Source organism: Paroedura picta, chromosome 6 (genome assembly GCF_049243985.1).
Source record: "Paroedura picta isolate Pp20150507F chromosome 6, Ppicta_v3.0, whole genome shotgun sequence".
NCBI classification, from domain to species: domain Eukaryota; kingdom Metazoa; phylum Chordata; class Lepidosauria; order Squamata; family Gekkonidae; genus Paroedura; species Paroedura picta.
The window spans coordinates 38,741,610-38,885,788 of NC_135374.1; the positions used below are offsets into that span (position 1 = coordinate 38,741,610).

At 42.3% G+C, this 144,179-nt stretch overlaps 4 protein-coding genes across 7 annotated transcripts in view; 2 read left to right on the plus strand and 2 right to left on the minus strand.

Annotated features, from left to right (window-relative positions):
• Positions 1-2,190, minus strand: part of BTLA (B and T lymphocyte associated) — a 13,631-nt gene extending 11,441 nt beyond the window's left edge. Inside the window, exon 1 of the mRNA XM_077342194.1 lies at positions 1,814-2,190. Coding sequence (XP_077198309.1) covers positions 1,814-1,883 — 70 coding nt within the window. The 5' untranslated portion in view covers positions 1,884-2,190. The remainder of the gene's footprint in view (positions 1-1,813) is intronic.
• A 4,789-nt stretch (positions 2,191-6,979) lies between these two features.
• Positions 6,980-14,905, minus strand: CGGBP1 (CGG triplet repeat binding protein 1). Of its 3 annotated transcripts, none has more exons than XM_077342198.1 (2): positions 14,632-14,905; positions 6,980-9,112 (listed from the first exon to the last, which is right to left on the minus strand). In XM_077342198.1, exon 2 carries the CDS (start codon positions 9,094-9,096, stop codon positions 8,599-8,601), a length of 498 nt encoding a protein of 165 aa, XP_077198313.1. In that variant the 5' UTR covers positions 9,097-9,112; positions 14,632-14,905; the 3' UTR covers positions 6,980-8,598. The 3 variants fall into 3 exon arrangements, with proteins under 3 accessions (XP_077198313.1, XP_077198312.1, XP_077198314.1); XM_077342197.1 differs by having other exon boundaries at positions 14,718-14,900; XM_077342199.1 differs by lacking the exon at positions 14,632-14,905 and adding an exon at positions 14,462-14,479.
• A 458-nt stretch (positions 14,906-15,363) lies between these two features.
• On the plus strand, positions 15,364-54,123 carry ZNF654 (zinc finger protein 654). Of its 2 annotated transcripts, none has more exons than XM_077342195.1 (9): positions 15,364-15,580; positions 23,857-24,002; positions 27,088-27,169; positions 28,997-29,132; positions 30,173-30,375; positions 31,288-31,427; positions 34,805-34,946; positions 36,925-39,211; positions 42,987-54,121. In XM_077342195.1, the coding sequence occupies exons 1-9, from the start codon at positions 15,449-15,451 to the stop codon at positions 42,992-42,994; spliced, it is 3,276 nt and encodes a 1,091-aa protein (XP_077198310.1). In that variant the 5' UTR covers positions 15,364-15,448; the 3' UTR covers positions 42,995-54,121. The 2 variants fall into 2 exon arrangements, with proteins under 2 accessions (XP_077198310.1, XP_077198311.1); XM_077342196.1 differs by lacking the exon at positions 15,364-15,580 and adding an exon at positions 15,681-15,700 and having other exon boundaries at positions 42,987-54,123.
• A 4,563-nt stretch (positions 54,124-58,686) lies between these two features.
• C6H3orf38 (chromosome 6 C3orf38 homolog) lies at positions 58,687-72,106 on the plus strand. Its single transcript, XM_077342200.1, has 3 exons — positions 58,687-58,974; positions 61,690-61,910; positions 70,863-72,106. Exons 1-3 carry the CDS (start codon positions 58,836-58,838, stop codon positions 71,448-71,450), a joined length of 948 nt encoding a protein of 315 aa, XP_077198315.1. The 5' UTR covers positions 58,687-58,835; the 3' UTR covers positions 71,451-72,106.
• Positions 72,107-144,179: the final 72,073 nt, after the last annotated feature.

Here is a 144,179-nt window from a genome sequence, read left to right on the forward strand (position 1 = left end):
TTGATTGGTTATATGTCAGCTGCTGTTTTGTGCTTTTGCTCCTTGTACTGTTATATGGGTTGATTGTGCGTTTTATCCTGTTTTTATTGTAATTTCTACAGTTTTAATCTGTAACCCATCATGAGCCGGATTCAGTGAGAGTGACTGAAAATAAATCCAGATATTATAACAACAACAACATGAAGGATGATAAAATACTGATGTCAGTGACTTGTTAACTGGGTTAATCAAAGCTAGGCAATAACTGAGGTCTGTCATTAAAAGATTAGATAGCCAATATATTCTGTTTTTGTTTTTAATGGATGCTACAAGAGTAGTAGTAAAATAGGGGTAGGGTTCATTTCACAGGGAGACTTTGGAACAGTCACCTAAGTCAGTGGTCCCCAACCTTTTTATCACCGGGGACCACTCAATGCCGGGGACCAGTCACCGGGGACCACTCAACGCCTTTTACAGAGTCCCGGTGGGGGGGGAGTAGTTTACTCCTCTACTCTCAACCACTGCCCTAGCACTCTCTGATCGCTATGGTAATGTTTAAACATCCCTTCAAAATAAGATACAGACACGCCACAACAATGAAGTGTGTTGTAAAGGCCTGGGGGGGGATGAAGTAAAGGGCCGGGGGAGGGGGGAGGGGAGAGAAGGCGTCCTTCGGGGCCCACCTCCAATTAGTCGACGGGTCGCGATGGTCGGGCATGATTTCGCAAATAACAACAATTACTACAAACATTCGGTAATGTTGATTAAAAATTACTTAGTAAAGGAATAAAGGAATTTATTATTATTATTATTATTATTATTATTATTATTATTATTATTATTATTATTAAATTTATATCCCACCTCCTCTCGGAGGCTCAAGGCGGGTCACATACAAACCAATCCCCTTAAACAATAAAAGCACAATAAAACATAATACAATTAATACAAAAGTTACGACAAGAATGGCAGCAAAATTCAATATAACTAACCCAATTCCACACCCCAACTTAAATGGACTCCGGGGAATGGTAGAGGACAGGAAGGCCTGGAGGATCATTGTCCATGGGGTCGCAATGAGTCAAACACAACTTAGCACCTAACAACAACAACAAGGAAAATGTTGTAGCTGGTAGATGATGATTTCTGATTCTATGGGCCTGCTTAGAATAAATTTGATTATCTGTTATATAAGTGAAACTTTATCTGATTTACAGAGTTTCAGTTTTAAAAGTTTGTTTTTTCAGAACCGGGTTACGCTGGATGGTTCTTTTTGGATGATGTCACACTGAGCAAGCTTATTGGACTTTCTCTTTTCCTATGTCAACAGAAGCGTCAAACACCTGTAATCAGATTTATGAGGACTAAATATATAACTACATTTACTTTGTCTATAGTCTGTCTTTGCCAATCTGTATTTGATTAATGGAATGAGCTTGGTGTAGTGGTTAAAAGCAGCAGAATCTAATCTGGAAAATTCCCCTTCTCCACATGCAGCCATCTCTGTGACCTTGGGCCAGTCACGGTCCTGTTAGAACTGTTCTTAAAGAGAAGTCCTGTCAGTGCACTCTGTTCCATCTACCTCACAAAGTACCTATTGTGAGGAGAGGAAGGTAAGGTGATTGCAAGCCTTTGGGCTAAACCCAGAGTACATTGTCTGTGGACGGGCAAATCAGGTGGAAGGATAACAGGGACCACAGAATCTTTAAGATTCACCAGAGCAGAAGCAATAGTTCAGTATCTTGCCACAACGTATTGGGGGGGGGGGAAGGGATCAACATGCAAATGTTATTTTTCTGATTGCAAGGTTCATATATGAAAGAAGTAAACTTACCGTATGTTCCTGGCTTGCCCAACATCAGCATCACCAAAAGAAAGAGCAGTTCAAAACTCCTGCAGCACATGGCCTGGATAGGTCTTCACTTCATGTTTAAGAAAGAAAAGATTTGGTTGGAATGGAATGGGGACCATTTAGACTGCCTCTTAAATGAGGTAGTGGGAGCTCATGATATCTGTTGGAAAGGTTTCTGTTCTCTCACGGGGTTGAGGAGGAAGGGAGACAGAGGAAGGGGTGGAAAGGAGCTCTGACACAAATCAGAGTTGCAGATCAGAGATCTTGCCAGTGGTGGGAGGGCTGCTGTCATCTGCTTGCTGCTCACTTTTGAAACCTCTTGCAAGCAAAACGGAACGGTTTGGCTTCTCATGTTTCTTTCACTCCACAAGGGGAACTGCTGAATGAAAAGAAGAAATGAAAGCAGGAAAATGTCAGCTCTTTTACAGGGTAAATTAATGTAAAAAGTAGAGAGAACTTCCGCCCCACAAAAATACTGAAGCAATACCTTGTATTGATATTTGGAGGGAATGGATTTTCACATGTTGGTGTAACCATAGAAAGTTAGCCAATAATAGGTAAAGAATGAAGATGAGAGTTAATAGGACTGGCATCTCAGATGCTAAATTACTGTTGCATTTTTACTTTGTTGTTGTTGTTATGTGCGAAGTTGTGTCCGACCCAGGCCTTCCTGTCCTCTACCATTCCCTGGAGTCCATTTAATTTTGCACCGACTGCTTCAGTGACTCCATCCAGCCACCTCATTCTCTGTCGTCCCCTTCTTCTTTTGCCCTCGAACGCTCCTAGCATTAGGCTCTTCTCCAGGGAGTCCTTCCTTCTCATGAGGTGGCCAAAGTATTTGAGTTTCATCTTCAGGATCTGGCCTTCTAAGGAGCAGTCCAGGCTGATTTCCTCTAGGACTGACTGGTTTGTTCGCTTTGCAGTCCAAGGGACTCGCAAGAGTCTTCTCCAGCACCAGAGTTCAAAAGCCTCAATTCTTTGGTGCTCGGATGTTCTCGGTCCACATATTGCTGGAGCCTAGCTTGTAGGATTTTGAGCATAACTTTGCTGGCCTGAGAAATGAGTGCAATGGTGCGGTAGTTTGAACATTCTTTGGCATTGCCTTCTTTGGGATTGGAATGTAAACTGACCTTTTCCAATCCTGTGGCCATTGTTGAGTTTTTACTTACATATATATAAAAAATCTAGCACAGAAAGAAAATCCTGATCGCCATGATTGAGACATGGGCCCATTATGCACGGGCCATAATGTCTGGATTGGCGGCAGCAGCGCTTCGGGGAAAATCCCTGATAATGGTCGCTGCCGCTGCCAGCACGGGCGCCTCCTGGCCCAGGGCTATGGAAGACCCACGTTAAACAAACACGGGATCTTCCGTAGCTTCCTGGGTAAGCCGGGGCTGCGGCGGGCCAGCGCTGTGCATAATCGCCAGTACCAGGCCTGTTGGCCCGCCCAGCCCTGACCCTACGGTGTCCCTTAAGGGACAGACCATCGGTGGGGCCAATCGGCAGGCGCGAAGCCAATCGGCAGGCCTCGCCGATTTCCGCCCTGGCGAAAAGGGAGCAACTGCGAGCCGCATGTAGCGCAGCTCGCAGTTCCTCCCTTGCCGGCGGCCTGATGCACCGAGAGGCACGAAGCGCCTCTCACCGTGTCAGGCCGCCGGCCAGGGAGTCCTCGGCAGCCCCGCTGCGCGCGACTGCCGTGGGCTCCCTTGCCTAGCGCCCACTGTATTTTGATAACAGCAGGCTTGATTACTAGTTAAGATATAATTCTGTAACCTGAGGTTTCAGGTTTTATTGACACTTGTCATTATATCAAGAAACAGTATGGAAAAGCTTGCAAATAACATTGGTGGGACAGATCTCCCCCACTCCAGCAGCTCCACAGAATACAGTCACTTGGGATATCCTAGTAAATAAAATGTGCTGCAATGTGGTAGGTTTCTGTGAGGGTGGGATTTGGGCAAAATTGCTGCTTCTCATGGTCCTAGTCTTATGTGACCTGTCCTGTATTGACTTATACCGTGCAATGTGCCTTAAGTCTAAGTGATGGCAATGAACTATAAATAGCATAAAGAAATTTAAAAATGGTGTTCCCTCCCAAACCCTCTCAAGTTTTGCAATTCCACTGCAGTACTTAATGCCACAGATATCTCTTAACACTCCCTAAAGCCTTTTGGGGCGTCCAAAGGGGACAGCTGGGGGAAAGCAAAGTGGAATCAATCCATTCTGCCAACTCTTTTTACCAGTTTTTATAGGATCCAAGCTTTGACTTTTTGTTTTATATGAAAAAAGGGTCTGAAGCCATATCAGCATACAGGCACAAATAAGGCTGGACAAATACATGGTTTTTTGAAAAGGGGAAGGGGAACATACTTTTGTGTCTCTAGAAAAAAATTCCCAGATATTTTGGGATCTTCCTAACCATGATCCAGAGATAGTTGTTCTAAAATAACTTTATACCTTTTTTCAATACAATCAAAAATAAATTGACAAGTATATCAGCAGTAAGGCTTTTGTGGGTATGCCAAGTCCTGGAAACGGAAATATGGAAGTGCACATTTATCTTCAAACTGGGGTTCTATTCTAATACTCCAGAAAGGCAAGAGTGACATATTCCACTGATTTCCTCCCCTCTCATTTTAACTATAACTGTGTCAGCATCTGCCTATCTGGTATAGACTGGCAAAGGTCTATTGAGACTTTCAAAGACTACTGACCCCTGATATTTTGCTTCTACTTTGGTTCAGTTCCCACGGGGATAGGCATTTAATTGTATATTAAATGCTGTTTGAAGTCACTACTTTAAATCTGATTCTGGGTAACTATTTTGTTCACTGTCCTAGTGTGGATTATATGGACCATCATTTAATGCAACAGGATTCTTCCTATTTCTCGAGAAAATGTTGTAGGTATACTCTGGTAGTAAGATATATGTGGAGACCAGTATTTGCCTTCTACATTTTCTCCTACATTTTCTCAAGAGCTAAAAACCCTGTAATCTGTCTTGAGCATCAGTGAGAAATGGCAGAGTTTAAATAAAATCACTCAAGTGATATGCTCTTCAAATAAGTATGTTTTACATATCTTAAATATAAAGCAGAGCTTAATTTAAAATGACCATTACACTAATAAGGGATGCAATATACTGACACTGATTTTTATTTCTGCACAAAGTAGCAGAAACTGGGGAAGGCAAACAGTAATTACTGCTGCCTTTCAACTTAATATACTATTACAATGTCTGACATTTTCCTTTAGAATCCAGTACAATTTCTTTTAAAATTTTATTTTTGTAAAGTAAGCACAAAACTTTAAAAACACAGACAATGAATATTCATCATGCAAAAGCAAATAAAATATATCCTAGAAGGAAATTCAAAATGTAACAATAAAAAGATAGCAAGATTATTCATATAACATATGTATAAATGGCTACTGGTAATATATTGGAACTGTGTTCTTTGTTTCGATCATAGGATAAATTTATCAAGACTCAAAATCATGTTAAATATTTTACTCTCTTTTTCCATATGGCTGTTACTGGATTATAAATTCTGGAACAGTAGCTGGCATGATCCATTTTGTCCATCTACTGTAAATGAGTGCACATGGTTGGATCTACAGTTGTTTCAATCAATTCTAAAATTTAAACCATAGCCATTAAGAGAAATTCTCTTTGGAAAATTCTTCCAGTTACACCCAATAATCTTTGGATAGCGAGAATGACATAAGAAATGAATTAATATAAGTAAATAATGCTCTAAAATTACTAACATGATACGTCCTCTCCAATAAAACCTTTGCCTATATTGATTTGGAAGCAATTTCTACTTTATTCAACAGAATTTACTCCCAAATGAATCCAAGCTTAGTTGTCACAAAGTCGCATCATGTTTTAATGGCTAATCAAGATCAATCTGTAAGAGATTAATTTATATTCCCTTGGTTAGGTTATTACCATTTATTTGTTTCAGTGCAAAACTTACCTATATAACTGACATGAGAGTAATACATGTGAAATTAGGTTCCCTGTATGTTTGAAAAGGTCTGGCTTCCAACTGCAACTGTTTGACATTCCAGGGCCAACATAGCAATTTCTTTTCCCATGGGCATCAAGTAGGCTTCTTTAACTTCACCATGTTTTCTTCCCATGATTTCTACTAATCTCATAGGTCAAAGGTATATACATTGAAGCTCCCTTCTCTGGTTAGCCTCTTTTTACACTTATGGCTTAACATGCCAAATGGCAGATTTTTAGGAAGCGTACAGTGGAACATCACTTCCCGCCAGCCCTTTTTCTTATGCACATCCATCTATTGGCATTTCAACCGTCATAAATGAGGCTGCCCTAAGGAATAAAAACAGAACACAAATGCAATGTTCCCATGAAATATATGCATACCCATAGCACTGGCTTTACCATTGCCTTATATACAGAAGTTAGCTCCTGTTTCCTGATATCAGACATCATATAGAAAACGGAAAACAAAGTACAGGTGTGATGGCACTGTATTATATTCAAGGTAATACACAGGAGATGGAAAATTAGCCAAAACAAAAAAATGACTACGAAACATTTCACTATCTTATCCATTTCTAAATCTACCAAGGTAGAGGAAAAACTAGCTTGAACCATATTTTTTTCCAAAATAAAACAGCTGAAAAACTAAAACAAGTATATACTATTCATGAAAGCAGGGCATTTCTAATTATAATGCACTTTCTCGATAGGATCCCATCTAATCTTAAAACTTTATGTTGACATGTTCACATACAAGGCCAGCATATCACTCAAAGAGGACCACATTGTTATTCCACTAGCATTGTATAACACATTTTCAGTGTACCCACACACAGCAAGTCTTCTGCCTGAACCAAAGATTACTCTGTGGGGGTAGATTACTTTCTTATAGGAATTATTACACAGTCTATGATCCTGTGCCTGAAGCGGTGGGGGGGGGGGAGAACCCCATATTTTTATTCAAGATGTTTATGAGAAACTATTAACAAAGTCTGGGGGTTTTCTGCAAAAGTGGTATAGTTTGGGCAAGAACTGCAATGGAAAAACAGAGAAGAAGAAACAAAAGGAAAGGGTTGACTCTAGGAAGTCACAAACTCTTTCAATAATCTCCAGAAGTCTGAAACAAATACTGTTCATTCATTTTTTTTATAAATGTATCACCAAAAACATGAAAAAGTGTTTTACAAACAAAGGAAATCTATAACAAATAGGCTCCAGATGTTACACTACAAAGTACCAGTCTTAGTCCCTAAAAAGAGAGAAAAAATAGGAAAAGGAGAAAACACCATTATCTACTGAACGTTTTTTTACTCAAGAGCAACAAAGACCAACTCCCTATTCTTTCCTTGTAATTCCAATGAATCTTCTGCATTAAAAAAATAAAAAACTTGAACACAATTCAGTCAAAGCTAAGCACTTTTAAAAGCCCCATGATTGCACCCGTGCATTAAGTTTCCTAATTAAAATAATGGAAACCCTACAGACGTCCAACTACAGCTGGATCATACCCATTATGTTTATACTGATAAATGTCCACAACATTTATTCTGGGATTTATATTCTGCCTTGTCTTCGGAATTTATAGCTTTCAGAGCCATAAGCAAAACTGCTTTTCTCTCTAGAAAATAGTTTAAGCTAGAGGAAAAAAATATGCTGAAAAAGAATATTACAAACTAAAACATATTTCCGGTAATTAGGTATGCAGATACCTAAAACACATACAATGTTATCTGAGACAATTATGAGTCAGACTTGGTGAGCCAGAAAAATAGGTGTTAGAGGTGGCTGCAATCCTAAATGTATTTACTGGGGAGTAAATTCCATTGACCTCAATAGTATTTCTGGGGATGCATATTCAGGCTTACACTAAAAAGCTCTGTAGAATTATTTGCAAAACACTGCCATCTACAGACAATTGACTGCATAACTATGTTGGCAAGTTCTATGAACTTGTTCCTCAGTTACTGTGGTTTCCCACTTTTCAGCTCCATTATCTCATATTCACAGACACTCCACAAACAATTGCTTTTAGGAACTGTGGATATAAATTGAATGCTCACTGAAACTTGTTTCCAGATACATGCCCTTCCCAATGGTGCAAATTTTAGTTTGCATTCCCTTTCCTGTACCTTTCGTTAGCCATGCAAGTGTTTGCATATTGATTAATTCTTTTTCCTGCACATAAAGTGAATCGAACATAGTCAGCTAAAGATTAATTTTGGCTAACTGTTTGCCCTAATGGAACTGGAGTCTTCACTGGATAACAAAGTGGCTGGATTAATGTAGGATACCTAACTATAATCAAAATGGAGTTATGTTTATACTGAGAATTATGGGCCTAATAAATAGACATATATACACATACATATTTGGGATTAGAGTAAAAAAATTAGACAGCTTTATAACCATGCCTAGTGTGTTCCTTTTCAGTTGCCACACAGCATGAGACGGGACCAGCAATTCAGAATTACATCTTTCTAAACCCACTGCATTGACACTCTGCGTTGTGACGGAGCAATATGGCACCTTACTAACATTCCAAAGTTCATGAATTTCAACAGCGTTATAAATCCAAACAAACTGGGATTTTTGTTTTTGTTTTACATCATTTCATTCTGTAACAGATTGTCATTTCTACTATACAAAACCCATGACATAACATTGCATGTGCATGAATATAAAAATAAGCCACACCACTGCTATGAAACTTTAATACTTCACATCCACAACCAAGTAGCCTTTCCCTTCAGTGGTCATCAGATTTGAGAAGTTGATTTGTATAGCCATCAGGCAAGAAGGCTTTCCTTAGCTGGTCTGACTTCGGTATGGAGTTCCCATTCTTCACATGGCGAGACAAGAATGCCCGTACAGCAGGATGGTCAGCCTTCTCAAGAGGAATGCTAGCTTCCAGAAACATTTTTACAAAGTCCTGGATGACACCGGGTTTTTCTATCTGGGCTGTGCTGTTGCACTGCAGAGAGGCAGTCAGAGTCCGTGGCTTCTTTCTTACACTTTGCTCTTCAAATTCCCCTTTGCGCTTGGTATGAGTCTTGGATTTGAGATGGTCATTGATTGCAGACTTGCGAACATGATTCAGCACCACGTTGCAGAATGTGCAATACAGTTTCCCTCCATCTTCGTACAGTTCACTGCCAAACTCGGTTACACGATCCTGAGGAGTCACGTACAAAGCGGTCTTGGAACGGCTGCGGGAAGGAGGTGGTTTGACATCGAATCGTTCCATTGCTGTCTCCTCTAAACTAATTTTGGAAAACAAGTAGAAGAGATGCATTAAAAGGGCATTCCTCACACATGTACTTCAACAATCTGTTTAGGCCCCAATTCTGTGGTACTGGGTATACCTTGTACATCACTAAGTATAGATAAATAATAAAATGCTAAGTGCTGACAATATTGACTCTAACTACAATACATAACAAAATATGATTGTGCAAGCAAAACGTTATATTCCATACAAGATTACATAACATCGTTACTAAGTGAAGATAAGGTAATTTTAAATATCCTGTCTAGATTAGGGTGTGCAAAACAAACAAACAAACAAATATATATTTTCCATGTTCAGGTCTATTGAATCCCGCCAAACTGATATTTCCTGGTATCCCAAAATTCCAGTATGAGTATGGTATTCAGATTCGGCAATATCTGGGAATCCCAATTTTTTAGCTCCACTATAAGCTATTGGGACCTTTATATTCAAAGGTCCCTATAGACTACAATGGAGAATTGACCCAGGGGTATCTGGGGTTCTGGGGTGGGGCTGTTTTTTTAAAGTAATGCTGGGACCTCTCCTTTAAAAACACACACACCCAAGTTCAAAAGGATTGGACCAGGGAATCCCATTCTATGAATCCTCAAAGAAGATGCACCCACCTCAATGGAGGGAATTCATTTAAGCATTAAAGGAATGAAGTCTCTTTAAAATTGCAATACTTTTTGCAAGCCATGGTGATTGCACAAGAATGAATTCAGAAGACATTTGAAGGGCTCGCAGTCCCAATTGCCTTTTCCATGAAGTGAAGTGATGGGGGGGGGGCGGGATTGGTAATTTTAATTTTAGGATATTTTTACAATCCATAAACACTTTAATTTAGGTTATAAATCGTCCTGATCCCACTTGTGGAGCGGGGTGGTCTATAATCTAATGATTATAATAATGGTGGAGAATTCACTCTGAAGGCATTTAAAAGTGATGTAAATGCACTCTATATACAACTATCCAGCAGTCCTGAAAAATCTCAAATATTTTTGGGAGTTTTGGGGCTGGTTATTTTGGATAGCCAGAAAAACAGGGGGGAAAATCCATCTGAATTAATACCCCGAGATACCAGTAATGTGTTTTCTGGGTATTTTTCCAGTATAGATTGGCCAAATGCGCACTCCTAGTGATTGTGTTTGCTATATAATGGGTCAGACAGCAGCTCATACATAGCCTGTGTGGCAAAAATAGTTGCTGAAATCTAACATTTAAATAACAAACGAAAATTGCAAGATGTCAACATAGTAGCTACATTAGAGTGCAATGTCTCTAGCTTATGTAATATTAATTGTATGAATTCCTGTTGTTATCCACCCAGAGCCAACAGAGGCTATAAAAATAAAGTGATTGTGGAATATAGAAACGCAACCAATGCTGGTTTGGTTCCCGATAGTTAACTTAATTTTCAGAGAATTATTGTTAAGAACTTGAAGTACACCAGCAGTGTGGAAGACTCAAATATTGCATTTTTGAACACTCAAACTAGTGTAATATTTCTTCAACAAACCAAGATCTTTTGACTTTGAGTCACACTTGAAATGGAACCAGTCGATCTTAGACTTTAAATCCAGATTTGTTCAGTCATATAGAACACTTGTACTCTTTCCTGTATAATCCCATTCCTAGAACTTTTCTCACAGCCAGTAAGTTACTTTTCAAGGCAAATAAATACTTCCTAATTGAGTTCTATAGGATACTAATTATGACCTCTTGGTGCTGAAATTACAGCAGGATATACAAATACTATTTGTATGGATTTTAATAAAGTTAACTTGAACTCAACATCTTAATGTTTTCTCCAATCCACAGGTATTTTAGGCTGATCCTGCAATAAACAGGGGGTTGGACTGTATGGGTCCTTCCAACTCTTATGTTGTTTTTTTTACTTATTGCATTTTTAGCCCAACTTCCCTTGGAGGCTCAGCGGGGCTTGCAGCAAATAAAAACATACAGTCCAAATTTTATAAAATGGAAACATAAAATCCTAATAATTTCCATTAAAATCCATCTTCCTAAAAAGTACAATAAATGCAATATAGAATTTCAATAGGTAGTATAAGCACCCCCAGTAGAGTAATCCCCCAATTTTGGCACCCACACATCTAACAAGAAAATATTTAATTTTATACATTTCTGAATCATCGGGGGGGGGGGGGGGAGAATGCTGCTTCATTGCCAGTCTGTTTACAGAAACCCAACCCTTCCAAGACAGAAGTCCTATGGTTGGGTAAGGAAAGGTTCAGATCAGGTAGTGCACCTGCTCAGACTGGATGGCATGCAGCTTCAGGATGCACTGTCTGCCAGGAACCTGGGTATGATCACTTTCCATGGAGGCTCAAATCACCAGAGTAGCTTAGTTGGCATTTTTCCACCTTTGCCTGGCAAGGCTACTAGCACTCTATCTGACTCTGAAGCCCTTAGGCACAGTGACCAATGTGACGGTCATCTCCAGATTAGACTTCTGTAACTCACTCTACACAGAACTACCTTTGTCCCTGACCCATAAACTGCAACTGGTACAAAATGCAGCTGTATGGGTTCTCACTAGAACAACTTTGAAAACCCACATCCAGAAGGTGCTCCCTAAACCCCTGAAATTTGGAAGATTGGCTGGAAGATTGCAGCTTAGTTTAACTTGCTTATACTGTTGTTTATATTCTGTATTATGTTATATCCTGTATTATTTTATGGATGGTTTTAATTAACATAGTTTAACTCTATTGTACGTTTGAATGTTGAAAGCCGCACAAGCCGGTGACCCCGGGAGTGGCAGCATTAAAGTCTAAAGAATAAACAAACAAATTAACTAATAACTGTGAGAGACATCTCACATATGAAACAAGGGAGTTATAAAAAAAAAAATTAGTCTTGCTGTTTTCAATTCACATGATTTCCCTTCATGTTCCCCTGTGCCATTACAGATATGTAAGGTAGGGAGATGTAGGAGTTTTACTGCTCCACCACACAAGTACCACTGCAAATAATATATAAACTGGGCTCAGTTTGAGACAAATTCGCTGGCCAATTTCCTTTTCAATCCCATGAAGCAAGAAACTGACCCAGGATCTGGCCTACGTGCTGCAAACAGAGGAAACCTCCCAGCTTTACAGGAGTTCTCTCTTAGTAAGAAATGGTGTGGGAACAAGCTGCAGACCATACCACATCATCTATTGCCTCTGCCTGCTCCTCAAGATGGTTATACAAATTAGTTACCTTTCAATACAGTCCACTGGAATGGTTATAGAAGCAGCTTATTTAACTGCTTCCAACTGTGTGTTTATGGGGGATAATTAGCTTAAAGTTCACTAAAAAAGGCACAAGGAAAGAAGTGAAATAAGCAACATTATTGTGCATTGTACTGTAAACTGTGTCAGGATTAACATGTAGAGAGTGATTTTGTAGGTATGACATTTTAAAGTAATGGCTCAAGCAGACATGGATAGATGAAAAGAGAGAATGGCAAGTCAGAAATCACAAGGACTGAGGTAAAAATAGTAAGGCAATACTGGCCATTATCATCCTGGATACCTGTCCTCACTGAGCTGCCCCCCCCCCCCACATACACACACACCTTTTAATGATTCAGTCTCAAAGAATTAATGGAGCAGTTCTGCTTGCCTGAAAATCATGCTTCCTTGCATGTTCTGTGGCAGCACTGTGTCTGTAGTCTAAACCTTTATGCCAGTGGCACCACAAACATAGGCTCAACATTTATGGTGCTGTTTGTGGAGCTGAGCTGTCCCCATGCAATGGATATGGCCAGCCCTGCCGGATCACACCAGTGACCCATCTTGTTCTGCCTTTTTCAACCTTTTGATCATGGAGAAACCCCTAAAATAATTTTGAGCTTTGAGCACCCTGGAAGTGATGTCAGCTGGCTATACCCCCCTGCCATGCAGTCCACTACAAAAATGACATATAACTGGAGGTGACATCACAACCTTCATTAACAGGCAGGCTCAAGGAGCACTGGTGGTAGGGAATAGACAGGAGACGGTTTAAGGAGGAGTAGGTATGCAGGCTCCACCCCCTCCGAGGCACAGAAGCCACAACAGAACTCACTCATGCTTGGGAGGGGAAGCAACAGAAGTGATGGAAGTGACTAGTAGCTTGTGGCTGAGTTAATTAAGGCTAGAGTAGAAAGTGGATCGCCTCCAGAGCTACCTTGGACCCCCAGGGCCCACAGACCCCTGGTTGCGAGTCTCTGATATAGTTTAACATACTGTTTCACATAGCAACTAAGCAGATGCTTTGGAGGGCCAACAAACAAGACATGGAAGTCACATACAAGCTTTCCCCTGATGCTGCTTTCTATCACTAGTAGCAGGGGTAGCCAAACTGTGGCTCTTCATATGTCCATCAACTACAATTATCATAAGCCCCTGCCAGCACCATGCTGCCAGGGGCTGATGGCAACTGTAGTCCATGGACATATGGAGAGCCACAGTTTGGCCACCCTTGAAGAGGTCTGCTGCCTCTGTATACAGTTGTTTCTTTTACTCACTGACATAGCTAGCCATTAATGGACCTATATAAATCTGTCTTAAAATCTGTAAGGACTCAGTTTACACTATGGGGATTCCATTAATGCTGGAGCTGGTGTATTTGAGGGGTCTTTCTGCAAAAATCCACAGACTGTTATGCTTTACACCTACATTTTTAAAGCAGAGAGATGATTATAATAGATAATATGCAGTCTGTACACAGGAACACCAGATACAACTAAACATCTATAGGGTTCACAGCTTGGATGTACATTTTTGTGTCATAGGGGAAAGGAGCTAGGATTTATTCTTTCAAAGCCAAGATGTGAGTTGTGACTTGTTGATAGATTAGGGATGTTTGGCTATGAATAATCCACTCTCTTCCTTTGCTTTTATTGGTGAAAAACAGTGAAAGGATAGAAGGAGGGAAGAAATGTCCTAAAAAACCAATTATCATACAAGTCACACATTGTCCAATTTGTATTTACCATTACAGGCAGCTTACACTTTTAAACCACACAGTGGGCAGATGATGCCCTATATACTATGTTTTTAGCAAACATGATAATGTTAATTATGGTAGCCTTGGTCAAGACACTGTACTCTTCAAGGGCATCACCATAAGCCTACAAAAGGTATTTCAGAACTAAGAAATGTTTCACATCTTACTTGTACTAATAATGTTTCATTTCACCTCCCTTCTCCCTAATAATAATTTTAAAGTATAAAGATTATCATTCCTGTTGCTAGGATATATACCACTCCTTTTAATACAATTTGCATTCACAACATCATAAATCTGTATTTTGTGCCTTCGTATTAGTAATTATCCTATTACAACCTACCCCCACCTCCCATGGAAGGCCTTCCGTCAATCTCATGTTCCTCCCGAGCGCCCTTCCTCCCTCACCAGAGTTTCCCACATCTCTCCCCCCCCCAACCATCCCTCACCCCCCACCGACCAATCTCCCGCCCCGTCCCGCCCCCTTCTACCGAGACGATCCCATTCTTCTACCTCCTCCCCACCCAAAGATGGGCAAAGAGGGCGGCTCTGTGTCTAGGGGCTCCGGGCGCGCTCTGTCCCCGCTCCCCTCATCTTACAGCTCCTGACAGCGCAGCGCTCCGTCCCCACAAAGGCCAGGGCCGCACTCCCGTCTGCTCGGCGCTCCCCCTCCAGCCTCCGCGGCGGCGCGGGGCAGACTCGGCGGAGCCGCCTGTCAGCCAGACACACAGAAGGGAGGGGCTTGTTTCCCTCCGCCCGCCCGCCACTCAGGCTGGGCGAGCCCAGCGGGACTCAGCCCTCTTAGCAACACCACCGCCAATCAAGAGGCGGATAAGAGCTAGGAGCCCAGTAACAGGAGCGGGGAGCGGACGCCGTTCTCGATAGCTTCCCACGTGTAGAGTGACAGCGCTCCCCACCACTCAGGGAGGAGCAGGCGAGGAAGCGCTCCGCATGTCGGAAGCCTCCCACAAGAAGGAGGCGGAGATGTTTACTTTGAGGGATGAAATACGGGCCCAATCGTGAAGGGCGGAGGAGGGGCTTGGACACGTTGACTGATGGGACCTCCAGCCAAGCAGAAAGTGGGGCCGAAAGTTTAGCGGCGAATAGAAATACGCTGATTCCAATCAGGGGCCGGAGCTGGTGAGAGGCAGGGGACGCGAGGCGAGGGGTGCGCGTCCGCCAGCTGATTGACAAGCCGGCCTGCCAGTGACGACGTTCCGTGGGGGGTGGTGCCGGAACTGAGAGACTGGGCTGTGGAGGCGGGCTATCCGGTGAGTCGGGCGGGGGGGAGTGAGCTGGAGCTCGGTACGCGCAGGGCGGCCGGAGCAGCATGGCGGAAGACGAGAGCGATCAGGAGTCGGAGAGGCTCGGCGAGGAGCTCGAGGCCATTGGCGGGCCGCGCCTCCCCCCCGGCCTGTCCCCCGCGCTGAGCAGCCAGTATTACTGCTACCGCTTCTGCCAGGTGAGCGCCTGGCCCCGCCCCCTCCCGCTTGACACCTGGCGGCTCGGCTGGGCTGGGGGGCGAAGAAGCCGCCGGCGAGCCAGGGGAGGGGGCGTCGCGAAGGAAGGAAGGAAGGGGCGGGTGAGGCAGGCAGAGCGAGGAGCCGGGGGAGGGGGGGAGGCAGGGGTCCCCTCAAGTGTCACTGCAGCTCTCGCTTGGCTGCGTGGCTCCTTTATTCCGCCTGCCTGGGGTGGGGCAGAGGATTCAGGTAAAACTCGCCTAGGAAGGGCCCTGCCTCCTGTGGCTGCGCCGCTCCTGCTCCAGCGCCCCTCCTCGGGCTCGTCCCCGGGGCCGTCCTCAGCCCTCGACGGGGGCTCTTCCTCCTGCTGGGGAGCGAAGGCGTCCCCACCTGCCCCTCGGTGGGGAAGGGAGTTGGGCTTGGAGGCAGGCCAGGCCTCCCGGGGGAACCTCCTCTGGGTTGTCCGAGGAAGGCGGCGGGGGCCTCTGGACGTGCCCCGGAGGAGGAAGAAAGGGGGGGGGGAGAGAGAAGTCCGGGGCAAGAAAGTGGCGCTGGCCAAGCCCAAGGCGGGGGCTCGGCCTCTTGGGAGGAGCTGACAGGGGGAGTTTGATGGTGCTGCTGCCTCGGAGGGGAGGAAGCCGGACTGGCGGGCCTGGTTCTGATGACAAGCGGTGCCTTCTTGGTGCTGCCCTTTGCTGAAGGAGGCTGGCAGCGGCGGGTATGCGATGCTTCCAGACCAAGCATAGCCATGACTATTCAGAAGGAAGTCCCACTTTGTTTAGTGACACTGACTTCTAAGTAAGGGTGTTCAGGCCTGCAGCCACGGTGTGTTTTGGGGGAATGAGGCACATCTGATAAATCTGTTTAGCATAAGTTAGGGGAGCGAAGTAATATTTGGTATTTCGGTGTGCTGTGTCCACGCTTTGAAGTCTAAGCAGTTGTGCTTACTTAAGTTTGATATCTGTGACTTACTAAGCTTTGCTAAACTGAAATTCGGAGTAAAGTCCTGGGTGTTTTTTTGTTTGTGCACGCGCCTTAGTGCCTAAGCAAGAATGGTTGAAATAGCCGTGCTGATCTGCCTTAGATCACTGAAATATAGTATGCAATGTATTTTAGACATACTAAAGGTTCTAAATAGTTATTGTTACAAAGCTTGCTTTGTTGTAATTCATTTTAATTTGACTATTAGCATAAGCTTAATGTTAATCTTAAAGCTTAGCGTTTTTCAATTTGGGGGGCGGTATAATTACCTTGTTTTATCCTTTTTCATATTCCAATGCTTTTTTGTGCAAAGAACACCAGAGTAAGACCTTGCTTTTGTACTGACAATTCATTTTGTTATTTTGTTTCATTTCTGATTTAGAACACCTGTAATCTTGTAGTTTGTAGGAGGCTTTGGTGTTACGTTAATAATAGGATCATATATAGGTTTATTATGGTGTTCACATTGTTGGTGTAAATCTTTTCAGTATATAGTAATAGAAATATCCAAGTGTGAAAAAATTGTGATAACATTTTGAAACATTTGCAAACATTTAACTTGTACCTGGAGGTTTTCCCCCAGAGATTCAAAGAACTTAATGCCTTGCCATAATATTTCAACTTGCAAATGTTACAATGCAAAAAACGTAGAGTTTTTTTGTGGTCTGATAAAATTTGTTCATGACAGTATACTTTTCCTTTGGAAAAATGTTCAGCTAATTGAAGGAGATGAATTTCACAACTGGGTGTGACTGAATTTTAGTTTATTGGGTTTCCAAAGTGCCCCCACCATTTTTTTTAAACTGGCAATGCCCGTAAGAGACTGTGTGTTTCACCAAAGTGAAATGATTTAACAAGATAATAACCACCATGTTAGCTTCTTAATGAATTGTTTCCTTGCCATTGATGATGTCCTGGATTAAAGCACACTGTCAAATGTCATCCTTTCTTCACTTAAATAGTTATATTGGACAGTGTTGTGCATTGGTTAGGAAAAAATCATACCTGCTGAAGATTATAATCAAAGTGCACACATGCTTGGAAGTATTGAAAACAATCACAAGTAAACATAAGTAGGATCAGGGTGAAAAACTGTTTAATTTACCTTTCTAATTTATTTATGGTTTTTGACTCTCCCTTTGCTCAGTTGTTATTCTTCTGCACTTGGCTTTGTAGAGTAAGATAATATATAGACCGGGTTCTGAATATAACAAATTCTAGAATGCCTAGTTTGTTCTTTGCAGTTACATGTATACATTTATAACATTTTTATAGCTAGTATTATGGATTTGAAAATGAACTTACAGAGATACAGAACAAAAAAAAAGCCTTGCTTTCATCAATTTGAGCTAGGAAGAAGAGTCAGATAATTTTATGTATTCATTGTTAAGCAGCACTTGTATAAGTGTATGTTTGCATTGAAATTGTGTGTGGCTACATAAAGTCTTGGAGGGGTGCCTTCTGCAGAAAGTTTTTAAAAAGCAGTTTTTTAACAATGGATGTCTTAAACCAGAAGAGGTCAAGGGTATCTGAGTACACCAGAAAGCACAACTGAAATAGAACTGAAGAAAGTCATACTGTGTCTATGGCTATAATCATTAATGCCTCTCTCCTGTGATCTGTAGTGAATGTAGATGCTTTGACTTAATTGGAAGATGATAAACTTATATAGTTTCATTTTTTGCAATTAGATGTGAAATAGTCTTATAGGTTGCTAATATTAGCTGATAATGTAGGGGCAAGGCTACATTTGTAGGTTAGGGTCTTTTTAATACTGTCAAGCCCATTTGTAAAATATAGTTTAAAATATTTCAGATCTCGATTGATTTCATATTCTGAGTTCTGAAATTACTTTTGATGGAAGACTGAAACAGAACACACTCATTTAGTAACATCTCATGACATGATGTTTTCCAGTATTTTGAAAGTAATATTTTAACAGGTATCAGGATATTTAAAACTATTTCTGGCTTCTGTCTAGTGCTCAGGGTTTTTTTTACATAATTTTAGAAGACAGAGCATTTGGATGGTCATCTGTAAACAAGAACACTAATGAATCACATTCCAGTATTTCATACCACTTGATGTACAAAGCCTTCTCTGGTTTTGTTACAAAATGAGCATTTACTGTTCTTAAACTCTAAATCTTATACAATACCATTGCACTTACATTTTTAGCCATTTTTCCTGAAAACAAAAAATACCAAGAGGTTGAAATCTTTAAAAATTCAGTAGTTCTGGAAATTGAATGCTGTAACCTTTCTCTTATAATGTAATTGGCTGCCAATTTCTGATGGTGTAATATAGGTAAATCTTTGTATCTATCTGCATCTGTCATTTCAGAGTCACTGTGGTGTAGTTATGCTTTCTCCTCTCTTTTGATATAAAGAGATACAATCCTTAACACGCCCGCGGCGCCGCGGACTAAATAATTTGTTAAGCCCTTGGGGGAAGGGCTTTGTCCATGATGAGGAAGGGGCCTGATTGGCCCCTTCCTCCGGACAGACCATCGGCCGGGCCAATCGGCAGGCGCTTTGCGCCTGCCGATTGGCCCGGCCGATTCCCAGCCTGCTGACAAGGAAGCAACTGCGAGCCGCGCAGAGCGCCGCTCGCAGTTGCTCCCTTGATGGCGGCCTGACGCGTCGGGAGGCTTAAAGAGTCTTGTTTTTATTGGAGAAATATCCAAATTGACTGCACTGAATGTCAATGCATTAAAAGACTTTTCTTTTTTGGTGAGCTTACACTCATAGTAATCTTGGTTTCCATTTAAGTTAAGAGTTCAGCCAGATGAATACTGTTCAGCCAAATATAGGCTTCAAAGATAAATGAAGTGGGGTATAAATAAATGTGCCCCATGTGAATCTCAAGTCTTAGCATTCTAATATAAATGAAATCAAAGTTTCTCCCAGAAGTTAATTTTATGTGAGCACTGGTCCTATTCAGAGATACCTGTGCATTATATAGTCACCACACAAAAGATGTGAAATTAATTTCTTCTCACAGACCACTGTTACTCCCCCTTCCCTCCAAAGCTCACACCTTGGCACTTTCCAAATCCAGTGGTTGCTGAGGGGGAGGGAGGAATGAACTAGTATGAGTGCATGTCAGCAATTAAATAGTGTTGTACATGGTCAGTGAAACTGTAACTCTTTAAAATCATGTGAGATTCCCCATACAAATAGCATTTATTTATAATGTCAGGCATCTGAAATCAGAAATGCTGCAAACTGATATGTTTCTGTCCCTGCTCCCTTGCCAAAAATCTACAGAAACCAAAATAGATGCATATTGGAGATGCATATAACTTCTGAACTATGGATGTAAGTTAATAAGCATTTAAGAGCCAGCTTGGTGTAGTGGTTAGGAGTGCAGACTTCTAATCTGGCGAGCCGGGTTTGATTCCCTGCTTCCTCATATGCAGCTAGCAGGGTGACCCTGGGCTTGCCACAGCACTGGTAAAGCTGTTCTGACCGAGCAGTAATATCAGGGATCTCTCAGCCTCACCTACCTCACAGGGTGTCTGTTGTGGGGAGAGGAAAGGGACGGCGATCGTAAGCTGATTAGAGATTCCTCTGGCAGAGAAAAGCGACATATAAGAGCCAACTCTTCTTATAAACAAACTGTAAAGGTCTGTTTTAACATTTATATGTTGCAGTAAACAGTTAAATGTTCCTAAAGCTTGGCAAAAAGCTGTCTGCATGTAAAATTACCTGAGCCTATGGAACTTATTTTCCAACACTGATCTGGCCACAAGACTGACACTAGATCATTTTAATGAAGTGGGTTTAAAAAAAATCCATAGCAGAACTGCTAATATTTAAAACTAGCAAGAAAGCCCATTGCAACCAGGAATGCAATGGGCGCTAGGACTCAAGGAACACCGGCAGGTGCAGATCTCTCTCTCTTGCAGCAGGAGCCATCTTTATCCATGGCTCCTCTATATATTTGTGAAACAGCCTGGGGGGTGGAACGTGTCCGGCTGTCCAAGTTGGAATAGGGCCAATCAGGGTGCAGCCAGCAGTTGGCTGCACCCTGATTGGCCCTGCCCCTGCAACTTCTGCCCTCTGTCCCTGGACTCTAGCCTCTTTACTCTAAGATGCACATCAGTGCCTGGATCCAGCAGCAGGTAAGGGGCCCTGGGCAAAGGGCCGTGGTGGAGGGCCTGCTAACGAGGGCCTCTTGGCCTGCTGACTGCCTGCTAAGGAGCTCTGTCCTGGGCCTGCTAACGAGCTGACCAGACCTCACCTGCCCCACTTGATCTGGCTGCCAAAGCCACCTTAAATTGCCTGGCCGGGGGCCAGGGGAGGAGACCCTTTCAAGGCCCGTTCTTAGGAACAGGCTTTGAAGCTAGTAAGAAGGTAATGAGGGCTCGTTCGTAGCAGGGAATCAAGGCTGGTTTGCAGTTTGGGGCTTGTTTGCAGTTTGTTTCTGTCTCTCTCTCTCTCTCTCGCAGCAAGAGCCATAGCAGGGAAGCAGGGCTGGTTTGCGGTTTGGCACGGCTCTCTGTGTCTCTATGTGTCTCTCTTAGGCGTCTGAGAGCAAAGTGGCTAGCATCCAGGGAAGGAGGGCGGGAGCTTTAGGGGCAGGGCTGATTGGCCCTATTCCAACTTGGACACCACGGACCCACCCCCCAGGCTATTTCACAAATATTAAGAGGAACAATGGATAAGGATGTGTGTATGGCTAGTTTGTGAGCTTGTAATTGTTTAAATTTTTGATATGTTAGTGGTTGCTCTGTTAAACTTTCCTTATCTGAAGTTCTGTGTGTAACAGAGGCAGCTTCCTTTTCTGAGGATCACTGGCACCTAATTTTATCCACATCAGCTTGTTTTAGAAAACCTTAGTTGATTGGCATATTAGTTCCTGTGATGGTAGGGGAAAAGCCCACTCACATCCCTCATAAAATATCTGGTGGACTGTCTGTTTTACTGTATACAGCTTGTTTATATGCCCAGCGGGACTTATTTGAAGGGCAGAAAGGTGGTAAGTTTAGATGATCCAGTACATTCTTCTCTTGTCATATTCCAGACTTTGTCCTGAAGTATTTGAGGTAGTAGAAACTGGGGGCGGGGGCGGGCGAGGGGGCTGTTCTTGTCAAATTAAGAGGCACATAGTCATAACATGTACAAGATTTATAGCTGCCTGTTCCGGACTTGCCCCTTCAGTATTTCTGTTTGCAACTAAATGGCTGCAGGCCCCTCTATTCCTTAGGCTGCTGATGGTGAACAGGAGCTCTACAAAGATGCATCAGTCTGCACTCTAGGGCCCATTATGCACGGCCGCCGAAACGGCGATTTCGGGTCACATGGAAAACGCGGAGGGGGAAGACGCGACGCATACCGGTTATACACGGGGCGGGGCGCGACGGCGGCAAAACCCAGAGTAACCGATTATGCACGCGCCGATCCGGGCGCCGCTTCTGGTTGCGCCCCGCTCACCCGGAAGCTGCGCTTTCTTCCGCGTTTCACTGACGCGGCTTTTTCGGCGGCATGCACCGAAGCTGCAGCCGTTTGCAGCCGGCTCCGTGCGTTATCCGTGATTTTAGTCGCCGCCATTCCACCCCGAATGTGCGCTAAAACCCCCGTGCATAATGGGTCAAAGTGAAGGAAGTGGCAGAAAGGCTAGCTGTTAGGTGACATGGGGTTTGGGAGGGTGAAGCTTATGCACTGAGGCCTGAGGTCTTTGAGAGGTCTAGGAAAGGTGAGAACAGCAGCAGTGAATTTACACCTGAAATTTAAATTTGCAACTGTCCTGGAACTATCAACATTTCTACAAGTTGATGCTTTTGCCTGTGGGGAGAAGTGGAACGAAACCAGGGAAAACATTGGGTAGCAAAAATATAAATAAGTTAATAGTTTCAGTACAAAAAGAAGGTGATGAATGTATTTAATGTAATGAGGAGAATGCATAACAAAACTGAGGGACTGGAATTTTTGGTAGGCTTTGATAGGCAGACAAAAGCTGTACTTGGAGCAACCCTATAAGGGACAGCAGCAGGCTACTGTCTGTAACATACTCCACTTCAGAAGCATTTGGAGAACATCTGTGCTACTGTGGGAGCAAACACAGGAATAAGAGCTTCTTTCACTGAGCCCTAGAGACATTCAGAAAGCAGTGGAGACTTTGAGAATGCTGCCCTTCTCTGAAACCTGATCAGGTGTAATGGCCTGTATGCTACCACTCAGCAAAGTTTAAGGAAACTTTTCCAAATTATGAAGAAGAGTTGGTAATTATATTCTGCGTTTCTCTACCTAAAGGAGTCTCAATGCCGCTTATATTTGCCTTCCCTTTCCTCTCCCCACAGCAGACACCCTGTGAGGTAGGTGAGGCTGAGAGAGCCCTGATATTACTGCTTGGTCAAAACAGCTTTAGCAGTGCTGTGGCAAGCACTGGTGAATGTCTCCCGGACCTCATGGTGACTTGAGTGACACTTGGGAAGGCAGGCACGTAAATATTTCAAAAAAGTCAATGAAAATGCTTCATTGTTGTCAAAGTTTCTTTGAGGTTTAGGAGAGATTCTTGCTAAAATAGAAGTTGCACTTGCCAAAGTTGAGATGGTGCATACATTGTGAGCTCCTGCTTAAAGCTTCCCGTACTTTCAATAACCAAATGTAAGGAAAGTATATATTATTAAAGTATTAAATCAGAGTTTTTTGCATCCTTTATCTTCAAAACTAATTTCATGATACTTAAGTAAAAACTATAAAATTACATATTTAAGTTGACTCCCCCATATAATTAATTAGGAAACAGTACTGACTTGCAGAGACAGAACAGCTAACATGAATTCACTTCTCTCTGAGAAGTGGACTGCATGTGTGTGTCTCTGTGTGTATACAAATGTTTGGACTGTTTTTCACTTATGCTTGAAGTAAAAGCCTTGGTACTATTTAGGCACTTTCCTCGTAAATAATTGCTCTGATAGGAGCAGATTACATAAATAAATCTTTTTTCTAGTATTTGTAGATTTGTGTTTATTTAAATTCATTGTCAGTCTTGATGTGCAGACCCACATTGGGACTGCGCAAGCGGAACATGTCTTTCCAGCTTTAATCCGGTAAGGGGCGCTACTGTTCCGACTCCGCCTTACAAGGTAGCTGTGAGGATAAATTGGAAAAGAATGCAAAATGCTATATGAAGTAAATAATAATTAGAACATATTTGTATTGTGACTATTATTATTTGTAAAAATGGACTACTAATTTGTTAGTTAAATTACAATATAGACTTCCTTGGCTGTAGAACTGCTGGGGTTACAAAGTATGTCTGATTAATTAAATTTATTTTTTTTATATAGGTTGTTGAAGACTATGCTGGAAGATGGCAGGTTCCATTACCGCAGCTTCAAGTGCTTCAGACAGCACTCTGTTGTTTCACATCTGCATGTGTATCATTCCCAGCTGAATGTGAGCATGTACAGTATGTGTTGAGTAGCCTAGCATTGTAAGTAAATCTTCTGTCTCTCCATTAGAGTTCTGCTGTAATTTACTGGGTAACTCATAACTATTAGAGAAATTCAAGTTCAAGGACAGTCTTCTATATGAATGTGCTGTAGACAAGATGACTTTGCAACACTGGAGTCAAACTGAATGCAGATTATTTTCAGTTTGCAGAGATGGCAGCCTTAGGACCAAAATTATTAAAAACAAAAATATTTAATCTCAGCATAGAGACACTTTTGACCACCATTCAGCAGGATGGAAAAGAAATGACTTGTTGAGAGTCTTGTACTCTGTTTCCATTCTATATGATATATTACCCAGAAACAAGACCATTGCTTCCCAAGTGCATGAAAAAGTTATATCTGGAACAACAGTTCTATAGGTAGCAATTTGTATCTAGCTGATGTTGATAAAGTTGGGATGAACACGTATTGTTAGGTGCTCTTTCTTGTTTGTTAACCTGGTTGAATGGCACAATTAATATTTATGGGAAACGAATATAGTCCTAATGAAAACTACTGAAATATATTTTGAATTCTGGTAAGTAGCTTTGCACTGATGCTGGTTTGAATCCACTGGAGGCCCCTTGCACACAGGTGGAAGTGTGAGAAAAGCCTCGCATTTCCCACTTGTACCAAGTTAAACATAACATGTCCTGAATCGCTTCTCTCCCTGTGCAAGATGTTGGGCAAAAAGTTTCAAGGTACTGTAAAATCCACAGAGGAAGCAAAGTACAAGCCTTTGAAGAAGCCATTTCTCCTCCATCCTTTTTGGATGGCTGTTGAAAGTGTCTGTGTTAAGATTGAAATACTTCTGCATTATTAATTCTTTTGTGTTTCTAAATCTGCCACTTCTGCCGACTGAAGATAATTTGTATTCAATTTGATTCAAGGATCAAAAAGTCCAGAGCAAACACAGCTTTGAAATACTGGAAGCACAATCATGTGACTTTTAAATACATAAAGCATTTATATATATGAAATATAATGATGTAAAATTTCTGGAAATTTTGAGGATATGGGAAAACATTTGTTCCCCTTTTTGGTTAAGAAAAAAATGGAACTGTTGGGAAAGATGGACACATATTCAATACTTACTGTTATATCAACCCTAAACTAATTTTAGTGTTTTAACATAAAATTCATAATTTATAATTTAACATATAAAATTGAATTTAGTTACAAATGCCTTAGTTTTATACAAGTAGAGCTGCAAATATAGCAAGTACTTGATAGAAAACTGGAAGCTAATACATGTACTAAGGTACAGGGTGTACTTTAATTTTTGCACTGTTGGTAGAGAGCTCAGTTCTCAGTGAAACTTGAAGAGTTTTTCTCTTAGGCTTCGATGCAGATTCTCCTCTGTTCTTTTTTCCTTACTGCAAGTTAGGGTAGTAAATTGCTTTTTCCCTATTCTGTGGGAAAATGTGTCATAGTAGTTTGAGGAGAGGCGAAAAGCTCAAGAACCACAGGTCAGGTCAAATGGACAGCAGAAGCAGCTGAAAATCAATAAAAGGCCTGTAGAAAAATTAGACATCCTTGTAGGTGCATAAACTCATCTTGGATTTAAGATCTATATGTGTCTACAGCATGCCTTCCCTGTCTTTAAAAGCATTTCACTCATTTCAAAAGAGAAAATATTTCTTACAATTTTTTCAGTACAACTGGTCCATATTTTTCATTGGGGGGGGGGAATGAAAAGTGTTGGGGAAAAATGGGTTTTCTCCAAATTTTTGTAGTCCACTCCCTGGGCCTTCACATCTCAGTATATGTGCTTGGTGTGGAAGAATTACTAGCATCAGTCCCTTCCTTGCTAATGAGAGCCAGCAAAGGAGAAATTTGACTAGCTGCCTGGGATTATGGCTGTCCTCCATAGTCAAAGTAATAAAAAGTCTCAAAAGTCTTGCATTCAGATCATAAATATCTGATAATCCTTTAAAATCATATATACACAAAAATCACTGAATATACTTAACATTAATGTGAATGTAAAATACCCCCTGTTTTTGTTAAGGGATACATGGGGGAAGAAAAGTAGTCTTGCATTTGAGTAAATATTTTATGCATTTGATCAGATCTTGATGTGGCTTCTCAAAGTTATTACAGCCCCACATATAATGTTTCAAGGGAGAGTTATTGAGAGAAAAACTTGTCTGCAGCTTCATTCATACTTGGTTTCCAGATGAAGTCATAACACTGAGAGTGCTTAATTTTTAACTTAACTTTACCTAGGGAACAGTGGATATCCAAAGTATTAATTTTTATACTTATGACCATGACGTAGTTGTGTTGACATCATTTGTGACCATATGGAGGCTCGTAAAACTGTTTGAGAGGTTTCCCTCATTCCTTGCAAGTTAAAAAAAGAGAAGTCATCCCTTTGGGATTTCCTGTTCAAAGATTCTTTTTTATCCCATCTCCCTATAGTATCAATTATATACCTGTGGCTGTTGGGGTGGTTCATCTTGAGAACCAGAGTTCAGTGACAGTAGTCTGCCTCAAGACCTGCAGTCTTGATGGTTACCCATTAGCATCCATTATGGGGATTGTGTGGAGCTGAACTGACTCAAAATGTATGTAGGCAAGATGGAGTTAATACTTTATAAGGTCTTGTGACCTGGGATAAGGGAGGAACGAGGCATATATATGTGTATATATCTCCTTACCTCATCACTTAGGTTGATGGTTTTGGGGTTTTCCTGGATTTATTAGTACACTTGAAATTTTAGGTTACAGCGGTGTCCAGGAAAGCATTCAAACCCTCCATATGGTGAGATTTTTATACTTGGTAACTTCCAAGTTCGAAGTTAGTTCAAAGTTAGAAGTTTATTATTCCGTGGAACTGTATTTAAAGCTGGGAAGTTTCATTTGGTGGGAATGTGGCTTCCCACATCCTGAGCAAGTAGGTCAGTAGAAGCCTATCATGCCAATGTTCTGCTATAATTTGGATGCAGCTATTACACAAAGGAGTCAGAGTACACAGGCCTCCCATTTGGGATTCTGTTCTTTTAGAAGGAAAATAAGTTGTAAAATAATTTTGCAATGATTTTTGTATGGTGTCTGACTCTCAGTTGCTTTTATTTCTAGGAGTTTTTTTGAGTTGCTCCTGTTCTTTGGAAAGGATGAGTTCTATGAAGATCCTTTAAAAGACATTCTGGGATCAATTCAGGTAATTTCAGTTACTGTGACTAGAAAATAGCATTGATTATTACTATTTAAGAGGTGTGAGCCTGTGAGTAATCTTCCTGGTTGGTTAGTCCTGACCATAGTCTAGCATTATAGTGCAATTTTGCTGAGATTGGGGCTAAATTAACAGGAAACTGCTTCCTAGTCCTGAACCTGAGCTGCACAAAGATGGTAGTAAGGTATTGTTCCTTCTCCAGCCAGTTTGGTGTAGTTGTTAGGAGTGTGGACTTCTAATCTGGCATGCCAGGTTCGATTCTGCGCTCCCCCACATGCAGCCAGCTGGGTGACCTTGGGCTCGCCACGGCACTGATAAAACTGTTCTGACCGGGCAGTGATATCAGGGCTCTCTCAGCCTCACCCACCCCACAGGGTGTCTGTTGTGGGGAGAGGAATGGGAAGGCGACTGTAAGCCGCGTTGAGCCTCCTTCGGCTAGGGAAAAGCGGCATATAAGAACCAACTCTTCTTCTTCTTCTTCTCCTTGCCAGTGCTGTATAGGAGTGTTTGGGGGTGAGCAGTGGTGAATGTATGCCTCACTGTATTCGTCACCCTCTCTTTCCCACAAGGATTTTTGATCATTTGCAGCTTAGAGAGTTTTCGGAGAGGACTTTCCTTCCCATAATAATGCATTCATCTCCCAGCACTCTTAGAGTTATATCGTTAGGCACCCTTTCATGAATGGAAAGCTTGTGCAAGGAAGGATATGCAATTTTTTGTGGCCTTTTTGCTCATTAAAGCATCTCTGAAATGTAGCTGGCACTGATGTTGGCAGCTTTTTTTTTTAATGGTACAGGAGAATGTAGAAAGTGTGGAAGACAAGATTAGCAGAACACACCTGTTCTTTTAAGTAGAACTTTGTTCATAGATTTTTAGATCCCACTCTTAGCTCTGAAGTGATTAGAATTTTCAGTGTCCCAGGACCTGGGATATAGGTTGAGGCACTTCCTGTCCATGATCCTCTTAATCTCACCCCTTCAGATGCCTTAGTGATTAGGAGCTTGCACAGTTGCCCTTTTCCACTCTTTCTACAGCCCTTTAAGCCAGTGTTTAATTGCCCTTAGTGCTATATGGTGTCTAGGCTGCAGTGAAAAACCTCTGTGATTGTCAGCCTATTTTGTTTTTATAGTCAAAACATCATCCAATTAAATGCTAGGTTGTAACCTTTTAAAAAAGTAATTATTTTTTTTCTGTGTAGATAAGAATATTCCACATATGCAGAAATTCCTACTTTGTGGGTAGCCTCACTTCAGTGTTCTGTTGAGAAGCATAGACAAACATTAGTAGGCTAGATAGTGCTCTGTTAGTGTATGTGCTGCTCTATAGAGTTTTATAAGCAAAATTTAAGCAGGCCCCATTTATCATGGAGCTCTAAAAGTAAGATTGTTTGATGTAAACTTTATATAACTAGTATGATTCATGCTGAACCTCAGGGATGGCAAACTTTTCAGGCTGCAAGATGAGTGCTTCCATGCATGTTGGCTGTGGAGCTGTCCATCCCCATAACTAAATAAACTTTCCAGTGCTGCTGAAAGTGAAGTCTAAATATCAGTGGCAGGGTAGTGAGAGTAGTGATGACCAGGGCACAAGGTCCCCTTCTCTATGGCAGGTGTTAGTGAGGTAAGATGAGAGTTGCAGAACACTCTGACAAGGCCAAGACATGGCACTCCAATCTCCAGTTGTCTATTGGTCTCTGGATTATAACTTTGCAGATCTGGTTTCTAGACATGTAAGCATATTTGACGTTGTGTGTTTATTCACTAGAATAAAACTCAATCTATTTTGTAAAGCTGTTTAATATTATTTCCTTTATAGGAATGTCAGAACCTCTTAAATAGATATGGAAATGTTAACTTGGAGTTGGTGACTCGAATTATCAGAGATGGCGGACCTTGGGAAGATCCAGTATTACAAGCTATTCTTAAAGCAAAGCCAGTTTCACAGGAGTTAGGTATTAATCGTTTCATGTGAATAATGCAAAGAGTACCTCATTTACTAGCCTAATATCCTAACTTCATATCATTTCCGGGAGCTTGACTTACAAGGTCACAGAAGGGTCTGCTGTTGATTTTTAAACAGCTAGCCATCTTGGTTATAATGCATTTTATCACTTCATTGCCTGCAGGTTGCTTTCTTGATACTTTAGGGATATTGCTGCAATCTGAATCTGCCAGCTTGAATCTTAATTTACATCTGAAATTCATTGGTTATGAGTGGTTGCTTCATTGATGAATAATTTTAGAACAGTCAACCCCAAGGTGGTGTCCTGTCATCTGTTTTGTTCTACGTATAGACATGGTGTCTAAATGTAATGGTTAAACACAGCGAAACTATACTTGTCTTGCTCCACAAGCCTTTGCAATTTTGTCCTTACTTGGGAGAAATAGAATCATAGAGTTGTAAGGGGACAAACAGCCAACCCCCTTGCTCAATGCAGGTTCAGACTAAAGCATCCATGATAGGTATCTGTCCAGCCACTGCTTAAAGACCACCACTGATGGGAGCTCACCTCCTCGTTAGGATGTCCAAGAACTGTATAGGTGGCAGGGTTGAAGGAAAGAAAAATGATGAAAATTTTCTCCTACTGTTCCCTGTAGAAGTGCCTTCTACCCACAAAAAAACATGGTTAGGATCTAAGCCATTAGAACCAGCCAAGTGGCTGCTCAGTTGCATGAAGGTGTTAAAGTAAATATTGAATCTAGACTTCCCATTTTGCTTAGCTTGAGAGGGGAAAATAACCAAAAATTATTCATGTGCATGTCCTCATTTTGTGAATAACTGGCATACTAGCTTTTCTTTTGAGAGCATAGGCTTGAGTCTACTATCTGTATATGTTTCTTAGAAAAACAGCCCTTTGTGGATAGACTTTTCCTAATGACTTAATCTTAATTCAGTTTAACAATTACTCTTCATGTTTATGTATATATTAAATTTAATTTTTTAATGTAAGATCCATGTAATCTAATTTATTTCTGTCTTTTTCTTTGCCAGTTAACAGATTCTTAAATTCTGAAAATCCACTGTTCTTTGAATTGCGTGCCAGATACCTTATTGCCTGTGAACGCATCCCTGAGGCAATGTCTCTCATCAAATCTTGCATGAATCATCCTGAAATTAGCAAAAACCTATATTTCCATCAAGCATTTTTCATGTGTCTTTCTATGTCATCACTGGAAGATCAGTTATTTCAAGAGGTACAGTTTTTAGTAAATATTTTGCTTAGTGATGCTTCTTATCCTTTTGTGTTTATAAAGGAAATTATATATGACACTAAAATAGGACAATAAGTGGGCAAATGGATTGAGTTCAAGCTCCTCCATCATAAGTGAGGGGCTGTTCTCTTCATGAAAAAAGACAGCAAATGTTTTTTGGGGGAGAGGGAGTGCTTCTCTAAGGCCTGCACAGGCCCCAGGTGTGCTTTCGAGGCCTTTGGGAAGCAATCCGGCCAAGGGGGGGGGAGAGGGAGTGTTTCCCAAAAGCCTGCAAAGGCCTCACACAGGCCCCGGGTGTGCTTGCAAGGCCTTTGGTAAGCCATGCGGCCGAGGGAGGGGGGGGGAGGGGGTGCTTCCCAAAGGCCTGCAAAGGCCTCGCTGGCGCCTTGGCTGTTGCGACCCTTTCAAAGCCTGTTCTTACAAACGGGCTTTGCCACTAGAATTAATATAAAAGTGTTTTATATCATACTATTCCATTAAATAAAAAAATTCACTGTGGATAACAATTAAAAAAATGATATTCTGGGTTGGCTTAAGAAATCCTTAGAACTTTGCTTTATACATCAGATTTTTCTCAGCTGTCTTTTCCTGCTGTATCTCTGCGTACCACCTTCCCCAAAAGTTGCTCCTGAGGAGCATATGTCCTAGGACATAAAGGAAGCATTGTGCAAGGAGAAGTTGAAAGGCACTCTCCCTTCTTGTGCAACTGCATGTTCTTTTCTGCTTGCACAGGGGGGACTTTGGATCCAGGCTTTAAGAGAAATGTATTTGCACTTCTTTTCCTTTCTTTCTCCAATAAGTGAATCTTGTTTTATTCAGTAGGACTTACTTCCAGGGAGGTGTTCTTCATATTTTAGTCCCAGTTACTTAATTTATCTCATTTTGCTTTTACAGCACTTAGTAAAAACTGACTGTATGGATGGTGTTGAAATCATCTGCAATATTGCAAAAGAAGGGAAGACTGCCTTAGCCTTGTATCTGTGTGAGTCATTCCTTATTCCCCATCTTCAAAAAGGAAATATGTATTGCATCTGGTAAGTGCCTACTTTCTAGTGATACAGCCTTCTGAGCATTTTACAGGTTATATTACTACAAAGAATTGATAGAGCAATAATTTTTTTCTGCCATAGTTAAATAATGCATTCTGATTTCTACCTTTTGGGTGCATGTCATTTTTCTTTCCTGTGTAGCTGTCTGTTGATAGTAGCCCAGAATGTAGGGGCATACTGCAGTGGTACTCACTGCAGAATCCATGAATTTACACTATTAGTCAAAACAGGTATTGAAAGGAATTGTGTGGTACTGAATACTTTAAAAGCATGCTACTTTTTCTCTAGTTATATGAAATTCTTCATGTCATAGTTTTTAGTTGGTGATAATCCTCCTACTAGAAATTTGAACTGGGTTTATTTATTATTTTTATTATTAGATTTGTTACCTGCCACTTCCAGGCCAGCCAGGTTACAGTGATTTATATCAGAGATAAAATCAAAATAAAACAATGACAGAAAATAAAATCCCTCAAGTCCCATCCCCCAGGACACCCTCTCCAGCTCAATAGAGTGACCAAATTCTATACCCTAAGGTGGGGACAGATGTTAACCCCATAAGAATTTCAGGATTGTTTTAAATTTGGATCTGGCCCGTCTCCCTGGACAAGATTGAAGTACTGTCCACCTATACAGTGCAAGGGTGTTATATTGATCCAGACCTTTAGGGCGAAGTGGTCTGACCATGACACTAGTTATTTGGACTAGGCCACTATCCATATTCCAGAGATCAGATCAGGGTGTGACCTGCTTGATGTGTCAGGCCAGCAATAAATTGGGTGAGTCCCAGCATTAAATGACCAAGAAGGGAAACAAAAACCCAACTGGACAAGGTTGAGCTGCAAAACTTTTCTTGTTTAAAATACAGATATTTTTTTCTAATCACATGCATATAATAAAAGTTAAAAACATTGATAAAATTGCAATTATAGATATTGTCTAATGCAGCAAACACAAAATTTACACTAACACATGGAACATATAAGGGACAAACCAGACATGTTTCAACTCCAAAGGGTCTTCTTCAGTGGTCCAGTAAGTTTAAATGTACTTTTGTACAGTGTAAAAATCTAACATTAAGGCTTGCTAGATGATTTTTAAAAATCCTGAAAAATATAATAAAAGATGTTATGAAAAATATTTTGTAATATATTTTTATATTATCGGCTAATATAATTAATTAATATAAATAAAAGTGATGGTTATTTGCTGGAAAGTGATGCCCCAGCTGATGTATTGTATATAAGAGTGTCTAATGTGGAACTCACATAGTGAGATATTGTTAAAAGTCACCACTCTGTGAAATATACCAAAAGTTTAGTAGGTGTAATCCTAATATTAAAAAGTAATTCAAACTGCCAGAATTTTAGGGCAGAGTGGTCCAACCATGGCACCTTATTTGTTTGGATGGACCACTATTTATCCTCATTCCAAAGATCTAATGCAGGGTGTGACCTGTTTGATGTGTTGGGCCAGCTACAAATTGGGTGAGTTCCAGCATAGCCATGGCTTAACATGAGGTCTGAATTTTGCAAGGAGCTGGCCTTCTCTGCATAGGTGTTAAAGGCTCCCAGGACCAGTAGTAAGGAGAACTACACAGCTCACCCAGTACCCCCTGGAGATAGCACAGTTGTAGGGAAATAAAAGAGATGGACCTTTAAACTAAGCTGGTTGATTTGAATCAAATTAATGAGTTTATCTGTGCAATTGATTGTATGATATTATCAGAATGGAGGGCGAGACTAGGATAGATACTGTTATTAGAATTGTTGGAGGAAGGAGTGGAGGAGTCTGGAAGAGGGTGAAGTAGGTGGTAATGAGGGTAGCCAAGAGCTGGGGATCTGAGTGTTCGGAGGATGAGGGAAGTATGGTAATAGGAGAAGGAGGTTAAAAAAAAAGGGATAGGAGATGCAAGAAGGCACAAGCTCATTCTAACCTCCAGCCCATTCTGAGAAATTATTATGGTGGAGCGAGGAAGAATATCGTCTCTTTGACATTGGTGTTGGGCAATGCCAGGTCCATAAATAATAAGATTGCAAACCTACATCATTTCTTTGTAGGGCAACTTATGGACCTGGCTTGCTTGATGGAAAACTGGGCATGAGAGGGTAAAATGGTAGCCCTGGGGAAACTTACCCTGCCTGGGTTTTCTGTCCTCCACCAGTCCTGGACAACAGGTTGGGTGGGAGGGGTGGCAGCGTTGGTCCGAGAATCTATTTTGGTTCAGTTCATTCTCCCAATTTGTCCACTGAAATTCGGCCTCTGTAATGTGTAACTTCCAATTAATGTCCAGTGAGCTTGAAATCTGCTGGAATGCCTGGGCAACAAAGTGAGATCTCCTGTTGGAATTTATAGTTTCAGAAAGTCCAGATCTTGGCACAATTTACATTAAGTGAGTCTTAGCCACATTCCCAGCTGCAATAATTTAGACAAAAAAAACTTGTTCCAATCAAGCAACTAGACATTGGGTGCCAGTCAAAATTGGAGAATCACTCTTTGTCCTTGCAATTCAATACAATAGCTTTGTACCTTCTGGGTTTCCATCACTGCCCATTACTATAGTTTTGTTCTTTGATTTACCGTGAGGCACAGCAGGAATCGCTGAATAAGTAGCTCCACAATCCACTAAACCAGCGGTCCCCAACCCCCGGTCCATGGATCAGTCAGTACCGGGCCGCGGCTCTTCCTTGTCCTCCTCCCCGGCTGCTGCCTTGGGGGCTGCCCTGCCACTCTGCCGCCGGCTCACCTTTGGTGCTCTTCGGCAGCCGCCATGGCTAGGGATCCCCCTTGGCATGGCACTGCGCAGCTGCCACTGGCAATGTCCCCCAGCGGGTGGCAAGAAGATAGGGGCACCGGCGGGAAAGCGGCAGCGGCAATGTCCCTTGGCAAAAGACTACCCCCCGGGACTCAGTAAAATTTTCAAGTGTTGACTGGTCCCCAGTGATAAAAAGGTTGGGGACCACTGCACTATAACAATCAAATTCCTGCCCTCCTCCCCCAAGTAAGTTTCAGCTAAGGCTCCTGGAGGGAACATTTAATTCAAACCTGCTGGGCCGTCATCCTTAGAAGCAAAACTGAGAAATTATACAGAATTTGTTTTCTACCTGGAATTGCTTTGTAGAATATTTGGAATAACTGACTTACAAATGGTGTTGAAGTGTGCTCTAAACCTCTGTGCAAAATTTTGGTATAATGAGTTACACTCAGATAAGCATTCATCAGATTTAGTTTTACAGTATGCTACAAGTATATTAGGAAACATGGATTTCTAGTTGCGTTACTAGCACAAGTATCATTACAGTGTGTTTCAAAGTATAGTCTGTCTAAATCATACTAATAGGTTGTATTTTGTCTATTTATAGGGAACTGATCTTTATTTGGAGCAAACTACAACTTAAATCTAATCCATCAAAACAAGCATTTGTAGATCAGTGTTACCATCTTCTAAGAATAGCTACAAATATAAGAGTTATTTTCCCTTTCATGAAAGTTATTAAAGATGAAGTAAGTTATGGTCTATTTTTTACATTAGACATGTTCTATGAAGTGTTTGCAAGTACTTGTTAAATTATCATTGCAACAGGAGAACAGATAACTGTTTAAAACATCATTTCATACTAGTGTATTTTTTTAGATTGTAGAAAACTTATAGAATAAAATTAAGTCCACAAATGAAGGGCATAAAATAAATGTATAAAAAGTAGGGAATCTGACACAGAAGTGGTACAGTTCTAATGTTAACTATGGCTAGCAATAACCATTTTTTCTATCCTAATCCTGATTAATAGTGGAAAGTAAAGCTATGGTATTGCTTGCTGAATTAAGCTCTGCTACCAGAGCTTAATGCTGGGAGCGATCGAGGGCAAAAGAAGAAGGGGACGACAGAGAATGAGGTGGCTGGATGGAGTAACTGAAGCAGTAGGTGCAAACTTAAATGGACTCCGGGGAATGGTAGAGGACAGGAAGGCCTGGAGGATCATTGTCCATGGGGTCGCGATGGGTCGGACACGACCTCGCACCTAACAACAATAACAACCAGAGCTTGTGCATAGACACTGGTAACAGCTTTCAGCAGAGGCTGAAGAGGTAGGGAAAGTTTCCTTAAGCAGTATCTAGCATGGGAATGGGAATTAATTTTAATCATAATTAATGTAAACTGGTGGCAAACCCATTCTGAATTATAATTTTACATACTGGTTAATTAGTCATAGCTTAGGTGGACCCTGGTGCTGTGTTACCATGGAACTATTAAGGGCAAGCAGATTTTGACATGCTTTCGTAGTTTACTATTGATGAGGGATGAAGGGCTTGATCCATAGGTTGTTTTCCATCATGGTAAAGCACCTCCAAGAACTGAAGGGGGCTTTTTGCTGATTTCCCTTTTGCCTTTGCATAGGCTCATATAGGTCCTCTGGTCATGAAGAGTAGCATTTCAGTGGGTAAAGTGGGAAGAGAGAGCAGGAAATGTCTGCTAATGGCACTCTTCTGGTGGCACTTTGAATCCAAGTCATTATCTGTTAGAGGTAAATGGATTGTTCCAAAAATCCTAGGTTTTATTAGAGAGAAAGTTAAATCCTATTCCATTAAATATATTTATCAGAAAATTATATAACGAATATGTGAATGCAGAAGTATCTTCAGCATACTGGGAAGCTGGTTAACAGAATTGTGAACTTTAAGATTATGTGTGACTGTGATTGTTAATAAAGTGGTACTTAAGAATAATGAAGAATTGAAAAAAGTAGCCTTTAACTTGCACATTAAACTAAACTTAGAACCTGGTTTTGTATATAGAATGTGCAGAATACTGTGGCATGATCTACTTGTGGCTGGCTTTGAAAACATCTCAGACCTTCTGTTTGGTAGGAGAAAGACTCTTACATAGGATCAGCCACTTAAGACATTTAACTCGGGTGTTTCATCACCTGCACTGGTTACTGGTTTTTATATAAAAGGTAAAGGTATCCCCTGTGCAAGCACCGAGTCATGTCTGACCCTTGGGGTGACGCCCTCCAGCGTTTTCATGGCAGACTCAATATGGGGTGGTTTGCCAGTGCTTTCCTCAGTCGTTACTGTTTACCCCCCAGCAAACTGGGTACTCATTTTACCGACCTCGGAAGGATGGAAGGCTGAGTCAACCTTGAGCCGGCTGCTGGGATTGAACTCCCAGCCTCATGGGCAGACAGCTTCAGACAGCATGTCGCTGCCTTACCACTCTACGCCACAAGAGGCTCTTATATATATAGCCATTTATAGCCCTTTATGGCTTAGGATCAACATGCTTATCAAACCACATACTCTTGTATACTCCCATGCACCATCTGTGTTTACTACATGATTACTAAATCTAAAATATTGCTGTTTAAAATTGAATTCTGTCAAGTTTTAGTCTTTCTTTCTTTCATTCTTTTTTTTTAGGAGTGCAATGTCTGCATGTTGTAATGCAACTTTTAGAGTAATGGGCTTTTATTCTTTCCCACAGGTTGGCAAGGATGGTTTGCAGATTTGTGTTGAAATATGCGGAAGTGCTCTCCAGTTGGATCTCCGTGATGACCCCAAAGTGAAATGTCTAATATACAAATCTATTGCATACTTCTTGCCTAACGATTTGGAGATTGTCAGAATATGTGCTCTTTCCGTCTTTTTTCTCGAGCGCACTTTGGAATCCTACCACACTGTTGAACATCTATATAAACATGTAGATGAAGAATACAATGAGCAGATCAGTTCTGTTCAGAATCGTGTGCGTTTTGAGTTGCTTCCAGTTTTGAAAAAGGGTTTGTTTTTTGACCCTGAGTTCTGGAATTTCTTGATGATCAAGCAGAACTGTTTAGCATTGCTAAGGGACAAAGCAACAGTTGACCTAAATGAAAGTACACTGGGGCGTTCTTCTGCTAGTACACAGAAGCTGCCACGCCGAGCATTGCGTAGTGATAATTCCTGCATAGCAGATGTAAGCAATGGAGAACTAGGCCATGAAGACCTTTCTGCAGCACAGTCCATATGTCATGGTAATTCCAGAAAGAACCACATAGCTCTTGGATCACCTAAAGTTGATCACAATGTACCTAGGCACCTCTGTGTGCTATGCAACAGGGAATTTCTTGGAGGTCATATTGTGAGGCATGCACAGGCTCACCAGAAAAAGGGCAGTTTTTCATGTGTAATGTGCCGCAGAAAATTCAGGCAGAAAGGAGTAATGCTTAAGCACTTAAAGAATCACATCAAGAAGATGACAAGGCATCAACTCACTTTTCCATGTCATGATCAAAAATCTGATGTAAATGAAGTAAGGTGCTCTGGTCCAGATGTTCCTCTTGAAAATGGGAACTTGGAGAACTCTGAGGATAACAAAATGGAAGTTAGCATTTCAAGTACTGCTCAGGAGGCACAGAACACTGAACTCCCATTGGCTGTGACTGAAAATCATATGAGCAACCAGGATATCATTATTGAAAATGGTAGTTGTGATAGCTGTTCAAATAACACTCCTGAGCCAGAAACTACAGAAGTATTGCCAGAAAGTGATGCCAGCTTGAGTAATGAGCTCCCCATACTTCATAGAATAAATGGTGTCATATGCCCTCAAAATGACCTGAACATTATGGACCAAGCAGGCAACTTCAAGTGCCCTGCAAATGGCTGCATTAGAGTCTTTAAGAAGATTAGGTTTTTGAATAAGCATGCGCGGAAAGCTCATCCCACGGATCTGAAGGTGCAAGAGCATATAATGAAGTCAAATAGAGGAAAATGTCGCTTTTGTCAGAGAAAATTTTTAGATTGCCAACATTTTATTGATCATCTAAAGCAACATGTATATCCAAATGTACATTTTTGTTTACATTTTAATTGTAATCAAAGATTTAAGCTGTCCACTGAACTTGCAGAGCATACAAAAAGTCACAGTGAGTTTAAAGCTCAGTGTAATTTTGCAGAGTGCCCTGAACTTTTTGAGGACCTTTCATTGCTGTTTGAGCATGAAGCTCAACATTATTCAAACAAAACGGATCAGCCTGAAGAGGTCAATGAAAATAATTCTTCAGATATTGCTTTGGAATCTCAGAGCAGCATCCAAGAAAATGCAAAGAGCAGTAATGAAAAAGAGGCTGCAATAGACTTGCCAGTTCCAACTTGGAAAGCAAGGAAAGATTCTACAGAACCAAAGACTTACATCCAGAGCGAGAAAAAAATAAACAGTTTAACACAGAATGGGAATGAAAATGCATGTGAAGATACTGCTATAGTTGTGAACTTGATAGACCAAAAGATACCTGCAATAGAGCCAAATTCTGAGAACTGTAACGTTAGTAACCAGTTAGTCAATGGACATAGTGAACTGGAACAGGCTCCTTCAGATAGTGCTTTGGAAAAAGTGACTGACAGCACAGAGACAGAAAATGGATCCATTCTGCAAGATTTACACAGCTGTAATGATATTCTACCAAACAGTATTACAACCGTCTCACAGTCACCTTCCAAACCAAATCAGATAACGGAAAACACTTCATATGGCTTAATTTTAACAAAACCCTATGTTAGACCATTGCCTCCAAGTTACCTTGATGAACGGTACATTAGCATGCCAAAACGTAGAAAAACTTTGGTGGACAAGGTAGATGCTCATTTAGAGCAAGATAAAACTTGTAGCAAGTCAGAGAGGTTACGATGCAGCAAATGCCTGACCATCTACTGTAACTCGGAAGCACTTCAGCTTCACCTTGCACAAAAGAAGTGTCAGACACTCTTTGGATTCGATTCAGATGATGAAAGTAAGTCTTGCAGTGCTGCTGCTGTCTTGTGCATAGGTCTGGCCATTGAAAAAGAGACCCCAAAATATCCATTTTTGACAGAAAGGTTTCCTTAAAAGTTCAGCATGTGATGGCAGAAAGGAAAAATTCTGTTCAAAGAAATGCTGTCAATGTCTCTGATTTGTAACATGGTTCCATCTGCTGATACTTAAATGTGGAGTTTTAAACCTTGAACAGATGTGAGATATCTTACCTAGAAACCCGAGAAGAGTCTCATGTTTTACCAGAAATACATGAAATCTAACTTCCCCTTACTCTTTGTTTTGGGGGGATTATAACTCTTCAAAATAAGAGAAGCGGTATCTGTAGATTTAAGAAGCAAATGGCTTCTGGAGTATTGTTAGAAAACCATAACTGTGGTGTAAGTATTCAAGCCTGTTCTGTCAGCAACAGCCATCCTGCAATTAGATATCACCCAACTTATGTGACTCACCCAGGCTTGATTGCTTCCTGCTTTTCAACAGCAGCCACATTATGAAAGCCAGTGTGGTGTAGTTGTTAGTTTCAGACTAGGATCTGGGAGACCCAGGATAAAATCACCATTCTACTGTGGAAGCTCACTGGCTGACAGTGGACTAGTTACACATTCACAGTGGACTTGTGAGGACACAATGGAGGAGAGCAGAAAGATGTAAGCTGCTTTGGATCTCTTTTGTAGAGAAAGATGGAAGATAAATACATATAGGTGAAGATGGGCAGATAAAAAGTAGGTTAATTAGTGGGTGGGAAGGAGAGAAGGAAGCAGGGAATGGTTATATGCAGGCTGCTAGGAAAGGGAAAGAGGAAATAGTCTGGGAGGGAACACAGGAAAATGAACCTCCCTCTTCTAGTCTTGGAAGGGGAGTCTAGAAATGAATAATTAATTATAATAAGTCTTTGAAGGTTCCCCACTGCACAACTTGAGCCTAGCCCAGTGGCTGGCACCTGACTCAGACCAGCAGATTTGCTGTGCAACAGTCTCACTGGGAAGAGACTGCTGGTGAAAGGCAGATAAAGGTAGGCTGGATGGTGTGTGGGAAGAAGGAGAAAGAAATGGGGCTTTCAGAAGAGGTACAGAGGAAATAGCGGGGAGAAGAAATAAGATGCCTCCCACCAATTCTTACAGGTTCCCTGCTTGTAACGTTTTGATACTTGAAATGATAAGGTTGCTATTGAACATTAGGGGTTTAAGACTATATAAACTTGCACAAGATGTCTTCATGGTTCTCCAGTTTGTATGGAAAGGCTGTTGAGAAAAATGGAATGAAGATCTAGCGAGTTTTTTTTTTGTGGGGTTTTTTTGGGGGGGGCAGGAGATGTCTCAATTATTTCTGTGCCTGGTCATAATTGTGTTCAGTATAGTAAATGGCTAAGCTGATATATTTTGCACTTATAAAACTGATGTTTTATAAAACTGATTCTGGTTAGCAGGACTTATGAGGTAGAGGGAAGTAAAGTTTTTTGGTAATTGAATACTGACACTTTGGTACTTCAAGCTTATGGTCTGAAGATGTGTTTTCAAATCCAGTACTATACCTTTATACTGCTGCTGGGTCTATTAACCAGTGAACTTCTTGTGAAAAGTTTCCAACTCTCTTGGATTTGGTCTCCTTTGACTTTGAGATTGAAACAATGTGTTCTGTGACTGGGACTCAGTGTTCCTTGAACTGCCAGCTGGTGCATTGTGTAGTAGTCTTTTCCTGGCAGACAGGTTACATCAGATTTATAGGGACCACTTTGGGTTTCCTTTATCAGGTGGAACTCCTTCAGTCCAAAATGCTTTATAATCTATGGAACATTCACCTGCTTGGACTTTTGATAATATTCAAGATAACATTTCCTCTGTTATCTTCTGTAGTCAGAAAATAGGTTCAGTGAGGAAGGGATGTCTATATCACCCTTGGTACACTAAGAACACAGGTGTGTGGAGGCTATTCCTCACCTTTAGAGTGCCGTTTAATTGGTCTTATGACAAAGTCCAATCTAAATGGATTACTTCTTTACCCTCACCAAGAAGGCACAAGACTGCTAAACCTTCGTTTGTTTGACTCTCATAAGAAGTGCATTGTATCCCTACTAGGGGTGCACATTCAGTTAATCCACCTGAAATTCCTGAAAAAAATTAGCCAAAGGTTGTTGTTGTTGTTTTTTTTTTTTTTGGACTATCCAAAATAGTCAAGCCTGAAAATACTTGGGATTTTTTGGGAGTGTCAGCCACAGCTGAACTGTAAAGGGCTTTCAGTCCCTTTAAATACCTTCTGAGTGAGCTCTCAGCTTGGAGAAGACATTTAAAGGGACTGTGAGCCTATTAAGGGCCTTCATAGTTTACTTGTACCACTATGACTTGCAGAAGGCATTTAAATTTTAAACGGACTGCATTCCCTCTAAAGTTTAAATGCTTTGGAGCAGCTTGAGGAAGTGGCAAAAGAGTAAGGTATGATCTGCAGGAACTTCTCCATTGTGCAAGGAGCCTCTGCACCAAAGCCTTAAGAGGAGATGATGTGGCCACTATGTGCCAGCAGTAGCCCTGTCTACTTGCCTGGCCACGAGCACTGGGCAAAGCCTCTGAGGTGCAACAATGCTGCCAGGAGCTGCTGCTCTTGAAACCACTCAGGCTGCCCCTGCTTGGCCAGCTACAAGTTGACTGTGTCTTTGCCTGCCCAGCCTTCTGGCTCCATGTGTGCATCCGGCTTGGCTTCCATGGTGTACCATGGAGGAGTTCTGCCTGCTGGTTCTTCCTTTTCTGTGCTCCACGCTTCTCTTCCTCCATGAGATGGGGTCCATTTCTTCCAAACTTCAGATTGTTTGCCTTCCCCACAAGGATTTTTTTCAATTACATAAATAGTGGAAGTGCTTTAACTTTGTGGCCTTGCCTACTCTGTGTGTATGCATGTGTGTGCACGGGCATTGAAAAATTGTACAAAAAGGAGTGCCAAGTGTTATCATCTTCCCTGTCAGTGCTGCATGAAAATAAACAATTGCTTCCTGGGGGTGCATGGGGGTGTGTGTTAAATGCTTCCCCCCCTCCATCAGAACCAATGGATGATGGGGGCACCTTCTTTGGGGACCCTTAGTCCTGTTCCTTGATCCTGTCTTTTCAAATTTGGAGGTTTTTAAAGAGATGAACCAGCTGCCATGCTGCAAATTTGATGCCTCTACTTAAAAGCACAACCCAACCTTCCAAAGCCACACATACCCCTCAGTCAATTCACTATTATAGCCTATGGGGACCATTTACTGTAATGGTCCCCTTAGGCTATAATGGAGCTGGAAAAAATTGGCATTTCTGAATATTTACCAAATGAATATATCATACCAGTACTGGGATTCAGGAGTGTTGGGAAATACCAATTTTTGGAAGGCTCAAAATACCCAAAGCTGAAAAATACTGGTTTTTTCCTTATTGCACACCCCTAATCCTGTATAAGAAGAATTAAGGAGGCTGTAAATAACTATAAATAATTCTTGCACACTTCTAAAACATTGCAAATCTGCCTTTGTATATTTCTGACATTATGGTTTACTGTATTTGGATGGTGGGGATAATTATTTGGCTGTGTATTTGAGCTTGTATGTCACTGGACCTGACTTTTAGATCTACTTCAATTGTGTTTTGGAGAGAAATAAGCTACTTGCCTTAAAATATTGTAGTCAGACAACAGATGAATATTTTTTCAGACTGCATTTTAAATATAAGTAACTGATTAAGAGTAGAATTGAAGTCCAGAAAACTGACTAACATTATTTGTTTTTACAGGTGCCTGATCAAATTTTGTGAGAAGTCTTCTCTGTTTGAGGAGCGCTGTGATGGAACACTACAATATTTTGCATCAGTTTGCTTTTTCCTTCTTGGCCTTAATTATAAAGTCTGAAGTCATTAACAAAAATCATGACCTTTCTCAGTCAAAGCACACAAGTCACAGCTAAGTTGTAGTAGGATTTGTGCAGAATTGGAGTCCAGAAAACTCTTATAAAGCCCCAAAGTACCAGTTATCCAGAAGCCACAAGGTACCATATGAAGCCCAATATAACATCATGATGCAGCAGCGTACCATATGGCTGTCATGTGCAGTGATGATGGCCCAATGAGATGCAAGTGGTACATGCTTCTTTCTGGTTGTGCATGTTCAAAGGAAGCCTGTCTACATTATTGAGTCATCACATTAAATGTCGCTGTGTGCATAAAAAAATTGGTCAGTTAAAAGTTGATCTGTTTGTAGAGAGTGATTATTCTTAACATGTACTAGCTTGATGTTTGGCTTCTAAACAACTGAATGTAACTTAGAGCAGAAGTGACCTAGATAAAGATCGATTTAAGTGTTGAGACATGCAATAGAACAGAAGCATATCTAGTCCACACATAAGCACTAAAACCATACTCGGATACACCAAAATTCCCTTTTCTAATACCTGACTCAGGAAATATGTAGGAAGAAAGCAGTTGCAGTGAGATCTAATAAATCAGTAAAAGTACTATATTGGGTAATAACAAATGTAGGTTAACAATTGACAGCACCCGTTATATGAATCAAGCTAATTTGAAGTGGGATGTACCACTAAATTTTGCATTATGATTATTCTGAAATAGGTATGGCTGACAACTTTCTGTTTCCCCTATAATGCATGAGTTACAGTAGAAGATGATCCCAGAAGGCACACAGTAAATTGTCAGATGCTAGGGGGGAAAGTAACTGGCAGAAGAATTTTGTACCTATATTGTATCAATATAAACAGATAAGCACTGAATTTTCACTATTAAAATTTTGGGGTTTTCCCCTGGTGGATTCTTATAAAATATCTACAAGTTTATAAAGTTCAATGATAAAAAAGAATTCTAAAACAATAATTACTTTAGCTAACTGAATGCCTGTAAGAATGACTCGCACTGTGCCTTGAGAGGTGAAGCTTTAAGTCCCCTTATCCTGATACAGTAAATTGTAAAGGCAGAACATCCCCCCCCCCCAGGTCAATCTTTTCTTGAGAAGAAACAGATGTGTAGACTTTTCATCGTCATTCTATTGATTTTTCTTTTTCTTATCACACAGTCTTTTTCCTCTCCTTGGATCAGTTCAGAGGATATGTGAGTCAGGGTTTAACTGGTTTGTCTGAATCCTTTTATCATAATCACAACCTGGAAAATTTTTTACAGTAGTCAAATCTTGATTTTGGCAAATCTGGTTTCAGCAGTGTTGCTGTTTCCCCGTCTCCTCACCAGAGACCTGGCTGGTAATGTCTCCCTTGCAGTACCCTACTGATGGAAAAGTGTCACAGCATCACTAGCTTGCATATCATTGGCTACAGTCAAAACAAAGACATGGAAACTTGTCTTGGGAGTGTTAAATCGCTCTCAGAAAGGCATTGGTCCAAGTCAGGGGTAGTCAACCTGTGGTCCTCCAGATGTTCATGGACTACAATTCCCATGAGCCCCTGCCAGCAAATGCTGGCAGGGGCTCATAGGAATTATAGTCCATGGACATCTGGAGGACCGCAGGTTGACTACCCCTGGTCTAAGTGATATCCCTCTCTTCTTTCTTGGCAGGAAGGTGGAAGGCCTTTAAAAAAATTAACCCTTTCTTTCTAAGAAAATAATCTGCTGTATTTAACTACATCCCACTACATACAAACTTGGTGCCCCACCTAAACTCCTGTCTGTGCTCCAAAGCAGTGGTCCCCAACCTTTTTTAGGCTGGGGACCGGCAGGGCAACTGCCCCGCCCGCGCATCACACATGCACGGCCGCACCCACGCATCGCGCATGTGCGGCCGGGCCGCACATGTGCACATGCACGGCCGGGCCACGCATGCGCAATGCGCGGGCGCAGCCCTGATTCCCTCTCCCCCCCTCCTGCAGTAAGAAGCTTCCCGGGCCGCAAGCTTGCGGCCTGGGAAGTTTTTTACTGCGGGGGGGGGGGGGCGGGGAGAGGGAACCGTGGCCCGGTGCCATGGCCTTTGCGGCCCGCAGGTTGGGGACCACTGCTCCAAAGCATACAAGATATGTTAAGCAGATCACACCCCATCCCAGTCTTACTTGAATGCCCTGACATCACTGGGAAACAATCCAGAATTAAGTCAAGATAGTGACTTAACACATGTAACACAAAATCATATTCAAGACTAGCTGGTTAATAAACCGGTTTCAGTTCCTAGCTTTGGAGCATGTTTTAAGGTGCCCTTACTAACGATAGTGTAGTGGTTTGAGTTCAGTCAGTTAATTGTATTCAGTTTAATTAAACCATGGTTTTGTGTTGTGCCTGTACTGGCACTTTTTGTGTTCTGAAGGGTACAACTGGATCAGAGTTTGGTGCATTCATTAAGAGGGAATCCTTAGAATTAAGAGTATAGAACAAGTGTGTGGGTTGTTTTGGTTTGGTTTTTTTGCAATGGGTATATGATCATTTATATAATAGTTCTTCAGTTGTCTATGCAGTCCTGTATGGAACAGTGGATGCGCAGGCCAGCCACGGGACTGTTTCTTACTGTTCTATTTTTTTAATACTGTAGGGGGAGTCCCTCCCCTGCAGAGCTCATTAGAGACAGTTTCCTGCCCAGTGGTCACATGCTATGCATAGAGGGCCAGCCTCTCCTTCCCTCCCTCCCTCAATCCTTTCTTGCTACCATTAGTTTGGATGTACTTCTCTTCAGCTTTGTGACTTTCAAGTTTCAAGAACTTTCTTGGCTACTGGATTTTTTCCCTCAGTAGGGAAATGTCGCAGAAATCTTTGTTTTAAATATATACCCAATGTGGTTAAAAGAAGACCTAATTGGATGAACATTTCGTATTCCTTTTCTGTTTGGGCAAGGCCCATAGCATGGCCACTGGATATAGAAATGAGCTCCAGAAACCCTAAACCTGAAGATAAGATCTTGGGGAAGCTCTGTGTGGAGTGACCTGCAATCTTCGCCTTCCCCATCTTAGAAAGTATCACGGATATTGTCTCTGCCAAAAGCCAGCCAGCATTGTAGATAAAGAAGCTGTATGATGTAACAGGAAGGTCTTACTTATTTGTTCAGTCATCCCCCTGGCTTCGTCCCTCATAGCCAAAGAGAAACATGGAAGACAACACTTAGGCATACATTCCTTGCCAGCTGATAAAGAAGAAAGAAAAACTGATAGAAAAGCTTTTTCTTCACTGCACTAATGTATAACCAACAATAGTTCAATTATAGAGGGTACCAGTTGTTCCTTTGAGAGTAGATACAGAAATACTGTCTGAGGATAAGAAACCTTGTTAAAGTGCTGTAAGTGGAGGTACTGCACCTATCTAAACAGATCTATGCAGGCATGCTGCTAACTCTTCTTCCAAGGTTGTGGCATCAGCACTTGAACTGTTGAAGACATGCCTGGTTACACTCCAGAGCCTTCCCTTCTTGACACCAGAGTTCTATTTGAAGGCACAACATGGTTTGCCTCATCAACTGACGTTTTTGTCGCAGATCAAGAAAAACAAGCTTGTTTATTTGGCATCACTGCAGGTCCTGATACTCCATACAGCAGCCTTTCTCAATTTTCTTACTATTGAGAAACCCCTGAAACATTCTTCAGGCTTCGAGAAACCCCAGGGTTTCACGAAACCCTGGTTGAGAAGGCTTGCCATATAGACTTCAGCAGTCCTATCAATTTAATTGCACTTACCATATGCATGGCATGTCTACCATCAGGCCTGCTTGCCACAGTATCCTACACTGCAGCCCTTTTCAGGATCTGTACCACAAGGCAGGTGCAGGAATAGCCAGCCATCCCTAAGGTGTCAAAGCAGCAGCAACCACCCCTCCAGCACCAGGTACTTAATAACTGTATGCTCAAGTTAAAGCATGACTTGGCATCCCTTAATTAAAAAGAAGCAGTACAAAATCTGATCCCATTACAGGGTTCTACTGTCAGTTTTTCTTAGTATCCACAAAAAATCGAGGACCCATTTTACATCTGAGATTTGAACTTTGTTCTATACATCAGAAAAAGTAAAATTTCTTTGTCTCAAAACTGTTAACATTAGCCTGCTGGTTCAGTGTTCTTGTCCTGCAGGGTGCTTTTTTCATAGTTATTCACACTTGATACCACAGATATCTGTGTTATAAGTATAACCATGTTTCTTACCAGTATATGGCTCTGCTGTTTGGCTGGGTACAGCCCCAAGGGTATTTTCTAAATTTGTTCCTGGAGCATGTCAATGGATACTCCATTTTACTCATATTGGATGCCTGCCTCATTGTTGCACCACCCTGTGAGAAACTAGAGCCTCAAGTTTATTTAGTTGTGCATGCATGACAGGAATTCAACTTGATAATTAATACAAAAAAAAATCATGCATAGAACCCTCTCAGAAATTTCTTTTATTGGAGCTGTACTGGATGCTTCAGTGGCTAGGTCCTTTTTACCAGTTGATAAAAGCTTTGCAAATTAAGGTGTTGTCTAAGCACCTGGCAAATGGGATTTCAATCTTCTGTTCTTTCAAAAATTAGTAGGTCTAATGGCCTCTATCACAGCTACAACTCCAAATGCATGTCATAGAATGCGATCTTGACAAAATTGGTTATTAAGTACATTCCACCCTGCGTTGCACTCTCAACAGACTTGGTTCACAGTACCTAGAGGCAGTGTTAGACAGCTGGATTGGTGAAGGTATCCTAGCAATTTTCTAGTTGAGAGTACTATTCAGGACAAGAGTCAGATTTCCATCACCTCCAACGCCTTGTTACAAGGTTGGACAGCCCATTATGGTTCTCTTTCTATATGTGGTCACCTAAAGCAAAGGTTTTCATATTAACCTTTAGAGTTATTTTCAATATGTTATACTCTTACCTTTGCAGAGATTACCAATGGGGAAGTCATTTGGGTCACCAGACAACCTGATAGCAATGACTTACATAAAGCAGCAAGGGGCCACAATCTCAGCTGCCCTGTGTAAGGAAGCCACTATTATTTGGGAGATGGCTATAGCCCAAGGATCCCTTACTCCAAGCAATGCATGTATAAGCATCAGCAATAGAAGAGCGGATATTGTAAGCAGGATAGGGGAATTATATCTACCCAGTTTTTCAACTGTGGTGGTTTGTGAAAGTGGGGCTTTTTGCTACCCAAGCCAATCCAAAAGCCCCAACATTTTGCTCCATATCAGGTTTTGATCAGATGCCTTTCAAATCAGATCAATGGGCAACATGTTTTATACATTTCCACTTATTCACAGGATATTGACAAAAATTTGGAAAGAGAATGTGTGATGTATCCTGATCACTGTTTTTTGACCCAGGCAAGTTTGGTTTCTGACCCTTTTATAATTGTCCAAAGGCATATATACGTCTACCTCAAGCAGCAGACCTGCTTTGCTGGGCCCAGTGGTACATCATGAGATAGGCAGGATCAGGTTGACATCATGGGTTCTGAACAGTCTTAACTCAGGTTCTCTGATATTAGCCAATGTCCTAATTAATGTACGTAGACTCTCTACTAGGAAGTCCTATATGAGAAGATGGGTCTGTTTTCCAAATTAAGCTAGGAAATGGGGGTTTACCCAGAGGAGTGCCCAATTGCCCTGGTATTAAAGTACCCTTAACAAATCAGTTTTGTCCTTGAAAGTGTATTTAGCAGCTCTATCAGCTTACTATTGCATGAAAGAATGCTGTTTTCACATCCAGCATCCAAGAGTTTCTTCAAAGTGTTGCTGAATTTATTCCCTCAAGACCACCTATAGTAGTCCTTGTCAGTGGTTCTACTGCAGCTTATGCTAGTCCCATTTGAGCCAATGGGCTCTTCTAGTTGTTAATCCTGTTCTTTGCAGTTGCATTTGTGGTTGTCTCATCTGCCAGGAGTGTGGGAGAATTAGAAGCTTATTAAGTTTCAGATTAGTTATGTCAAGACCAAGTCTACGTTTAAAAAAAAATAAATGTAATGTCTACTTTCCACCTATCTCAGGATATAGTACTCCCTGTACTTGTTCCATACCCTACCCCTGAGGCTGAGAAAATGCTACATTCTTTAGATATAAAAAAACTTTATTGTTTTATCTGGGTAGGACTAGATATTTCAGACATTCTCTGCCTGTTTGTGTGTATCTCTGGCGCAATCAATTTCCAGGTTTGGAGCGGACCAAGTTACCATGTCCTATGGAGCTTACAGCACAGGCAGTGTCAGGAGCATATCAGAGGGAGACCCATTGGGAGCCTTTCGCTGACTTGAGTAGGGACATGGTTGTCTTTAGACATGTTCATCACATTATTCTGTAGATGTGAATGCAAGAAAAGATTCAGCAGTTAGCAGAGGCATGTTGCACTCCTTGTTCAACTGAGACTCACCCCACCACCACAGTAAGAAGCTCTATAGTCCCCCAGTGTGAAACTGCACAGGAGACTGAAGATGAAGCATTGTGCACTTACCTAGAACTGTTGTTCATCAAAGTGACTTCTCTGCAGGTGCACATTTTGTTCCTCCTACCCTGCTATGAGTTCATGGGATATAATTATGTCTATGACACTCGCAGTGGTTCAGGAGGACTGAGAGAAGGATGGAGCAGAGCATGTGACTATGTTGGGAAATGGTCTCTAATGAGCTCTGCAGGGGAGGGGCTCTCCTTAGAGTATTAAAAAAGCACCAAAATAGCTGTGAGAGAGGCTCTGGTGGCTGGCCTGTGCAAATGATATCGGGTGGTGCCTGCACAGAAGACACCTTGATGAACAACATATAGGTCAGTGCAACTGTTTGTGTCTTTCAGGATGCAAACATGTAAAACCTTAGTTAGAAATAGATTATGTTTGCATAACATTGAATAGTTTTGTTATTTGAGCTGTTCAAATAATTGAACTTTAATATCAGTCCATTCTGATTCTTTTAAAACCAAAATATAAAACTACTCATACCTTCCATTCATAAGAAATGAGCAAGCTACAATTTTTTTTTAAGTTCATCAATGATTTAGCTACTGGAAAGGAGTAAAGAGATGATGACAGATACATTTGTCCTACATTCAGATTTTTTAATCACTTCTAGAGATTGATGCCTAGAGTGGGGAACCAAAAACAGTTTTAGCTCCTTTGCACAGTGATTAGGATTGTATGTACTTTGTGCTGAAATCAAAATTAAGCAAATTCTTTAATGAGAAAAGCTGCATCCTTTAAATCAGTTAAATTTAACACATTTGCATTATGTATTTTGTTTAGTGTAAGAAACTTGCCCACCACCAAACAAACATGATACTTAGGGTCTAGTTTTTATATTGTGTGCACTACAGATACAGAACTACTTCTGCAAGGCTGAACTTCTCCAATATAAGTAGCAGTTAACAAGAGATCATATTTTTACGTTTAATTGGAATAACTGCCAATTGCCAGTATATTTTTTTTAAAAATGACTCAATTGAAATCTGTCTTAATACCAGTTCAGTAAATTGTTCCTCCCAGTTGTAAGAGGGTTAATAGTGCACATTGTCATAAATGCTGGCTTCTTTATTTCACCTAAGTTTATATCAAATTTAACTTTTTATCAATGAATTTTAAATTTAAATAGTACTCATACTATGTCTCCCATACTGTTATATTTCTGTCATTTTAAAAAGCTTTGTTTTACTGTTCTAATTACGCTGAGTCAAAGAATATTAGATCTGTATAAAACCTGAAAGGCCGCTTCAGTGGAATTGCATTTAGAAGTACCCGAAAAGTAAACAACATTCTTGGGCTTCTTTAGAGCATGTTGCTTTAAGATAGACACTCTAGTGCATTAGTTTCAATATGAAGACTGCATCAATAGTCGTGACTACATTTTTTTTTAACCAGGCCTAGATTGGGTTTAGGTTTCTGATTGTATATCATAACACCTCTGCCATTTGTTCAGCCTGAAATGGTCTGTCTTCTGATTCCTGTGACCTGCCTCTTGTTGGGCTTCAAGTTTATTATCAGCATGGGTTGTAATTCTAAACCCATACACAAGAATAAGTTCCGATGAAGTTGAAATACTTATTTCCCAAAGCAGATGTATATAATTGTTTGTAATATAGCAGTAAATAACATTGTAAAACTGAAAAAGTGGAATAAGTTACCCTTCTATAAAATGCTCGCTATTTCTGGTTTTGTTTGATTGGCCTTTTGAAGAACTTTCCACTTTAAAGTTAAGACACCTAACAGGAATGTGAAATTATTCTTTATGTAGGAACATCTCTTAGTCCAATCTCTGGCATGTGATGCTAGAACGCAGGCATTTATGGTGGGCTATGTTAATGGAGACACTGGTAATTATCTTAAAACAACTTATTTTCTTTGCAGAGATGATAGGATTGCTTTGCTGGCAGTCAGGTACAAATGTTTGGAGTTACAGTAATATAAAATGGTTTTCAAGCATTCTCGGTCTTAAGATTTAAGGTTAGTTTTGAAGATTTAAATTACTGAAGTAGTCGGGGACTCAATAAGCTAGGAAGCCAAGTATTAGGGCAAACAGGCTATCCGTTATTCTCCTGGCCAGTGCAGAGATTCACATGACAGGAACACTTGCTGAGTCTGCCCATAGCTGCAATAGGTGTCTGGTTTTGACTGGCTGCACCTGTTTCTGCAGGAATTGAAGAAATAAAATGGTATGAGTGATTTCTAGCCAACCTTATATTATTAGTCCTTCCTAACTTCTGTATTCCCAGTTGCAATGTATGGCTGCGAAAGTTGGACCATAAGGAAGGCCGAGCGTCAAAGAATTGAGGCTTTTGAACTCTGGTGCTGGAGAAGACTCTTGCGAGTCCCTTGGACTGCAAGGCGAACAAACCGGTCAGTCCTAGAGGAGATCAGCCCTGACTGCTCTTTAGAAGGCCAGATCCTGAAGATGAAACTCAAATACTTTGGCCAACTCATGAGAAGGAAGGACTCCCTGGAGAAGAGCCTAATGCTGGGAGTGATCGAGGGCAAAAGAAGAAGGGGACGACAGAGAATGAGGTGGCTGGATGGAGTCACTGAAGCAGTAGGTGCAAACTTAAATGGACTCCGGGAAATGGTAGAGGACAGGAAGGCCTGGAGGATCATTGTCCATGGGGTCGCAATGGGTCGGACACGACTTCGCACATAACAACAACAAACTTCTGTGTCAGCAGCTACACTAGCCCTTAAGGTCGAACAGGCTTGGAGGCAGAAGCAGCTGAGATGACATGGGATATGTCAGGAAGGTTTTTCTTAATAGTCCAGGTTAGGGACTTCATTGGACAGGAGTAGCCACTGTATTCACATTCATAAAGATGACCTGATACCACAAGTGAGATGTGAACAACAAAACAGTTATTATGCACATTTTTAAAATATTTAAATATTTATTTTGGTTACAGTTAGACTAATATCAATTTTAAATATTAGTTAAAATATCATTTAAAAGTTTAAGGAGGTAGCCAATCTTTTCAATCCGTTCATGCTGTAGCACAGTGGTATGCTTGTCTAGCTGCTTCCCTCTGGCAAAGAGAGCATGCATCTCAGTAGCTATATGCAGTGCTTATTAACCCAGTCAGGGAAATATGCTACGACAGGTGCTGGTCTCTCTACCCGACCACCCCCCCCCCCCAATCAGAAAATAGTGGTTCACAAAGCCACTGAATTGCTGCTGCCAAGCACATGGCTTTCTCTGCAACTTGTGGTCTTGAGCATGAAAAGCTAGAAGCCAGTGGGACAGCAGTTACCATAGGATTGCACTGTTTCCTGAAGAGGGAAACTTCTGGTGGCAACATGAGGTCAGATTGAGCCATTTCTGATAGCCCCAAACAGGGAGAGGAATATTATGTCACAATATTTTAGAATATTTAAACATATGATATAGAATAATATTGATGTTCTGCCTGCCTCCCAGCTCTGTTCCTGATAATCAGTTTTCTGGTTCTTAGGATGACCCTTTGTGCCTCAAATGAACACTGCACTATCCTTAATTTTAACAGTTTTCCAAATCTGTGTAGGATCTGACATCCCTTTTGAAAAGGATATTCATAAGCTTCTGTTACTACATTAATTTGGTTCACCGTGAAGGTCATGTAAAAAATATAATCAGGAGAGGTTTTTTAGGTAACCTGCCTCTACAACCAGATTTACTGAACAAGCTTAAAATTGATCTGTGGAGAAGGTCACTGGTACTTTGGTTTTTTCAGCCATATCCATTAAACATCTAGCAATTTGTATAGTTTGGATCATGTTTTACAAGAAGGCTCAACAGTTCTCCTTTGTTTAACAAGAAGGGGTAGGACAAAACATTTAAAAGGGGGGTGTTTTTAATTTATTTTGTACTGTATAACACCTTTATTAAATAAATGCAGTGTGTGCATTTTGGGATTCTTAAGTTTAATTTGTAAACGTTGTTATAGGTTCAGCAAGAAAGGAAATTGTGCTTCCTTGTTGAATGTTAAATTATTTTATTTTGCATTTTATATGAGTACAAATTAAAACTGAGCCATCAAACTGCAATAAATCAACAGTAGTATTTCATTTTGAACTTTTTGTATTGTAAATAGAATTGTTCAATAAAATACTGTGTTATTAAAATACAATTTTATGGTGTCTGGGCATCTGCCTAGGAAACATTAGTAATTCTACCATTTTTGTACACCATTTTGTATAGCCTTCAAAATTATATAGCTAAAATAGATTTACTCCTTATCAGTTTTCAGCTAAGTTTGGCTTCCCAACTGGCTCACTGTAATGTATTTTAAAAAATCCCTTTGCATTAAGTACAAAATACAATATTTTAAATATACATGCCTCACTGTCACCGTAAAGGACTCAAAGTTGCTTACACAGGAAAATGCTATTGTTTCCTGGTTTATTTAAATAAACTACAATTACATCTTGGCTGACTTACCTAAAGACTCAGACTTCAAGCCACAGGCCAAGACCATTTTGACTCATCACTAAAAGTCCATCTGCACCCAAGCTTTATAAAGTACCTTGAAGAGAAAGGGGAAGGCTTGTCCTCAGCAAAGATGTTTGCAGAGCTAGTAAGTATGTTCTTCCTCCTTTCTAATATTGCATTAGGAGTTGATTCCAACTGAAAAGGATTTAAATACACTGGGGAAGTGCCTAGCTGCTTTCTGCCTCTATGATGGCCTTGACAGTCTTGCATGGCTGAATCTAGGACAAATTATGAGTAAGTGCCTCTGTGATAGTGTCCAGAATGTCAAAAAATGCAACACGGTGACATTGAAGGGCAGCAGAGAGAATCTAACATGGAATTTTTTAAATGTGGATGAGCAAAAATAGGATACTATTGATGATTCTCATGATGGAGCCTCATTAGCTCAAAGCGAATCTTGGAGGATTTCCACAGTCCGATGCTTTCTAAAGAGCTTGGCTTCAGGGCCACTTCTGGATGTATTCTGCAAGCATGAAAAATTAGAACTTGTATAGTTAGATCACATGATTTTCATGAAGTTGACCTTATTTCTTTTATTTCATTCAAAATGTGATTTTTTTGGACTTAGAACATTACATCAGTAAGGAGCCATCACCACATGTCATTTCCTGAAAGCTCCACTTATTTCCATTAAATGTTCAAATAAGTCTGCCACTTGAGTGGGATGCACTCAGGTTATCACAACTGGCTTGATTTGCCTGTCTAATAAGCAAGTGAAACTATGTGACTGAATCAGAAAGGTTCCCACTATGTGACATGGAATATTCTTCTGAAGAATTTAAGTACTCATTGGTAATGTGCATGTTGCCCCTATTTGTACTATTACAAAATAAGATGACACATGTATGGGATCAATTCATAACAGCTACACTGCTACATGCATGATATACATTTAAAACCATATAGATGTTCTCTGAAATTAAAAAGCCTAAAATGAAGGTCATTTCTTGGAAGGGGATAAATATACAGAAAGCCTAAGCATTTATTACTATTGATGATCACCACTGCAGCATATTTGTCTCCCTTAATGAATCTCTTAAGACACATGTTTTTATTTGAGTTGTAATATTAAATGTGCATGACCAGAATAATAACAAAGGATCTTATGGCCTCTTAATTTATATATTGTAGTGTGATCTTTGTGAGCCAGACGCTTTTGGCAGATGCATGAACTCAACAGACAGCAATCTATTGCAGTCACCATTTTGGCTCATCCCTAAAACCTCATCTGGCTGCACCCAGTTAATGTATCTGCCTAAGGGAATCATGCTTACAAAATCACATTGCAATAAATGTATTAAGGGGCCATAAGACAGCAATCTATTATAGTCACTTGGAGTTCTGTTTTGCCAGACATTTCAGAATGGCTTATGTATGCTGTCAAGCTGCAACTTACTACTGTTGACTCCAGCAAGAGGCTTTAAAAGAAAGCAAAGAATAAAAATGCAATAAAACAATATTCCCATCATTGTCACTAAACCACTACATCACCAAACCCATCCCAAAACCATAATACATATAAACTAAATCATAACACCTGTAACATGTTTTGATCCCACCAATGTAAAATTAGCAGCTCAGATATGCGATAAATGTAGGGACAGCTCCTTGTTCTCACTGGAGGGCAGTATAGAGGCAGAGGCAAGCCATGCTGTTCTCTCCCACTACCCTCATTGTAGGCACTGAAGCTTGACGAAAGGTAAAGGTTTGCTTGTACTGTGTCACAGGCAGACCTGAATACTACAGTCTGAAGGTGCTTACAAAAATGCTTCCTACCTGTGGAAACCATAGCCAAAGAAAACAAAGTGCAAGTATTCTGTACTGGAGAGGTAACACAAGTTTGAAAGATGAGTGCTGAGGATCACATTTCTGAGCTCCCAGTCTTAATTTTCATATAACAATATGTTGTTGCATCATTTCCTCATGCAAATCCCTTAATGGCTGTGAATTCCAGTATGGAAGGATAGGCAAATATGTTGAGAAAACAGGTTGGATGGAAATCCTACACATGCTAGGGGAACTAAACTCTAGTGCAGCGGTCCGCAAGCTTTCGGCCGCTGCGGACCGCTGCGGCGGAGTGGGGGCAGAGGGTGGCCCGGGGGCCTGCGCACACGTGGCAGCCCCAGCGCAAACGTGCATGCGCGGACTGCCACGCATGTGCGTTTGCGCCCGGCAGGGGCATAAACATGAGTGCGCGGCAGTCCGTGCATGCGGCTCCCCCTCCCGGCCCCTCCGGGCCACCAGCAAATTGGCCGCTAAAGCCAAAGCGGCCGATTAGCTTGCGGCTCGGCAAGCTTCTCTTCCCTCCCCTCCCGAAACAAGAAGCTTGCCGGGCCGCAAGCTAATCGGCCGCTTTGGCGGCCGATTTGCTCGCGGCCTGGCGAGCTTCTCGCTTCGGGGGGGAGGGAAGAAGGAGCCGCAGCCCAGCCGCAGGCCACGGGTTGGGGACCACTGCTCTAGTGCTTTGAGTGGACTTCCAGTGTCAGAGATCAATTGGTAGAAAAATGCAGAAAGCACCCGTGCTGAATGAAGTTATGTGTGGAGAGTTTACCTTTTCCCCCTACACTCAGTTTTTTAGCATCCCAGGCAGGGAGAAAAAATTATGCCCACTTAATATGGATTAATTTAAATCCCTCTAAAATGGGAGAAGTTTTCTATCATTCTTAGGATTCACTAAGACTTTCTTCCCAACTGGATGAATGGAGAGTGGGAAGTCATGTCACAAAATCTGTTACCCATTTAAATCAGTGCAGACAATTAATGGGCTGATTAACTTGATATGAAGAATAAAAATCCTTTCTACAAACAAAAAGACTGACTTCGTTATTCACACATTCTTCTCCTATTAAAGATAAGCATTCATTCTCCAAATGTGTTACACTGACATATTTAATACAGATTCCTCATAACATAAATAAATAAATAAATAAAATAAACATATAGAATTGGGTGTATTGCTGATATGCTGACAGTTCCAAAGCCTCTGATTGGCCCTCAGTGGGGGATATGCACCTAATAGGGACAGGACACTTCCACACACGGGGCCAATTGCTGATCTTCCTTCTACTCCTCCCCATCCTTTCTGCTTTTTCTGGCTACTTACCAGGCCAGAAGAAGAGCTGGCCTTGCCTTACAGCAAATTGCTGAAGGTAAACCAGGATAGCAGGTGGAAGGCCAGCCTCAGCAGCCCGGATGGACCTCTCCCATCCCCACACATCCTCCTTAGCCATGCTTAGTGGTATCAAGGGCAGAGGATCAGCCCTGGTGCCCCTGCTCCCTAGATGATCTGCCCGGGGCCCAGCCATGCTTGGCAGCACCCTGGTTGGAGGACCCACCCCGGTCACCCTTTTTGGCCATTCAGCTGTTCCCACCCTGCCATTGCCTCCCACACCCCAGGTAGCAGGAGAAGGAATGGATGCATTTGGCGGTTTTATGCATTATATGTTTTTTTTTAAATTACAGCAAACAGAAAATGTTGTTCCTCTAACAAGCAATAGTAGTGAAAAACATCATTAGAATTTATTTTTATTTACTTATAATTTAATTTCTATCCCACCGCTCCCAAAGACCAGCTCATGGTGGCTAAAAGATTCACAATGAAACCCCCAGTTAAAACCCACTATAAAACCCTTTAAAATAACATCACAATCCAAAACCAAATCAGTGGTGGCTAGACTCTCCCATTTCTCAGTTCACACAGACAAATAACACCCTGAGGGCAGATGGAAAAGGGAGCCACATCGCTTATTCAGTCAAGGGTGGGGAAGCCCAGTTCTTAACAGCCCCTGTCTCAACCAAAGACATGGTGGAAGAGCTCCAATTTGCTGGCCGTGCAGAACTTTGAGACCTCTGTCGGGGCCCTCAGCTCTCCCAGTAGCTCATTCCAGCAGGTTGGGGCCAGCACTGAAAAAGCCCTGGCCCAGGCTGACTTCTGTCAGACCAGGGATCTCCAATAAGTTAGCTCCCACACAGTGAAGCACCCTGCGGAGGGCATAAGCTGGCAAGCAGTTCCTCAGGTAAGTGGGCCCCTGACCATGGATGGCCTTAAAGCAAAACCTTGAACCTGAACTGGGCCGCAACTGGCAACCAATGGAGCTGCCTCAGAACTGGCTGGATATGGGTCCTTCAAGACGTACCTGTGAGGACCCCAGCAGCTGCATTTGCAATTTCCGGGTCAAGGACAAGGGCAAGCCCACACAGAGCTTGTTACAGAAGGCCAGTTTGGAGGTGACCATTGCACAGATCACTGTGGCCAAGTGATCCAAAGACGAGTTGTGCGCTAGTACATTGGTACATTTGAACACTGCTTTTTGATTGCATTATCAGAAAAAGAAAATGACAATTTCTTCCCTACAAGCATTCGGAGCCCTTTAAAACAGTAATTCCTTTAGTCCTAACTACTACAGCGCTATTCCCCACCCCCACCATCTCCTTCCAACATGCTAGCCGTCGCTCGCCACCCCCACCAGGGGGAAATACTGCCACGACTTTCCCGAGGTCAGGCTGGGAACGCCCACTGCTAGACTAGCGTCTTCGAAAGCTGACGGAACAGTAGCGGCCGGACCTTGTTCCTAGTCGAGCCCCTTTCGACCGCCCCCTATCTCCCGCCAATTAGGAAGCCTCCCGAGGTGGAAGGCGGGGAGCCTAGTCGCATAAGCACCGAAAGCAGACGGCGGTTGCCAGGGCTGCGGCAGGGGCGCGTGGGCCGCCCGGCTCTCTGCCTCGCGCTCGCAGAGGCGACGCCCCTCCCGCCGTCATCATGGCTTCGGCCTGGGTGGGCATGAGCGAGCACGAGCAGAAGGGCTGCCAGGAGCTCTTGGAACTGCTGCACACGGACGACCTGATCGCCCTGACCGACACAGTCACCAACCGCCTCGTGCAGCCGGACAATCGCCAAGGTGGGCAGCGGACGACCCCGGGGCGCGGGGGGGGGGCGAGAATCGCACCAGCAGCTGAGCTCGGGTCTCTCCTCTCTTCGTCCCCTCCCCCCAAATTATTTGGAATCTCTCCATTTCGCCCTCTGAGTCGGGGGCATGTGATCGTTTGCTTTCCGGTAGGGTGGGGATTTTTAAAGTTGATTGGCTTATTTCCTCTTATTCTTCAGGGCGTAGCTTGTTTTGAGGGAGGGCGACAGAGAAAGAAAGAGAGATGTTGCTGTGACTATAATTCCAGGGAGGGTAAACTGTGACAGTTCGTCACAGCAAAATAAAACAGGTTTAATGGCACCTTAAATATGAACGGATGCAGATGAACTTTGGCTCACGAAGCCTGAGTAAATATTGCTAGACTTCATCTTTATTGCTCTAACTGTATCACTGATACAAAGGTCTTGGGGGAAGCTGCCCTGTGAGTATCTCTATTTTGAAAATAACCCTCAAATTGCCTTGAGGCTTCAAACCAGAAAGGCACATGAGATGCCTTCAAGGGCTAGTACTTTTCAAGTAAGTCGCTTTTCCCCCCCTAACGTGATCTCATCCCATGTGAGGAACCACCTTTGAAGCATCTTGGAATTTGGAAAGAGACCTGCCTTATGGAGCATCCTCTGATTAAAAAGAAGTTGTTATCTTGTTGAGTGTTTAGCCAGTTAGATGTTAGTTTCTGATTTTTGGCAAAGGATGGGTGGGGGATAATGAACACGGCTTGCTGTTGTTTAAACTGTTAGTTAAACAGTTCCCTTCTGACAAAGAGAACTTTGAGTCTTGGAGCCTTAAACCCACTTGTTGGTCTCTGAAGTGCTCCTGGACTCAGATCTAGCTATTCTACTGCTGTTGTTATATAGCTGTTCTCCAGACCAACATTTATTTATATAGTATCCTCTTCTTTCTCCAAGAACATAACAGCCACTAGAGAATGAAGTGATTTCATTTACTTTGTAATGAAATAAAAACATGTACAGTTTTTGTTCCTCTTCTCAGTTCTGAAAACTTAGTACAAGGACTGTGCTTCTGAGGAGAGAAGAAATGGCTTCTTCCTTTGGTACTGAGAGTGGCTGCTGCTAAGAAAGCAGCAAGCAGATGTCTACTGGCTAGTTCATGTCTCTGCTTCAGATCCCATCTCCCGTGTCTTGTCTTATACCTTTACAAATATGTATTGCTCTTCCTTTCAGTATGCTGTGACCAACTGATCCCATAAAGTTAGTTTTCAAGTTTCTTGCCTTACTTGGTCTCTTGTTTAATAATTGAGGGGTGCTGGGAATCTTCTGACAAAACATTAGGCTTGTGTTCACCTTGTTAGCAATAATGTTTAGATATTTGCTTGAATATGAAACTCTTAGACTGTGGCAATTTTAGTGAAGTTACTGCACCTTTGGTTGCTATAGTACTTCAATGGGTTCAGTTAGCAATTGTGATGAAATCTCTTATTGTGCTGTCTGTTACTCAGGTAATGAGTTCATATACAGTTACATAGGTAGTTTTCACACAAGTAATGTTCTTACTGTAGACAGACAGGAGTAGAGGAACTTCCTTGCAGTCTCTGTATAGCTCCACATATCTTTTTTTATTCCAGCACAGTATAATCATGGGGAATCCATTATAATGTTGCTGAGGAGCTGGGGCTTCTACCCTCTCCCCTAAAGAACAGACATCTGACTCGCTACACATGATTTTTCTTTCTGTTCCTCTGACTACTGTGGCAGTGACATATTATGCCTTCTTATGGCTTCATTCATAAGCAGTTCTGAGAATTCTGCTTGTCTACTCAGTAGAGACTACTCACATGAAAATGATCATAGGAGTGCACTGTTCAGTTTTCAGCATTTAAAGAGAGGGGTTTGTCTAGTGTTCATGTTAATACACTACTGTGTTATTGATGGTATATATAAATAGCATCATCTAAGCAATTGTAAAGCACTACAACCTAGAATCATAGAACCATAGAGTTGGAAATGTCATGAAGTCTATCGAGTCCCACCCTTGGTCAATGCATGATCAGCATAAGCATCCATAAGTACCTGTCCAGCTTCTGCTTAAAGAAAGCCAGTGATGGGGAGCTCACCACCTCCTTAGGCAACCTATTCCACTGCTGAACTACTCTGTGATTCTTCCCCCCCCCCCATACCCAGCCAGTACTGTTCTACACATAGCCGCCATTGCTGCAGGTCCTATCCTCTGCTGCCAGCAGGAACCTCTTCATGCCCTCCAAGTGACCTCTACACTGGGTTGATTCAGAGAATTCCAGTAATTTTTAGATGGTAAGATGTTTTTACTTAGTTGTGGTTGGATTCACTGACTTGGTTATGATAATCTGTGATTTTCTTGAAGTCTATAAAATGCTTTTCTCAAGGATGATTTACCTGTATTTGTTTCAAATCAAGACAAAAACATATATTACTATCACAAGAATTGGTCCTGGAAGAAAAGCTTTTTGTTTACTCTGATACTAAAAATATATGCTCTTTTGGGGAAAGAATTCTAAATTATGATTAAATCTAAATTCAAGCGCCAGATTTTAAAATTAAATGTTTCCATTTGTTGCTTATATGGCATCTTAAAGACTTTTCTTTGCTACTACCTGAGAACAAGGCTCTGAAGAAACATTTTATTGTCTGAGGAGCCTGTTTGAACAACCTTTCCTGGGAGTATCATTTCTCACTTTAATTTCTCTTTTTCCAGAAGCCATACATGCCATCTTACTATACAGTCAAAGTACAGAAGAACTGCTGAAGAGAAAGAAGGTCTTTAGAGATACAATCTTCAAATACTTGGCATCAAAAGGCATTGTAGTTCCTCCTTCTTCTGAGAAGTATCAGCTTATTAATCGTGCAAAACTCTACTGGTGTGAACACTTGCAAGATCGTGACACAGGATCAAAATGTGAAAAGCTTAATAGAAAGGTAAGACTGGGCCCTGTTGCACATCTGGAGCATTCTTTTGGGAAACAGCTGTGGCTTATTCATTCTTTTAGAGTGTGTAGCTGCTCAGTACCTGTTTTGGCATGGCACAGAACTAATTGGGCTTAACAAGAGTATGATGTGGTATAACTTTGGTGCAGCATTGCTGCAGACAAGAAGATACCTTCCATTTCTGCTATTACTCAGGTGATAAAATTACTGGATTAGAAATTAGAAAGTTCTGTCACTAAAGTATTGCAGAAAGTTGCCTAGATTCAGAGGTAGCCTAGATCCAGACATTGCATTATACTGCAATAAGAGATTCACAAACTGGGATTAAATATGCTGATTAGCTATTAGATCTGGCCCCTAGAGTTCTGGTTTAGTACTCGTTTTCTTGGTAGGACTAGGTGCAGAGTTGCCACTGCAGAGCATTTTAAAAAACCTGCCTTTCTCCTGCTGCAGTCAGCTTTTACTGTCAGCAGACAAACTGTGATTTTGGAGCTGGCTCTGGTTAGTGTCGTGCATCTGCTGTTCTAGCTGTGGTTAGTTCAATAAACAGTTTCTAATAAACAGTTTCAATAAACAATTTCTAATCCAGTTAAGCTTGGCTAAGATTTGAATATCACCTTAATTTTATGAGCTGTTTGCTCTTTTGCCTGTAGTAAGGAAGAATCAGTTGCTTCTCAACATTGGATCCTTTAACTGCTGATTTAGTACAGCAGGTTTTTTTCCCCTAAAACAAAATCCTTAGGAGAACCTTTCACTTAGTAGTTTCTCATTTGAATCACTCGCTTGCTAACCTTCACTAATTTCTGTCCACCCTCTCTTATATATCCTGTAACGAGCAACTGTCCAAAATCAAATCAAATAGGGACATTTGCTTTGGGATTGATAGCATGTAAATTATGCACTCCTTTAGAATCTGTTGTTTGGAAACCTGCTAGACCAACTATGTAATTATATGTGAGTCAAAATAGAGATCACTTTATCTCTCTTATCAAAAGTAATAAAATTACAGTGTGCTTTTCATTATTTCTACTGTCCTTTTAAGAGTTTTGTGTAAGTGCCCTGTATACTCACGTATAAGCCTAGTTTTTCAGCAACTTTTTTCACACTGAAAAGGCCCTCCTCGGCTTATACGTTGGTATATACGGTAATTGAAATAAAAGCCTGCTCCAGCCAGCCAATCGTTGCATTGCCTTTTGCAAGTACTGCAAGCTGAGCTTGCTCTGGCAGCTTGTAGGACATCAACGGTTTGACTGAAGGACTCTGATCTTTTTTTCCTTTTGCCTTCAATGACAAAAGGAATGGCAATGCTGGATGGGAGAGCCTGTGATGATGGAGCATTTCCCACCCTTGGCTTATATGTGAGTCAATAAGTTTGCCCAGATTATGTGGTAAAAATAGGTGCCTTAGCTTATATGCGAGGATATACGGTAGAGTCTATTCAGCAGGGTAGTATGAAAGGGTGGAGGGTAGCCATGTATTTTTTTTTTGAACAAAATCCCTTTAACAAGATGGAACACTTGTGAAAAGAGAGCTCCCACCCCACTCTAGTTTCAGTCTGGATTGCTCTGAGGAAGCCTTGCTTAATATTGTTCACGGTGGTATCTTGACATATTTGGAAGGATGAAAGTTTCAAGTTCATTTGCTGTGTGGAGGTTCACTTTATTATCACTTTCCATGCTGGGGGACTAATTTTAAAGGTTGTCCAGTTAACAATCTGTGTTTCTGAATATTTCAGATATAGCAGTTTGGTGAAGGCTTTTAAAAGATGGATATTCTTCTGGTATCTTATTGGCATACCTCTCTTTTGCAGAAGCAACCTATAAAATCTTAGTAGACATCATGTCAGTAACAAAGAACCAGATTTGCATAGGTCAGTAGTGATAGCTATGGTGGTTGGCACCAAACACTTTCTGAATGATTTAGATTTTTTAATTTAATATCACTATGATTTAAAATATCTCATAAAGGCAACATCTATTTCTGACATCATGGTCTATTCAAAAGGAGACTTGATATTTCTCCAGGGCACAGCTGTTTGATGTGCCTTATGACAGTACCATAATATCTTAACTAACAATTGACATTATATAACAACTTAGACTAATAATGATAAAAACAACCACAACTTATAACTGCAAAACCCCCAACAAAACCAGAACCTATCAAATCAAACTTTTATATATGTCGGGGACCCGCTTGCTAACTGAAAAAACAGGGTGCCCCTTTGAAGAAAACGTCACGCCAGGCCTGGTGAACGATACAACAGGAACAAGCTTTATTTCAGCAACGTGGAGTCCGCTGGTATGGAGTAAGAGCTTCCACCGAACTCCAGGTGGAAGCTCCCTTTTATACAAAACCCACCTCCTTAGGCTGTATTGCCCCACCCAGTACTTGCGGAGGGAACATGCTGATACAATCATGACTCATGCACATATGCGAGGTTTTCCGGGGTTCCTGATGGCCCATTTTCCTGGAACAAAGGGCCATCTCCGGGCCCTTGTCAAAAGGTGGAGGGGGACATTGAGGTTCTTTAGCGGCCATTGCCACCTCAACGATCGGGTGGGGCGCCCAGCTGCCGGCTTGCCTATGATCACCATGCCCTACCTCCGTGATCGCGGGCGCCTCTGATGGCGGGGTTCGGTCCGGTTCCCAAGCCACCAAGGACCGAACCACGACATTCTGCCCCCCCAAAGGTCCATTCTCCAACCCCCCGGGACGGCCAGGATACCGCTTGTGGAAACGTTCAGTGAGTCGGGGCGCAAGGACGTCCGCTGCCCAGACCCATTCCCGGTCCCCCAAAGCGAAGTCCTTCCATTCCACGAGGTACTGCAACTTCCCCCTGTGGAGTCTAGAGTCCAGGATATCCGCCACCTCGTGGTGCTCCCCCCCCGGCAGGACCTCGGGCGCTGGCGGGGAAAACACGGGGTGCCAAACGTCACCGTCCGGAGTTTTTTTTAGAAGGCTCACGTGAAAGACGGGATGGATGTGCCGGAGGTTCTTGGGGAGCTTGAGCTTGACCGAAACTTCGTTGATCGGGGCCAAGACCTCGAAAGGCCCCAAAAACCGAGGGCCTAGCTTCTTGCTGGGCAAATTCAACCGTAGGTTCCGGGTGGAAAGGTAAACTCGATCCCCCGGTCGGATCTCCTCAGCTGGTCGTCTCTTCCGGTCGGCGTCCTCTTTCTGCGCTGCCTTGACTTTGTGGAGCTGCTCCTGCAGCGACTTCCAGCAGCTCCCGGCACGCTTCCCCCACTCGCGAAGGTCGGCCGATTCCCGGGCGGGGACCTCTCCAAGCTCCGGGAAGTGTCTCAGGTCTGTCCCGTAGACGACGGCAAAAGGCGACATCTCCGTGCTGCTGTGGTCTGCGTTGTTGTACGCGAACTCGGCCAGGGGGAGCAGGGGCACCCAGGTGTCTTGATGATAGGAACCGAAACACCGCAAGTACTGCTCCAGTACTTGATTAACCCGCTCGGTCTGCCCGTCCGTCTGGGGGTGGTAAGCGGAGCTCAGCCCTTGCTCGATGTCTAACAGGCGCAGGAAAGCTTGCCAAAACCGGGACACGAATTGTGAGCCCCGATCGGAAATCACCTTGTCCGGCAGCCCGTGCAGTCGGAACACGTGATCCAGGAACATCCGAGCCAACTGTGAAGCACTGGGGACACTGGCGCAAGGAATGAAATGGGCCTGTTTGGAAAATAGATCTACCACCACCCAGATCACCGTTTTCCCCTTGCTGGGAGGCAAGTCTGTTATAAAGTCCATGGAGATCACTGACCACGGCCGGGTCGGGACCTCGAGCGGGTGCAGCAGACCTTTCGGCTTGCCAACCCCCGGCTTGCAGGTCAGGCAGACAGGACAACCACTGACGTAAGCTTTTGTGTCCCGCCGCAGACTGGGCCACCAAAACCGCCGCCGGGCCAACTTCCAGGATTTTACGAAACCGAAGTGCCCGGCGGTCTTAGCATCGTGGCAGAGGCTGAGGGCTTCCCGTCGTAGCCCTTCCGGGACGTAGACAGCCTCCCCCCTCCGCCAGAGACCGGAGTCCAAAATCAAAGAGTCCCGGAGCTCAGCCAGCTCCTCGTCTGTCCCGTAGGCTGCCACTAGGCGGTCTCGGAGCGGGGCGGTCGCCGGGTCGGGCTCCCATTCCTCCCTGGCCCGACGCCTAGTGACGACCCCCCGTCCCAGCTGCTCCTCACCAAACACGGACCTGGTGCAGGGAGCGTACCCCTCCCCATAATGCGGCAGACGGGAGAGGGCGTCCGCGAGGAAATTCTCTTTGCCGGGGATGTGACCAAGCTTGAAATTGTACCGCGAAAAGAACTCCGCCCACCTCATCTGCTTGGCGTTCAGGGATCGCGGTTGCCGGAGCGCCTCCAGATTCTTGTGATCTGTCCAGACCTCGAACGGCTCCTCTGTTTCCTCCAGCCAATGCCGCCATTCGGTGAGGGCGAACTTAATCGCAAACGCCTCCTTCTCCCAGGTAGACCAGTTCCGCTCCGTTTCGGCGAATTTTCGTGAGAGGTAGGCCGCCGGCCTCAGCTGTCCCGCCTTGTCTCGCTGCAGGAGAACCGCCCCGGCTGCTGCGTCGCTGGCGTCGACTTGTACCACCATCGGCTGGGTTGGGTCGACGTGCAGTAGCGTGGGCTCAGACGCGAAAGCTTGCTTGAGGGCCAGGAACGCTGCCTCCGATTTCTCATTCCAGCCGAGCGCTGCGCTGGGCCGCGTGGCGCGAGGACCTCTCCCCTTGGTACCTAGCAAGTCCGTGAGGGGAGCCACTACGGAGGAGTATCTGGGGATGAAGCCTCTAAAAAAGTTAGCAAACCCCAGGAAGCTTTGTAGCTGTTTCCGGGTGCGGGGCCTTTCCCAGGCCAGCACCGCCTGCACCTTCTCGGGGTCCATAGCTATGCCCTGGGCTGAGATGCGGTAGCCCAAATAGTCCAGGGAGGGACGGTGGAATTCGCACTTAGCCAGCTTCACGTATAGGTGGTTTGCCAGCAGGCGCTTTAACACCTCCCTCACCAGGGTCACGTGCTCTTGGGGATCTTGGCTGTAGATCAGGACGTCATCCAAATAAACAACCACCCCCTGAAACAGAAGGTCCTGCAACACCTCATTAATTAGACTCATGAAAACCCCAGGTGCCCCGCTTAAACCGAACGGCATCACTTTAAATTCGAATTGTCCCAATTGACAGTTAAACGCTGTTTTCCACTCATCCCCCTCCCGGATGCGTACCCGGTAGTACGCCTCCCTTAGGTCCAGCTTAGTGAACAGAGTCCCTTTGCCCAGCCGGGCCAGCAAATCCGGGATCAGCGGGAGGGGGTAAGCGTTCCCCGCTGCGATGGCGTTGAGGCCCCGGTAGTCCTGGCACAGCCGTCGGGACCCATCCTTTTTCCGGACGAACAAGACTGGAGCTCCCATGGGACTGGAAGCGGGCCGGATGAAACCTCGGGCCAGATTTTTACCCAAAAACTCCCGGAGGTCCTTGAGCTCACCCTCACTCATCTTGTAGATGCGCCCTTTGGGTAGTACCGCCCCCTCTGGGATGTTGATAGCGCAGTCCGTGCGGCGGTGTGGGGGTAGCTCGTCCGCTTCCCGCTCGCTGAAAACGGCTGCGAGGTCTCGGTACTCTGGCGGGACCTCGGGCTCTGGTATCTCCTGCTGCGCCGCCGCCGCTCCCCTGGGACGCGCCGCCGTCCTCTTGTGGCTGGAATTCTCGTGGGGGACCCGATGCCGTGCACCCACCGTCAAGTCGAACTTCAGGGTCCCCGCCCGCCAGTCCACCACGGGGTTGTGTTCCTTCAGCCAATCCAGGCCCAACACCGCCCGATATCCCGCTACGGGGACCTGGATCAGCCACCGCAGCTCTTGGTGGTCCCCTATGTGGATGGCGATAGGACCCACCTCCTCCCCGAAAGGTCCCCCCTGAATCGGGCTGCCGTCCATCTGGACGAAAACCAGGGGAACCTTCCGAATGCGCTTCGGTAGCCCCAAAGCCCGGGCTATCTGGGGGTGGACCATGCTGTGGTCGCATCCAGAGTCCAAAAGAGCCTCCCCCACCCAACTTAGTCCGTTCTCCGGGTTCCGGAGCTCTAAAATTACCACGTTCGGAGGTCGCGCCTCATGCTGTAGGGGTTTTCCCTCGCACCGCGGGACCTGCTGCCCGGCGCCGTCTACAGCAGGTCCTGGCCGTTTCCCGTCGCCTGGGCGCTTCCCGGTTCGTTGCGGAGGTCCTCCGCCCGGCGTGCCTGCTGGGGGCGTGTCGCACCTCCCCCCTGGGAGAGCCCGCGGTCCTCCCCCCCTTGCCGTTGGCACGCTGCTGCGAAATGTCCTGACCCCCCGCATTTCAGGCACAGACCTTCCCGGCGTCTCCTTTCCCGCTCGGGGTTCGGGGGTCGTTTGGGGCGAGAGTTGTCGGGGCCCGGTCTCGGCGCCTCGGCTGACCCGCCTTTGGCCTCCCGGGGGGGCGCGGCGGCCCAACCCAGGCTGGCTTCCAGCTTGGCGACCACAAAACACCACCCCTCCAGTGTAGACAGATCTTCTTCCGTCCCCTTGATCACGGCCCATTCCCTGAGCTTCGGGTTAAGGCCCTCCCGGAAGTACTCGATTTGGGTCTCCTCGTTCCAGGAGAACACCTTGCCTGCTTCCCTCCGGAAAATGTCTATATAGTCCATAACCCCCCTAGTACCCTGTCGAAGTCCCTTGATCCGACTCTTTGCCTTGTCCTCAGCCTGGGGGTCCTGGAATCGTCGGCGGAGCGCGACCACGAAGTCCTGCAGGTCCCGAGTTGCCGGGTCGCCGCGCTCGGCCAACCCTAGGTACCACTGACCCGCCTTGCCCTGGAGACACGAGGCCACCCCCCAGACCAAGTCCTCGGAGTCCTCATACCGGTCTCCATACCTCCGGGCATGCGTCAGCGCGTGGAGGAGGAACTGCGGGAGGTCGTCCGGCGTCCCGTCGAAACGCGCCTTAAGCTCTGGGGGGGAACGTTTTGGAGAGTAGTCCGACCCCCTCCGGATCCGGGATTCTCGGCGTCCGCCGTCTCGTCCTGCTCCGCCCCACCGGCTACCAACTTGCCCAACGACGCCGTGCCGCTCCCTGCCTTGCACGTCGCTCCTGCGTTGGTCCGGCTCTCGCCGCCCCGTCGGCTCACCCGCTCCCCCGAGATCCTCTGCTGTCTCGCCTCTCCGCTGGCCGTCTCGCCTACTCGGGACTGAAAACTGCTCCGGGTCGGGGTCCGGGGCCCGCTCACCAGTGCCGGGCTCGTCCTCGTCGCTGGAGACGTCCTCACTCGACGCGATCCCCTCCGCCGTTGTATTACCAGTCCCTCCGGGCCCGGCCCGAGCTTGCTCACGGGCTTCAGCTGCCTGCAAGCGCCTGGCCAAGTCCGCCATGGCCCGCCGCAGGTCCTCTAGGGATTCCTCAGGTCCTACCGGGCGAAGCGCCTGCCTCAGCTGGGTGTCCCAGGTTGGGGCCAACCCCCCAGACCTCGGCGCGCTCCCCGCCGTGCTTGGGAACCCCATGGCCCGGCGCCTTCCCTTGGCCGCCGCTGCCGAGGGTCTCGGGGTCCCGGACAGCTGCTCCTGGCCCCCCGATTTTCGGAGGAAATCTCCCGGGGACATTAAACTCATGTTCCCGGGGTTCGTGGGGGTCGAGACCGCCCCGTTGCTTGAAAACGCCATCTCTGGATCCGTCCTGATAAGCGCTCGGATGCGATGCCGACCCTGGAGTTCGGTGGGAAGCTCTTACGATGTCGGGGACCCGCTTGCTAACTGAAAAAACAGGGTGCCCCTTTGAAGAAAACGTCACGCCAGGCCTGGTGAACGATACAACAGGAACAAGCTTTATTTCAGCAACGTGGAGTCCGCTGGTATGGAGTAAGAGCTTCCACCGAACTCCAGGTGGAAGCTCCCTTTTATACAAAACCCACCTCCTTAGGCTGTATTGCCCCACCCAGTACTTGCGGAGGGAACATGCTGATACAATCATGACTCATGCACATATGCGAGGTTTTCCGGGGTTCCTGATGGCCCATTTTCCTGGAACAAAGGGCCATCTCCGGGCCCTTGTCAAAAGGTGGAGGGGGACATTGAGGTTCTTTAGCGGCCATTGCCACCTCAACGATCGGGTGGGGCGCCCAGCTGCCGGCTTGCCTATGATCACCATGCCCTACCTCCGTGATCGCGGGCGCCTCTGATGGCGGGGTTCGGTCCGGTTCCCAAGCCACCAAGGACCGAACCACGACAATATATAATAAAATGAACAAAATCCAAGCTATAGCCAACAAGGTAAGAATTTAGAATAGCCAAAATTTATGACCAATATATAAGCAAATATGGTCAGCCTGAACAACAAAGTGTTGACCTGTCAGCTAAAAGAGAAAGTATCCGACAGACTTCTCAGGGACAGCATCATCATATAGATAAGGCTCCACCATCCAAAAATCCCTGTCTCTGTCACTTGCCTCATATATTTGTTGAACTGAAGCTGCTAGTCAAGTTAATCTCTTTTGTTCATGCAAAAGGCCCCACTTATATGAAAGAGGCAGAAGTACTGCTGTTTGTCAGTCTGTGAATTATGGCTACAGATTGCCTCTACAAATTGTAGCTACGGTTTTATTGAAATTATTTTGGGTTCTAACTAATAACACAGTCTGCCACATGGCTCTTATTGGCATTCAGAAGAAAAATAAAGACCTCTTTTTCTGCCTAGTAGAGTGACTGTCAGGAAGGTTAATATTACACAGGCATTTACAGAACCCTTCAAATGATAATGTGCAAATACACACTGTTTCTAAACAGATGACACTTCTCTGTTTTCTGTACTGTTCAGATTCTATTGAATATTTTGGGATCTTTTTGACCCATCACTTAGCAGTTCTTTATGGAAAGAATCCAACATACCTTCTGTTACTTCTAAAATAAAAGACCTTCCTTTGTTTTGCAGATACCTGAAAAGGAAGGGAAACAAGGTGAAGGAAAACAAGAAGACAAACCAGAAGACAACAAAGAGGGTCACAGCTTGGGAAAAGAATTTTGTCGGTGGTTCTTTGCTATTCTGAATTCTCAAAATCCATTTTGTGCAGAATCACCTGAAGAATGGGGGCCGCAGCACTTCTTGGATGATGTAGTACTAAAGTTTTGTTACAACACCTCAGAACAGAATGTCGAAGAGTATTCAGGTGCAGAATTGGTGAGCCTTCGTTTACTGTCATTGGTGAAAGAAGAATACCTCTACCTCAACCCCAATTTGAATTCTGGTGGCCTGAAGTGTGTAATTTCACCACATGGGGTAGTTGTGGTGGCAGTAGCTGGCACAGTCCATAGAAATACTTGTTGCTTGGGCATCTTTGAGCAAATCTTCGTTCTCATCCGCTGTCCATTTAGAGAGAACACATGGAAAATTAAGTCTGTGTATCTAAAAATTGTTGGTCAGACTGCCTTGGAACCCGGGACTCCTACAGAAAAACCTTGCATTAAATACGAGCAAGAAGAACTCCAGGAGCTTGCCTTGATTGAACCTCACAGATTCTGAGGAGGATGAAGGAGGAAAGTTTGTTGGCCAAGGGAAATACACTACTTCTTGAGCATTCAAATGAGTTGTTTGCTTCTGTTTCTTGAGTAAGACTATTTGACTGAATAACAAGCCAAACGATTACTTTTTATTTGTTGGGTAGATGTTAGCATCTTGGAGGGTACACGTGGCACATTATTTGCCCCCCACCCCAGAAGTGAAAAGAGAATAGATGAAAAATGAGAAAATGTACTTCATTTTCTTTCCTTCTATTAGTCTTCCTTCTCCTGTCTTTCTACTGTTCCCCTGCTCTGAAAAGCATTGTGGAACTAAGTGAATCAAAGCATTTGTAATCAAAATAAAGGATGTACAATTAGGACAGGTCCTTCCCTGCCTAGAGTTTCCTCATCTCATCCTGGGAGTGGGAGAGGGGCTGAGGGAAGGTGGAGTGATAGGAATGTGAGGCCACTGTTGACTGGATCTGTTTGTCTTCCTGGTTGATGGACAAGTTCTGTAAAGAATACTGTGTGGGAATCTGTCAAGAATAGATCATTGACTGACAGTGTCAAAGCTGGTACTACTGCTATGTTTGGAAAACTTTGTCACTGGTATTTAATTTGCACTTGTTAATAGTTTTCTTTATGCTCAAATTAAAATTGTTTATCTTGATAAAAACATTTACCTAGTATTTAAGAGTTTAATATGAAAACCTTTATTTTAAAGTTCACAAATCCTGAATCTCAGGGGTGTATGTACATAACAAATTGTACATAACAATTATATATAATGGAAAATGCTATATTTTGGAATTGTTACTGGAACACTTTTTAAGTGATTTCATTAGCCTGTTTATTTGTAACTGCAGTCCATTATCTAGAAGGATATCACTTTCACAGATTGTTTTTTGTGTGTGTTTTCATGTATAAACACTTTTTGATTGTGTGGGTATTTGTATAACACTGTGTTACAAAGGCGTTCAGTTCATTTGTGAAACTGGGAGAACATTAATCTGTTTTGGGACTGCTATTAGAAAACAGTATTTAAAACTAACCCAAGCAATGTTTAAGCCAGCACAGTCTTCACACTAAAACTCTCGAGCAGTATCTGGAATACTGTGGAGAAAGCAGTTTTAGGGTTATATTCTGACTTTTATATCCACAATATATTGTTATGCTTACAGTGTCTTTATGACTGTTGTAAATAAATTGCAGCATTTGAAAGTACTCACAGTGCTGCAAGTTTTTGCAGGTTATTCTTCCATCATTTTCCATGCTTTCCCTGAGAATTATATGACCAATATTTCTAAGTACTTTATTTTGGAGGGACTAAACTTTGAGCAGGACAGGAATTTCCAGCTCAATGATGAAAGAGACACCAAAGCACTGATTCTATTGCAATCCAGGAATTCCAGGAAATAAGAATATTTCTGAATCCATTTGAAGTAGCACCAGAAGATGCAAGTAACTTTTTTCAGATGGAACTGATTTGCAAGTCAGTGATCATCTCAGGGACATTTACACAGAAAATATCCTGTTAGATTTTTATTCTGGTTTACCTCATTTATTTATCAACTGAAAGAAATTTGTTGCAGGCTTGATCGTAGTCTTTAGCACCACATACAGCTGTAAACAAAACTTCCCCAAGATGAAAATTGTGTAGGTTAAGACTTACAGCTGACTATTGACCTGACATTTTCAGGGTGACTGTCTTGACTTGGACATTAATGCTTTGGCTAAAAGAAAACAGCCACAAAAATCACATCTGTAGCTAGATAGAAAAGGATTCCATGGTAAAATATTGTTCCAAAATGGATTGCATTAAAGTTAACATTTCTTCATTGCAATGTAACATATATAGCACTAAATTACAGGAATTTCTTTCCTAAAAGAGGAAAGCAATGGCAGGGACAGGCAATGGCAAACCACCTCTGGCTATCTCTCTCTCTGTAAATGCAACAGGATCAGTATAGGTTGGCTGCAACTCGATGACTCCACCACCTACAGATAGAGGCAGGCAGGTAACCATTCTCTGTTGCTAATCATTTATTCATGCATTCACAGTGCAGCCCTAAACAGTTACTCCCTTCTAAAGCCCATTGACTTTAATGAACTTCAACTTGAAACTCTGCATAGGACTACACTGTCAAATTGCTGTGCTGAAATGAAGAGGAAAGCTAACAACAGGAAATATACGTGAGCCCGTGAAAAGCACTGAGCTTCCTGTTGGAGGCCAAAGAGGGCTGTTGGAGGCTCCTTTCATCAATAATGCAAGCACCAGCTATTTCCTGTAGCTCGATTACTTCTCTATCTGATGGAACCGTTGGAGACAATTCACCTGCCGCTGATAAAAATCTTAATGCAGCCATGCTGTTTTTTTGTTGTGTTTTTTTTTCCAAAGTCTTCCCCTCTGAAGCTGGTCAATAATGTCATGCTGTGATAAAAAGAAATAGTGGGGAAAGGAAAGCAGTACTGTGGAGGTCATGCAGGGAAATGTTATCTGTGACAGCTGTCAGAGAGAAAGCTGGCTGGCAACAGAATTTCAACTGGCTTGTTAACAAACACATTTCTGAGAGTCAGAATCCCTGTAGGTTTAGGAGCTCAGGATGGAATATAGAGTCTTATACTGGTGAAAGAATAGCTACCCCTTCACCTCACTTGCTCTCCGACTTTGAAGCTTAGCAATCATCTTTAGAGTGAGATTGAAAGAGGAATTGCTCACTTGGGCCTATTATGCACGGCCGCTGAAACGGTGGCATGGAGAACAAGGAGGAGGAAGAAGCGAAGCAAACCGATTATGCACGGGACGGAACACAACGGCGGCAAAACCCAGAGTATCCGATTATGCACGCAGATACTCCGGAGTCGCTTCTGGTTTCACCCTGGTCCCAGGAAGCTCCACTTTCTTCCGCATCTCTCTAATGTGGCTTTTTCGGCGGCATACATTGACTCTGCACCCGGTTGCCGCCTGCAGCATGCATAATTGGTGATTTTAGCCGCCGCCATTCCACCCCGAATGCAGACTTTCCACTCCGTGCATAATGGGCCTTGGAGAACCTCTCTTCTTACCTTGACATTGTGTGCCAGTGTGAGAGAGATTTTGTTAAGAAAAGATGACAACCACAAAAAATCACTTCAGAAACCTGAAGAACTTCTATGAAGTAGAGTTTGTTTTTGCTGACATAGAGACTGGTGGCTAATTCATATGTATGTACGTCACTTGCTGGTTTGTTTTTTGAGAACACCTAGTCCCTTGCATGTCTTGTATCCACTGAAAGTTGGAGAGTGGTGTTGTGATGAAAATACAGCAGCTTATTTGCAGGTTGTTATGTGATGTCATGGACTGAACATACATGAGTGAAATGGCCCTCAGGTACTACACACTTTTTTTTTACTGCAGTTTAAAAGCCTCATTTGTAATTTTGAGATTACATTGCTCATAATACTAGACCCCTAATCTGCATGTGATATACTAAAATAAGAGCATTTTCTCACAATAATAGACTTTATTTTCACATCCATTTCCTTTAAACCTTATATTTTGTACATTCCAGGCTTGCTATCTGCTCACTTTTTCTCTTTCCTCTTGATACTTTTCTCTGTCCAGTAAAAAGAAAGTAGCATTTCCTAACATAACCATGTGTTCAAATCACATAAGCTGGACAGAAGTGGAAGATCAGTTAAGATTACTTGAGATTTAAGGACATGACATAATCATAGGCTCCTAAGCAAAATTTAGGAAAATTCTGAAAATTATTTTAGTCTCTCTTCTCCACCAGAGGGAGCCAAGGAGAAGTTTACAGAAATAAGGATCTGTTTAACAGCAACAACATCAACAACAAAAAACCCAGACCAGATTAAATTACACAATCCATGCCATAAAAAGACCAGATCATTACAAAACTAACTCTGGCTACCATGAACTGGAAGTCCTCATAAATAGAACAAGGATGCAGGCTTTTCAAAAGCAGAAATGGAAGCATTGCTCCTAACCTCCAATGGTAGTCCACTCAAAGTTTGACCAACTGCAAAACCTATTAAAAGATAGCAGCTTACCTCCCGTGAGATGGCTATGAAAGCAAAAGGGCTCCACCGATTCTTAGATATATGTGACACTCTAGAGGAGTTAATGAGATGCAGATTTCAGTATACAGTGATCACGATAACTTGATAATAATACTTCACATTTATATGCCACTTCACACACATTATCTGACTATGAGTGGGCAGGTAGTTGTGAATTTCCTGCATTCTGCAGGTGGTTGGACTAGATGACTGTGGAGGTCCCTTCCAATTCTATGATTCTCAAATCAAAACATGACATCATCTACGGTGGCGCCGTCGCAAGAACAACGAGGCCCTGGACTTTGTCCCGCCGACCACCAGGGCCAACGTTTCCTCCCTGCCCTGGCACAGATCAGGTAAGGCCCGCGCCGGGGGGAGACCTGGCTGAGCCGCCAGCCGACGGGGGAGGGTCTCAGGCCGGCCCATCCACAGCCTCAGGTGCACGGCCGCCCGCCACCAAGCCGTACAGCCACCCACACCAACTCCGTAGGCCCGCTAGCGCTCGCTGTATTTAAACTGCAGCAGGCTTTATAACTAGTGCACTTAATAATCTGGTCCAAGGGTCTAAATCTAAATGACAAGTGTGAAATGAGAAGTTTCTGTTGTAAATTCATGGACTAAACAGGTTGATGTGGCTCATTCCCTGTTTCTGGTGGAGATGAGTTTTAGAGGCAAACTGAATGAAAATTCTGAAACCTGAGGAAGACAAATGAGTGATTCCAGTCTTTTCTATCTGCAGTTTGCAAAATTTCTATGGCATTTTCTGATTTAGATGCATTTTGGAATGGAGGTGAGTTTGGAACGGCGGCTACCTATGCATCCTACTATACTTGAACTGGGAGATTCAAATACTTAACTAGATGTACGTACGGACAGACAGACAGATAGATGCTGTTTAGTGGTTAAGAGACCAAATGGTTTATCCTAGTTCAAATTTTGCCTTTGCCATGAACTAATTTGGTAACCTGAGACAAGCCTTTCTCAAGCCCACATCTGCAATATGGGAATAATACCTCTAGTTAATGGTGGTCATCTTTTATGGCATGGATTGTGTAATTTAATCTGGTCTTGGGTTTCTGTTGTTTTTAAAACAGATCCTTATTTCTGTAAACTTCTCCTCTGCTCCCTCTGGTGGAGAAGAGAGACTGAAATAATTTTCAGAAGTATGTTTTGCTTAGGAGCCTATGATTATGTCATGTCCCTAAATCTCAAGTAATCTTAACTGATCTTCCACTTCTGTCCAGTTTATGTGATTTGAACACATGGTTATGTTAGGAAATAGTGCTCGCCTTTTACCAGACTGTTTCTTCAAATTTCGTTTTTTATTTCAAACAATATATCAACATGGGTGTAAACTGCACAGAGCTTTTATTCCAAACCCAGATCGATTCAGTCCCTGCCCTCTACACAGAATGCAATTTCCGTTTGGATTTTGGGTGATTTAAATTTTCCTTCTGCAGCAAGAAGGATTGATCCGGAGTGACCCTACCTTTATTGTACGATATCTTAGAGTGCTTTTAACGCTCAATATTTTTCAAATACGGATTGGGAAAGAAAGCTCCGTGGTAGAGAACCTCTGATAGGTCACACCTGGTCATGTGACAAGCTTGCCTTAAAGGAGAAGCCCCTAATTTCTCTCAACTTCTGTCAGTCCTGGATTTTTCCTCCCTCCTCTGCCTTTTTCAATCCTCTCCCCCCCTTCAAGAAAACAAAGAAAGAGACTTGGCTCCCCCCCCTTCTGAACTACCCTAACCACGTGCAGAACACTTTCCTATTTCAATGGGGGGGGGAGAGGAAGACCCGAGTTCAAAGCGATCTGAATTCAACAGGATTGACAATGGAATAAAGAAAGTAAGTGTAGAATCTGCCCTTCTTAGAGGAAGGTGCAGGTCATTAAAGTCAGTTTGTCTTTTTGTCAACATTATCATTGGTACATATTTCCAGTATTCATTCATTCTCCTAGTAATTTGTATTATTTGTAGGCATGGTTTTGTCCCTTGCAGCATCATTTGTAATAATTGCAGGTTTAGCTTTGTAGCAGCTACTGGATACTGGATAAGTTTCCAGGGAGATAAATGATGAGAGAAATTATGTCCTGATAGCTTTATTGATGCATTGCCTTGAACTTTAGGATCTTCTGTAACACGTTTGATTTCCCTCATGTTTCCATAATAACACTGTGATGGAGAGATAGGCATCCTGTCTTATGCTATGTTCAAGGCATGGCATGATGCCTGGCATTTATCTGACATCTAGACAATAGTCTAAAGTTTTGTAATTCCAAAGGTGAATTGAGGTCACACTTCTCTGATAGTTCCTTTAAATTAAAATATAAAAAAGAGTAAACAAGGCTAGCCTGTGGAGTGTTCCAGCCTACTGCAGACTAGTTGTGGGTTACTTGTTCACAGTTCATTATGCCACCATGGACCTGGGATTCTGCGCCTGATGAAAAACTATACAGATCCCCAAGAATTGTGTAATCTGGCAATGTCAACCCTACCTAAGGCCATTAATTCCAAATTTCAGGCACTAGAAGAAGAGGAAGAAGAAGAGTTGGTTCTTACGCTGCTTTTCCCTACCCGAAGGAAGCTCAAAGCGGCTTACAATCACCTTCCCTTCCCTCTCCCCACAACAGACACTCTGTGGGGTGGGTGAGGCTGAGAGAGCGCTGATATCACTGCTCGGTCAGAACAGTTTTATCAGTGCCGTGGCGAGCCCAAGGTCACCCAGCTGGTTGCATGTGGGGGAGCGCAGAATCGAACCCAGCATGCCAGATTAGACTCCTAACCACTACACTAATGCTGGTGTCGCAAGCAGGCTGTAGGGCTTTAGCAGCATAACCTTTCAGCTGGAGACACTCTTTATGTAATCCTAAAATAATTCAAAATCTAGCTGAACTGACTCTGAAAGTGCTAATTCCATAAGAACTGTAATGTGTGCCAGTTATTATAAGATGATTAAAAACCTGGGATGTGTATGATGCACTTCAGCCTACATACTATATGATATTATATCCACCCCAAGTTTCAATAGCTGAATTAAAATACCAGTGCAAGAAATGTGGGCATCATAGTGTAAAACCCCAGACTTGTTCACTATGTGATTTTCTCATTCCCAATTTCTCATTCCTTATTTGATTTCATGTCAGGAGGGTTCTCAATCCATACATTATAAGTAGCTGACATAGAAAACAAAAGCAAACCTGAATTTACCACACACTTAATGCAGTGTGGCAATTAAATAGTTCAATAGCAATAAAAGAAGAGCATCATAGCAGTGAAAATTCCATTAAAAGTTAATTAAAATGATATGAAGAGCAATTTGCATTAAAAAGCAACAAATATAACAGAAATCTGTGCTAGACATACAAACAATGCATTTGTACCTTATATATTTCTTATGCAGTAATCATTTTAATGTTTTTTTTTTCTTTAGAATACTAGCTGTCCTACTGATGTTTCCTCCACAGCCTTATATTTGAGAGTAATAAGTTTAAACATTGAAGAAAAGAGAGTCCGGTAATGGCTGCACAAGAATGGCAAGTTGCTGCTAGCTGAGCCTGAGACAAGGGTAAAGCAATAAACATTTGGGAGATGACAGAAATGCTGGCCCTGCACTCATAGCATGTATCAGGTACAATGTGCTATTAACTCCTGGGCAGCATTCTTAATTCCCCGACAACCTTCTTACAGGCTATAGTTCAATTCTAAGCAGAGTTACAATATTTTAACAATGCAATTCTAAGAATACTTTCCTGGAAATAAACCCCATTGCACATACCTGTGTAGAGTTGTGCTCTAAAGTCCCAAGGCTGAAGATGGTTGCAACTCTTCTTAAGATTGCACTGCTAGAGTGCTTGCTGGTGGCTCAGATAATATAGTGACTAAGCCAACATAAGCTTCAGGTATGGGACAAAGAATACCTCCTACAACCTAGAGAAAGGTTAGCTGATTGCTTGAGAGGCTTCCTTGGAAACAATGTGTGATGATGAGGAACCATTTGTCTCCTTATGCCCTCTATCTGAGGGACCACTTTTCTTCTTATGCCCCCAATAGAGCACTTTACTCTGTGGGCACTAATCTGTTGGAGGTCTCTGGCCCTAAGGAAGTATGCCTATCCTTGATCAGGGCCAGAGCTTTTTTGGTTCTAGATCCTGACCTGGTGGAATGAGCTCCCAGGAGAGCTGAGCACCTGTTGAAGCTGTCACAGTTCTGCAGGGCCTGTAAAATGGAGCTCTTCCACCAGGTCTTTGGTTGAAGCTAGTGCTAACAGCAACATGGCCCCTCCTCAGGCTTGTTTTTTGAATTCCATCCCTAGAGAGGTCTGCTCGGGGGACTAGGGAAGTTTGTTCACCAATCTTGTGGCTTGTAGGGGGACTTAAGGCCTCAGGGCTAAATGGGGTTTTATATAGGGGCTTTTAGGAGGGGGGTTATGTTTGTAAGCTGCCGTGAGTCTTTGTTGTATATTGACTATGTTGCATGTTGACTCGTTCCATGTATCCCCCTATGATGTTGTATGTAAACTGCCCTGAGCCATATGGAAGGGCAGTATAGAAATCAAATAAATAAATAAATAAATAAATGAATGAATGAATGAATAAATAAATAAATAAATAAATAAATAAATAAATAAATAAATAAATAAAAATGGCAGGATATAAGTTCAGTAAATAATGATGATGATAGCCATTCAGTTGTGTCCTGTAGGGTTACTGTCGCCATGTTTCTCGATCTTGCACCACTACTTTTAGTGGTACAGCACTTTTCCATACTAAATTCAAACTTATCATTGCTGAGCAACCCAGAGCAATTTGACTTTTAATTTCCCTACGGCAGTAACCACTGTGATCTATTTGTGATCTAAGAAAAGTGAATTATTGAAAACATTCCATCTCTTTACCATCAATTGCTATTGTGACATGACAGTTTTTTTGTCTTTTCAATGAAGAAAAGTCCAAACTTCTTGCTTTCTTTACTGATTTTTGGAATTAGTATTAAACAATATGTAAGTGATGTTATCTAGCAAATCTAAACAGTATCCTGAAAAGCAGAGATATCACCCTGCCAACTAAAGTGCGACTAGTCAAGGCTATGGTCTTCCCAGTTGCAATGTATGGCTGTGAAAGTTGGACCATAAGGAAGGCCGAGCATCAAAGAATTGAGGCTTTTGAACTCTGGTGCTGGAGAAGACTCTTGCGAGTCCCTTGGACTGCAAGGTGAACAAACCAGTCAGTCCTCGAGGAGATCAACCCTGACTGCTCCTTAGAAGACCAGATCCTGAAGATGAAATTCAAATACTTTGACCACCTCATGAGAAGGAAGGACTCCCTGGAGAAGAGCCTAATGCTGGGAGCGATCGAGGGCAAAAGAAGAAGGGGATGAGAATGAGGTGGCTGGATGGAGTCACTGAAGCAGTCGGTGCAAACTTAAATGGACTCCAGGGAATGGTAGAGGATGGGAAGTCCTGGAGGATCATTGTTCATGGGGTAGCAATGTGTCGGACACGACTTCGCACCTAACAACAACAACAAAGTGGTGTTATTGGTTTTTGACCAGCCTCTGGAATAGTCTCAATAGCTATTTGTTTGCAATGGTGAGCTTAATGCAATGCAATGATAATGCTTAATTTTACTCTATGAAGAGTTTCACTGGCTGCTTTCTACATTTCAAAACACCAGTAAAATCAGACAGTTAACCTTTCTTAGACCTATTTATCATCTGAGGAGGTCATAGTGTACTTTGTTTTTGGTCAAGTTCTTTAAGATCTATATAAATATACATTAGTTAGCAGAAACAAATTAAGTTATCTTAAAAAATGTCAATAAAAGTTCTCATTTTTGCCTTTCCTGATAACAATATTACATTCAGAACACAATATAGAAAGCCAGTTTAAACAGCCTTTTTCACACCCTCTAGACAAATCCCTGCCTTTTTTATTTTGGAGATATAAATTGTTCATTATAGAATTCCCTTTGCAGCCACTGTGTGGAGATGTTGCAGCATAATCCCCTCTAAGCAGTATGTGGTCACAGATGAGATGAATTGTCATTGTCCAAAGTGTCAATTTCTGTCAATTCTATTGCATGGTATTACAAAAACCTATGCCCATGTCTTCCTGTTAAACCAGTATATTTGGGAAAGACTGAATTTCTTGCATGCAACCTATAACAGTTTTGGAGAGAAGATTTTGTGGGCATTCTCTGTGTTGTAATTTTTGTAAAGAAGAATTGGAAGAGGAATTTAGCGTCATTGAAACAAGATGGCAAATGTTACTGCATTTGTTTATTGTTGACACAACTGTTTTATCCAAATGGATGCTCAAGGTGCTCATTGCCTTTCTCTTATAGAATCATAGATTTGGAAGGTATCTCCAGTGTCATCTTGTCCAACTCTATTGTTCTTTCTAAAAGAACAAAAAGAAAGTCGGTCAACCTCGGAAAGAGCCCCGCAAAAGAAAAAGACAATCGGCCTGGGTGTCATATCCAACAAATGCATTTTTATTCTCTTATCTATATTTGTACTTTATTTTTGTACCTTATGTAATAAAGTCAAAATGGCTCCTAGGTACAGAATCTCTCATTTTATGCACCCAGTTTCATCAGTGGCTTATTCCTTATCAACAAACATATTACATACAAATATTAGATATATTCATATTTCTCTAACCTCAAAATGTATATTTCATATCTTTAAAAAATAGTTTTGCATGAAATCCCATTAGAGGACAGATGAAAGGTAAAGATACAGAATTCAGGAGGCATAGATACAGAACAGGAGGCATAGCAGGTAATTAGGGCTCGTTCTTAAGAGGGAAGCAGGTCTGGTATGCAGTTTGGAGCAGCTCTCTGTCTCTCTGTCTCTCCCTCCATCACAGCAGGGGCGGCTCTCTCTGTGTCTCTGTGTCCATAGCAGCAGGAGCCATAGCGAGTAATGAGGGCTCGTTCTTAGGAGGGATGCTGGACTGGTCAGCAGCTTGGGGCAGCTCTCTCTGTGTCTGCCTCCCTCACAGCAGGTATGATAGGAGGGATTGAGGGCTTGTGTTTGGTCTGGCAGGGCTCTATGTGTGTGTGTCTCTCTCTGGCGCATCTGTGAGGAATGTGGCTAGCGTGCAGGGAGGGTGGGCGGGAGCTGTAGAGGCAAGAAGAGGGAGGCAGGTGCAAGGATGGGACATTGGAGGTGGAAATAGTGCCTCTTTGGCTCCACACATTTCTTTGGCTGGTGGCCTGTTGGTTGCTCTCCTCTAGCTCATGCTTTTTAGGTTGGGAAATCCGCTTTATGTGATTCTCCAGCTAGAACTTTAAAATGGAGGATGTAGCCAGCCATTTGCTGCCTAGACACTGGATGTTGGCAACGTCATGTGGAACGGAAGGAATATACTGACTAAGGTAAACATTTCACTATTTTAACGGGTGTGGAAAGGCCCCATGTGCTTTTCTATTGTCTGTTCTATGCTATTATTTATGAGCTATTATTCTATGCTATTATTCATGGACCTACTTTTTTCTAAACGATAAGGACATGATGATGAAACTAAGATCATCTTCCTATTAGGAAACAAAAACTCTCAAGATATTGATTCAGTTGCCAAGTTTGTACAGTTGGCTACGAGGTAACTGCAGAACAATTAATACTTTATAATGTAATTTTTTTCTTCTGTCATCTTTCTTTATATGCCAATACATTCTGATTCTGATTGAGCAGGGGATTGGATTAGATGACCAGTATGGCCCTTCCAACTCTATGATTCTATGATTCTTTTCTAAGCTCTTGTATAAAGATGAAGCTAAGTTTCATATCTGTATTTATTATGCACATACTCCAATAAGACAATTTTGGGCCACAGAGAATATCAGCTAATCATTTTATCATTTTCAAAACTGTTTTTTCAATCGATAACAAAGTACATAAAAATGTGTGCAGTGGGCAGAAATCTGACCGAGCAGTAATATCAGAGCTCTCTCACCCTCACCTACCTCACAGGGTGTTGGTTGTGAGGAGGGGTAAAGGAAAGTGATCGTAAACCACTTGAGACTCCTGGTAGAGAAAAGCAGCATACAAAAACCCAACTCTTCAAGTTTTTGAGATGAGTGAATTAGGTAGCTTTTTCTTAACACAATAATTAAGCAATATATTGGAGAGAGGCAATGATTACTGGGCAAATGTCCAGTAAGTGCTTCATTATTCTATACACTGTGGGACTCTTACACAAGTGCCATTAATTTCCATGAGGCTTTTAAAGGAGAATATCTGAACAACACGTGCCATGTGTTAACTTACTATGGACATGGTGTGGGGAGAAAGGATGTTTGACTTGGGATGTTCTGCCCAAGTTAGAATGGAGGAATTTGCATTCTATTCTACATGGTAAATAGTCAAGATAGCAAGACTAAAGAGTATAATGTTTATTATTATTATTTTTATTATTATTATTATTATTATTATTTTCTGTCTTATAAAAAAAAACCTGAGGGCCTAGTAGAATCCAGTACCTTTGTGACAATACCAGTTCAGCAGGCCTGAAGTCTAGCAAAGAACTATACTCCAAGCAGTTGTAAGCCCAGCAGAACCAGTGTAGTTTACTAGTACCGAATTTACAAGTGTACTAGTGTATTAGTGCACTTTACTAGTGTAATCCTAACAGGAGTGTGCCAATTTCCAAAAGGATAACAAACAAGTCCTAGTAAATTACCCTTGTTTTGGTAAACTTGGTCATTGTATAAAGCAGTGGTTCCCAACCTTTCTGAGGTCAGGGACCGCTTCTGGGGCTGAGGGGAGAGCCGACAGCCCGGATGCTGCGCACATGTGTGGCAGCTGTGCACAAACGTGCACGTGCAGTTGCCACACATGCATGTTTTGCCACCAGGTGGCGCTAATGCAGTTGCTGCACATGTGCGCTTTCGCCACCAGGGGGCGCAAATGTGCATTCGCAGCAACTGCATGCCTGCGTGTTTGTGCCTACCTCTTCCCTTCCTTCTCGCTGTGGGGGGGGGGGGGAGGCAGGCATGGCTGCTGGCGGCCTGGTACTGGGCCGCAGACCGGGGTTGATGACCCCCGGTATAAAGTAACAGGGCATCCAGGTTCTATTCTATAGTATTTAGTTTACACTGAAGAAGAAGAGTTGGCACTTATATACACCAGAAGGCGTCTCAAAATGGCTTACAATCACCTTCCTTTTTCTCTCCTCACAACAGAGACCTTTTGAGGTAGGTGAAGCTGAGAGAGTCCTGATATTATTGCTCAGTCAGAACAGCTTTATCAGGGCTGTGATGAGCCCAAGGTTACCCAGCTGGCTGCATGTGGGGGAGCATGGAATCAAACCTGGATTGCTGGATTAGCTGCCACTCCTAACCACCACACAAAGCTGGCTCTACATCAAACTTTATATGCATACTTGTATGCATCAAACTATATAGTGTATTTCTTCCTGACCTTTGTTTTTAATATATATTTCTATTTCCAGTTTGTAGTGACTATGGGAACAGAGGCTTGAAATGAATGGTAGAGCTTTGTTATTGTTGTTCTGGACCATCCAAAGTTAATATTTAAAACTCTCATAAGCACAGTGCAGAAAAAATATTTAACCATGGTTAAGAATAACCATGATTCATTGCTGCTACCCTGCTTATCACCCAAAGATACAAGGACAATTGTGTATTGGGGACAAGAAGGAGGACTGTTTATGATCAGGCAAGACAAGAGTCTTTAATGGTAGGAATATGCTTGCTCATTTATTTCAGTTACAGTTTGCCTTTTTTGCTGAGACCCTCAACTCCCTTGAACCAGGAGGTCAGGTAGAGTATAAATGCTTTAATTAATAAATAAACCTTAAACTGTGAATTGCTTGATACAGACATAGCATTTCCCTGTAAGTCTGTAAATTTCTTCCATATCATGACTCTCAGTTTTGTTTAAATCTAATCCTAATAATAGGCTGTATATTAAGACATTAAGAGAAACAAATCACAATTAGCCATTATGTTTGCATCAGGCCATAATACGTGAACCATAATAATGTAGATGACAGCAGCATTACAGGCTTTTGCCATTTGAATAAAATATGTATTTGTTGCCAATACCTCGTGTGTTTGACTCATATGACTTCTTTTTTTTTTTAATTGGGCATTTCCACACCTGTTAAATATAGTGAAATACTTAACTTACGGAGTTGTCATATTCTGGCCCCTCCATATGACGTCACCAGCATCCAGTGTCTGGGCAGTAACCAGCTGGCTACATCCTCCATTTTAAAGTGCTACTTGGGGAATCGCATAAAGTGGATTCCCCAACCTATTTAACGTTAGCTACCGGCAGCAGGCAACCAGCAGAGGGAAGGTGTGGAGGCTCAAATGCACTAAAGGCACCTGCCTCATCCCGCCCTCACACCCACCACCCTCTCCCTTGTTCCTGGGGACAGGAATGTCTTTCTTAAAATGGCTAACATCCTGGAGCAATGAATAGGCGGACAAGTATGCAGGCAATGCCAAACATTCCCCCCCCCCAAAAAAAAGTTGTAACACAAGGATTGCCTTTCTAAAGTCCCCTCTCCAAAATCAGGAATGAGATTCCATAAAGGGTGGCATTCAAAAAGCACTATGCATCTATGATTAGATGCATAGGTGTTTAAATGGAGAACTATGGATTAAAAAAATAATTAGCAGGCATTATGTGGGACCTTTAAAACATGGAGAAAGGGGATTGGCTGCCTGGTTTGATTGATAAGCGGAAGAGAGTTGCATATAAAGCATGTTGCTCTCTTCTGCCATTTCCAGAAGCCGGTGTCCAGGGTAAGAAGCGCGAAAAGGTGGCAGACTAGAGTGAGACAGCAAACAGGTGAGGAGGGGAGAGGAGGCGTGATAATATTTAGTGCTATGGCATTCAGCTGATGTAACACTATTTTTTCTGATGTGCAGAAATGCCCTCACATACATTTAATTCAGTTGGCAATCACTGCTGCTTTTCACGCTTAACTGTAGCATTTTGGGTGAATTCATTTAATTACCCTACACTGCATTGGAGCTGTTATAGAGCGAGTGTTTATTTTAATATTCAGTTATTTTATTTTTAAGACTTTATTCTGGATGTTTTTAATGCAGCATCCACACTCATATTCGGGATTTTTTTTTGTATAATGTCAGTTACAGATGAGTCCATTCTGAAGTTTGAACTGGGGTCAATGAAGACAAAAGATTGTGTATTGTAGTCTGGAACACCTGCTGACAATAGCTTAGGAACTGATTTGTTTGTTTGTTGTTTAGTTGTCTGATGTATTGTGTGCTTTAAAACATGCAGCTGGTGTTTCTCAGAGTTTCCTGCACACTGTGATAGAACACAATCGAATGGCATTTCCACAAACAACGTGAGAATCGGCACTGTATTTCCCAAATTTGAAAATAAATTCTCTATACGATATTCTGTTTAAAATTGGCTGATTTCCATTTTCTGTTCTGCACATTTGCAGCATAAAGGCTTTCTTGTGAGAATCTCCTAGTTTTAATTGCAATGGCATCAAGATGACCCAAACATTGTTTAAACTGTCAGCTACGCCAGTCAGATGCCATTTAAAGAGCTCATAGTAAACAGCCAGTACAGAGAATTATTGGTGCTATCCAGAAAAAAAAACACAGATGTATTGAATTCTTACTCAAAGGCATTTTAATTGTGCACTCAAGGCCTCTCTCTTGCAGAGGGAGAATGAGGGGTGGAATCCTGTGCTGCACTATGCAAACACCCCAGAAAAGTAATGCTGGCATCCTGATAGCTAATGTCACGGATGATTTTGCTTTAGGGAAACACAGGATTTATGTATCATGCAGCACATTGAATGAGGGCCCAAATGCCATTTCTATATTTGAAAAAGGGGAGATTGTGCAGGGGAGTCATCACCGTACGCTTTATCTTATAATGAGGGTAGGATTGAAGTGGAAGACGTTGTTTCTTCATACCTATGAAAGGCCTGAAAGCTTCAATTGCAAAATCAATTAAGTGGAGTTATTACTGTAACAATTAAGTTGACATGATGAAAAGAGGGAACAAAGGAGGTGGGGACCAATCACCCCCCCCCCCCCCCCGATAGAAGGTGGTGGTTTGAAACACTGGCTGCTGCCAAGTGGCGATCAACTCCACCGAGGAACAACTTATTTGAGGAGGCAACACCCCAGATCTTGATCATAGATGATGCCTGGAACTTCATGTTTATTGATGAATTAAAGTTACTCATGTACAGGTACATCATTCCACGCCCAATGCCAATATCAGTAGGGTTTCTGCAGTTTAGTTAGGTTTTTTCCTTATAGGCAGCAGGTGTGTGGCTTTAGTGTTAGGACTCGGCACCAATATATCTGCTACCAGAATGGAGTCCAATGACACTTTTAAGACTCACAAAGTTTTATTCAAGGTATAAACTTTTGTGTGCATGATGCACACTTGAGATACAATTAAACAAAATTTCTTCAACCGTTACCTATAGGTTGAGAGAAAGTGGAGGGGTTTAATTGTCAGGAAATTGCCCTTCCTTGCCTTCTTTATACCTATATGTAATCGTTGAGGAAACTTTGTCATATTGTATCTGAAGAAGTGTGAATACATACAAAAGCTTATCCCTTGTATAAAACGTTATTGGTCTTAAACTTAGATCCATGCTTAGAGTACTTAGTATATAATTCTTTATTGAAGAAAGAGCTGGGAGTTGGAAATTACCAGCAACTTTGAGTCCCACCCAGTGTTGGCAGCTAAACAGCAGGCCATCTTGCAGTGGGGTCTTTCTATATGTTTTTAAAGCCTCTTCAGCAGGCAGATCTTCAACATCTGTATATTTTTCTGAGGGCTGGTGGTTATGAAATCTTTATTTGGCATTCCATACAATTGTAATGGCTAATAGATGCAGATGAATCTATCATGTATTGATCTGTCTGTTTTCCACTGGCCAGTACATTAAAAAAATTCTACACTGTGTCCTCCTACATTCATCAAATAAGTATGACAACTGGGACTGAAATGTGCTTTGCAAGTCACCTGTGCAAATAGCTATACGCAGCAAGAGCAATTAATGGGTCAGTTGTGTGTGTGTAGGGGGGCTTAAAACATTAGTGATTACTTTTATCATTTGATTTCTTTTAATTTGGGTAGCTGAGGAAATAACCCAGCTGTTTGGAAAGAACTGGCCATCTTTCCCACCCTTTTCAAGAGGTTTCTCCTGAATGAGAGTTGCAAAACATACCAAGCCTTAGTGCTAATATGCAAGCCTTTCCTTACCTGAGAAGCGGGAAGCACTTTCCTTCACCAAGGGCTGACATATGGTGCCGATAGCTCACTGATTATGTCAATGTTTATTAGCTAAGTTAAAAATCACAACTCTTCTTGAAAGGAAACAGCCCAGGTGTGTGCAATTAATATTTCTCATCCCCCACTAAAGAAACTGTAACTTAATTCCTAATGTTTTTACTTTAAAGAGCCACTAAAAAAGCCCCTCACAAATTATGTCATTAGAAACAGCAAGCCTAAGAAGAGGCTTGGGATAATGTGTTTTTGTTAACTGAGGCTAATTGGAGCCAAATGAGTAAAAACAATGCAGCAAGGGCAAATAGGAAAATCCCAGACCTTTAAGGAGCTGAAATAAATTAAGCCAATCAGCCGTGTATGCAGAATCTGGCATGTTCAATTAATACAAATAGGATGGCAGTCATCTGTAAAACTCCGTTGGGGCACAGATGAGTTCTGGAGGGGGACAGCAAATGTCTTTCCAGGTTGTGTAAACACAAATAGCCTGGAAGACTAAATCAGGTCAGATACAAAGGGGGGGGGGAGGGTACACACACACACACACACAGAGGAACCTGGAGTCTTAAGACACAATGCATCATGGGAGGTGGTGATCAGGAAAGGAAGTTGGCATGATTACTCTTCCATGTGTTTCAAGGTCAAGATCTGTTCTTCATTATCATTATTCATTTTCATTATATATAAGCAAAGTGCTGGAGGAAAAAGTGCAGGACAGTGGAAACTCAGGGCCTCTTTTCACCTGAGGGTAGAGGCAAGCAACCAACATGCACTGAGAGCAGCACCCAGGGTCAGATCTCCAGCCAAGCAACCAACATGCAGTTATATGGAGCCAGGCAACAGGTATGGCTATGACTGCCATTGCCTCTCAGACCTGCAGAGACACCAGCTGAAGAAATTGCCACAATGTTTTACTATCCGGCTGCCTATGAAATACTACTCTTTTATTATGATTGCTTGAAACTGTTTTTTTTAATTGAACTTTTTTTTCTTTATTCTTTGTTAGGTCAATAAAGAAACATGTTAATAATCTGTTCCTCTTCCTTCCTTCCTTTGTTTACAGAAGAAGTGTCAAGCCTAGCTGTGTTTGGGCATTCAACAAATAAAGATCTCTAAAGCCAGGGCCTGGGACTTGCACATGTTTTTACATGTCTCCTGTGATATGACAAGAGCCGTTCTTTTTATACCCACTTTTCACTAACTGAAGGAGTCCCAGAGCGATTTACAAACACGCAACAGAAATCCTGTGAGGTAGGTGGGCCTGAAAGAGCCCTAAGAGAGTTGTTCTGTAACAGCCCTAAGAGAACTGTGACAAGGCCAAGGTCACCCTGCATGTTAAGGAGTGGGAGGACTGTGACTAGTCCAAACTGCATGTGGAGGAATGGGGAATTAAGTCTGGTGCTCCAGATTAGAGTCCTTCATTCTTTAACCACTGTGACTACACCATACTGGCTCTCTTCTTCTCCAGATTACCAACAGGCAAGGACATTCAGTGTGATATAAGTGTCAGAATGTTGAACTAAATACTAGGAGATCTGGATGCAAATCCTCACACTCTCTGGGCGACTTGAGACATCCCTTCTAGTTTACATGACAGGATTGCTGTGAGATTAAAATTAGGAAGGTCCTTGGGGAGGGGCAGGCTAAAAAGGAACATGTGCCATGTCTTAATTTTCAACCCATCTAGCTGAAACTTTTTTCAGAGTATGAATGGTTTTTTAAAACAATCCTGATACCACATAAATGCAATGGTGTCCGCTTCCTTTATTTATTTTAGTTAAAACATTTTAATGTCACCTTTCATCCCAAATTAGGGTCTCCAAGGTGGCAAACAATCAAAACCATCATGGCTTGGCATTCATGAATCCACAGTCACTTCCTCTGGTCTCCATATTCAAAGGTGAAATCTAAAAAACGGCTGAAATTTTGTCGAGACCAATGGGATTGAAATATCGTGACAGCATGCAGTATTGCAGCCAGGTTGGAATTGAGCGTGTGTGAAAGGACAGAACACTCAGCAAACTAGATACCTGGGTGTATAATACACAGTGAAGAATGGAGGCCTATTATCTCCTGTGCAAAAGTGAAACCTGCCTGCATAAGAAATGCGAGACTGTCTTATGGAGAGAAAATAAAGGAAGCAGGTTTAATGATCTGGTTCTTTCTTCACAGATACTGCCTTGGTTGCTCTGATTGAACAGAAAGGTGGGATATCAATTTTGTAAATGGATAATAAACATGTGATCTAATTCCTCCTCCCTTTTCAAGAGCCATGGTGTGTAGCGGTTGCAGACATCCATCTATCTAGTAAATTGGTTCCTTCAGGGAGCTTAGAACACATAATGGCCCCTCCCCCCCCTCACACACCAACCTGGTTAGGGAGGCTGAGGCTGAGATTGACTGAAGGTTATCCAGTGAAGCTCCATGGCAGAATGGGAAATTGAACTCAGGTCCCCAAAATGCTAGTTTAACACCATAACCACTACACATCACTAGCTTTCTACTTCTGTATCTTCTTTAAACATGTCTGGTGGGAGGGATTTCAGCAGTTTCTTCTCAAAGCATTTCTGTTACTGTTCTTACTGAATTGATCATCTTAATGGGATATGTTTGGAAAGGATCCAAATTCTAATTTTGGAAATTGGATTGTTTTAGTGATTAAACAAAGTAACTGAGGGCATCACCCTATTAAATAAGATATTTCATGCATGTGATTAATTGTAATCTCAATGTAAATCCTTTTGATTTAGAGATTAATGTTGATTCTTTGCTTTGAGTTTACTGTCCATTTGTTTTGTTAATTAAAATTAAAGAGAGAAGACAGATAGCTGTGGAACCTCTTCTGGATGCTGATGCTCACTTTGTTAAATAGAACGTTCTCCATTACGATCCTCAAAAGTAATGGGCTTGACATAACTATATTAACCTTCACGGGGAACAGCATCAATGCAGCGGAGACATTTGCACTCCTTTCTTCTGATTGCAGAGCTTGTCACATTTCCCATCACTTTAAAAGTACCAATAGGCAGCCTTTGGTCTTTGATGTACTCTTCTTTCTCCCAAAGAAAGTCAACATCATTGGAAAATATATCACTTTAATAAAGAGGGTCATTCCCCCGTCATATAGGCTAGTCTATAGTATATGTATTAAAAAGACATCTAAAGCCACAAAAATTTACAGTAGACTGGTATGCTTTTTAAAAAGTATGTTTTAATGCATTGAACTTGCAATGTCTTCTATTACAAAATGAGTCTGTGTTTGTGGGAAACTGCTAAAATAATTAGGGCTGGACATGTTTTCCTGAAGAATACGAGAATTCCTTTGCACCGACAAAACTAAATGAGATCTAATCCAACAATTTGTTTCCTGCAGCGATGTTTCAGATGCCACCAGACCTGGCTACATAGTTGTAAATTACCTGCATCTGTAGGATAGAACTATAGAACCTCTAAGTAGAGAGGCTTTATCTAGCTATAAGAGGCCGATTGAAAATAGGCATTTACACCCACTCAGGGCAGCTGTCCCACCCCTGTGCCTCCTATTCCAACTGGCTTGCCTGTCTGTCCAGTGGCCAGCAAATCACCTTTTGTCTCCTACCCCTGACTACCCCCTCCTTCTTCCACTGCCCTCCGAGGCTCAGAGGCTACAGATCCCTTCTGCAAGAGAGCTGCCCCTGCAGCATTTCCGGGCCCAGGGGAGAGGGAGAGGCCATCTGAAGAGTTCTCCCCCCCCCAAACTAGCACCCCTTGTATTCCTGAATGCAATGGGCTTTGCCTCTAGTTACTATATATTGTCTGCATACAGATTAAAATAGGTGTTCCTATTCCTTGATCTTTTTAGCTGCTTTTATATTTTTTGCAGGTTAGTGATAGAGCTGTGTATACCATGGATAAGACACACTGGAGAAGTACACATTTTGCAAGCAGATAAAAGGGCTATAAATAAAATCTGTAATGCCTCCTAATGCATGGAATTTACTTTGGTCCTAGGAGATAACTAATCAGTAGGTAATTGAATCTCACGAGGCTCTAAAGCATCTTAATTCTCTTTAGGAGCACTTTGGACATTACAAGGAAAACACCTTGAATGCTTTTGTCATCATCTTGTCCAAATGTTTATTTGAAGTTCTAATGATTTTCATATGGACTTGAATATATGGAAAGAAATGTGTTTCATGTTACCACATATAATTTGTAGCACCTGTAAAATACTATGTATTGTGCTGACTTCATGGCCTTCAAAAGACAGAATTTGGAGATGGTTGTGTTTCTTTGAAACTGCTTGTCCCCTTATTGTAATTTGACTGTTCCTCTGTGAGTTCCATTCTAAACAGAGTTCTATCCTTCAAAGCCCATTGATTTCAGTGGATTTAGAACGGATTCTGCACTGGAAGATTTTCACATTTAGCCCCAGAATCAGTAAGTTGCTTTGGGGCTCTTTCTGGGTAGTGAAAAGCAGGGTATAAAAAACCAACTCTTCCTCTCCCTTAGCTCCTCCTGCCAGGGCAATTCCTCCAATTCCCATAATCTTTTTGGTTGCTTTTCTCTGATTTTTTTTCTAGTGCTGCAATCTTTTTTTTTTTTTTTGAGATATAGTGACCAGAACTATACATTGTATCTTCAGTTCAGTTACACCAGGGGTAGTCAAACTGCGGCCCTCCAGATGTCCATGGACTACAATTCCCAGAAGCCCCTGCCAGCAAATGCTGTTTTCTGTTTCTTTCACAATAATCCCTAGCACGCAATTCTTCTTCTTCTTCTTCTTTTTTTACTACTGCTTCTCCCTGAGACGTTATAATAAAAAACAGGCTTAATGCAAGGAACTACACAGGTCGAAAATTACTAGAATCCCTAATAGTGCACTAATTTAGCATACTTAATAGAAATTGGCGGGGCTTGGTCTTCTTGAATATCTAAACTGTCTTTTCATCATGCACCATAACAAATTCTGAAACCTATGGGATTTTCAAAACCTATTTCAGTGCATTTATATTCAGAATCACACTGGTCTAAAACAATTAAAATGATGTTGGAGTAACTCAATATAGGACTGCATTGTTTGTGGCATGGCATTGGCATTGGCTGGGCATACTGCTCAGTGTTTTGGCAAAAGCCCTGGGTACACCTAAAGAAGCTCTTTGACTATGTTAGGACTATCCTATGCAGAAAATCATCAAAGAAGAATATGCTAGGAAGCTAGGTGCTTCAATTAGCAAGAGAATTCAATGCCTGCTGACCTGAATTCCACAATCAAATCTTTCAATAATTTGATAATTAGTATATGCTGTGCAGAGTTATTAATAGTTATGTTACATGGCATTGTGAATAGGGGGAATGAACAGATATGAATAATGAATATGCAAAGCAACATTAAATGCAAAATAAGTGCACAGCATAATTGGCAAGCTGACCTTTCATCTAATATTTCAGTTCTGTGGGGCTAACTCTACCAGTGAGGAATTTGAGTACAGTGCAGTATTCAGATAATTATAATTCCAGGTAACCCAGGTCTGTTAATGAATGCTTTCTGAGTTTAGGGAAGCTCCCAGAGATCAATAGCACCATGTTACAATCTTTCACAATAAATTTGTAATTTAAGTTATTCAGAAGAAATTGATGCCACTTGTTGAACAGAAGGAGCTCTACCCTACAGGAATGAGTGACTTGAAAGTTCCCTCGGAGTCCTGTATCTCTGTTGTCCTGGACAAATTGACTACAAGGTTACTCCCCCCATTTTGGAGGGGAACCTGTTTTAGAAACCTGGGATTACTTTGACTTTACATTTTATTTAATGTTGATATTTTCCCTTAGATAAACGTGAATATATTACACCCAATAAAAAGACACTTTTGTAATATAATATACTAAGGGCAAATCCAGGAATACAACGGGTGCTAGAGTTTGGAGGTGGGAAGAGGAAGGGGAGGAGTTGTCCAGTCTGTAAGGGCATGGGGTTGAATATGTGTGTTGTGTGGGAGGTTGTGGTGGTGTGGTGACAAATGATGGCATGGGTGTGGAGATATGGGTGTCACGAACCTGTGGGGCCCTCAGGCTCCCCTGCGTTGCTCTTGGAAATACCTCCCTCCCCTCAGTCAGGGCCTGTCAGAGGCTCCTTCCAGCAGGCCTGAATGGAGGGGGAGGGAGAGCACTCTGCAGCCTCCTCCCAGCTCTGTCAGGGTTCTGTGGCAAGTTACAGTTGGACATGACAGTTAGGGCAGCCTTGGGATGAAAATGGCTGGTGCAGCCTGTCCAAGCCTCTGTTCTCATCCCCCTTGGCAGCCCTACTGACATCCTCTTCCTAGCAGTGATGTCTCCAGATTGCCCCTGTGTGAACGGGCTTTGCGCATCCCAATTGGGCCCTGCCACTGACAGGCCATGCCCACTCTCTGCCCACTTAGCCCTTAGCATTTTATTAATAACAGCTCCCACTGTTACAGATTTGTTTTATCTGACTTGATATGATGCCCCATGGGGCACAGCCAATCACAGGCAATTGTATGAGTTTTCCATTAATGCTTATATATTCTAGGCTGAATAACTGAATATTGCAGTGTTGTTGCCCAATAACAATAACTGCCACTGGATTGTCTGTGTGAATGCAAATGATCACTGCAGCTGATGAGAGTAGAATATCTAACAATGTGCAGATGCAATGCTGCAAATAATAGCCCTTTGACATGATGCAAGGGTGGCGCCTTCATTACGGGTGGCTACAGTGTACATTTATTTAGAAAATGGAGCCTCCCCAGATCTGCTTTCAGATCCCAGCCTACACTAAAAACAAGGAAATCAATTTGTAGCAGTAGAACAGAATAACATAATTCAGTTAATAATAATAAAAATGAGCATGCGGCTTCTTTAACTGAAGTTCCTGGACAACTAATGCAGCAGTGCCAAACAGAAAGCACCCTTCTTCAAATATATTAAAACTTTCCAAGCGCTGTCACCCACAGTCATTGCTCGAAAAAAAAAATATTTTTAATGGAAACGCGTGTCAACGAATACATGCGAGCTTGGCATGTTTTTTCCAATGAAGGAATGTTTTGGGAAGAAAAACTGAAAGACGGCTCTCTATAGAGCAATGAGTAAACACATATTCATTGCCAGTTGTATTTTTAGGTTTTTTTAAAAAAGAATTAAAGGGAAAAGGGGTTTTTGGTGGCACTAGGATATCAATTTCATTGGCTCTTCAGTTTGACTGACGGACAGAGGCCGGCAGAAACACCACAAATTATGTCTCGTTTGTAGTGATTCAGACAAGACCAGAAACTTGTGGGTAACGAAAACAGCGCTAGTGGAGACTCGTTTTTGGGCTAGAAATGGCTGTGTGCGTTATCAAGACCTGCCGCTACTAATTGTAGCGCTTTACGATAGCGCTTACATTTAGCTACATTGATGGTTGTACGGAATGGCCCGTGGTATTTGCAAGGTTTTCCCTAATGCATAATACCCCATAGTCTCTACGAGAACAGTATCATCACAGACAATGCAAACAGTACTGCTGCTTGTAAGGAATCAAGACTGTATAGAATGAAGACTACCCCTCCCTATGCCAGTAATGGAATAGAAAAGCATACCAGGAAAAATGTCTTAAGTTGCAGGATATGTTTGAATTTACTGCTTGTAAACTTCCCTGTCAGTTTCATTATCTATCTCCCCTTTTTCTATAAGTCAGAATTCAGCTTCACCTCTCTAAACAAGATAGCAAGCTGTTAGTATACTAAGCATTAACTAATATTAACTAATTACCCTCTTAGTGTTATAATATTCCCTTTAGTTAATAAATGCATGCACATCCCTGTTACTAAGCAACAATGGTACTACAGCCTGAACTTTAAATGACAGTCTAACAGATGCATGAAGAGTTAGCTCCAGCTGGCACACACATTTTTGTGTTTGGAGATAGATAGGTGGATACTCATACACAGTGAAAAAAGTTGGCCAACAGTGCCAATATGAGAGAATACTGTCACAAAACTACTGAGTTAACATTATCCTTAATAGAGTGATTTGGAGTTGAAAGACATAACCTTATGAATATGTCCTAAAATATCTAAGCCAGGCAGCAAATTGTTTTTTTTCCCTTGCAGAGGGAGTAATTAAAGAGTTATTCTGGTATGGTAAGAAAAAGAAAGGGGAAAGTAGGGTTAGAATAAGTAACCCCTGTACAAAACCGCTAGGGATACTAAAGGATCCCCCCCCATCCATTATTATGATTTAAAATGCTTTAGAACCTTTACTGATAGGCTAACTTACCTTCCTACAGTATCTGTTGCTGTAATATTATTTTAACATGGTAAGATATGTGACGGAAAAGTTTAAGGTTACAGCTATATAAATGTCACTCTGTGGAAAAAAGTGATACATGGTAATATGATAATGAAGCACTTGGATTAAAAGCTTCCAGTATTTTATGATCTATGGGAGCTAGCTGGAAGGCCTCTATAAAGTATTTAATGATTAGCTATTCTTGATAAGGTTTATTGGCTTTACATAGAATTGACTGAGAATGGTGACGAGTCAGGCTTTTGTTTCAGTTTATTGTGCTGGTTAATATGCGGATGGATATTGGAAGTTGGACAGGTTATACACAGGCAACACCTTTCCCCCACAGGCCGTTTCAGAGTAATAAAAGTAGCAAGCCCAAGTCAATATTGACACATTTTATTTGATTAATGGGAAGTGAATTGTGTCCCATGATAACAGTACTTAGCTTGGGTCTTGGATCTCCCATCCATGGCAACAGTTCCTTTCTGGAGTATTACCCCTATAGTTTCTATATGCCAAGAAAACAATGCAACAAAGTGCTCAAAAAACTTTATTCAACTAGAACTTGCTCTAGTTCCTTACAAATCTGAAATTATGCCTCCCTTTCTGGTGGCAGATAGTGGCCTAAGGTGCTAGTGGTGAGCTGCAGTTCTTTCCTTCATAAGGCAAAAAATGATGTAATTGCACGACTAAAAGCAGAACAGAGCTAACGTCCCACAGGCTTCTTTATCACACTATTATATCAGAAAAAGTGTTAGACTAGAACAAATAATACTGTAACACTGTCTTAACTGTACAGGAGCACTGGTGCATCTCTGCTCTAACAATGGAGAACCAAAGACTTGTCGAGTAATAGGGCAGAGAAAGGGAAAGTTCAGGATGATGGGTGAAAAAGAATGGCAAGTCAGTCAGCAACTTGTCCTTTTTCTCAGGGACCAAGGCAGCAGTGCAACAATTCAGAAAGCCAAAAGATGAGTGTTTGTTCATACCCACCACTCTAGATAGTAAGCAGCTCCTTCAGAAAATTGCCTAGACCAGTGGTCCCCAAACTTTTTATCACCGGGGACTGGTCAAAGCTTGACAATTTTACTGAGGCCTGGGGGGGGTAGTCTTTTTCTGAGGGACGTCGCCACTGCCGCCTGCTCCACTTGCTTTCCCACCAGCTGTGCAGTGCCATGCCGGGGGGGGGGGAGCCCCAGCCATGGTGGCCGTTGGAGAGGACCAAAGGTGAGCCAGTGGCAGAGTGGCAGGGCAGCCACCGAGGCAGCAGCTGGGGAGGTGGATGAGGAGGAGCTGTGGCCCGGTACCAACTGGTCCACGGACCGGGGGTTGGGGATCACTGATGGCCATAGAAAAGTGTCAACAACCACTGTAAAATGTCAACACAAAATACCTATCATTGAAAAAAAAATCAGGAAGGAAAATTGTACCTCAAAGGATAGGGCAGTAGACATGTTTTGATCACAGATAGATGTGTCTACCCAAACACACAAACTTCCTAGCTGTGTATCCTTTGCAATGTCTTGAAGACTTAGCCAGACAACCTTTTATATTTTAACTTTGCTCTTGGTTCTGTTGGCAGAGGTTGAATATTCAGAGAGAGTGAAGCACCATATTGCTTAAAATAAAATAATTTTCTTTGGAAGAGAAACAACTACGTAAAGAAAGAGAGATAGAGACTAATCATCTAGCCATTGACTGCAGTCATTCTTCTGTTATTCAACTGCTGTTGTGGAAGTAAGCAGGGAGGAACTGTGTTCAAAGAGCAGGAAGTGTCCTGTTGAGCCAATCAGGAGATAATTTTAAAATCATCATCTAATGCCCCCTGTAGGACATCCTTTATATTCTGCTCAGTTATGCACACTGGAGATCTTGCATATTCCAATGGGTTCAGGGTGACTTACAATAATAATTAAAACATCCCCAGCTAAAACCAAAAATAACCAAAGATAAAATACCAAGTCCCAATTATAAAATAAGAAGCTAACTGTGAATACATTACTACAGACACAGAGGCACATGAGGGGCCCAACTGATGTTACACATACACAAACCAGAATAATGTGTCAAACAGCAACAAATGTTTGTAGAATATATAAAATATATAAGGACATATGTTTCATATGTTACAAAAATCCATTAAAAGCCATGAAAACCAGGAAAATAAACCAATGTGCTTTTGTGGTTAACTTAGTAGTTTTTGTTTAACTACCCCTATTTTTGGAGTAACTATAAACAAAGCTGAAATTCCAAAGAAATTTCCTGCATAGATACTTCTGTGTTATACATGTTTGAATACATGTCTCCAAGGATGAAACTTAGCTTCCCCTGAAAAACTATGCCATAGTTTAGTTGATTTCAGTGGCAAGAAGTGCTGACCACAGTTTATCTTCCATATATTTTACATGATCTCCTCTGTGACTCTGTAAAATATGTTAAAAGCATTAGCAACATTTTAAAAAATGCTTAGCTTAGAATATGGAAAAATCAAAGACATATTAACCAGAGAAGATTAAATAAATTTGAATGTTGATTATTTATCTTATATAGAAATGTTGAGCAGTATATTTTAAGCTGAAAATGAATCATTAAAGCATATATAATTATTTCCACTGAGAAGCAAAAATAATCCTAGATAAGAAATGCAACATGTACATTAATTTAAAACATATGAACTGAAAGACTTGCTCGGGCCAATTCAAAATCTGATGGAACATGTTTGAACCTCTGTCTGTCTGTCTGTCTGTCTGTCTGTCTGTCTGTCTGTCTGTCTATCTATCTATCTATCTATCTATCATCTATCTATCTATCTATCTATCTATCTATCTATCTATCTATCTATCTATCTATCTATCTATCTATCTATCTATCCACCCTTTTGCAGGGTAAAATTCAGTTCCCTAATTCTGCTTTTTTGATAAACAGCACATACACAAGAGAAAAGCTGGTATGGTTACTAGGAAGAAATACAGTTTTCGTCTCTAGAGACAATGGTTGTAAGGATGTCTCTGTGGACAGCCCTGGGAACTCTATGAACTTAGACAGATGGTGAATAGGTGGGCAGGAAGAGATGTGTCAGTGTTTGTCTCTTGTGGCCCTTCCTTGCATACCCAGGGAATTCCTGATCGCCACTGTGGAATGGTAGGTGAATTCCCTCCAGGCCAGGCTGGATTCTGGAGATTTTTAGTGTGTATGGGGATTCACTAGGGCATGAAACTGGGTTCACTGTGGGTAGGCAGGTAGTTGTGAATTCATGCATTGTGCAGGGGATTGAATTAGGTGACCATGGAGGTCCCTTCTAATTATATGATTTTATGACTATGGCCAATTCTCAATGGATAGGGTCTGTACAATAAAATCAGAGTCCAGTAGCACCTTTTAAGACCAACAAAGATTTAATCAAGGTGTGAGCTTTCAGGTGCAAGCACCCTTCGTCAGACTATGATCTTCTTACATGACAGGGAATACATAGCAAAAATCAGTTCTGTTACATCTGTGTCACAACCAGATACAGCCAATGATAATCCTTTGTCAAAACAGCCAGTGAATCCCCTAGAATTCAGTGTACTTTACAAAGAGAAACCAAAGTGTTGCTGGTAGAGAGATCAAAGGCTATCACCTCCCCATATGTTGCTTGCTCCATACAACTGTGAGACATTCCTCCCAGGGAATTGCTGGTCACTTCCCAAGGACAGGGAGTGAAACTCAAAATTCCATTAGAATGCCATATCTTACAGTCATATTATCTTTAATCAGCCCTGTGGCGCGGAGCGCCACAGACTGAATAAAGTAGTAAGGGCACTGAGGGAGGAGTTAGGGTGGGCCCTGTCCGGGATAAAAACTCAGAGGGGCCAATCAGGAGCCGCAAAGCGGCTCCTGTTTGGCCCCTCCAAGTGTCCATCCCGCCCCAAGCAGCCAATGGGGAGCCGCGCAAAGCGCGGCTCCCCATTGCCTGCTTCAGCCGAACCACGCAGACAGCCACGGGTGAGCGGTCGGCCGTGCAGCCTTCTCCCGGCTGGCGGAGTGGGCTCGCGGCGTCTACGACGCCTTGAGGCCGCTCCACCGGCCGGGAGAAGGCTTGGGAGAGCCTCGGGGCGGCGGGTGGGCCTGGCCGCCTCCTCCCGGCTGGCGGAGCGGCCTCGCAGCGTCTACGATGCCGCGAGCTCGCTCCGCCGGCCGGGAGGAGGCTCGGGAGAGCCTCGGGGCAGTGGGTGGGCCTGGCCACCTCCTCCCGGCCGGCGGAGCGGCCTCGTGGCATCTAAGACGCCGCGAGGCCGCTCCGCCGGCCGGGAGGAGGCTTGGGAGAGCCTCGGGGCGGCGGGTGGCCCTGCGGTTGGCCCGGGTCTGTCATCAGGTTGCCGGGCAGGGAGCCCCCGGCAGCCACACGACAGACCCAGCAAGAATCAAAGATGGCCGCCGAGGGCTTGCCGAGGAGCCGACGATGCCCCGCCACCACTGCCCGACCTCGACGACGCCTCCGCTACTCCCAGGGAGTCCCCGCCAGCGGCGCGCAGGGCAGCTGGCGGGGGCTCCCTGCCCGGCGGTCTTACCTCGGCTTGCCAAGACCCCGCCGGAATCGAAGATCGCCGCCAAAGGCCCGCCGAGGAGCCGAGTATGCCCCGCCGCCGCCGCCCGCCCTCTCTAAGGTCAGCTTCCTTGCGCTGCCCTGTCCCTCCCTATCTCCCACATTCTAGCACCCATTGTATTTTGCTTACAATGGGCTCTTTTACTAGTCACAAATAAAATACATAGTGAGGAATATGGATACACAAGTTGAACAAGGTTAGCATGAATTTTAAAAAAAGCCTTTGTCTCTACTGAGCCCTGGGTATGTCATAGTATAGAGTCTGTGTTTGTCTGTGACAGAGTGGGCAGGAGCCAGAACCAAGGAGTCCCACTGCAGGAATATGTTCCAAATACCTTGTGATAGTCAAACTCTCACTAGATTTATTTTCTTCCCTAGTTAAGTTGGGCTGGGACATGAGGATAGTGGTATGTATCCCACCATTTTTTTCAACAAAAATTCAGTGTAAGGGAACTTCCTGCCAATGTAAATGTCTGTTCCACTGGAGGAGAAACTTCCAAAGGTGAAGGAAGGTTTCTTGCAAGGAAGAAGGCTTCCAGCTTTGTGAAGTGGAGTGGGAAAGTATGTGCTGTTTGTCTTTTTACTATGTAACCTGGTTTCCTCACAGTGCAAAGGACTTATGAAATAAGTAGGTGCCAAGATGTATCTTTATCAATACAGGAGTGTAGTGGCAGAGAGAGCCAATTCTAAAGTTTTGAGGACATCCACATTTATACCCCCCCCCCCCACACACACACACTGTGCCATGAAGCTCTGAGCTCCAAACTATAGGGCATTCAGCACACATTCAGCACAACCTGGAAAAGGGCCTGTGATCATTCTGTGATGGAAGCAGGAGTTTCTGAATGGGTGTATCCTGAAGATACAAAGTGGATGTTGCCTGGGTTTTGTTGAGATGAGATGAAAAAAGACAAAGCATATATATTTTTTTCTTTGGAAAAGAGATACTCTGACAATGAAAGAAGTGTCCATCAAGAAACATACCCAGTACCACTGATGTAATGTGATACAAAACAGGCCATATTGTTGCCTGCCTGTGTAAGGGAGTTCACCTTTGTGAACTGTGACTGCAGCCTGGCCTATACAATCGGCTCTTCAATTTGACATTATGATTAAAAGATGAAAAGTTGGTGATTATATACTGCTTTTTATTCCCTAAAGGAGTATCAAAGTGGCTTACAATAACCTTCCCTTTCTTCTCCCCACAACAAACATCCTGTGAGAAGGGTGAGGCTGTGAGAGTCCTGATATTTCTGCACAGTAAGAACAGCTTTATCACAACCATAAGGAGCCCAAGGTCACCCAGCTAGCTGCATATGGAGGAGCGGGGAATCAAATCTGTCTCGCCAGATAAGAAGCCACCTCTCCTAACCATTACACTAAACTATTTTGGAATTTGGAGTTAAAAAAAATCTCTGTAATCCTATTTCCCAATTAAGCCAGTAACTTTATATGCTTACTTTTGATTGAATCATACCTACTGCATGTTTGTTTTCAAAGTTTGGGTTTTTTAAAAATCCTGCCATGAAAGATCAGCTTTTATTGTCTTTTTCCTTAAGCTTTTTCTAGGATAGAAACATAACTGACAACATCTCTTCCTCTACAGTAGTCTCATTTGTATCATATTCTCGGTTAATAAATAAGTATTAAATAGGTAATTAGAAGATAGAGCTTAGAAGCTTTAAACAGGGGAGAGGAGTCAATTGAATTTATGATAATCTAAATCAGAATGGGATGCAATAATGTGCTAGTATGCAAATGTGTCATATGGTCACCCTTTGGCTTGCTTGTCAGAATTTTCAGGTTTTTAAATATCTTACTAGTACAAGATCATAAAAATATATTTAATGCACTCTCAAAGGCAAAGGGAAAAGGTTATGAACCTTGCCATCTTTTTAATGACCTTACGGGCTTCTAAAAAGTTATTTAACTTACCATTTATCCATTCTAATTTATTATGCAATTAATGAGAGCTAAAACAGAGCAATGGGATTCGAAGTCCTAGAAAAATAGACATAAATTGTAGGAGTATCAGTTTAAAGCAGCATGGCTTATCAGGCAATCTTCTCAGATCTTTTTGGAAGCACCATTTAGGAATTGTGCCTGTGATGCAACATTAATTAACTCCAATGCTGAGACTACTTCAGGAGCTTCTTACCTTCAAGTGATGAAGAAGTGAAATAGGAAGGTTTACACGGTATTGTTAAGCAACAGTTAAATGTATAGACCTAAACTATTTATTTATTGTACTGGGGCTTGGCAGACTTTTCACAGATTTAATTTGTATTTCCTCCAAAGTGCAGAGGGTGATATTATCTGAAATTGTCCCTGGAAATGGGGAATTAGTTATAAAAGGTGTTCCACCTAGGGATAACATAAGATCTGGAAGGCGGTGCAGCAGATGTCTGAGGCGTACAACAAAGCAAAAACCGGGGCAAGCCTGTCTGAAAGTAGAAATATATGACAGTCTCAGTATTGTTTTACCCGCCCTTGCACCTGCCCTCCCCTCTCCATTTCTGGATTGCAATTTTTTTAAAAAGAAAGAAAATGGCTTAGTCCGTGTTGTTATGGGAATACAAACCAACATGCCTGTGTATGACCCATTATGCATGGGGGGAATAACGCACATTCGGGGTGGAATGGCGGTGACTAAAATCACCGATAATGCATGGTGCCGGCGTAGTGTCATGTTCTCTTCAATGAGCACAGTGATATAGTGGCATTGGCCAACAACCCTATCCCAAACACATTCATGTTTCTGTTTTCTGGTGGTAGGACATGAATGGGGAACAATGGAGAGGGCATGTTATGGAGAAGACCTCTCCCTATTAGCATGGCATCCATGTTCTGTATTTTTATTCTGTTTATTCTTGACATACAATCCTCGGAGTCAAATCACCATTGCCAGCATAAGTCTCAAGCCCATCAGAAATCTACCCAAACATAATTTGAGACCATCATAAAAAGAATCCTGAAAAGAAATCAAGGAAAATATTTTATTGTTGTGGTGGATCCCTGTAGCAATGCGGAAATTTCCTTAAAAAAATCATTTCGGGACTTGGGGGGACATTTGAGTCCCCAAAACCACTGTTGAGAGGGGATTGGTGGCTTACATTGATTGACAACGCAAGAAGCAGGGGGGAAACCTGCGGGTTGTCCATGCTTCCAGCTTCTCTGCCACCTCATTGGGAAGGGAAAAGCCATGACGAGATGGTGGGATAACGCAGGAGGTGTCTCCCATCAAGAAGGTGCCAAACGGGGGATTTCAATTGCGCTTTTACAAGCAGGAAACAGTGTGTGTTGTCCGCCTCCATGTGGAAAATGTCTGGGTGATGTCCTCAGTATTGCCAAGTCTTTTGTTCTTGAGAAAGATATGCCATCGGGCTGGGGAAATTGCACTTAATCTGCTTTAATTCTAGCAAAACCCTTTATTATCTCTGGGAATCTCCAGTGTGATGGTTGAATCCAGCTGCCTTTATAAGACTCCCCAAGTTTCATATCCCCTGGCTCTAAAAGGGAGTGCTCATTAAAATAACTAAGATTGAAAAGAGGGGGAACCTTATTTCTGAGGCATCTCAGTATATCCACATCTGTGTTACTCCATTTTATTCTTATAATCATCCAGTGAGACCGATTTGGCTGATAGACAGACTAACCCTGTGTCACCTATTTCTTGACACAAGCTGGTCTCCCAGCCCAAAAATGACACACAGGCCACAACACTACACTGGCATTCTAGTACGCAGTGCCTTTCTAAAAAATAAATACAGCTGCAATTTGTTATTGAAAGTATTCTAAAGATTAGCTTGTCTCCCATGCTGATTTTTCAAAATCAAATTAAGATGTTATTTGATATGTGGGTACTGGTGCCTACTTTGTACTTCTCCTCCCTAAAATAAAATAATATCTAGAGTAAATGTATTCAGGTCCAGTCTGCTTTCCCAGTCAATTTAGTAAGGAGATAACTATGTACTAATAGACAAATATTTATTTGGTTCACCTTTTATTTGTTTTAAGTGTTTAAAAACTTGTATATTTATCTATTATCATCATTAGTAAATAATAACTCTTTCCATTCAAGGAAATGTTCTGTTAGAACCAAACCAGGATGATCATGTATTTTACAATTAAGTTGGAATTTCAGAAATAGATTACCATGTATCTGCTCAGAAGTACTACTATAGCATATTTGAAAGAAAAATGGTTACACAACATGGAATGAAATGTAACAGTTCATATACATATCTAATTGCATTTGTCCCACTTGCACTCCCAAATTTAGAAACATAACCCCAGAGATTTAAGATGGACCTGCTGACCATTACCTTTATGGTAATGTTAATTAGATAATTTGTCAGAAATAAATAAGATACAATTAGTGTGGCACTTTGATATTTTACTTCTTACAACAGGAAGTTGATTACCTTCAAAATAATAAGACAAAAATCTCAGCAAGGATCTAAATTATACTTGTTGAGTTGTGAAGAAAAGCAAATTCATTTAATCCCTATTTGCATGTGCCAATTAGCTAAGTATTAATCAATCTTCTATATAAATGGAAATGAGGAAAGTAAGCCCTCTTTGGTAAGATAATGTTTCTCATTAACACAAGTACAACCTCCTAACACTTTAATGTGGGGAAATAATCTCTTTTTGTGCAATTTAAAAGCTGAAGCAAACCCACTACAACATCACCTCAAAATCCTTTATGAAACATTCATGCTCTTTATTTCCCCTGTTTCTAGACAACATATTGTTTGGCTCATTTGTGGAATCATAAAAATAACAAATGTGATTGCCAAAATGGTCTCTTTATTTATCCTATTTTTTTAATATTAAGAACATTTCTGTCTTTTTCTTCTTCTTCTTCTTCTTCTTGATGAAGGAAGTGTAACCACTTCCAATAATTTCTGTAGACCAGCCTTTCTCAAATTTTTACCATTGAGAACCCCCAGGTCCACCATTGGCCGTTTGAGGGGTGGGTGGCCATATAAGGTCATATCACCCGATAAACGTTTACCATATATCTATATCTATATCATAGAATCATAGAGTTGGAAGGGGCCATACAGGCCATCTAGTCCAACCCCCTGCTCAATGCTGGATCAGCCCAAAGCATCCTAAAGCATCCAAGAAAAGTATGTATCCAACCTTTGCTTGAAGATTGCCAGTGAGGGGGAGCTCACCACCTCCTTAGGCAGCCTATTCCACTGCTGAACTACTCTGACTGTGAAAATGTTTTTCCTGATATCTAGCCTATATCGTTGTATTTGTAGTTTAAACCCATCACTGCGTGTCCTTTCCTCTGCAGCCAATGGAAACAGCATCCTGCCCTCCTCCAAGTGACAACCTTTCAAATACTTAAAGAGGGCTATCATGTCCCCTCTCAACCTCCTTTTCTCCAGGCTGAACATTCCCAAGTCCCTCAACCTATCTTCATAGGGCTTGGTCCCTTGGCGCAAGATCATCCTCGTCGCTCTCCTCTGTACCCTTTCAATTTTATCTACGTCCTTGAAATGAGGCCTCCAGAACCCCAGGGTTTCATGAAACCATGGTTGAGAAAGTCGACTTTAGAGTCTTATGCCACATCATCACAGCAGTGCTTGTGAAAAAGGAGGGGAAGAAGGATTTTGTCTCCTTTCCCTTCTTCATGGTAACCAACTCACCTTTGGGCTGTTTGTCCATGTGGACAAGGATTGAAGGAAACTGCTAAGGGAATGGTAGTTGAGTAAAATAAATCTGTCAACTTCTTCCATTGGTGGAAAACTGAATTCAAGTCAGTGGGTTATATCCCGCTGCTCATCCTGTGGAGACAAATGGTAGGATGCAAACCAATAACACCTTTTCATTTCTCAGAACGTAAAAATTGTACAGCAGTGATGAATAGCTCGCTTATAAAATATGCTACATGTCTTCTATACATGATATTACATGTGCTGAAATGTATGTATAGTAGGAATGGGCATAAGTACACTGGTTCCACCCCCCCACACACACACATTTATTTCCAGTTGTTAGCTCACAAGTATGTGATTTACATGCATAGGAAGCGTACACATGCAAACCCCCCTCCCTTTGACTGGAAACAAAGCAGCCTTCCCAGTCATGGAGATGGAGTTTAAATGTACTGTATTTGCCGGCCTATAAGACGACTGGGCGTATAAGACGACCCCCCAACATTTCCACTCAAAATATAGAGTTTGTTACATTACATTACAGTACTATGGGCCACTATGGGCAGCTATGTCTATCCCAACTGAAGTGCACCCGGCGTATAGGACGACCCCCCCACTTGGAGGCATGTTTTTCAGGGGGGAAAAGTAGTCTTATACGCCAGCAAATACTGTATGTGTTTCCTATGCTTGTCAACTGATGTGTACTGATCATGCATAGATGGGGGATGGACTAGTGCACTCAACCCCTCTCCTCCTTTGAAATCAGCATTCATAATATGTGTTGTGTCAGGGAACAGATATCTCCACTGGAAGAAAGCATTTCCCATAGTGGATCATATCTGCAGAATCCATCTTGGTGATTAATAGATCTAATTTAAGCAGATATATTTAGGCCCTAAACCTATACACACTTCATTGGCACTAAATCACATTGAATTAAGTGTGCATGGAATTGTGCTGCATATGCAATATTTTCTGAAAATGTTGCATCTGAAGTATTTAATATACAATGAAGTAGAATTGGAGATAAAAACCCCATTATACCAGCTTGGTGAAGTGCTTAAGAATGACAACCTCTAATCTGGAGAACTGGGTTTGATTTCTCACTACTCCACATGCAGCCAACTTTGTGAGCCTGAGCTAGGCACAGCTCTATTAGAGCTGTTCTTATAGATCAGTTCTGTCAGAGCTCTCTCATTCCCACCTACCTCGCAGGGTGTTTGTTGTGAGAAAAGAAGGCAATTGTAAGCATCTTTGGATAGTGAAAAGTAGAGTATAAAACCCAATTCTTCTTCATTTCATGTTTGGAAAGCATTGTAAGCTAACAGCCCAGAAGAGGGAGTGTGAGTCCAATTAGATGTGATGGTGGACGAGATGAACATGACTGAAAATACATTCACATAGAATCTCTTTCAAAGTTGACCTCAGCCACTAAACGTGCAGCCCAGTGACTGTTTACGCACTGGAGGTTTCATGTCCAGCTGCAGGCTGGAGTTTTAGTTGTGGCAGGTTGCCCCATCTCTTCCTGCACCCACACGGGGGAGCATTTGGCCTGGTGCACCTCATCCGCCCCCTATTTGTGCTCCTGCATGGGAGGTGGGGCAGTGAGGTTCCCAGTGCATAAACGGTTAGTGTGAGGTGTGCTGGCAACCAGTGTTATATGCATCGCTGCTGGAGAGCTGGTTTCATTTCGATACCTAGGACGTACTGTGCCCTGACCTAGATGGTTCAGGCTAGCCTAATCTTGTCAGATCTTGGAAACTAAGAAAAACCCAGTCCTGTTAGTCTTTAGAAGGGAAACTACCAAGGGAATCCAGGGTCGCTACAGTGAGCCAGGCAATGGCAAACCACCTCCAGTCGGAGCATCTCTTGCCTTGAGAATCCTTCAGGGTCATCACAAGTCAGTCACAAGGTGGTACTTTCCAATACCAATATCAGGACATACAGAGCTGTATGAGAAAGTAATACTGCTTTTCAGCATCACATTTAAACTGGACTCTACAGTAGTCATGGGAAGTATTATAATTCATTAAAAGTACAATGGTTCATGACTTGAATCTCCTGTATGTGCATTTCAATTGGTGAATGTTAGCATCAACGGATCAGTTGAAACTCATTGTACTGTAAACTGCCTCAAGTAAAAACCAGACAATCTGAGTACATGCATAATGTTTTGGGAATATAGGCTGTTGAGTGGAACAATGAAATAACTCAATTTGCATATTGGGAAGAGTGTGTGTACCTCAGAACAGGGAAAAAACCCAACTTCTTAGGGTGTGGAGCATGAGGCCTCATCATTTTCTCTCCAAATACTGAATACCTGAAAGTCCACAGCTGAAAAAGGTTTTATTTATATTTTAATTTATATATCACCGCTCTCGGGAGTACAGGGCCTTCAATTATTGAAATCACTTCTTGTGGAAAAGTTAGTCCCCATACCATGTATCATAGAATCATAGTTGGAAGGGGCCATACAGGCCATCTAGTCCAACCTCCTGCTCAACCCCAGGGTTATTATAGATACATGTATCTTTGAAATGAAGCTGATTTTTGCTCTCCGATGGTGAGCAGGGAGGCCCTGAGAACTTTCCTTCACACTGGAGTACTGCTTCTGAGAGACTGCAGCTGGACCAGCTTCAAAACAGTACTTCTAAAACATTGACTGCTAGACCTTTGGTTTGAGAAGGGAAAGGAGTTTGGGGTTGGGGAGGACCATGCTCTCTATGACCAAAACTGTATTTTCCCTGTTGTAATAAATAGTTATTTTGCTTAAGTCCAGGTGTGTGAGTGACTTTGAGAAAAGAGTCCCTAAGCTTTGAACTTGTCTTTATTTCCAGTGTCTGAGTAACTCATGTGTCTCATCCTGTATCCCATCCATGAATAAGGGCCCATTCACATATGTCATTTCAAGGTAGTAAGATCTTTTCTGTGGTTCTCTATTTCTTTGTCAATTAACATTGCACCCCATCAGTAAACTGTGGAATTTGACCCCATCAAAGAGAAATATATTATAGAGACATTCCACTCCAGCTAGGGAGATAGGGCAGTTCCTTAAAAACTGCTCACACATCTCTTGAGACACTCAGCTTGAGAGCATTGGCCATGGGAACTTTTCAAGGAAAACTGCAAAATACATTGCACAAGGCAGATAGAATGAGGAAATGGTTCTTAAAAGTTTGTTAAATTAATGTTACTCTTATTTATTTATTTATTTATTTATTTATTTAGATTTATATACCGCCCTCCCCGAAGGCTCAGGGCGGTTTACATTAAAACTAATCAACGATACATGAAACAGTCTTGCTATCTTTTAATGTTATTAAACTAATTAGCATTCCATAGTATGAGACCAGAGTGCTGTAAACACAGGAATAAATCTATGCTGAACTCTAATGGTGAATGCTTTAGCTGGGCTCTTTTCCTCTCTGACTATTGAATACTGCAGCAGAAAATGAATGGTGGTAGGAAACTTTAACAAATGGGTTTGCCATTTGGTTTTGGCACTGCACCAGCTATGTACACTCATTCAAAATGATTATTAATATTTAAAATATTAAGGAGTTATATTGCACCTTTAATAAATATTTACTTTACAAGCTCCCTGAGAGACACAATATATTTTGTTTCCTCCAGGACTGGCAGGTAAAATCAGCATTACTGGAGAAGTCTTTAATGTGTATATATTCGTGACTAATGACCACAGCCTTGGCACCAGATACTAAATCTACTTTATTATCGTCAGTAAAAATGTGTTAGGAGATAAACTTGAACTAATTGTTTCTACCTGTTGATTCTGTAAGTAACCAAGATGGGGCTTTTAGCTCCCCCAACAATATTATTTTAGCCTTTAGCAGCCAACTGAATTATCGCTTTGAGTTTCTTGATGTGATATCAGAACACACAGAATCTCATAGGTTGTTTTGTTTCACGTTCCTTCAAATTCATACTACCTCAGGGAACAATGGAGGACTGCAGTGAATGGTAACCAGAAATATGAAGAGAAGATTGGGGAATGGAACGTCCATACATGATAATAACAGAACAAGGGAATTTGCAAGTTGCAACCTAACAAGTAAATAAATTTAGTTTAAATCTCAACTGCATGAACTTGTTGTGCAATCTTAAGGAAGTCACTATCTGTTTGCCTCTCCAAAACATCCATCAATAATTGGGTTGCTAATGATACCAGTAAATCATAACCACCCATGTTGTCATCATATTTATGTAATATTGTAGTGTGCACACTACTTCATATGCTTCTTATCAGTAATATATGTGAACTGATTTGCATGTTTAATATAAATGCCATCTTTATTATTATTGAGTGTTTCCTGGTGATTTGCATCAAAATCCTCTGTAACGCCTGCTAATGGCTGTTTGGTTTTTGGTGGCAGAATGAGGACATGTCCAGATTATACTCTCATTACATGGTTCAGAAGAAAAAGAAGAAGAGTTGGTTCTTATATTCCACTTTTCTCTACCCAAAGGAGTCTCAGAGTGGCTTACATTCGCCTTCCCTTTCCTCTCCCCACAACAGACACCCTGTGAGGCCAAGAGAGCTCTGATATCACTGCTGGGTCAGAACAGCTTTATCAGTGCTGTGGCGAGCCCAAGCTCACCCAGCTGGTTGCATGTGGGGGAGCAAGGAATCAAATCTGGCTGGCCAGATTAGAAGTCTGCACTCCTAACCACTACACCAAGCAGATGAGCCTCATATTCTTGAGTTTAGTTTACACCAATTCTCACTCAACTTCTGTGTTGTTCCAAATGTACAATTACTTATTGGAGCACTTCAGGAAAAGGCACTTACCACTCTATGGACCATTTTTATTTCTGTTGGTTTTACTCTATTGGATACAAACGGGGTTATGGGAAACAAATTATGGGATGACTCCAAGAGACAACAGCCTCCCATAATCCCAGCTGAATACTTGGTCTTCTTCTAGTACTCCACTTGGATCATGAGCTGTGTGCACATATTATCCCTTTCCCATTTTTGCTCCCACTGTGTGTTTGAGAAGTAGCAGCAAATAGTAGCAAGTTGCCTTCCTGGCAAAGAGTAATGACCCAAGACTGCGGGATAACAACTAATACACTCAGAATGTCACTCATGATATAACTTTCTCTGAAAATCTAATCAAGCACTCAGGAAGGACCAGATACCTGGTCTGGATCATTGTATGCAGGTCTAAGTCATGCCTGTCACCCAGGCTAACTCAATAATTTCCAACCAGGGACATCTTTCCTTCCTATTATATCATGTAAGTTCATATCTCAGTAGATCTCCCCTTTGAAAATAAAGGTTTGAGTTATCTTATGATTGCTTGGATTCTGACATTTCCACAGTGGTACCTCAGATGCTACCAATAACAGTAATTTCACCAAAGAACTGCTATATCCTAAATCCAGATACATAGAAAGGGTTTGTCAACCCTTTCTTGTAGTTAGTTCTACTCCTAAGACTTCTCTATCCTATTGACGTAAAATGTATGGATTTGTTTGTTAAGATAGGTGGAGTATAAGTTTTCTTTACCCCATTCTGCTTCCTTTTCTAAAAATGATACTCCATATCATTCTAACTTAGTATCTCCTCTCCCAGGTCTTGGTCAACTGTCCCTATAGATCTTCTCCCATAGCATCCTCATCTGGATCAGAAAATCTTTCCCTGCTATTATTAAAATCCTTCTTGCTCATTTTGTTTTTGGGGGCAACCTATCTCTGTGTTGGCTATTTGGGAATAGCCATATGGGAAAAACACAGTTTGGGTCAAAAGTAACTTTAATTAGGTATTACCATAGAGTAAGCATAGTGTCATGATTAAGAGCAGTGGACTCATACAAATTGGAGGGGAGAAACTTATGGGTAACTGTGTGTGTGAATGAGGTACTTGTGGGCTGTAAGCTAAATATGAACAGACAGCATGATGCAGCTATAAAGAAGGCAAATGCAGTCTTGGGCTGTTTCAACAGAGACAACACACCAACATTCTCATAGTCCCACTGTATGTAGCATCCTGGAGCTGTGTGAAATTCTAGAGGCCTCAGTATGAGAAGGACATGGATAAAACTTAGAAGTGCAGAGGAGAGCAAAGAGGATGATCTGAAGCCTGGGGACCAAGTCCTATCAGGAAAGGTTGAAGGGAATGTTCAGCCTGAACAAGAGGAAGCTAAGAGGGGACATGATTGCTCTCTTTGTCACTTAGATGCGGGCAGGGAGCATTTCTTATTGGTAGCACAGGATAGAACCTGCAATAATGGGTGTAAACTATGGGCCATTGTGCACCCGTAAAATAAAGTGAAAGGTTTACTTTTTGCAGATGCCATATTTTTGGCGTTTTGCACAATGTCGACCACATCCAGAATCCCAGCAACTAACTGGCAACTACATCCTCCATTTTAAAGTGAAAGTTAGGGGATCCTAAAAAGTGGATTCCCCCAACTATTTGGGGCAAGCGAGAGGAGAGCACCCAGCAAGCCACACACCAAGGAAATGTACAGAGCCAAAGTAGCACTATCTCCACCTTCAGTGCCTGCCCTCACACCTCCCTCCCTCTCTCTTCTACCATGGACGGGGATTTTCTTTTCTTTGTTTTTAAAGGAAACTTCCTGGAGCAACAAATATGTAATAAATTGCGCAGGCAAAGCAAAAAAAAAAATTTTTTTTTCTTCCACCAGTTAAAACACAAAGCATGTCTCTCTAAAGTCCTCTCCCCCACACCTCTAAAATTGGGAACAAGATTGCTTCAAGGCTAATGATTCCAAAAGAGGTGGCATTAAAAAAAAAAGCATTATGCATCTATGATTAGATGCATAGGTGTATAAATGGAAAAGTTTTACTTTTAAAAAGTTACCTTGCATTGTGGTCACTTTTAAACAGGAGGAAGGTGATTGGCTGCCTGGCTTGATTGACAGGTGGAGAGTCACGATTATAATGTGTTCCTCTCCTCCGCCATTTCAAGCAGGCATGCAGAGTGCCCAGAAGCGTGAGAAGGCGGCAGAGGGAAGGGAGAGTGCCAGGAGGTGAAGAATGGATAGAAGCACACTATTTAATAGTGTTACGCCATGGTGCTGGCGTAATGCTATATTTTTCAGTGTGCAGAAATGTCCTATGTGTAGAACAGTATTGGCTAGATATCAGGAAAATATTTTTCACAGAGTAGTTCAGCAGTAGAATCAGCTGCCTAAGGTGGTGGTGAGCTGCCCCTCACAGTGGTCTTCAAGCAGCGGCTGAACAGGTACTGATCATGGATGCTTTAGGCTGATCCTGCATTGTATGGTCCCTTACAACTCCATGAGTCTATGACTCTAATTTAGAGCACTGAGCTTGATTTCTCACTCCTTCATATGAATCGTGCTGGGTGACCCTGGGCTAGTTACAGTTCTCTCAGAACTCTCTCACACTGACTTACCTCAAAAGTGAATTGTTTTTAAGAAGTTGCCACAAGTACCATTGTTACTGTTGAATAGTTCAATTTCATTGTTTTGCATTGCCACCATTATGCTTTCTCTTTTGTATTCTGTACCTTGGTTAATTAAATAAAGATACTTTCTGGTTATACTTCTAGTTTCTTCTTCCGTGGGAGATCTAGTAAACTAATTATAGAATTGTACATAAAATAGTCTCAAAAGTTTTCTTGGAATCAGTGTTTAGTTTTGCACTTTTAAAGGACACTATTCATGTATACACCCAATACAGAGATCAGTTTGAGTGACAATATATTCAATTTTTTCCACATCCATGAAGAATATTAATGTTTTTTTTTTAAAAAGCTTGCCTAAGTGTAGAGTTCTGTGAAGTCATAGCTGAGCTACACTGAAACCACAGGGTTTCCAAAGTGACTGAGAAGCAGAGGTGGTTTGTCATTGCCTTCCTCTGCAAAGTCCTCCTTGGTGGTCTCCCTTCCATGTGCCGATCCTGGTTAGCTTCTGTGATCGGATGACATCAGGTTGTGCTATACTATTTCACATCCCTTTTTGCTGCTCTGATCTGGATAAGCCAGCCAAACCTGAGCCTGTTAGATTTTTCAGAAGCCAAGCAGGACTGACCTTCGCTAGTATTTAGATGGGAGATGTTCAAGGATTTAGATGGAATTCCTCCAAGGAACACGAGGGGTCATGATGTGTAGGCAGGCAATGACAAACCACCTCTGAATATCCCTTGTTTGGCTCTCAGACAATCCTTGAATCTTCTGGCTGCACTACCTGCAGCATGCAATAAATAAATAAATCTCTTTCTGTTTACCATGTGAATAATCTAGGAGCAGCTAAATCCACAGTGAATCATGAGATTCATGGAGATATACTGGTGGAAATGATACATTTTCAAAGCTGTTTTTTAAAAACCTTCTAGTCTAAAGAGATGTATCATACAGAGAGAAATAACACCACCAAGTCTGAGAATAGATCCTCTGCTCAAGTGCCGTGTTGGGCTTTTCCATCCTAAAGCATAAAAGCTTTTCTAAATGACTATACTTAAATCCTTATTCTAGGCCACATTATCTTCAAAACACATTTGCTATTCCAAAATGTCATGAAATTGCAAACTTCCTATCAGAAAACTCAGGATGGCATACAAAAAGGAGTTTTAAGGTGGTGACATTTCCTCTGTGCTTTTCACCCTGAGAAGTGAACCTGAGCACTCACACTTTAAAGATTGTTCATGTAAATTAGTTGGGATATAGTAGACCTTCTGTTTAGATTCACAGGATAAAATACTATGTTTGAAGCCATGTGTCCAGTTTGTAGAAATGAATTGGGTATGGAAGAGGCACTTTACAAAGCAAAAACTGTTTTAAGTACCTGAAGCAGGAGTCTGTACCTGAAGCAGGAGTCTGATACTTTCTTCATCACACTTTCTGTATGTTGTGCTAAGAAAAATAATATCTGCCTAAGCTTGCACCATCTATTTCAGATGTGAGTGCAAAAAAAACTTTAGAAATATGACACTCAGGTCCATTCTGCATGGTGGTAGATACACTGGGCCGCCACCAGTGCGGTGCCGTGGAGCATAAAGCTCTGCAGTTTTCTGTGTCCCCATGGGGGACATACTTCAGTGCCTGATCTGCTGTGGTACCAAACTATGTTCCGCCAGGAAACAAAGCAGCAGCAGAAGAGTTCCTTCAATTGGAAGGGGGGGAAGGTTGGGGGGTTATTTTCCAGGAGGGTGTGATTGTGAGCCATGCAATCCTACCTTCCTGAAAAATGCAGTGCAGCAACGTGCTGCAAAGATGACCAGGGCATTCTTTGCCCTTCTGGGCCACCATAGGGCAGGGAGGAGCTGGGCTTGGATGGCCCAGATTTTCCCTGTCCACACAGGCCTGCCGCAGGACATGCCTGTTGGCCCCCACAGTGGGGCAACTTAACCTGGGGCCTGCAACAGGCCTGGGGGGGGGGGCTGCCCAGCAGCTGCATCATGTGGAAGTTGGGATTTCCCCTGCTTCCATATGTCCACCTTCTCAGCCTTTTCTGCATGTGCGGAATCGGCCTCAGAGTACTGGGACATGCTTTGGGGGAAACCACATGGGTCAGCAGGGCTTCAAAAACAGAAACATAGGGGGCAATCACCCCTTTCCTTTCTCTTAATAATGGGTTCATAACATTTGTTTGGAGATGATTCTAAGGGTAACTGGAAAAAATACTAATACTTACTAACATGAAGTCTGAGACTTGGCAAAGTCACCATATGAATTCAGAACGTGGGACCACCATGATGGACAATTGTGTTCAAAATCTTACTTGTGTGGAAATCTACCAAAATTCTATTTTGTTTGATTAATTTTTCAGAATGCTTAGTTCAGGGAAAAAATTACTCCTCCCCTTTTCTGCACTCTGAGAACATTCATATCCAAGAAAGAAAAAGTGAACTTAACAACTTTCATCTGAATGAATAAAACTATAAAAAGCGATTTCAGCTTTAAGCTTGCATAACAAAAGGAGGCTAATTTTAAAGCTTAATGTAGCAATGGATAGACCCTGAATCCTCATATGTTCCACATGAATTATATACATAGAAAGATAAAATGAAAACATTTGCTGATTCATTTAACCCCCTTTAAAAACATGATCCTCCTTTTGAATCTTAATGTGGTAAGGGGGTTTGTGTGTGTCACTGAAGCTGAGAGCAATGTTTTAAGGAATTTAAACTCTGTCAAGATGAACTGGTCACAGCTGGGGCACCAAATTAAGATGCATCCTCCCTCTTCAGGAATCAATAGTTACATCAGCAGAAGAGAACAGACCAATGGTGATGGGATGTAGGAATTCTTGAAGGGTGGCTAGTGGTCAGCAACAGTATTGGAAAATGACACTGGGGTCAATTCCACACGGGCAGAAAAGGCCAAGAGGGCAGTCATATGGAAGTGGGGCTAATCCCAATTTCCACATGACACAGCCACTGGGTAGCCCCCCCCCTCCCGTGCCTGCCTCGCCCCGGCCACAGCGAGAAGGAAAGGAAGAGGCAGGCGCAGCCGCCGGCATGCCGGCGACGCAAACGCGCATGTGTGCAGTTGCCGGGCATGTGCGTTACCACCCCCTAGTGGTGAAAACCCGCACGTGCACAGTTGCCACGCATGCGCGTTAGCGCCACATGATGGCGAAAATGTGCACGCGCGGCAATTGCGCATGCACGTTTGTGCAGCACCCGGACTGTCAGCTCTCTCCTCACCCCGGAGGCAGTCCCTGACCTGAGAAAGGTTGGGGGCCGCTAATCTAGTCCAACCCCATGCAGCATGCATGAAATTTACATAAGCATCATTCAAGTTTATGCTCAAGCCACAGATTCTGGGCAGGACAAAAGTCTTAACAATAATATGCCAAAATTCCACAAACTGGAATTTTTCAATTTACATTCCAATTGCAAAAAAACAGAAAAAAGGAGACTGCAGCAAGCATTGGACTAGCGCATTAACTTTTTACACAAGTAACATGATTCTCAAAATCTCACAACAAAGGTTACCATTTATAGAATGAGAAATATTCGCTATCCAAACTGTATTCAGAAAAGGAAGATACACTACAGTTCACATTGCAAATTTATGTTGGTTGCAGAAAAGAATTTCAGAAGAAAATTAGTTTGTGCTTCATAGATTATAGGAAAGCTTTTGGCCGTGTAGATCAGGAAAAAGCTACCGTTGGTTTTAAAAGAAATGGGATTCTATAGCATCTGATTGTTCTCATGAGGGCCATGTAGTCTCTTTGGGACTTGTTAAACCAAGTTTTTGTTTTTTTTAATGTGTTTCAAGAGTTGGTCTGCCTTGTAATAACAACCCCCCCCCCCCCCCGCTATCCTTACTATGTGGCTTTTTCACCCTGATATATTTATATATATAAATAGATTTTTTTAAAGACAATTTTATCTGACTGCTTCACGGCCAGGCTTTGGTGCAGGTAATAGCTAGGCAGCCATGTCTGGGTAGGTGATCAAAATGTGGTTGTGGGTGTGTGGCTTTTGTATCTGTGTTTACCTAAAACCTCAGTATTTTCCTTTGAATTCCTTGAAATTCCCTGGTTCTCTTGAAGGCTGTGGAATTTGAATACTTGAGACAATGAAGGACCAGACTATTTCAAATAATAGAAGTGACTTAGAACAATCTCCCCATCTCTGTTTTATCCTAAAAACAACAACCCTGTGTGGTAGGTTAGCTATATTAAGTGTTTAATCAGGGTAGATGCCTAAGGGCCCACTGTCAACTTGACCATATCTGTAACCTATGCCTAAGCCAGCATTCCAGACAGTTTTGCTCCTGTCTTCTCTCTGGCCAGCAGCCCTTTTGAGAGGGCGGACTCTCTTCCAATGGGGCCTCTCACAAAGAAATAGGGGTCAGAGGTGCCTCATCCTCCAAAAAAGAGCACCCTGTATGGGGGGAATGGCTGTCACCCCCACCCTCTACTTGCTCATTACCCACAACAATCAGTGCCAGTTACCTTCTGGAAGGCCTTCTGTTAGTTATCATATTCCCTTCATGGACTCATGCATCCCCAATGACTTTGGCAACCTAAAATGAGTCAAATAAACGTCAGAAGTCATGGCCAAAAAGTTCAAGAAGGAGTGCACTGCAGGTTGCAAAACAGGTCCTTTTGAACACCCCCTCCATTCACAATCCATATTTGTTTCATGCTGTGCCATGTCTTTTTTAACTGCTGTAACCAATAAAGTGGTGCCCATTTTCATTCCAGAAGGCTGTGTTGCCTTAGATCTTCCTTTCACTGCTGGATCTGCAAACTATTTGTATACTACCTTTCAACCCATGGTGGATTTCCATCATATGGAATGGGACTTCTCTGTTTCCTCTTCCTCCTGTTGCCCTAATGCTATTCCTGGGGAGAATAAGACACTGCAGGAATCGGAGTTTGAGGTCTACCATAGCTGGACATCTCCCCACACACATACAAACACACACACACAACTTGTGCATGTAGATGATCAGTGGGATCCAGCCTAATTCATTTAAGGTAGGATATAGGAAAAGTTGAGATTTGGGTACATTGCACACTCATTTATTTTGTCCCACCGTCGTTTCAGATCGATTTGTGCAGTTTGGTTTTGGAGAACAAGGAAACTCCACAAAGAATTGTGAAAAAAGATAATGGTGAAGTAACTAAATATCATGGACAATCTTGTATCCTCTATTATAATTACCTCTTTCCAGGCTTTCTTTTAAAATTTTGATCTAAATGAAGTATTATATTACATTTTCTGGCTTTTCTTGAAATACAACTCAACAAGGCAAACACACTGTACAAGAAAAGAACTGAGGTATGACTTTCTAAATGGTAAGAAAGGCAAGTTAGAGTCTTGATGGCTGAAAAGAAGGTACCACATTCTGATATTAAATATAATCAGCCAAGACTCCCCCCCCCCTTGAATGCAGTAAATTACATTGGAGTTGATTTGTGTTTTGCATTGTGAAAATATACGTAACCTAAGTAAAAGTGAAAGTAATCTAATCCTCATCTATATCCCAGTTCAAATTAGAATTGACATGGGTCGTCCAATGCTGTTTGGCCATCCGGCATCAAATGTTCTCCTTTCCAGTTAAGAATTGTGCAGAAAGCCTAAGCACTGACATGTCTGTTCCACGTACAGTTTTATTGTTAAGGAATCTTGCATTATAACCTTTGTGTTTTGCCAGGCTGACCTATAGGGCTTTTATAACCTTTCTGTGAACTGACTTGCCAATCACTCGGCTGAATGTAATTACTCTTCAGAGATGAAGTAGATCTTTGAAGGCAAGAAAACAGCCTCAGGTATTAAGGTAACTGCTTGAACTTTTCTAATTGGGACAAACTGTCTGTAATAATTCCAGTTTGCCAAATTCTGCCACCCAGCAGCTTTGCTGTTTTAAGCTAATGCACTTATAGTGATGTTATTCAGTGATATACGATCTCAGCGTCTGGGCCTTCAAGCTCAGTAAGATTTTGAGACGGGCATCTCTCTAGGCCCTTGCTCTTTAAAGTGTATACTAATAAAATAACCCTGCATTGATCCAGTTGAGTTTATATAATGCACTGGCCCACTGAAAATTGGTTTCTTAAATGCTCCAAGAGTATTATCATTCCTCCCTGACCAGTTTATGTGATGATATGATAGAAAAACTCTGGTTTTGAGATGAAACAAGAACATTGCTTTTAACTAAGAACATATAACAGTGATATAGTTTGTAATAAAAGCAGGCAGTGCAGTGGTATTTTTATGGCCTGGATTTGCAAAATAGGAGGGTCCTCTATGAGAAGGCTTTAGAAATGACTATGGAAACAGGGAGCCCACTTTTTTGTGTAGGGGTTTTATAACATCAATTGATTGCCCAGCTATTTGTTCTACATGCTCATCTTTACTTGTTGACAATGCTTGATGTGTTGTCAGGCAGCCTTGATCTGAGAGTCCTTCATTAAAAGAGTTTTACACTTGCCAATAACAGAAAGCATGAGTCTTTGTAGGACTGGGTACTCTGGCAGGAGAATGCAGTTGAAGTCAATAGTGGGGAATCTGTAAGCTTGTGCACCATGGATTTGATTTGAGTGTGTGAATGTTGGTGAAGGTATCCAGGAGGCAGTAGGAGCTAGGACAGTTTTCAGTGGAGAGTGTAAGGTTGCTGTTCACCTCCTTCTCTGATTGTTTTCATATTTACTTGCCCTTCACAATGATGGTCACTCCCCTCTGCCTTCCTTGCTGCCAGTGGTGAGACTATTGTTGTGGGCAAAGTAGTTGCAATGAAGATTGAGACAGGCTGTGAGATTAGGATAAACTATGAGGTGAGGTATCCATCATCCCATAATATGTGGTTACTGCCAGAACTGTCTTAATGCATGGGCATGCTGGGCAGTTGCCTGGGGGTCCCATGAGCATGGGGGCCCCATGTTAATCATGGGTATGGAAAATGACATCCTGAAGACCAGTGGTCCCCAACCTTTTTATCACCGGGGACCGGTCAATGCTTGACAATTTTACTGAGGCCAGGGTGGGGGGGGGATAGTCTTTTGCCGAGGGATGTCTCCAGGTTAAAGAAATGGAACCAGGGAAAAGGCAGTAGCCCTTATTTCGGCCCATTATGCACGGAGTGGAAGGTCCTCATTCGGGGTGGAATGGCGGCAGCTAAAATCACCAATTATGCACGCTGCAGGCAGCAACCGGGCGCAGAGTCAACGTATGCCGCCGAAAAAGCCTCATTAGTGAGATGCGGAAGAAAGTGGAGCTTCCCGGGACCAGGGCACAACCAGAAGCAGCTCCGGAGTAGCTGCGTGCATAATCGGATACTCTGGGTTTTGCCACTGTTGTGTTCCGTACGGTTTGCTTCGCTTCTTCCTCCTCCACATTCTCCATGCAGCTGTTTCAGTGTCCGTGGGACATAATAGGACGTCCTCAATCCAGATGAATAGGGGCCATGACATGATTATGAATTGTGTTTTCTCTGGGAACTTGCAGATGGCATGTTGCTGTAAATCCCTGTAATGATCAGGTAGATGTAACATGTAGTTTGGCCCTGAATAATGCATGGTTGTGACTGACTCCTCCAGATGTTGGGGGAAATTAGTTCAAACTTCTTCACCAACCAATTGTTATCACCATAAAACTGATTTGACTGAATGCAACTTTGGGGATAATTTAAAGTATTTCTAAGAGTCACTGTTATATATTCATATATAAAAATAGGAGATAAGATTTGACCTACATCCTGATTCCCAGTCTATCTATTACACATACACTTAATTCCCATATTGGCCTTCCATATACACCAGAATCCTATCATAATAAGTTTGTATTTGCTGACTCCTACGCTGTGGATATACTTCTGAAAGGTTATAAGGTAAAGGTAAAGGTATCCCCCGAGAGCCTCTTGTGGCGCAGAGTGGTAAGGCAGCCGTCTGAAAGCTTTGCCCATAAGGCTGGGTGTTCAATCCCAGCAGCCGGCTCAAGGTTGACTCAGCCTTCCATCCTTCCGAGGTCGGTAAAATGAGTACCCAGCTTGCTGGGGGGTAAACGGTCATGACTGGGGAAGGCACTGGCAAACCACCCCGTATTGAGTCTGCCATGAAAACGCTAGAGGGCATCACCCCAAGGGTCAGACATGACTCGGTGCTTGCACAGGGGATACCTTTACCTTTACTTTACCTTTAAAGGTATCCCCTGTGCAAGCACCGAGTCATGTCTGACCCTTGGGGTGACGCCCTCTAGCGTTTTCATGGCAGACTCAATGCGGGGTGCTTTGCCAGTGCCTTCCCCAGTCATTACCGTTCATTACCGAAAGGTTATAGTACCTGGCATTAAAGGGAGTCAGTAATATATGTAATTTACTTAAAAGGAGTACATTCTCTTTAGCTCCTGGAAATGTGTCCTGGAAAGGTGATATAGACCTTTTCTACACTGGGGAAAAGCCCAGGCTGGCATTCGTATGGCAGCAGAACTAATCCCTGTTTCTACATGATGTTGGCACCAACCTGGATATTTTTGTGTTCCTTTTGTTGCCACAGGAGCCAACAGGGACTATCCCAGGCCAGGCCCATGTGGAAGGAGAAGATTCAGGCTTTTCAGGCCCAGCTCCTCCCCCTCCTATAGTATCCCAAAAGGGACAAACAATATCCCAGTCTGCTCTGCAGCACTTAAACTGGGGTGTTTTTTAATAAGCATAAAATCTGACCTTCGTGAAAATAACTTCCCCACCACCACCATGAAGCATGGAGTGGAGGCAGTAAGCCAGGGTGGACTGGGTCTGGTGGGGAACATCTTCCCCCATGAGGACCCAGGAAGCAGCAGGACAAAGTACCCTTTCGCAAACACCCAGCAGCGTCCTGTCATGGCCACCACCTTGCAGAAAAGTGTTGCCAATTAAGTTATGGAATGCAGAATAAAGCTATCCTTACTAAGAGCCAAGATGGTATTGATGGAAGAAGAGAAACACAGCAAGATTTAGCACTTAGACAATGACTTGGATTCCATGGAGCTGCTCTGTCTGTGCAGAGCAGGTCCTTTGATAAAATAACTTCTCCCTTCCTTCCTTCCTTCCTTCCTTCTTGGAAGGTGATTTTAGCCTATCCCTCTTCCTGCTGCAGGCTTTGCATTGCGACTTCAGGGCCACTGAAGGATTCTGGGGAAGACAAAGAAGAGAGCAGTGAGACTGGGGAGGTGAGGAAACTGCCTTCTTCTAACATTGCTTAGGGTTGCTAACTCAGAATGGGGAATTCCTAGCGATATGGGGATGGAGCTTGGGAGGGACTTCAGAGGGGCATAATGCCATGAAATCCAAAACAGCCATTTATTCCAGGAGAATTTATCACTATTGAGCAGAGATTAGATGTAATTCTGAGAGATTACACGCGGAGATTGGCAACCCGTATTCTGCTTCTCTGCACTCAAGCCCATGTATTTTGTGCATCTTTATTGGATGGAATTTAATCTGATGAGTCCTCCTATTTATCTTAAATGTATTCTAAGAATGTGCTCTGTAAAAATGTGTGAAATGTCAGGCACAACAATAATAACATCTTCCTTCCCTGTTCAAATATGAAAGTAAAGGCAGAATAAAAGATCAACACAATCCAGAACATTGGCATTGATCCTGAAAGAGTGGATTATTTCCTTGAGGATATTGATATCATCACAGAATCACACCCTTATCCATACATCATACTTGCTTTGTATTGGCAGAAGAAGCTAATTGAACATGCCTCAGAATTGTTGGCAGAAGGAGGCAGAACTCCTTCACTGTGCACGTATGAGCTCCACTATTCTCGATATATGAGGGCTCCTCAGCAGTCATTAATCTGTGTCTAGATGCTGTCACTTCCCCATGATCTATTGCAGCACATACATAATTAAATATGGAAAGGAGCTGGAGCCAGGAGGACAACACTTCTACTGAGTGACCAAGAATTCTTAACATTTTCCTCTCCGCTTAATCTATTTTATATCTCCAGGCAGATATCAAATGTGGGCGCAAGTGCTAAATTATTATGTGTCCAGTTTGTCAGGAAGCCTCTGATGGCATACAGGAGCCAGGAGCTACATAAACACTCAAGCCATTCTCTGTTCCAAGTGTGTGAGTACTGTGCACCACAGCATTGTAGCTGAAGAGACCATATGCTTCTGTGCCAGACTAGGGCATTATGCACTTTCCCACTTTCAGAAAGGATAATTCACTGGGTGGCAGTTTGGTAATCAAGCACAGAGTCACTTTCTCAAGCCCAAATGAGAAGACAATCCTGTGGCAAGGCAAACACCAGGGTAGTGTAGTTGCGATCATATGCGCTCACAGAAGCAGAAAGCACAGGTCAACAATAGGAGTAAAACAAAACCTAACACGAGAACATTGATGGACATTCCCCCAGCATCCCTGGAAACCACACTACATTCCTCCAGGCATTATGTCATTTCATGACAGAGCTTTGTATTAGGTATGCATAGAAAGCATTAACTGTAGGTGGGCATACAACTTCATGACATCATCCAAAGCATCACACACAGCCATTTAATCAGGCAATCAGAAAAAGACTATAGTGCCTGCTTCTGAAAATGGTGCTGCATGCAGTGTTGGAATACTTATCAATCAATTAATTATTTAATTTGTATATCACCCATCACAAAGTCTCAGGGTGGCTAACAAAATAAGGGTTTACAATAAACCTGAAAATAGAATATAAAATAGAGTAAAATATCCATACAGCTCCTCCATAAAACCAACAGTCAAGCTCACTCCTTTGTTTCCAGCATGGGCAAATTGGGCAACCCAGAGGAAAAAATTCTTATCCTGGAAATAGAGGGGGCAATACATATAAGTAAATGTAGACATAGCATGAGTATGTAGGGGAAGACCCAATAATAAGTGCTATATGTGGTAGTTGCACACTGGTCTCAACCAATGCCTTCACAATGTCTTGAGTACAAAGAATAGGAAGAAAGGGAGCCACAAGCCGTAGCTAAACAGAACTATGGAGGGAGTACCTTCTTTCCAAAGGGGCTTCTCCTTGTCTGTCAACAGAATGCTATCCTTAGGCTTTTCTCTAGATCACTGCAGGACCCCCTCTCTGTTAGCAATGCAGCTAGTCCCCCCCCTTTCCTTTCCTTTCCTTTCCTTTCCTTTCCTTTCCTTTCCTTTCCTTTCCTTTCCTTTCCTTTCCTTTCCTTTCCTTTCCTTTCCTTTCCTTTCCTTTCCTTTCCTTTCTAGTTTGTTGGTTTCTAAATAAATCTTTACTTACTCCTTAGTGTCCTGACTTCTGCATAAACATCACTAACAGCAAACTAGTAAAGATGGACTTGAATTCTCCCCTAGAAGATATAAATGTGTTGGTCATAGACAAAATCTGGCTTTATTTCCCTGATGGAAACAAAGGTTTTCGGAGGAGAAAGGCAGTAAGAGTAGAATTCAGGCTTCCTATGTTAATATAAGTTAGCTTGGAAGAAGTTTGAATACTTACTTTGGCCTCTTGAGGTAGGTTGATATTTATTTATTTAGATAATACACATATATGCTGACTCTTCATGGACCTGCTCAACAGAGTTCACTGAGGAAAAAACAATAGAATAAAAACATTAAAACAAAATTATGCCTAAAATATGTCAACATTGCAGCAAAAATTGAACACAAGAAGTCAACAAACCAACCAGATGCATAGAAAAAGTTGTTTTTTTATATACCTTGCTTTTTATTACCCAAAGAAGTCTCAAAGTGGCTTATAGTTGCCTACCCTTCCTCTCTCCACAACAGATACTCTGTGAGGTAGGTGAGGTTGAGTGAGCTTTGAGAACTGTATCTGGCCCAAGATCACCCAGCTGGCTACATGTGGAGGAGAAGAGGGGAGTCAAAAACTGGTTCACCGGATTAGAGGCTGCCACTCTTAACCACTACACCAAGCTGGCTCTCAAAGGGCTATTAATTTCCAAGTGCAGTCTGAAGTTCTTCTCAAATTATAATTAAATTCAAGACTATAGTTCCCTGGAGGACAGAGCAATTCAGAGGGAAGACTAGATGATGTCATATCCCTTCTGAACATTCTCCCTCCCCAAACCTGTTGTTCCCAGATACAACCCCCAAACAGGAGTGGTTTAAGGATTTGTGGGGTCCTGTCGGAGTACAATGGTGTTGGCAGTAGCCAGACTGCGAGTGGTAAAGGGTATCACACTGAGTGTCCTTAAAGAGGGCTAAGGGAGGGGGAAAGACTATGGCCTTGACCCATGATGGGGAAGGCACTGTGCGGGGGCCCTGGAAGCACCAGGCCCATTGCACGTGCTACATGGATAAACCAACCCTGTCCCCAAATATCTAGGAATTCCCAATGCCAGCATTGGCACCTATATAAGGCAACATTCATAAAACTGGGTCAAAGAAGTCATCCATAGAGTTATAAAATATGGCCTTTCTCTGTTTAAAGATTAGGTAAAAATACATATTTTGCCTTGGCACCTAAAGACGGCAAAGTAGGTGCCAGGGAAGCCCTTAGGGAGAGGGCATTTATAGGCAAAGTGCCATCACCAACAAAATCCTGTCTCTAGTCACCAAACTCTGACAGGACAGGAGTTTGGGGAAAAGGAACTTAACTGGCAGGCCTGACAGTAGGAAAGGAAGCAATCCTTGAAGTATCCCACCCAAGCCATTTAGGGCCATAACAGTAAGGAACGGAACTTTGAATGATGTCCAGAAACAGATGGGCAGCCAGAGGAAATATTTCCCACATTTGATAGAATGTTTTCTGGTTATTTCCTCTGAACAGCTTCTACCTCATTAACCTCCACTTTATGTATCAAACTACTTATTTATTTATGTACAAGAAGCAAAGCCTGTTGTACCCAGGAAAGTAACTGATGGTAGCATGCACGCCTGCACGCCTGCACGCCAGCACTTTGTTCATGCAAGACTAAGCTTTTGATCAGAGTCATAGGTGTTGCCATTCAATATCTTTATGGTGTTGCCCTTTCGTATTATAGTCTGTCATGAGCCCTGAACAAGCAGAAGATGGCTAGAACAAATAGAAACTTTCAGAGGAGTGGATGGCTTCCCATATCTGCTGAAGACCTTATTCATAATTAGTGGGACAAAGGAGCGGCCTTATAATAAGTCAAACAACTAGTCTGTCAAGGTCTCTGTTGTCTACTCTGATTGGCTCCAACTATCTGAAGAAGAAGTCTTTTCCACCAGTGACTATCTGATCATCATAACTGTAGCTGCTGAAGACTGAACCCGGCACATTCTGCATGCAAAACAGCTACTTCCTCACTGAGGGCTAAACTAGATGATATGGCTTCCCTGGGAATGCTAGAATTTTCTGTGGCAAACACGACAGGGCTGCTAGAATTTCTTCACTGTGTAAACACCACAGGGGCCCAACCCTGCTCAGAAGCATGACATAGCAGCAGGAGAGACTCCTGTCTCTCCCTCATGCAATTTTCAAGATCCCAAACTCCATGTAGGACCCTGCAGGATTGGACTCTCACAGCATTAATAAGGTTATTCATTTACTTCATTTATACCTTGTCTTTTTCTGGTTGGGTCCCCATTGGAGACAAAGACAGGATATAAACAAAGTAAATTCTATCCTCCATATTTTACCTCAGGAAAACCTTGTGAAATAGTATGACTGACTGAAGACCACATAGCAAACTTTCATGACAGAGCTGCTTAAACACCTGTTTTCTGTTCTATCCACGAACTGCTTCAAAAGTTCGTGAAAGTTCATGAATTTCTGTTAACAAACCAACAGGGCAAAATTTATGATTAATTTTTCATTGTGGTTCCTTTCCCTACCAGTAATCTACTGTGACAATCTCTATATTCCCTGCTAGTTTTTTTTCTTGCAGAATTATAGGAAATCCCTTAGACCAATTATGCACTGGGAACTTCACTGCCCCAGCTCCCATGCAGGAGCACAAATCAGGGGCGGATGAGGTGCACCAGGCCAAATGCTCCCCCATGTGGGTGCAGGAAGAGGTGGGTCAACCTGCCATGACTAAAACTCTAGCCTGCAGCCTGGCATGAAACCTCCCATGCATAACAGCAAATCAGTCAGCTGAGCCTGTGGAAGTGCCCTCCAACATCCAATCATCTTTCAGAATGGGGATGAAGTGTTGGAGGAAAGCACAGCAGAAGTTAGATCAGATCTGCCTTAGGTCGAGGGCAGTGATCACTCAGGTCTGGCTCAGGAAAAGAACAGAATAAAAGGTAGCTGTGCCTGGTAGTGTGGTAGAGTGGCTTAGCTCTACCTCTGGAAGGAAATAGAGCACCTGATTGTTAGGTCTGGCTCTGGTAATGAGCTGCCCTTGCACCATTTGAGGAAGGGCAGGCTGGAGTGGGTGGTATCCTGTGTATGTTTTAGGATCCAACTTTATGAGTAAAGACCTGTTTGTATAATCAGTAAAGAGAGTTTAAATCACATTCTGAAGTCATATTTAGCTTTAATTCATATGCCTCAGCAAGATTTCTCCTTTATCTACCTGGAAACATGTGCTTTTGATCTTTTCTTGGAAACAACCCATTAATAAATAAAGCTTCTTTTTCATTAATATACAAATCCTGTCTTTGACTGTTTCCTCACTGGGAACTTCTCTGCCCTGACCTCCATGCAGGAGCAAATCCAGGATGGATGAAGTATACCGGGCCAAATGCTGCCTCGTGCAGAAGCAGGAAGAGGTGGGCCAACCTGCCCAAGCTCAAACTCCAGCCTACAGCCTGGTGTAAAATCTCCTGTGCAGAAACAGTCTCAGTGATCTTTGTGTTCTACTTGCTCACTACAAAATTTACCTCACGGAAGTGAACCCTAAGCCTTTATCCTTGGCTGTCTTAAGAACATCTGAAAATTGTGTGGAAGGTTTACAAATTAATACAAACCTGGTTGCCCACAATCATAGGAGATCGAGTAGGTCCTTTCAGTTGGCAGAAAAGGACTGTCACTATTTTGCTTTGTGTCCCTTCATTGACTTGCAGGCAGGTTTTGGGGCAGGAAGGAAGACACTGAAACATGCAGGTGGGTGAAAAATTGGCCCCAGCTTTATTAACTTTAACAGATGTTGGCCCCAAGTACAGCATGGTTTAAGTGAGCCTCTGCTTGCAGCAGCCGTCACAACTCACACCCACTGCAGTCTCAGGTTACTCACCTCTGCCCCTGAGAGGACAAGGTCTCTGGCTGCTGGGCTCATCAGGAAGTGTTCCCACCTAGCATGCCAGGCTAGGCGCAGACCTAACCTGGCTCATGCCAGGCCACCTGGCCGTGCAAGCCTGAGTTCCCCCTCCAGGTTGGTCAGACTTGTCCCAGGCCATCTCCTGATAGGAGACCCTGCATTCAGTGAGCTTCATCCCCTTGACTGAGCTCCATATTAGGTTCCTTAACCATGCCTGCCCTGCCAACCCCAAAAGGTAAATTTTGGTGACAGAGGTAAATTTAAAACTTAACAATCAGGAAAAAACGACCTAACAAACTTACACCGGCCCATAGGGTGGGTGGGTGGGAGCGTCCTCGCTCTGCTGCTGCTGGGAAGGAAGAGGCCCCAGTGATGTGCCCCTGCACCTATATAGGCGCGGCTGGCCATGTGACCTTCATTTCTCACTCTCATGTGGCCGGCCACTGGCCGGCTGCTGGCCAGCCGTGTGAAAGCCCCATGCCTCCCTCCCCTGCCCACCTGCCGCCTCTTCAATGGCAGCATGGGCTAATTCCCAGCCGCTCTAATCACTGGTTATCTTCAAACAGCCTGCTTTGACTCATTGGCCTGAATGCCAGCTTCAGTTACTACTAACCCCTACTGTTTTTCACTTTCAATTGTTTCAAGTTTGCTATTTCTTTTCTTTTGCCGGGTTAGTTCATGTCCTGTTGTGTTGGGTGGTTCCTATATACTCAGGTTTCAGAAGTTGAGGTTTTAAAGAGTTCTGTTCTCCAATTTTGGTTTATGTAACTTAGTCCAGTGCTTCTGCTTTACAAAATTAACCGAATAATTCACACAGCCCATTTGATTTGCATTTCTTTTTATTTCAAACCCACAGGCTTGTCTATAAGTTACTGGAAATGTTGGGACAACTTACTGGAAAATTACACACCAGTGGGAAGAGTGCAACATTTTGAATATTTATGAAAGAAGACAAGAACTGAGGATATTTCCTTGAAATTGAGTCCAGACATATAATGAGGCTGATCTGAATCTTAAGTGGATATCACAGTTCCAAGCCTGTTGGAGTCTTCTGCTTCTGGTTTTGTCCTGTCTGTGGCAAGTGTTTTGCATCCCACTTAAATATGTATTTTTGGTGGAAGGTATGCCCATTTATCTTTTAATTAAAGATGGGAGTCCCTGCTGAGAAATAAGCATCTTCTCCTTGATCATATTTTTGTGCTCATTCTTGGAATGTGGAAAAATTTGGGAGCTGTACCCTGATTAAAGCATTACCCTTGATTAATTGTACTTTGGCTTCAGACACTGCTGGTTTCTTCTAAAAGCAAGTACACAATGCCTGGATTACTTGACTGCACATCTGCTCTCGCCAGCGCCTGCAAATATTTATACACATTTTAATGATTCCCTGTCTACTGTAAGATTTGGCTGCTTTGCTAATCCTGATAGCATCTTCCTTGGTCTAAGGTTTTCCATCCTCAGATTCAATCATGTAAATAAAGAGAAAAACAGCATGTTTGGGGGAGATTATTATGTTTTTGGCTTATGTTTAAGCCTGAATGGTAATATTACATAGAAATATCTTTGTCTGGGGTTGGAATTATACTCTGGTAAAGGGGGGAAATGTGTAAGAAATAAAGGTGGCCAGGAACAGTGATAGATACAATCAGGAGTGTTAAAAGGGAACATTTGTTTTACTGTTAATGTTGCTGGCTAAAAAATAGTTTTATGAAATAGAGATTCACAATGGATATTTTTGAGTTGAGAAAACTCCTCAGCTCGCTTTATTTATTTTCATTTATAGTCTGCCTTTCTCACTGAGACTCAAGCACAATAAAACTATTCAGTAAATCAATAAATAAATTCCAAAATATGATGACATTTGAATGATAACAATATTGGCACCCTAAGGGGAGCCTGATTTGATGTTCTGCTTGCTCTTTTTGACCTCAACCATATGCTTGGGTAGAAGAATGCCGTTTTACAGGCCCTTCGGAACGCTGGTAGAACTGGAAAGCTGGAACATGGTCTGGGAAGCTGGAACATGCCCTCTGGATGCTTATCTTGAGAATCCGAAAGAGCTCATGCAGCAGTTCCAACATGATGATTCAGTGCCCGTGCATACAACTGAAATGGATGACTGAACCCCAGTATCTACATCTTTACAGAAATTCTATAAAGCCATATCCTGGGTGAGAATCATAGTTAATACTGGCTACTGGTTAATGTGCTCTTTATCGGAGTGAATGTTTTAAAAGGAGATTTTATAAGGTTTCAACATGCAACTGTTTTTTCCCCCCTATATTTCTGCAGACTCTAGGTGGTACTGTAGCTTTTGAAGAGCTTTTCCTAAACAGTAAGTTCTTCTGAATCATACTTTGAAGGAGGAATTTATTCCAGTGTGCTTGTTAGTTCAAGTTGATGGAACAGTGAAAAGCACAAATAAAAGGATTCCATTCTAGTTACCTCAAATCAAAGTATAAATAAAGAAATATCTACAATATAAATATGTTTTACAAAATTTTCCAAAATAGTCTTTAATGTTACTCTTCTTTCATTTCATCAGCTCTTTTGCATTTTGCATGGTCCTGCAGTTGAAAAACATTCTTTCCTTAGCCTAACCTCGACACTAAAGTAAACCATACCACAAAGCCCTCCCTCTTACTGTAGTTTAGGCAACCAACCCTGAGCATGCTAGCACTGATTTACCATGGGTCTAATCAGCATTTTGCACATGGAAAACTCACCATGTGTCTTGGAAACCTTTGACACCCATCTCTTTCTAATGCAACTGCCTGTTTCTCCCTCTGCTGGTTTCAGAATAAACGCCTTGTCAAAAAAAGAAAAAAAAAGAATTAGATTTTGACAGCATTTTTTTCCTATGGTTAATTGAGGTGATAGATATACTTGACATTTATCTAAACGCAGAATGGAGATTAAGACATATTTTTCAACATGCATTCTCCATATTAGAGGAGGTCACTTTCCAGGGTCTCTTTAATATGCCTGCGCAATTAATAGCGGCGATAATTCCGCTTCATATCACAGTGTCTTTAAAGTTCTCTTTCAAGCCGACAGATAAAACTATCTCTTCTGTATATGGGGCTTGAATTAGACTAATCTTTTTCAAGTTTGCCCTCAAGGCCTTCCCCTTCTCACAATCTTGAAAATTAATACTCAGTGAAAAATACAAAGGCCTGTATGCTAACTCAGTAGGTTGAAAGAAGGCAGAGAGAGACTCACACTTTAGCCGCCTTTAATTATTTCCACTACATTTCTGAGGGCTTCCCTCTGAGCAACTTCATCTGTAGTTTGTGAGAAATGTTCCTTCTTATTTTGTGATGGTTTCAATGGGCACAATGGTATTTTTCTGTGTAGCTTTTGTTTATAGCATTTGTGGTACAATGGTAATATATCAGATCTACACAAAATATGCAAGATCATTTATGTTTCAAAGAAAATTAAAGTCCTTATTTCAAAGCTATTACAAACAATAAAACAGGATTTGCAGTGCAATCCTGTACAGCATTAAGCCCCTTAATCCCATAGAAGTCAATGAGTTTAGAAGGGTGTAATTCTGCTTATGAATGCACCCTAGCTATGATTTAGCAACTATATGGGTCTGTGCATGCATGGTTCCTGCTTCTGTGCACACCTGGGTACATTGAACTGGAATCATAGGATTGTTTTTTTCACACACTATGCTGATCTCACCCTCTTCTCAAGCACAGGATTTTCTCTTTCTCCACCTTCTTTGTTGCTGTGCAGCCCCTACATGGCTGTCCCACCGTGTCTGTGTGTGTTTGTGTGTGTATGCTGGCCGAACTTCTGAAATGGCATATGAGGATTCTGAAAGTTCAAAATAAACTATTTTATTTAATTTAAAGGAGAAAAGGTCAGGTGGAATCAGGGGTAGGATGTTTTTAAAATGTAGGATCAAATCCTGGCTTAAACAAAGAGTTTTACAGACATTACATACTGTTAGAGCTGCATGTTGTTTCCAACATTAGTTGTTTGGCAAGAATAAACAACTGACTAGTGTTTAATGCTACAAATGCTTCCGGTTTCCCCAAACTGGGCAGAAAAAGGGAATATTTTAGTCCAATCCACAACTCAATTAAGCCAAAAGACTTGAATTTAAATTTGATTCATCCCAGTTTCATCTGAAATCACGGCTTGGCTGCCTTGTGGGCAACCACAGATCACATGGACTCTATTCCAAAGTGAAATAATGCCTTGTGACATATAACAGCATCTGTTAGTATTTTTATATATCTTTGATGCAACAGATGTTGATCAGTGAAGTGATTGTTTGTATCTTCATTGTGGACCTAGTTTGCTTTACAGTGTGCAACAAAGGCCAGGTTTACTTGATAATATCACAAGCTCCCTTCTTTCCACGGGTCCAGTCTTCTAAAAGGAATTTAGCAATTAGGATACATAAGCAAAGCAAAACAATAAAATTGGTTACTAATAGACTGAACAGTTTTCTCAGGCCTTCTGTTCCCCCCCCCTTTATAAATGACCATACATTGACAGCTGGCACGGACAGGTTATTATTGACATCTCATCCATACCTTACAAAAAACAATCCCAAATGACCATGGCAGGAGGTGGACAAATAGGCAGCAACTTATATTGTTCTCCTCTTGTCCCTTTTTTTCCCTTACAACAATCCTGTGAGGTAGGTGAAGATGAAAGTGTGTGACCGGCCCAAGATCACCGTGCAAGCTTCCAGTGGGGATCTGAATCTGAACATAGGTCTCCCAGATCCTAACTGGACACTCCGCAACTACACATGGCTGGCTCTCAGTATCCTCCCCCTGAACACGGAAGTTTCTGTTAACTTTCATATCTAATATTTAATGAAAAGTGGGGCCCCATGATATTACTGGGGGGATGTCTTTATTTCCCCAAATTACTTCCATGAAGGCTAGCAGAACCCCCAGCCTCTGCTGCTGGGGCTGACAACTCTTCATTCCCCCCACAGATGCCGGTGAGCCCTACTGAGGCTTGCCCCACACACCATCAACAGTGATAACTGTGAGCCCTGTGTGACTCCTTGCTGCTGGCTTCTCCACGGCTTCTTCCCATGGGTGGAGTTTCAATATGGAAAGAGGAGCAGAACATCAGGCTGCTTGAAATCATAAAATAGTCTTTATCTGAAGAGGAATAACTTTGTATAGAAAGAGAGAAGAGAGAGAGTCTGTCTCTGACTAACATTCTGTTTGTTTAAGAGGCAAGCAGGGAGGAAGTGTGCTTGAAGGAGCGGGAAGTTTCCAATCAGTCAATCAGGATGCTAGAGGAGAATATCTGAAAAGTGCCAGAAAATTCCTGACAGAAAAATGCTAACCACACATTTCCTCCAATCCCCTTGTTGGATATTCTTCATATATGCTGTTAAATCATGCATGCTGCCGATCTTGCATATTCCAGCATCTCTCCTCCACCACACTAGTGGGCCCAATGAAAGTTCCAGCCTCCACAGTAGGCCTCACTGAAGCTTCCCCCCTCCCCAACAATGATGATGGTAGTGATCCCTGTTTGGCTCCTGGCCACCAAGACCATTGTCTGGTGTCTTCTTCAGGCCCATCAAGGCTTACCCACTATCAGTGATAATGCTGGTTGTGAACCCTGCACAGTGCTTATTCACCAGGCCTGACAACAGTGGGCCCCATGTAGGCACTGGTCTGATGGGCCTTCTGAAGCTTCCCCCACCATCATCACTGGTGGCAGTGAAACCCATACAGTTCCAGGCTACCTCTGCCACCTGGCTGTCATGGCTTCCTGCCCCTGGTGCTGCCATCTGACAGCAGAGATAAGAGTGTTTCTGCACATGTACAGATGATGCTTTAATTTTACTTGAAATTTAAACCTCCCAGTAAGTTTTTGAAATCTTTTAAAATTTTTCTACAAACCAGGGGAGTCCCTAAAGTTTGCAGAACTGTTTACAGTCAATGTGGCCCCAATGTGGCCACTGGTTTCACTTATTTTTGTTTTTTTTTTGGGGGGGGTACACATGATATATTATTTAAAAAAACAAAGGCTGAAAGGAGTTAGATTTCTCTTTAATCATAGGCACACATGGTAATGTTAGTTTATCTGGATTATACCACTCTAAGACTGAAGATGTTGCAAAATTCTTTATATCATTTGCCATGAGGTGCACAGAAGAGGTGCAAACAAACAACCCTTTCAGGGTAGATGCTCACTGAAACAAATTAGAGCAAACATTATGGGTTTAACTGCAGTAATCCTTGATTATGGCTTCCCATAGTGGTTTTGAAAGTTTTGCTTTCAAAATTTAAGAGGGGAACAGATTGAATCTTTGAAGAACAGCCTTGGTAGCACCTGGGATGGATCAGGCACAATTTGATTTATTTAATATTCAGGATTAGAGGACGCCTCAAAAAGGACTGAATCTGGAGATTAAAATTGTGACAAATGATGAGAATTTTTTCAGAACAAAGGACAGATGGATATAGGGTGATACATTCATACCAATTTTTGCTTCCCTTCACCTTCCATTATGGGCTGCATTCAACCAGTGATAGTGGTTTGTTTGTTTGGTCATTCATTCATTCATTCATTCATTCATTCATTCAATTTTCATGGTTGCCCCCTTTGGCATAGCCATCTCATTTTTAACCATAGTACATTAAAACAATAACACTAATAAACATTAAAAACTCTTAAACACTGTCATTGCCCATCATTGTCATTCAGATTTACTCTGATTCCTTCTTGGCTCTGGTTGGTAGTTTTCTGCTGTGTTTTATTCATTAGCCCCAACCAAATGTCTGGTGGCATAGCTCCATTTTGCAGGCCCTTCAGAACCTTGTAGGGCCTGCTGTTCCTCTGGGAGCTCATTCTGTTATGCGGGGGGGGGGCCCTGTGCCAAAGGGCCCCAATTCCAACTAGAGTATCTAAACTTCACTTATCAAACTCTAAACCAGGGGTAGTCAAACTGCGGCCCTCCAGATGTCCATGGACTACAATTCCCAGGAGCCCTTGCCAGCATTCACTGGCGAATGCTGGCAAGGGCTCCTGGGAATTGTAGTCCATGGACATCTGGAGGGCCGCAGTTTGACTACCCCTGCTCTAAACAAAGGTTCACACACCAAGTTATCCTGTGTTTAATATGGGATCATGTCAGCATATCCAACAGCTCCATATGCATAGAATCACACATTGAATTTATACCCTAGACCAGGGGTAGTCAACCTGTGGTCCTCCAGATGTTCATGGACTACAATTCCCATCAACCCCTGCCAGCAAATGCTGGCAGGGGCTTATGGGAATTGTAGTCCATGAACATCTGGAGGACCACAGGTTGACTACTCCTGCCCTAGACCAACCGTAAAAAGTCCCTCCCATTTTCCCTTTTGGTTCAGGTACTCTGGGTTACAATCTTCCAGATTTGCCTATCATTACTGAACCCCGTTTCTTAATATTCAGGGGGAGGAAGTTAATACATTTCTTTAAAATGACAAGGTGGGGAGAAGATTCCGATATGTATTTCCTCAGTATGTATGCCCATATGAATATCCACCTGGTGACCTCTATACCATGATCTGGAGTTTCCCAAGACTCCTTGAATTCCTGGTCCTAACCAGTCTTCATCAACTGTCTTTCATAAAGGTGGGCTGTGGTTGAATGTTGGCACACCCTGTTTCAGAGGTCAGGGGTTGTATTGGTCAAAGACTGTTCAGGCCCATGTCTGTGCGCATGGAAGTTTGCTTCTTCCCGGACGCTTTAGATTAAATAAATTTTAAATCGTCCTGTTCATTTGTTAATTCATCTATAAATGCCACAAGCAAAGTGGATTTGTATAATTTTTCATTCTCATCAATTCCACCCGGTGGAGATCAGTACCAAAAAGGCTCTGGCCATGGTTGAGACCAAATGTATATCTCTCAGCCCAGCATTATCAGCCTATTTGTGTTGGCAGAGTGCTGTTTGAGATATAGTCAGTCAGGTATGTTGGGCCCAGACCACAAATGACCTTAAAGGTCAATATCAGAACCTTCAACCTGATTCAGCAATCAACTAGAAGCCAGTGCAACTGTTTGAGAACAGGTATTCTAATGAGGACCTGTGCCGTCACATTCTGGACTAGTTGAAATTTATGAGACAGGGACAAGGGCAGGCCCTCATTGAGTGAGTTATAGTAATCTAAGCTGGAGGTGACCAGTGTGTGGATCACTGTGGCAAGGTGTTCTGGGGCCAGGTAGGGTGCTAGTAGGTTTGGTTGGTGGAGGTGGAAAAATGCCAGCTGCATTACTCTAGTGACCTGAGCTGCCATACACAAGGTGGCATCAAAAACATCTCAACATTTCTAGCGGACTGTGCAATTGTCAGTTGTACACCAGTTGTGCTTCCTCTCCAGATCCTTTCCTACCCAGCCACAGGACCTCTGTCTTGGAGGGGTTGTTTCGGGGAGCTCTGCTTGATCCAGATTGTCACTGCTTCCAAACAACTGGCAAATTTTTCTGGGGGAGAGTCTGCATGGGCATCCATCAGGAGGCAGAGTTGGGTGTGATCCACATATTGGTGACACACAAGTCCAAATTCCTGGACCAGGTGGGCAAGAGGGCACATGAAGATGTTAAATAAAGTGGGAGATAGCACTGCACCCTGCGGTACTTCACAAGGGAGTTGGCAGCAGTAAGACTGTTTTTCCCCCACAGCAACCTTCTGTTCATACTAGTGTGTCATCACTAGCTAATGTGAATAGGCTGGGGGCTTTTCTATTATTATATGTGAATGTGGTTTTAGGAACAGACTTTTAGCTATAGTCAGTTATGCTAGACATACTGACACCAAGGATGCAAGCCATGTTGCTGTGTCTCTGTCATTCTGCACTGGATGACAACCCAAGTCAAATGGATTCAGATCACTGGAGTGGTACACCCAAACAATTGCTCCCGGAAGAGCAAGCCAATGAATTTCCTAGTTATTTGTTAAATACTCTCAGCTGAACTCTCACTGCAGTGCCATCGTTCTTATTTATTATGGCAGGCTGGCAGCTAAAGTAATGAACAGTGCAGAATCTGTATTGAAAAGCTCAATAATTTGATCACAAACAGAAGAATGGCTTTGAATACCTTAATAAGCTGAGAAAACAGTGCCCGAATAACCCCCCAATGGGCAGCTATTTCAGAGACTTGGTTATCGAACACAGATTTGTTTGTTAGTGTGTTTAGCCAGGGTAAGTTATTGGAGTAATCCATCTGGTGTGTATATTAATGGTTAATTATTAAATATTAGCATCAGTCTCTGATGTACAGCATTATATTTTCTATATTACAAAAGTGCTTTTTGTAAAATTAGCTATTGATCAATGGTAATCAAGACATAAATTCAGAGAAGTTAAAAGTTACAGAAGATCATTGCTATTTGGCCTCTCCACCATATGGGGAACAAACTGCAGCCTCTATTGGTCAGCTTGAAGCAGAAGAGAAAAACAGATCTGTATATACCGCCCCTCTCACTGACTGGCTGACTCGGGGTGGTGAACAACAGAATTAATGTACAGGCATTTAAAGCAATAAAAGCAATACATAATGTATCAGCATAAAATTAGGTTATAGTTAAAATTTAAAAATTGTTAGATGCTGCTGGCCTATTAATATTATGTAATAGGGCCAAATAAGTTGGGGACGAGGGAAAGAGGAGTGGGTGGAAGGAGGGGGGTTGGTTTGGTATATAGCATGGTTCCTAGTTGGCTTCAACCCTAAGCCTGGAGCAAGTTCCATCACGGCCCTGAATATCTTGGGGAGCTCATTCCACCAAGTGTATTTCTTTAGGGCCAGGGATACCTCAGTTGATTGATATTATTTGATCAAAGTGCTATCTGGGGAATGTGATTGGAAGCTTTACTTCACCCTACACCTGGGAAGAAGAATCACTGTGCACAGAAATTCCAATTGGGGCAATCATATTCTGGCAGAGATAATAGCAAACAATTTGGGTTTGAAAATGTTCTTCTTAATTCTACGGTCTCCTCTTGTCATCCTTTCACCCACTATTGTACAAGAAACTGAAATCAGACAGTGAGGTAGTAGAATAACTTTCAGGTTAGAAAGTTTCTGACAATTTTTGAAGGACAGGAATCATTCAATTAAATTGACAGAATTTGCAATAGAATGATGGTCTAATTTAGATTTTGATTAGTAAGGTCCTGATTACAAATCCCTGCTTTGAGATAAAAAATAAGGTCAAGGCCAATGTAAAATAAAGTAAAATATATATTTTTATTATTAAATTAAAATCCCTAAAATCCTTGTTTTAGCAACAGGCTTCTTCAGGGGGATCTGTTAGTATTGCCAGTATTCTTCAAAAAGAGTACAAGACTAACGGATTCCATTGAGGAAGTATGTTAGCAAAACACACAGGGAATTTTCAGAATTTTAATTGAGTAATGAAACCCCCTACCACCATTACCTCTATCTTGCCTAGAATCGGGTTCAATTTATTAGTGTCTATTCCTCCCATTAATTGCTTTTAAGCAGCATTACCTGTGATGCCTAAGAAAATGTGACAGTCTACAAAGAAGAGTAGTAGTCCATGGTACAACAAAGTGTATTGAATTGTTGATCTCATCATATCCTATAATCCATTGCTCTGAAAAAGCAAGCCTAAACAGTCTTCTGCGCCTAAAGCATCTCTAGAAAATGCCTTTCTGACATTGTTATTGAAATGCTCCAAAGAAGAAGATTCTTCAGGTTGTTTAAGTAGCTTGGCGTAGTCATCACTTGCAGAGTATAAGTGTGCTGTTCAGATGTGATAAAGGGTGATCTGACCCTCACATTGCAAATCTTGTTGGGGCTAAGGGACTCCAATGCAGCTGTTCTGGTAAGAAACTTCTAAAATCTAACTCCTTGGAGTTTTTAAACCACTGCTTCTTGTGGTTTAATCACCACAATATCAATGGATATACTGAACAATTAGGATTTTTTTCTTCTTTTTTAAATAACATTTTTATGGAAAGTTTATAAACATTAGGATAAAAGAAAAAGAAAAAATGAATCATAAAATCAAAGGACATCCATTGCATTTTCCAATTTCTCTGCAACAAAAACAGATACAATTAAAAATTAGCTCAAAATTACATACTGGGCCCTTCATGGCCTTTGCTGGGCGTTGGTCGCCCGATGCCACCGGTTATTACTGGGGTTTTTACTGGAATTTTAATTGCTGTAACTCACCACGAACCTCCAGGGAGAGGCAAGTAATAAATCTAAGTAACAACAACAACAACAACAACAACAACAATAATATAATTATCACTGCCGCAGCTTTCATGATTGTTGTTGGATATTTGTTGCTGGCCTCTGTGGAGGATGTGCTGGTTTTTTATCATTCAGATGCCTGGGTTGGGGTGTTGTTGCTCCTGTAGTTGACTGCTGTTATGAGTTCTGTCTAGCTGGGGCTCCAATTTGTGGCCTTTTTTGAACATAGAGCTGAGAATCAGCATTGTTAAGAACAGACCGGATTCTCTCATCCAAATGGTGATGGACAATAATGGCAATTATGGACTAAGAGAGCACTATTGCTAGGGGCCATTGCTGCTTTCACCCCCCTGCATATCTGAGGAACCGCCTCTCTAAACATGTCCCAGAGGGCACTATGTTCTACAAACACCAATATGCTGATGATCCCTGGCCCCAATGGCATGTGCCTATTTTCTGCCTTTCTGGCCCTGGCTCTAACCTAGGCCCATTCCACACACATTGAATAAGGCATTTTCAATATTCTTTTCAAGCTGGATTTTACTGAGCAGAACAGGAAAATCTACTTCTAAAGTGCACTGAAAGTACATTATACTTTGTGTGCAGAATGGGCCCTGGTGGAATGAGCTGCGAGCTGAGATTTGGGCCCTGATGGAGCTGTTATAGTTCAACAAGGCCTGTAAAACAGACCTCTTCCACAAAAGCCTATGGTTGAGACCAGAGCAGTCCAAAGCTTTATGGACCTCTCTCCATCTCCTATCTCTTGGCTCCCCCTATCTATTATTTTCATGTGATATCATCTCTTGTCTGGAAATAGATTTTACTGTATGTAGTTTTATTGCTGTGAACCACCCTCAGCCCATATGGAAAGGGAGTGGTATAGAAATTTAATAATGACAACAACTTGAATTATTGTGTTCAGTTTTGGGCACCACAGTTGAAGAGGGATGTAGACAAAATGGAACGTGTCCAGAGGAGGGCAACAAAGATGCTGAGGGGTTTGGAGACCAAGACCGATGAGGAAAGGTTGAGGGAGCTTGGTTTGTTTAGCCTGGAGAGGAGACGACTGAGAGGGGATCTGATAAACATCTTTAAGTATTTAAAAAGCAGCCATATAGAAGATGTTCTCTCTTGCCCCGGAGGGATGGACCAGAGCCAATGGGATGAAATTAATTCAAAAGAAATTCTGTCTAAACATCAGGGAGAAGTTCATGACAGTTAGAGCGGTTTCTCAATGGAACAGGCTTCCCCAGGAGGTAGTGGGTTCTCCATCTTTGGAAATTTTTAAACAGAGGCTGGATAGCAATCTGACAGAGAGGCTGATTCTGTCAAGGTTCATGGGGGTGGCAGGTTACAGTGGCTGAGCAATAGGGCTGAGAGTATCTTGCATTATGCGAGGGGTTGGAATAGATAACCCAGGAGGCCCCTTCAGCTCTGTTATTCTATGATTCTATGAACAGCAACAATAACAACAATAATGTCACTGACCTACTCTAAAATTATTACAAATCCATCTAAGAAACGTTCCTCTTTCTTTTAAAATCTCTAACAACCCTTTTGTCATCATCTTCCTAAAAAAACCCAAAAACTGATATTAAGATGTTTCTTTTCTTGTAATATGCAAAACCACAGATCATAAAATGATTTCCCCCTTTTTCTTGCAAAGAAGAAAGACAGGGGCTTGCTCTTTCTGCTATCCCCTTCCAAATGTTATTTTCTCCAGCCTTATACCTCCATCTGCCAACCTTTCCTTATTACATACTGTAATCTTTGGAGCTCTTCATCTGAACCCTTTCCAAAGTAATGCCATTATTTAAAACCTGTGATTCCCAGAACTGAACAGAGTGCTATTGTGTGTTTATAGATTGCACAGTCATCATTCAATGTGATCTTTCCGGAATGCATTATTGTTCTACGACTTTTGTGCTCTTCATTGGAAGGAAGAGGATGGGCACCTAGCTGAATATTGTTTACTGGCAAGGGCCTTTCTTGCTGTGTTGAACAGCTGCTGTTAACTGAGTATTCATAACAGATTTGTATTATTTTCTTTTGTTTCCAGGGCATTTTCACTTTGTCCTTGGTCAGCCGCTGGAAAAGATTAAGTTCTTCTCGTAGTAATTATAATGTTCCTCGTTTGCATAACATCTGGAAAGGAAAGCTTTTTCATGTTCCCTTGGAGCTGGTCCTCTTCATCAAATGTCCCGTCTCTTCATTGTCCCTGATGGCATTCACAACTGTATCAAGAATTTCCTTCCATAGCCAGTTCTTATTAAACCCTTTCTTCCCCAAATGAAGCATTCATTTCCTTTGAATATCCAGATTTGCATGGTGAATCAATGACCACTGTTGAATGCTGACTTAGTTATCAGAAAAGATTAATTTCATCTTCTTCTGGACCATAATTATTACTTCAGAAAGATGAAAGGGTTTTTTTTTGGGGGGGGGGAATTTGCACATGTGGCTTAAATCATTTTTTTTTGCTTAAATTGGTCAGTAATGCAATTGTTTAAGCCTACACTGCTTAGAATGTATATTTGATATAAAGATTATTTTCCTTCACTTTCCATCTTGTTTTAGCAATATGGCATATAGTGTTCAAAGAAGTCTTGCTTGTCACATGTAAAAGACACTGCAAGCTATTTTGAACTGTATAGTTTCCCCTTATGAATCATTCACCCATAAATATATATATATGCAACCACCTAGAACATCTTGTTAAAAATAATTAAATAATATCAAAGGGGCACAACAAAAACCATCAACAAAATGCCAGCTACAGATTAATACAATGATTAATACAGAAAATGAACTGGGGGCCCCTTGGCTGTCTTTGGAGGTGTTTTGACAGCTTCCAGTGCCTATCCCAGGACAAAGTGGATAGGTTGCTAATTGTGGTGAGGTTCATCACATGCCCCCTGGACTTCTGCCCCTCTTGGCTCTTAAAAACAGCCAATAAGCAAGTGGGTGGTCCTCTTTGGGAGGCTATCAATCTTTCCCTATCTTTGGGGATATTCCCAGATGGGTTAAAAGGGACTGTGGTGAGGCATTTCCTGAAGAAGCCATCATTGGACCTGT

What these genes read in the sequence shown, in the direction of transcription:
- CGGBP1 (XM_077342198.1), bottom strand. Translation starts at nt 9,096, where the DNA reads ATGGAACGATTCGATGTCAAACCACCTCCTTCCCGCAGCCGTTCCAAG.
- ZNF654 (XM_077342195.1), top strand. Translation starts at nt 15,449, where the DNA reads ATGGCGGAAGACGAGAGCGATCAGGAGTCGGAGAGGCTCGGCGAGGAG. An exon ending in ACTGCTACCGCTTCTGCCAG is followed by an intron (nt 15,581 to 23,856) that starts GTGAGCGCCTGG and finishes TTTTTTATATAG; the next exon opens with GTTGTTGAAGACTATGCTGG. An exon ending in AAGATCAGTTATTTCAAGAG is followed by an intron (nt 30,376 to 31,287) that starts GTACAGTTTTTA and finishes TTGCTTTTACAG; the next exon opens with CACTTAGTAAAAACTGACTG.
- C6H3orf38 (XM_077342200.1), top strand. Translation starts at nt 58,836, where the DNA reads ATGGCTTCGGCCTGGGTGGGCATGAGCGAGCACGAGCAGAAGGGCTGC. An exon ending in GCAGCCGGACAATCGCCAAG is followed by an intron (nt 58,975 to 61,689) that starts GTGGGCAGCGGA and finishes CTCTTTTTCCAG; the next exon opens with AAGCCATACATGCCATCTTA. An exon ending in GTGAAAAGCTTAATAGAAAG is followed by an intron (nt 61,911 to 70,862) that starts GTAAGACTGGGC and finishes TTTGTTTTGCAG; the next exon opens with ATACCTGAAAAGGAAGGGAA.